Genomic DNA, 144,179 nt, shown 5'->3' on the forward strand with positions numbered 1-144,179 from the left:
TCAGACACTTCATAATTACCTAGCTGTGTGGCCTTGGGCAAGCCACTTAACCCCATTTGCCTTGCAAAAACTTAAAAAAAAAAGTACTCTGTTCACCTTCTCCAAACTGCTGATCTTAGCTCACTTTAGCTAAACAGCCCAGTTGTTTACTGACAGCTATATTTCTCTTCATTCTCCATTTCCCCCATATTTAGCTGTCTTTTATCTTCTCACCAACCCAGTTTGTTGCCTTTTTCTTCATAACTTAAGAACTCAATTCTGTCTACTGCTCATAACTGAAAAATCAGATTTGACTGGATTTTCTCCTAATCAAAATTTTATGAAATATCAAATGTGTCCTCTTATTTGATAGATTTTTGACTCAGATCACAACTTTGTGTCAAATAGAGTAAAAATTTGTCATTGATGCTATGGGTTTAGGAGTTGTAAGAATAAGAACTATAGATGGGTGATTTTTAAGTTTAAGATAATTCAAAATGAATCCAACTGAATTGATGTCATTTGGAAATTTTCCATTATGCTTTTTATTTGTTTGTTTGTTTGTTTGTTTGCTTATTTAGGTTTTTGCAAGGCAAATGGGGTTAAGTGGCTTGCCCAAGGCCACACAGTTAGGTAATTATTAAGTGTCTGAGACAGGATTTGAACCCAGGTACTCCTGACTCCAGGGCCAGTGGTTTTACTGCGCCACCTAGCCACCCCCCATTATGTTTTAAATCTGCGGTACTGTTTGTTACTGTCATGCTTTATAGTTTTCTCCTACTGAGATTTTTTGGGGAAATCATTCATCACTAAAGAAGTTACTTTGATGTGATTACTGATTATGGAAATAAAATTATAAAATCAAAATTATGAAAGTTATAAAAATCAAAATGACACATCTTTGAGCTATGTTTATCTCAAGGAACACCAGCCTTGATTCAAAATAGTGTTCTTTCCTTGACTGGAGTTGGTATGATGTACAGAAATGCAGAAAATAAGAAAATGTTTCAAATTCTCTTGAATTGGGGTCTCAAATATCTTAATCAAGAAATATTTATTAAGCAATCAATAATCTATTTTCTATCAAGTAGGAGGCTAAGTGGTGAGGATACAAGGAAATATTATCCAGTGCTACCTCTCAAGGAGGGACTACCTGGTCCAGTGGATAGAGCTGTGGGCCTGCATCAGGAAGTGTAGAAAAAGTGTAGATTGTTATAAGTTCAACTCTAGACTCAGACAGTGACTAGCTGTGGGACTCTGCGACAGTCCCTGTTTGTCCCTGTTTCATATATGTAAAATGCCCCTGAGAAGGAAATGGCTAAGCCCTCAAGTGTCTCTGCCAAGAAAATCCCAAATTGAGTCACAAAGAGTCTGTCTGCCATGACCGTAATTGAAGCTGGGGAATTTGGGGCAGAAAGAAATATTGTAATCTCCCCCCCCCCTTTTTTCTGTATTAAGAGAAAAATATATTCCTTTCATTTCCTTCTCTGTATTGTTCCTTACAAGTAAACTCCCTTTAAGCAAGGAATGTACCTCAGCAAATAGGCATTCTCTTAAAATAGTTGTTCTTTTAAAACTAGTAAACTCTCAAGTAGAACCAAGAGAACAATGAACACATTCACAACAATATTTGAGTTGAACAACTAGGCTGGATGCGGCTCCTCTCAGCAGTTTAGAGAGCCAGGTCAACACTGGGAGACCTGCTGTGGACAATGCCGGCCATATCCAGAAGAAAACAAAAACAAAACAAAAAACCCACAGAATCTGAATGGATACTGTGTTCACTTTTTAAAACCTGTGTTATGTTTTTTTCTCCCTAGCCCGTATTTACTTTCTTTTCCTTTGTTTCTGATTCCTCATATGTGGAATGACTAACATGTAACTATGTTAAACACAAAAATGGGCAACTTTTACCAGACTTTGTTCACCACTGTGGGGCAGGGAATGAGAAATGAGGGTAATTAACGTGGGGAGCTTAATTTCTAACTAGTGAGAAAAGGTGAACTGATACAGGTCTAGCATGCTCTAAAGGGAATTAATCTTCTATCACAATTCAGGTATGACAAATTATTATTATTTTCACATAACCCACTCTGGGAGAGTTCTCCTCTCTGGTCCTTTTCCATGAAATGATCCCCATATTCCACTCTAGACTCCCTCCCAGCCCTCCAAAGTCCACCTCAAAGCTCCGATTCCATTTGGACCACATCCCCATCCTATATGAATTTAGAAATGTAAATAGGGAATCTTAGTTTACCCTCAAACTATAAGGCCTTCTCCTTAATCTGCTGCCCAAAGGGTTTCATGGCATTCTTACTTTCTGAGAGGGAAGAGGATTTTAATCTCAGGTAAGGGAGAAGGTTCATCTGGGCTGGGGTAGGAGCTCTCCAAGGTGATTAGAGGATAGGGATATTTGCCTTATCATTTCAAACAACATAAGGAAATTAGTCAGATAATTCTGATACTTGACCTTGTTTGGGGGGGTCAGAACATAATACAAAAATCCTTAAAAATTGATAAGGTGATATGTTTTAAAACTATAAGAATCATAAAAGAGTAATTCAAATGATACTGCTGGGTCTATGCAAAAAAAATTGTCAATTTGTCAAATTGATATGTGTATAATGATTTTCCATGTATGATTATTTGGAAATGCATCGAACTGATTTGATGTCAATTTACTAGCAATCATTTTAGTTCACCTTTTAAATCCAAAATACTATTTATCTTTTTCTAATATTTCTTGTATTAGTATTTTTAGGAAACTACAATATATGCACTGTTATGTGAACCCCAAAATTATATGAATCTCAAAAACATGGGGTTAAAACAAATCTAATATAAAAACATATTAGACATGAAGCTTTATACTCTGTGTTTTGTCAAACAAAAACTACAGATAATGTAGTCCATCCCATGATGATCACAAAGAAACTGGGAAAGCAAGGGGCTTTTTATACCATTTGGGAAATGGGGAAAATCTTTAATGCTATAAAAAATGATCAATATTGGAAGGGATGTGGGAAATCTGGGACACTAACACATTGTTGGTGGAGTTGTGAACTCATCCAACCTTTCCGGAAAGCAATTAGGAATTATGCCCAAAAGACAACAAAAATGTGTATACCAATACCACTACTGGATCTATACCCTGAAGAGATAATGGAAAATGTTCATAGCAGCCCTGCTTGTGGTGGCAAAGAAATGGAAACTGAGGGAATGTCCATCAATTAGAGAATGGCTTAATAAACTGTGGTATATATATATATATATATATATATATATATATATATATATATATGTGATGGAACATTATTGTTCTATTAGAAACCAGGAGGGATGGGAATTCAAGGAAGCCTGGAAGGATTTTCATGAACTGATGCTGAACGAGATGAGCAGAACCAGAAAAACACTGTACACCCTAACAGCAACATGGGAGTGATGATCAACCTTGATGAACCTGCTCATTCCAATAGGGCAACAACCAGGGACAATTTTGGGCTATCTGTGTTGGAGAATGCCAACTGTATCCTGAGAAAGAATTGTAGAGTTTGAACAAAGACCAATGTACCTTTAATTTAAAAAAAAAATTGTCTTATTATGTAATTCTACTTTATCTCATACTATATGTTTCTTCCTTAAGGATATGATTTCTTTCTCATCGCATTCAACTTAGATCAATGCCTACTGTGGAAACGATGTAAAGGCTAACAGACTGCCTTCTGTGGGGGGGGGGGGAAGCAAGATTGGGGGGAAATGTAAAACTCAAAATAAATAAAACCTTAAAAACTAAATAAATGACTTGTGATCATACAGTCCAGAGTGTTTAAAATAGCTTTCATTAACAAACTTTTCTGCAGAAAAAGCCTAGTGAGAAAGGCAGGAAATGGTGACAATATCCAGTTTTCTATGCATTTTGAAAGACCTGTTCCTCCCCTTCATGTCAGCCATCGATCAGGATTACAATCTAATCAATGCTCACCCCTATGCCACTCTCTAATAAAATTTTCCCTGCCCTGGTCATAATGTAATAAGTATAGGGGAGTGAACAGCATTTTGTATGAACTTCAAGAGCAGGCACACTTGCAGAGGACAGGGCCAGGGACCCTAGGTCAACCCTTGACTTCTTGAAGCTAGTTTTTGACCTCCTCTTAGGTAAGGAGGCTTAATGTCAACTAGGGGACCTCCCTCAGGTCAGTGGTAAGTTAGGGTCATTCACATTATGTGGAAGCTGTTTTAAATGGCTTGTGAATACTTAGTGCAGAGTGATTAAATTGTCTTTTATTAATACATCTTTGCACAGAAGGACCACCTCTCTCAAGGGGAGAGGGTACTGAATCCCAGAAATGCTAGGTCTTATATGCCCTTTGAAAGGCTAGTTCCTCCTCCTTTGCACCAATCATTGGATGGGGTCACAATCAAATTGATACATTCACCCCCATAAATTCTCCCCACCCTGCTCATTATACTAATGAACACAGGGGAAGGAAGAGTAATCTTAAGAATGTGCAAAGCAGAAGGATGCAGACCTTAGGTTAACTCAGAACTAGGTGAGGCAGATCTGACTTAATCTCAGGTCTTGATCAGGTTGAGGCTAAGTCTTTTTTCTTTTTTTAAAATTTATTTAAGGCAATGGGGTTAAGGTCACACAGCTAGGCAATTATTGTCTGAGGCTGGATTTGAACTTAGGTCCTCCTGACTCCAGGGCCAGTGCTCTATCCACTGTGCCACCTAGCTGCCACTAAGTCTTTTGTCTTAAACTCATATATTTGCCCATAGGCACCAATATAGGAAGACCCCAGTCTTTTCAATGTAAACTAATATTCTCCCTTCACATTCTTGTGGGACCCCCGTATCCCTCACAGAATCCAAACAGTCAAACACCTTACATTGCTCACACTTAACATCTTTAATGACCTATGTACAAGAATTTCCTTAACATCCCTGCCTGAAAGTGATCTACAAAGATTACCATTTTTGTATCCCTTCCTGAATTCTGTTCTCTCCTTGGGTGGGGGGTTTCCTTGCATTCTGAGCATTATTCTCCTAGATATTGTGATCAACACACCAGGGGCTTACTTTCTAACTAGTCAGGCAAGGTGACCAGATCAGAAGCTTAGTATTCTCTAAACTGAATTAATCTTCATCATAATACAGTAATGAGAAATTATTATTAATTTCACAGCAGCAAATTAAAAAAATGAGGGTGATGCAATTAAACCCTTACTAAATTAACCCTTCTTTAGATCTTGGTGCTGTGGAATAATGAATCAAACTATTTGAGAACATGGTCTCAATGTTTAAAAACTGTATTTAATTGGACATATTCTGTTTTAAAACAAATAATGGGGTCTTTTTGCAAGGCAATGGGGTTAAGTGGCTTGCCCAAGGCCACACAGCTAGGTAATTATTAAGTGTCTGAGGCTGGATTTGAACGCAGGTACTCCTGATTCCAGGGTGGGTGCTCTATCCACTGTGCCACCTAGCCACCCCCTAAAACAAATAATGTTAATACCATCATTTAGGAAAAATACTAAAAACATTTCTGTTCCTCAGGAATTTTTCACAGAAACAGAACACATCTGAGGCCTTTCTCTTTGTAAAGGTTCTGAAATCTTCCCAGGTTTTCCAGAGAAGCTGATGAAAGCTGTTTATCCAATTCTAATGAAGTAACTAACTAAGAGTTCCCCCAAGTCTAAGGGGTTGGGGCAGGGAGCTGGTTTTTAGAAGTTTGAAGAGATTTTTACCTGATACATTGCCGGGTTTTTATTTACAACGCCGGCTTCTTAATGCTAGTCCGTCCTCTTACTCACCAGTCCAACGCGTGGTGAGTCTTCGGGGTACCTCCGGCCCCCACTCTTTGATGGGGGAAGAACCAGACAGAGCGCCTGAGGTGGGTCATGAGTCTTTATTCTTCTGTGATCACATCCCGCTCCCGCCCAACCTCTCAGCAGACCCTTTTATCCCCTCTGTCCTCCCTCCCATGAACTCTTACTCAATGAGGGGCCGAGTTCTGTAACATTCCCTTATAAGGTGATTATGTTTCCCCCTCTAAGCGACCGCCAAGCCTCTTCCCCCCGCCCCCAACATCTCCCCCTTTCTGTTTTACAAGGTTATCACTCGGTGTGACCTTAAGCGGTGCTGAGGTTAGCCTTAAGCGGTGTCATTTCTACTGGCCTCTGATAGCCGGGGGCGAGGAACCCTGTCTTAGGTCATCTCCTTCAACCCAGGACCTTGCCCGTCCTAGGCGCCCGACACCCTCAGGGCCTGTCTTAGGTGGCTGGGTCAGGAGAAGTTGCCCGTCTTGGGGTTTACCTCGTCTTACCCCTAGGTGTCACATGTCATGCATGGCGGCTAGCCAGACTTGGGGATCCGCCGGGGGGCGAGGAACCCTGTCTTAGGTCATCTCCTTCAACCCAGGACCTTGCCCGTCTTAGGTGGCTGGGTCAGGAGAAGTTGCCCGTCTTGGGGTTTACCTCGTCTTACCCCTAGGTGTCACATGTCATGCATGGCGGCTAGCCAGACTTGGGGATCCTCCCCCGTCTCCATGGCCATGAAGGCTTTCTGAGTAAGAAGCATATAACCCCTCTGTCGCCTAGCTAGGCGGCAGAAACAGACAACAAGTAGGGTGATTCCCAGAATCAGCGTCCTTGTTCACCCTCAAGGGGGTATCCTCCCGCCATCTGGCAATCCCTCCATGGTATGGGATCCTCGATGTTTTCCCCTGTGGCCACACATGAGGGGCCCCACCGAGGCAGAAGGGAGCCCCATCGATGTATTGGTCACTAGCAGGCGAGGGTAGATCGGGGAGTTCCGTGCTACCGGAAGGGGAGAGGGAATAACTCGGAGTATTCCCCATGTCGGATTTCCTTCAGATGGAGCACCTCCAAGGATCCCTACGATGATCAGAAGGCCTGAAAAAGAAAGAAATTCCTCTCACCCCGTAGGGTTGGGCATTAATCAAGGTCTCTTATCTTGTAAACAGGGAGCCATCTTTCTGGCTCTTCTATCTTATCCTCGGGATGAAATGACAGGTGGCCCTGTCTTCTGTTCTTTACCGTTACAGGGCCATGCCAACCTCCCTCTTCATCTCTCCACATGACTTTAGAGCCTGGTAGGGCCTTGGTGGGAGAGGGCAGGAGCGTTGGTTCTTTCTTAGCATGTCCTTTTGGGGAGAAAAATCTCTGGGCGGCTGTAGTGCCGTCATCCCTGACTTGTAGGAAATTCATGGTAAATAGTACCTGAGACAGGTCTGAATGGGTCAGTGACCTGCCAACTCCCCCTTTCTGTTTAAAAAGATAGGATGTAGCAGAGTATCCATGTAAAGCTGGCACAGGGTGGGGCTATTGGCCATTCCCTGAAATTGATCGCGGGGAGGGAAAAGGCAAATTTTTCTTTGTCCTCCGGGTGGAGGGGAATGCTATAGAAGCAGTCTTTAACATCAATCACTATAATAGTCCACCCTTGCGGGACTGCAGTGGGCATAGGGAGACCAGGTTGGAGGGTCCCCATGGGTACCATGTTGGCATTTACTGCCCGAAGATCAATCAACATTCTCCAACTCCCCCCTTTCTTTTTTATGACAAAGACGGGGGAGTTATACGGGCTAAGGGACGGTTCCACTTTGTTCTCGTGCAGGAGGGTCATTACTATGTCTGCGAGGGCGATGAGCTTTTCTTTTGTCAGGGGCCACTGCTCAACCCAAATAGGTTTCTTATTAATCCATGTTATTCTGGGGGAAAAGCTCATCTCTAGAGTGGCCCCAATTAATTTCCCCACAGGCTATCAGGGGTGGCAAGTGTCAGGTTAAGCTGGCTCAAGATATCTCTACCCCATAATGCATAAGGGAGGTCGGGTAGGCACAGTGGGGTGAAGAGTCCAGATTCTTCCAAAGCTGACCACCGTAGGGCGTGTGCTGCTTTCATGGCAGATCTATTGCCCCCCACCCCCGTCACTGCTTGAGGGCTCTGTAGGAGTGGCCACTCGCGCCTCCACTGTCCCCTATTTATGACAGAGCAATCGGCTCCAGTGTCAATTATCCCTTCGAGCTTCTGATTTTCCACCGTGACGGTTAACAGTGGTCGCCCAGAGCTGACCGGGTGGACCCAGTTCACATGAGCGGGAGGGGCCCGCAAGGGCAGCGCCTTTCCTACCTCTTGGCCCTGTTTTACCAAGGTGGGAAAGGGGTGGGGGTTTGTGACCCTTACGGATGTGGGACTTCCGGGACCAAAAATGACCTGGGTATGGGTGACTAAGTCCACACATCTCTCAGCCCCTGTGATGAGCGCTGGGAAAATATTTAGCTCGATGGGAATCATCGAGGTTTCCCAAGGCCCGATCTCTCTCTGCTGTGTCCCTTCTCTATAGTCAACCCTCACGGGGATAGTCACAGTAATGGGGCCGCTGTCTTCGAGCACGGGGGGGGGCCCCGCGGCCGGGCCCCTCCCTTTCCCTTTTCCCGACTTCCCTTTGGATCGGCAGAACCTGGCTATGTGACCTGGCTTTCCACAGGAATAACAGGTCGGAACTGAAGTGGAGGGGGGCCACTGCCTGCACTGTGCTTTGAGGTGCCCTGGCTTTCCGCACCCAAAACAGGTGGGTCTCACCTGCATACCGTGAAGGGCGGTCAGGAGGCTATCCTCCCGGTTCTCCATGGCAGTCACTAAGGCTTGAATTGAATCCTCGCTGGGCATGTCCAGCAATTTGTCAACAATTCCTTCTAATGAAGCGTCGGGGGGAAGGCTGCTAATGGCTGCGATCCCTTTGGGGCGAAGACCCTCTTTAATCAATTGTCTCATAAGTAGATCAGATCCCGGGGTGTCTCCCATTATACGAGTCACTGTCTCTTTAACCTCGTTCACAAATGAGAGGGGTGTCTGATCTGCTCTCTGCTTCAGCCCAACCAACTTCTGTGTGGCTCTCCCCCCTTTCATGGCTCCAATCTTATCCCAAGCTACAACATGTGTTTCTTTAACAGTCTCTAGCTCAAACTGGCCATACCGGGCCTGAACAGCAGGGTCAGTATAGGCTCCAGTTCCACACAGGAGGTCAATGGCTAAATCCAGGGGAGTATAACCCCGGGATTTTGCCAGCTTAGAGGCCTCTCTGCGGGCCTGAGCCTTAAAAGCTAAATATAAGGAGGCATCTAGGCACGCGGCTGCAATTTCGTCAAAGTCAGCAGGGGTCCAAGGGTGCGTAGCAAAGAGGTTTTGCATCAGTCTTTTTACATAAGGGGAGCTTGGGCCGTATTTAGTCACGGCCTCCTTAAGTTCCTTAAGCATCTTAAAAGGGACAGGGCGGTAGTCTCGGGCTCCGGTAAGGGGGTCCGTAAATACCGGGTAGAGGCCCCAGTCATCCCAGTCCACCTCCTCCCCTTTCTCTATTGCTATGGAGGCACTGGTGGCAAGTAGGCCGGATGGGCGGAGCCCTTGAGGGGATCTCTGAAGGGCGGACAAGGAACACGGGGGATTTTTTGCCTCTGTTTCCTGGCTGGGCCGCCAAGTCTGGGGCGCGGCAGCTGTCCAATCAGCGCGGACTTCTCCCTCCTCGTCAGCAGCCTCCCGGTCCCACCTACTCACGCTCCTCTTCCTGCCACCCCTGAGGGCTGTTTGCACCCCTCCCTTCCCGCGCTCGGAAACTTCCGGCCCTGAATCTTCTCCCTGGGGGCCCTTTGTTCCCCCATTGTTTCTTCTAAGTTCCTCCCACGGATACAGGGGAGGGGGTGGCCTTCCCTCTTCCTCTGAGCCCTCTGAATCCGATCCCGCCAACGAGCTACCCACCTGAGTGCTGATTGTTCGTGCCAAAGTCACCTTCTGGGGATGCAGGGCTGCATCCACTATCTTATACACTGTAAAATCCTCGGGGGTCAGTTTTCCCGGGCAGGTGTCATTATAGGAGGCCATCTGCTGCCCTACCACCTTCCATTTATCTGGTTGGATCCCACTATGTTGCACCCAAGGGCAGATGTTCCAGATATTCTCAACAAAAGCACGGCACGTCTTGATAGGTAATTTACGGCCATGCTTAGCGCAGAGTTTATAAAGCTGCCCTGCAACGACCCCTTTCTCCTCCGGCTGAAAGGCGGGAATACTATTCCGGCCCCCCATGCTGTCTACTAGCCGAGGCTGCAATCCTAACAGGTGGCAGAACTGGAAAGTTCCCGTTCGGCAAAAGAGAAGGAGGCAGCAGGGCACAATCAGACAGGCCAGCACGGCAAGGAGCGTGATTAGAGCAGAAGGAGAAAGGGGAGAGAAAGAAAGCATAGTCAACACAATAGGGGTATGTCCTTCAGGCAATATCTGAGAGTAAACGCCCTCTCCTTCCTCCCGGTCAGAAACGACCGAGGCTGTCTGGAGAATCCGACCAGCGGATTCAGACGTTCCCTAGCAAAATCAGGTCCCGGGTTTCGGCACCACTTGCCGGGTTTTTATTTACAACGCCGGCTTCTTAATGCTAGTCCGTCCTCTTACTCACCAGTCCAACGCGTGGTGAGTCTTCGGGGTACCTCCGGCCCCCACTCTTTGATGGGGGAAGAACCAGACAGAGCGCCTGAGGTGGGTCATGAGTCTTTATTCTTCTGTGATCACATTCCCGCTCCCCCCCACCTCTCAGCAGACCCTTTTATCCCCTCTGTCCTCCCTCCCATGAACTCTTACTCAATGAGGGGCCGAGTTCTGTAACATTCCCTTATAAGGTGATTATGTTTCCCCCTCTAAGCGACCGCCAAGCCTCTTCCCCCCGCCCCCAACAATACATTTTCTGACCACTGATGATAAAAAGCATAAAACTGCATATGGAATAAACTTGAATGAAAAGATTACTTCCATGTCCAAGTACAATAATTACTATAAATTTTTACCATTATTCCTTATAAAAAGGCAAGTTTTCTTAGCTATAGTGAGGAATGGAGTGTGCCCTCCTTAGACCTGTCCTGCCCTCAGTAGTCCAGAAAAAACTTTAAAATTTGAAGAGTGCTTGTCCTGCCCCCTTAAACTCAAACTCCCTCAAGCAAAACAGCATTAGAGAAGGATGGTTCTCTTTGATATCAAATAATGGTCTTCAGACAAGTTTACTTTCTTCGGATGTTCTGGTCCCCTCCCCTCCTTGCTATTGTGAAAGCAATTATTGTCATAATATTTCTGACTTCTGTAACTATCATGGATTCACTGATGTTTAGTAGGGGAAGAACATGAATTAAAAACTTTACACATTCTAAATCCTCATAAGGTTTTTCTCTTGTATGTACTTTCTGATGCTGAACAAGACTGGGCTACCTGTGAAAGCCTTTCCACAGTGACTACAGTTGTAAGATTTTTCTGCCATATGGATTCTCTAGAGAACAGCCAATTTTTAGGGGAAGCTAGGTGGCGCAGTGGCTAGAGCACTAGCCCTGGAGGCAGGAATACCTGAATTCAAATCCGGCCTCAGACACTTAATTACCTGTGTGGTCTTGGGCAAGCCACTTAACTCCATTTGCCTGGCAAAAAAACTAAAAAAAAAAAAATAGCCAATTTCCTGGAGAATTGAGAAGAGGTCACAGGGCTTTTCTTGGTGTTTGGGACAGGAGGAACAGGCCAAAGCTCCTACAATCTTGAAATACTAGAAGCAAGTGCACAATCTTTGTTCTATTCAAAAAATTTTTTTTCTCTCTCTCTCTCTATATATACACACACTTTAACTTTTTCAGCTAGAAACTGCTGAAAGAAAGTTTTTTATTTAGTTTTGTTTTGTAAAAAAATAGGATTACATGTATTAGTTAAAGAAGTAATTTTGGTTTGATTTAATCAAAAATTTAATTCTGAAGAGAAAAATAAGAGGACATAAATTAAGAAATGTATTAAAGCTATATGATTACCTTTTTAGAGAACCATATATAATTTTCTGTGCATTTCAAAATAAAAATATTGTATTAACTTGATACATTTTTAATGAAAATGCAAAATTTGGATTGATATTGGGATGTTCCTGAAAGTTCAAATAGTAAGCATTGATTAGTTATTGAGTTTTACAATTGTGATGTAAACAAATCAACCAAATGAATTAAGAAAAATTAAATTTCAAAAGGTACCATAGACAATAAAGTCATTTCAATATTGAATATATATGCACCCAGTGGGACAGCATCCAAATTCTTAGAGAAGCTGAAAGAATTACAGGAAGACATAGATAGCAAAACTCTACTAGTGGGAGACCTCAACCTCCCGCTATCAGATCTAGATAAATTGAATCATAAAACAAACAAGAAAGAAATTAGGGAGGTAAATAGATTGTTAGAAAAATTAGATATGGTAGACTTATGGAGGAAACTGAATGGGGATAGAAAGGAATATACCTTTTTCTCTGCAGTACATGGAACTTATACAAAAATTGATCATGTACATAAAAACCTAATGATCAACTGCAGAAAGGCAGAAATAGTGAATACATCTTTCTCAGATCACAATGCAATAAAAGTCATATGCAATACTGGGCCAAGGAGATATAGACCCAGAGCAAATTGGAAACTGAATAACCTCATTTTAAAAAATGAGTGGACCAAAAAACAAATTATAGAATTAACCATTTTATCCTAGATAATGATAATAATGAAACAACATACCAAAACCTATGGGATTCATTCAAAACAACTCTCAGGGGATATATTATAGTTCTAATTGCTTAAATGAATAAATTGGAGAAAGAGGAAATCAATGAACTAAACATGCAACTAAAAAATTAGAGAAAGAACAAATCAAAAATCCCCAATTAAGTACTAAATTAGAAATTCTAAAAATTAAAGGAGAAATTAATAAAATTGAAAGCAAAAAACTATTGAATTAATAAATAAAACCAAAAGTTGGTATTATGAAAAAACCAATAGAATTGATAAACCTCTGGTCAATTTGATTAAAAAAAAGAAAGAAGAAAACCAAATAGCTAGTATCATAAATGAAAAAGGTGAACTCACCACCAATGAGGAGGAAATTAAAGTAATAATTTGAAATTATTTTGCCCAACTCTATGCCAATAAATATGATAATCTAAGTGAAATGGATGAATATTTACAAAAATATAAGTTGCCCAGGTTAAATGAAGAAGAGATTAAATACCTAAATAACCCTATCTCAGAAAAAGAAATTCAACAAGCCATTACTGAACTCCCTAAAAAAAAATCTCCAGGGCCTGATGGAATCACAAGTGAATTCTACCAAACATTTAAGGAACAATTGGTTCCAATCCTATATAAACGCTTTGGAAAAATAGGGAAAGATGGAACTCTGCCTAACTCTTTCTATGAAACCAATATGGTACTGTTACCTAAACCAGGAAGAGTTAAAACAGAGAAAGAAAATTATAGACCTATCTCCCTGATGAATATAGATGCAAAAATCCTAAATAAAATCTTAGCACAACGATTACAACAAGTTATCACTAGGATAATACATTATGATCAAGTAGGATTTATTCCAGGAATCCAGGGTTGGTTCAATATTAGGAAAACTGTTAGTATACTCAATTATATCAACAACAAACCTATCAGAAATCATATGATCATATCAATAGATGCTGAAAAAGCTTTTGACAAAATACAGCATCCATTCCTATTAAAAACACTAGAGTATAGGAATAAATGGACTGTTCCTTAAAATAATTAGCAATATCTATCTGAAACCATCAACTAGCATTATACTCAATGGGGAGAGGCTAGAGGCATTCCCAGTAAGATCAGGGGTGAAACAAGGGTGCCCATTATCACCACTACTATTCAATATTGTATTAGAAATGTTAGCAACAACAATTAGAGAAGAAAAAGAAATTGAAGGAATTAGAATTGGGAAGGAAGAGACAAAACTCTCACTCTTCGCAGATGACATGATGGTCTACCTAGAGAATCCCAAGAAATCATCTAAAAAACTACTGGAAACAATTAGCAATTTTAGCAAAGTTGCAGGTTATAAAATAAACCCTCATAAATCCTCAACTTTTCTATATATCTCTAGCAAGAAACAGCAGGAAGAGCTAGAAAGAGAAATCCCATTCAAAGTAACCTCAAACAATATAAAATATTTGGGAGTCTATTTGCCAAGACAGACTCACAATCTTTTTGAAAACAATAATAAAACACTTCTCACACAAATTAAATTAGATTTAAATAACTGGGCAAATATCAACTGCTCATGGATAGGTAGAGCTAATATAATAAAAATGACAATTCTACCAAAACTAAACTACCTGTTTAGTGCCCTACCAATCAAAATTCCAAAAAATTACTTTAACGAGTTAGAAAAAATTGTAAGTAAATTCATATGGAGAAATAAAAAGTTAAGAATTGCCAGGAGCTTAATGAAAAAAAGTGCAAAAGAAGGTGGCTTAGCCCTACCCGATCTAAAATTATATTATAAAGCATCAGTAATCAAAACTGTTCGGTATTGGCTAAGAAATAGAGTGGTGGACCAGTTGAATAGACTAGGTGTAAAAGCAGGAGATGATTATAGTAATCTGCTGTTTGATAAACCCAAAGAGTCTGGACATTGGGATAAAAACTCCCTCTTTGATAAAAATTGCTGGGAAAACTGTAAGTTAGTATGGAAGAAACTTAGATTAGACCAACACCTCACACCCTTTACCAAGATAAGATCCAAATGGTTACAGGACTTAGACATAAAAAACAATACTATAAGCAAATTAGAAGATCAAGGACTAGTCTACTTGTCAGATCTATGGAAAGGGGAACAGTTTATGACTAAGGAAGAGTTAGAGAATATCACCAAAAAACAATTAGATGATTCCGAATACATTAAATTAAAAGGCTTTTGCACAGATAAAACCAATGTAACCAAGATCAAAAGAAATGTAGTAAATTGGGAAACAATCTTTACAACTAATGATTCTGACAAAGGACTCATTTCTAAAATATACAGAGAACTGAGTGGTATTTTTAAAACAAAAAGCCATTCCCCAATTGACAAATGGTCAAAGGATATGCAAAGGCAATTTACAGATGAGATCAAAGTAATCCATAGCCATATGAAAAAATGCTCTAAATCATTAATTATTAGAGAAATGCAAATTAAAGCTTCTCTGAGGTACCACCTCACACCTCTCAGAGTGGCCAGTATGACCAGGAAGGATAATGATCATTGTTGGAAGGGATGTGGGAAATCTGGGACACTATTACACTGTTGCTGGAGCTGTGAACTCATCCAACCCTTCTGGAGAGCTATTTGGAACTATGCCCAAAGGACAACAAAAATGTGCATACCCTTTGACCCAGCAATACCACTACTGGGTCTATACCCTGAAGAGATGAGGAAAAATGGTAAAAATATTACTTGTACAAAAATATTTATAGCAGCCCTGTTTGTGGTGGCAAAGAATTGGAAATCCAGTAAATGTCCCTCAATTGGGGAATAGCTTAGCAAATTGTGGTTTATGTATGTCATGGAACACTATTGTTCTATAAGAAACCAGGAGGGACGGGATTTCAGGGAAACCTGGAGGGATTTGCATGAACTCATGCTGAGTGAGATGAGCAGAACCAGAAAAACACTGTACACCCTAACAGCAACATGGGAGTGATGTTCAAGCTTGAAGGACTTGCTCATTCCATCAGTGCAAAAATCAGGAACAATTTTGGACTGTCTGCCAAGGAGAGTACCATCTGTATCCAGATAAGGAGCTGTGGAGTTTGAACAAAGTGCAGGGACTATTCCTTTTAATTTAGAAAAAAAAGCAGATAGCTTACTGTCTGATCTTGTTACCTCTTAGACTTCTCTTCTCTTTAAGGATATGATTTCTCTCTCATCACACCCAATTTGGAACAAGGTGGAAACAAAGTAAAGACTGACAGAGTGCTTTCTGGGGGGGGGGGGGGGAGGAGGGAAGCAAGATTGGGGGAAAAATATAAAACTCAAATAATATCATTAATAAAAATAAATTTAAAAAAAGAAAAATTAAATTTCTTATATATTATTATTGCTTATTGTAACAAAGGTTTTTTTGTTTTCTGGGTATAACTTCTGCATTTCAGACATTGTTAAGTACAATGAAAATCTTTTAATCATAAAAAAGATATTTAGAACATCTTTATCAGGAATTTTCTGTAAGGAAGTCTAATGGAATTTAAAATTTTTAGCCACCTGATTTTGGTAATTTTAATTAACTTAATTGCTAATGAATGAGTTAATCATTTGATGTCACTCTTTAAAGACAATCTTTGAAAGGAATTTTGTTGTGGTTTTTATTAAAAAAATCATGAATTTGTTCATTTGAACTATTGGAGAATATAGTAGAGGAATTTGGGACAGGAAAATGTTTTATTGTTCCCACTTCATTGACCATATATAGTTTATATTGCTAAAGGCAATATACATGCCTAATCCCATTCCATTTCTCAGGTTCTTAAAATGAGGCCAATCAACTTTTAATTCCTTAATTACCTCATTTCTGAACTGAAATCTAACCCTGTTGCAACAGAATGGGGAGAAATTATATAATTTAAACTGTCATACAAGTTCCTTCTAAGAATATACTTATACAAGTTAAGGTGGCAGATAAACAGCAAATTTGCCGATGCCATTCAAATAAACCATCCATATGGCCAAAGAAAAATTGTTTTTGAGTAAATCTTAAGGCCTTGATAAACTTCGTCATTTGTGATAAGATAATTTAGCCAAGTATATTTTCCCTGTCTTAAACCAACAGACCCTTCTATTTGTAAATACCCTTGAATTCAGGAAAGGTGGTACTTAAAAGTTCTGTAGTAATTGAGATTAATTGCACATGAAAAACTTTATAGGGGGGGCAGCTAGGTGGTGCAGTGGATAAAGCACCAGCCCTGGAGTCAGGTACCTGGGTTCAAATCTGGTTTCAGACACTTAATAATTACCTAGCTGTGTGGCCTTGGGCAAGCCACGTAACCCCATTTGCCTTGCAAAAACCTAAAAAAAAACCCCAACTTAATGGGATTATTTTATAATGCATAAAAAATAAATGTTATACAATTTATTTGATAAATTCTAATTTTAAGATTTATTTTTGCTTTAAGTATGAACAAGAGAGATGTATCACTTTACAAGTTCACAATTAGTGTCTTTTTTTAACATCAAGAATATTTATTGCTGTCTAAAAATAACTGAGTAAAAGACAGTTTTGAAAATGTTTTTAATGTGATTTCTACAAAGTCTACTAAAGTTTCAAATCTGTAAGTTAATTTGTCATTAAGTGATGACACTGCCAATAGCTGTCATAGAAGTTTCTATTTTTTTCAAGGTTATTCTTTGAAACAATTTGCTATTAGGCTAATATTAAAAGCATTTAAAATATACAGGTAGAGTAATTTTTGTTGCTTTGATCTAAATTTGTCATTCTGTGGCATAAATAAGACTTAGTGTTATGAGATGATCATATAAGGTAAAGTTGCTGAGGAATCTCATTTTCTTATTAGGACTGGTATAACATTTGGTATAACTTTATAACAGTAGTTTTGTATTTTAAAATGTTCGTAGCAATTCTGTGATAAAAGTATTGTAGAAAATGTTCTCAATCTTATATATATATATATATATGTTGGAGTTACTATAAAACAATTATTTTTGATTTTTCCTTTTTGTACTTTTTTCTTTTTTCTCTTTCCATTTGAAGATATCTAGATATTACCATTGTATAAATTGTTTTTATATATCTTTAATTTAGAACATTTCTAGAAAAATATGCAAGTATTTTAAGAATCAGCTTTTTAAAAGAATTCCAGAAGCAATGAATGGTGTGTTCCCAATACTTATTCTAATATGCTTAATAAGTGAGCATATTAATAGAGAAAATTCTTTAATAAAATGTTTCTACATATTATTTCCAAATATTTTGTTGTAAAATCATGGATAAATTTTTATGATTATTTCCTGTGATGTTTTTCTTATTCTGAAATTCCTACCTGGAATTTTATGATCCTTTAGATTATAAAATCAGAATTGAATCTGTCTAATTATAGGAAGCTGATGTTAAGGACTTCATGGGACTGAAAATTCAGCTTTTTTCTGAAGTCTGAAAGCCAGGTATCAAAGAAATGCTGGTAGGTCACAGGCTATAGAAGCCAGAAAACCCAATGGGGTCAGACACTGCAGGTAAAAGGCTCATTGGCATGATCTGAAAGAACATTTTCAGCAAGTTCTGAGATTGAACTCTTTCCATCTCAGTTTCCCAAAATGTGATATTTGGACAGTATATCACCTGAGGATTTAAAGTCTGGTTTAAGGCATGTAACTACCTATATGACCAGTCTGGTACAGACATCTAAATACTTCAGGGAACATTTCCATTTATGTCCCTAATCTTTATGGTAAATTGTTATAATCATGTCAGGTGATCAATATTAAAATTAGATATAGAAATTTAATTCATTTGGTATACATTCATCTAAATTTTTACAGCTAGCCAGGCTAGTTTGAAATTCTAGCATCACTTTTGCAGTGGAATCTTCATTGTTGTGGAAGTTTATTTTCTTTAGTGGAATAGCATCCTCCAAATGGGAAATAACAATAAAAAATAATAATAATGCAAATATCTATTTGTAAATGAATTTTCTGTGAATATCAATAAGGCAATTGGCAAAACAAATTGCAAATCATCATGATCTAAATGGTTCCAGAATTTCATTTTCGAGCAACAAAAATAATTGGTCCTGACTTGCTTAAAATGTTTTCTAAAGAAGTTCTTTCATCAGAAAGGAAAATTTCTATAAGTAAACTGGATTGAAGAAATCTCTGAAACAACATCCGAAGTCATAGAACTGTACCAGATGGCTCCAGAAGAAATGAACCTGAATTTCTCCCTTTGCTGTTTTGTGCTTCTTAACTGTTCTATATAACTGCTCTCTTTTGATCTCTGTAATTTGCCTTTTATTTGTACATTGTAATTGTTTTTACCCATGTTATGTATCTTACATAGACTTTACATTGCCTGCTCCTGTCTCTTGACAAAACTAGGTCCCAAAGATGTCATTCTCCCTCCAATATGCCCATCATCTCCCTAAATCTTAACTGATTGATCTTCAGATATAAGTAAACACTATTTGATCAAAATATGGGAATGTCTAAATCTAATATTCTCTAATTCTATATTTCTGATAAAAAAACAATTTTAGTAGTCTATAATTGAAGTTTTGAAGTCTAAATGTTGGCCTCTGCCCTCCACAAATCTGTGTCTCTCCAGTTATAAATCTGAAGACAGGTTCTGTCTGTGTGAAACAGCCTAGTCTCCCTCTAATTATGTGTGCAAGTTTGGTATTTTACAATGAAAATAAAGATCACCATGATAAGGCAGGAAATTGGATAGAATATCAGTATAAGTGACTGAATAAATTCTTATTCTAATGATATTTTGGAAAGAAAGAAATCCCAATGTTTTATGTCAATATTTTATCTGATAACAAAAATGATCAAGTCAAAAGCGGAGACAATAGTTCTCTGGCAAATTGGAACTTCAGCAAGTTTCACTCCAATGTGGATTCTCTGATGTTCAGAAAAATTGGAGCCATGAATGAAAGTCATTTCACACTGATAGCATACATGATTTTTTTTAGGTTTTTTGCAAGGCAAATGGGGTTAAGTGACTTGCCCAAGGCCACACAGCTAGCTAATTATTAAGTGTGTGAGACTGGATTTGAACCCAGGTACTCCTGACTCCAGGGCTGGTGCTTTATCCACTCCGCCACCTAGCCGCCCCAATTCATATGATTTGACCCCAGTGTGGGTTCTCTGATGTTTAGCAAGTGTGGAGTTCAATCCAAAAGTATTTCCACAATGATTACATTCAAAAGGATTCTTCCCAATGTGGATTCTCTGATGTACAGCAAGAATGCAGTTTGTTGGAAATGTCCTTCCACACTGATTTCATTCATAAGACTTCTTCCCAGTGTGGATTCTCTGATGTACAGCAAGACTGGAGCTCTGTCTGAAAGTCTTTCCACACTGATTACATTCATAAGGTTTCTCTCCAGTGTGGATTCTTTGATGTACAGCAAGATTGGAGCTCAGTCTAAAAGTCTTCCCACACTGATTACATTCATAAGGTTTCTCCCCAGTGTGGACTCTCTGATGTACAGCAAGATTGGAGCTATGAATGAAAGTCTTTCCACACTGATTACATTCATAGGGTTTCTCTCCAGTGTGAATTCGCTGATGTACAGCAAGACTGGAGCTCTGTCTGAAAGTCTTTCCACACTGATTACATTCATAGGGTTTCTCTCCAGTGTGAATTCGCTGATGTTCAGCAAGACTGGAGCTCTGTGTGAAAATCTTTCCACACTGATTACATTTGTAAGGTTTGTCCCCAGTGTGGATTCTCTGATGTACAGCAAGACTTGAGCTCACTTTGAATGTCTTTCCACACTGATTACATTCATAAGGATTCTTCCCACTGTGAATTCTCTGATGTACATTAAGATCGGAACTCTGTCTGAAAGTCTTTCCACATTGATTACATTCATAAGGTTTCTCCCTAGTGTGGGTTCTTTGATGCTTAGCAAGAGTTGAGTTCTGTGTGAAAATCTTTCCACACTGATTACATTCATAAGGTTTCTCTCCTGTGTGGATTCTCTGATGTTCAGCAAGATGGGAGCTTGTTGTGAAAGTCCTTCCACACTGATTACATTTATAAGGCTTCTCCCCTGTGTGAATTCTCTGATGTCTAGCAAGATCAGAGCTAAATCTGAAAGTCTTTGCACACTGATTACATTCATAAGGGTTATACCCAGTGTGGATTCTCTGATGTACATTAAGATCGGAGCTCTGTCTGAAAGTCTTACCACATTGATTACACTCATAGGGTTTCTCTCCAGTATGGATTCTCTGATGTATAGCAAGAATGCGGTTTGTTGTGAATGTCTTTCCACACTGATTACATTCATAAGGTTTCTCCCCAGTGTGGATTCTTTGATGTACAGCAAGATCGGAGCTCTGTCTGAAAGTCTTGCCACATTGATTACATTCATAAGATTTCTCCCCAATGTGGATTCTCTGATGTACACCAAGATTGGAGTTATGAATGAAAGTCTTTCCACACTGGTTACATTGAAAAGGTTTCTCCTCAGTGTAGATTCTCTGATGTACAGCAATATGGCAGCTCTTTCCACACTGATTACATTGATAAGGTTTCTTCCTAGTGTGGATTCTCTGATCTTCAGCAAGAGGGTAGTTCTGTGTGAAATTCTTTCCACACTGATTATATTTGTAAGGTTTTTCCCCAATATGGATTCTCTGATGTTCAGTGAGATTGGAGTTCATTCTGAAAGTCTTTCCACACTGATTACATGCAAAGTGATTCTTTCCACTGTGGATTTTCTGATCTTCATTAAGATGAGAGCTCTGTCTGAAAGTCTTTCCACACTGATTACATTCAAAAGGTTTGTCCCCAGTGTAGATTCTCTGATGTACAGTAAGATGGGAGTGCTGTGTGCAAATCTTTCCATGGTGATTACATGTGTAGCATTTCTCTGCAGTATCGGTTCTCTGATGTACAGCAAGGTTCACCCTCCTTGTTAAAGTCTTTCCATGTGGATTACATTGATAAGTTTTGCCCCTAATGTGGTATCTCTCATACTTTGCAAATTTATCTTTTTTATGGAAAAAAGATTGCATTGCATTGCATTCATTTGTTTTTTCTTCAGTGGGAATTCTCTGATACATAGCACATATTTCTTTCCAAGTATATTTATAGGAAATGTCATTCATGAATCTTTGCTTGTGAGTCTTTTCCTTTGAAAGCCTCATCTCTGCTGTAGTCTCTTTGCCTTCAAGTCTGATCTCTCCTTCTAAGGAACACAAATATTAAATTTACATACAGATCCACATTATACACACATGTATCATTATATTCCCTTCCCTTCAATGATAGAATGCAAACTGATTTATATTCTGTTTCCCCAGGCAAAGAGCTAACTCTTCAAACTTAAATGCAGGGGGCAGAGACAACATGGTAACAGGAGAGGGCCTTCTTTCAGTTGCTCTGGAGCAAAACTTAGAAACTAAGGACTCTAACTACATTTTCAAGAGACAGAACCCACAGAGGGATCCAGTGAGGCAATTCTCCAACCCGAGGTAGCCTGGAAAAGAGCAGAAAGACTCAGCTCCATGGGATCAGAGGGGTGGCCCACCAAAGCGAAGGAACTTCATCCTCCCGAAGGCAGCCCCACAACACTGGGAGCCGCAGCTCACAGCAGCAGGGGCAGTTTCCTGAGGGAGCATCAGGCACACCTTGGGGGAACAATGGGGGACCTCTGCCAGAGTGAGCACGTGAAGCCCTGCCCTCAGGGCACACAGCAAGCAGCTTGGCCAGGGTAGCCCAGATCCAGGAACCAGAACCAGGCACAGCAGGTAAGCAGGAGCCCCCAGGTCATGAGCGCATTGAGCCTAGGGAGGGGAGTGAAGAGAGACTGCTGAGCTCTGTCCTCTGCCCCTGGAACAGGACTCTGGGGTTCTGACCACATTCAGATCCTGATCACAGTCTAGGCCTCCCCATAGAACAGCAGGGGCCCCCCCACCTCAGCCCTGTGGCAGACGGGGGGGGTGCTTATGGTCTTTCACAGACCAGGAGGGAGGACAGAGCCTCACACACTGAGATCCTTGTGGGGGGTGTACCAAAAGCTCAGGAAGCACCCCAAAACCAGGCTCAGGCTGGGAAAATGAGTAAGCAGAGAAAAAAGAGGACCATTGAGAAATACTTTGCCTGTGATCCCAAGAAGGATCAAAACATTCAATCTGAAGATGAGGAGGTACAAGCTCCTGCATCTAAGGACTCCAAGAAAAAACAGAAATTGGGCTCAGGCTATGGCAGAGCTCAAAAAAGACTTTGAAAATCAAGTGAGGGAGATAGAAGAAAAATTGGGAAAAGAAATGAGAGAGATGCAGGAAAAACATGAAAATGAAGTCAGCAGCTTAGTCAAGGAGATCCCCTCCCCTCAAAAAGCTGAAGAAAATAACATGTTAAAAACCAGCATATGTCAAATGGATAAAACAGTTCAAAAAGTTATTGAGGAGAAGAATGCTTTAAAAAGCAAAATTGGCCAGATGGAAAAGAAGATAAGATCTCTGAGGAAAACAAATCCTTCAGACAAAGAATAGAACTCAGGGATATTGCTGATTTTACGAGAAATCAGGACTCATGGGCAGCTAGGTGGTATAGTGGATAAAGCACTGGCCTTGGAGTCAGGAGTACCTGGGTTCAAATCCGGTCTCAGACACTTAATAATTACCTAGCTGTGTGGCCTTAGGTAAGCCACTTAACCCCATTTGCCTAACAAAAACAAAACAAAACCTAAAAAAAAAATAGAGAAATCAGAACTCAATACTTCAAAACCAAAAGAATGACAAATTAGAAGAAAATGTGAAACATCTCATTGAAAAAACACTGATTCAGGAAAGATAATTTAAAAATTATTGGGATACCTGAAAGTCATGATCAGGAAAAAAGCCTTGACATCATTTTTAAAGAATTCCTACAGGAAAATTTCCCTGATATCCTAGAAGTAGAGGGCAAAACAGAAACTGAGAGAATCCACCAATTTCCCTGGGAAAGAGATCCAAAAAATGGCAACCCCGGGAATATTACACTGAAGTTCCAGAACTCCCAAGTCAAAGAGAAAATATTACAAGCAGCCAGAAGGACACAATTCAAATATCATGGAGCTGCAGGACTTAGCAGCATCTACAGTAAGGGCTTGGAATATAATATTCTGGAAGGCAAAAGAGCTCGGAATGCAACTGAGAATCAACTACCCAACAAAACTGAACACCCTCTTCCAGGGAAAAAGATGGACTTTCAACGAACCAGGGAGAATTTCAAATGTTCCTGTTTAAATGGTCAGAGCTGAACAGAAAGTTTGATCTTCAAATACAGGACTCAGGTGAAGCATAGAGAGTGGAGGAGAAGGGTAAATTATGAGGGACTTAATGATGATGAATTATATGTATTCCTGCATAGAAAAATGATACTGATAATATTTATAAGAAAATTCTCATTTAATAGAGCCAGTAGAAGGAGCTTTTATAGATAAAGCACAGGAGAAAACTGAATTTGAAGATATAATATAGTGTAAAAAATGGAGTCAATGGCTAAAAGGGAAATGTAATGGGAGTAAGAGGAGAGGAGGAATAGGCTAAGATATTTCATATAATACGACTCCAGGGCCGGTGCTTTATCCACTGCAACACCTAGCCACCCCTATGTTTACTCTTTTTTTTTTTTTTTTTTAGGTTTTGTTTGCAAGGCAAATAGGGTTAAGTGGCTTGCCCAAGGCCACACAGCTAGGTAATTATTAAGTGTCTGAGACCAGATTTGAACCCAGGTACTCCTGACTCCAAGGCCGGTGCTTTATCCACTACGCCACCTAGCCGCCTATGTTTACTCTTAAACGAGAATATTTTAGTAATGTATAAAAAACATTTGTACAAAAAATAAAAATAAATATAACAAATATAATTGGGAAATATTTTTTAAAATAAATAAAAATACAATACAGCATTAAAAATTATCTTTCCATGACTAAAATATCAACACATAAAAAAATAAATTCCTTCTAGAGAACACATGTTCAAAATATGCAGGTCATTTTTCCATGTCTGAAAATGTGTCTCATAAATGAACTTGAACCCATCATCCTTTCATAAGGAAGTGGACAGCATGCCTCCCTATGCAACCTCTTGCAATCCTTGCCATTTAGTGGCTCATAAAATGACTGAAGGATCTAGACAGCGATCCAAGTAGTTTGGGCTTAAAATTCATTACTGATACCTTAAGCAGTAATGAAAAGATCCAATTTTGTTAAAAAGACATTTTTCTTTTCTGATAACAAGTATGTTTTCCACCAAAACAAGATTCTGTCTGCACTGATTCCAAACCACTACAATCAGGTCTATAAAACTTTTGGGCATCATGAAGTGATGACGTCATACACTACATCCAACTAAGTACATCAGTTTCTTTCCACTTGACATCAAATTATTTTTAAACTTTCCAAACTTTCATGTGCAAAATGTCACTGACATGCATAGACCCTCCTTACTGGGGACCATCCTGCACTTCTCTTACTCTTTGTCGCCCTGGCAGTCTCTCCAGGGAATTGTTTGGCAATACAGATTTGTCATTCTGTAGAATTTAGTAAGAATGTAACTGGATTGCCAGTAGGAGAAAAGAGAAAGTAAAGGCTGAAGAAATTCTATCCTTATAGTTGTGATTTTAAGAATAAACAGATTGTAGCATTATCAGTGCACTTCTTGTCATGCAACTTTTATATAGTAACCAGCAGTTCATTGTATTGACTAATAAGTAAGTTCAAAACAAAATCAAAAAGAAAACATGCATTTCCATCCTGAAGCAAGAGCTTGTCCAGTTTTTCTTCCATTTTCCACCCATGCATGCATGAATTTTTTCAGTGTTCTGTTTAAAAATTGGAATACCACTAGTATTACAATGACAACCATGCTGGATGTCAAGTGAGGAAAACCCGAATTTTCTAATCCTGTGACCTTCAAAGACCTCTGTTTTTTTTTTCAGTTTCTTTATCTGTCATATGGGTATAACATTAGAACATAAGTCCTGGTTTTATTATGAAAATCCAATGAGACAATATTTATAAAATGCTTGGCACACTCCCTCCATCCCTATGTAAATGCTAGCTAATTGGTACAACACAAGATCTGAAGTCAGGAAGACTTAAACTTTAATAATTAGTGATCCCAGGCAAGTTTCTTAACCCTTTTCATTAACTCATCTGTAAAATGAGCTACAAAGTAAATGGCAAACCACTCCAGTATCTTTGTCAAAATACTCTAAATATGGTCACAAAGTATAAGAAATGACTGGAAATTGAATAATAACAAAATTGTATATGCTGTTTCTGATATCATTATGTTGATTTTTGCTCTTTCCTCACCAATTCTGCTTACCTTCTAATTATAATTACAGTCACTCCATTTAACCTTATGTCCCTGTTGAACTAAAAGTATTTCCTTCGGGATCAGCTAAGTTTGAGGTTCATGATCTGATGCTTCTTCTCAAACCATTTCCATGTTTGTATGTGAGCTAATATACAAATGTATATGTTAGCAGAGATTGAATGACTTTTGCCTTACTTTCCATGCTCAGGGATAGAACAAAGGTAGAAGGTGCTTAATGATTAATAAACTGACTAGGTCCACAGCTGACACCAAGCCCTGAGTTCTACCTTAATCTCTGTCTTCTATTCCCTTTCCTAGTTATCAAAGGCAAGTTCTGCCCTCAGTCTTTGATCTATCTCTATCACCTTTGGAACCCAGATAGAACCTGACCAGACATAGGGATGAAAATCAGAAGTTTCTGTCTAGGCTTCTGTAGAGTTTCCTATTATGGATAACCAGGAATCTCTTTCTCCTATGACAGCTCCTAAAACCAAGTTGCTGGTCACCTATATGAACCTGGCCAATAATTCTCCAAGAATGAGACATAGATGGAGCTACAGAAATGAGGAAAGGGCCTTGAACTGATGATTTATACAAAACTTAGCCTTAGATGATTTCCAAGTAGGGCAGCTCCTCCACACAGAGAATATTATAAAACCAAGCTGGCTAAGTGCACTACAAATTTAGGAGAAATCATCTCAGCTGGGCCCTCCTTGTGATAAGGCAATCTTTTGACATCTCCCTGATTCCCTAGGCTGCTCAGCAAAGCAGTTTTTCAAGATCTTTTCATTCAACCCCACACTCTCCCTTCCTGCTAACTTATTTCCTTCTTCCTCTCTCCATATATTATCAACTGAGAACCTGGCCCCATAATACACTGAAAAACTGGACCTCCTTTCTGCTCCATGAAGAGGACACTCAGCCTCCTAAGACTGAGCCATTTTTCATCCTTTTTCTTGCTCATAATACTTGTCATAGCTTTTCTGAAGCCCCATTTACAATCTGCCTTCTGCAGTCTATTTTCATCCTCCTTAGCTTTAGGACCACCCTCTCTTAATCGGATCCAATTTATCCTATCCATAGTAGATTTTTACATCGATATTTATGTTTTCAGCTCTTCCAGACTGTGAGCTCCATGAGAATAGGAAAAGACCCTTGCCTTTCCTTACATTTGCCAGTGCTTGGGCCTGGCAAGAAGCAGGCACTTAAATGTTTATTCACTTGAAGAAGACCTAAGATAGAGCTCATACTGTGTAGCCCAAAACTTAGTTTCATTTCCCCAAATTCCAATGATTTTTACAGGACCATGGAATAATCACTAAAAAGGAATTGAAAGGTTAAAATCCATCTCCTCATTTTATCAAATGAGAAAATTCAAGCTGCTCCCCGGTTCAAGGATTTGCACAGGAAATAAATGCCAAAAAAAAATCTAAAAAAGAATTCCAAGGCAAGTTTTCCTGCCCCCCCCCCCAAAGCTAGCATTTCCTTCACCACAACACAGAGAAGCCATCAGTAAACACATCTCTCATCTACCTGCTTTTACCTCACTTACCTGGATAGCAACTCCTCAGGTCTTCTTTCTCCAGCATCCAGGGTGCTCCCCTCTGCTCAAAATAAGAGACCACATCTTCCCTGGGAACTGGAAGCCCTGAACATGAGGAGTCAATTAGGGATGAGCTTGGAGAGAAATTTATAATTGAGATCTCTTTAGGGAAAAGGCCATGTGGATACTCAAACATGAATCTGTTCTTCCCATCAATGCTGATAAAACAAGTAGTTATTAGAGTAAATATTCTCAGATTAGTTCCACTTCTAAGATGCTGTGACCTTTGTCCTGAAGGTACCTAGAGCTTCAGAAGCAACAAAGGAAACCCTCAGGTCCTATCACACACCTTTTACAAGATAATGGACCCCCAAGAGGACCTTGTCTATTAGACAGAAGACCAGAACTTTTCTTTCTAATAATTGACAAATGTTCCAAACCCTGCACTCTAGGGAATAGAGATTCAAAGTTAGGAGGGGAATTATCCTTACCCACAGAAAACAGGTTCCACACATTCTCCAACATGACCTCTCTGTATAATTCCTTCTGAGGATGGTCCAAGAGGCCCCATTCCTCCTGAGTGAAATCCAAAGCCACATCCTCGAATGTCACCAACTCCTAAATTTTAAAGGGTATAGGATATAGAATTATAGGATATTTCAGCATTCCCTTAGTCTAACCATCATCAATTTAGGAGGAAACTGACGCACAGAGAAGGGATTTGAATGAAGGGTGTACCCCTGATGAGTCAAGATCAGAATCAACACTGAAACCATCATCATGAATGACCTAATGATTAGTTGGAAAAAAAGAGCTGAGTAATGCCTTCCTTTGGAGTCAGGGAGAAAGTATGTATTCCATCTCTGAAGTAGGTTTATCTGTGAGGGAGAAAGGAAGAAAATGATCTGATATAAGTGATAGCTCATGAAAAAAAAATCTGTGAAGAATTTGTGAGAAGATGGCAAATACAAGGTATTCTGTGGGTGAGTGGAGAGTTTTATATGAACATTTAAAAGAAAATTAAGTTAAAGAAAAGATCTAGGCTGTTTCCTGAATTGCAGAAATGATATCTTCTTTGGAAAAAATGACACAGAGGATTATAAAGAAATATTATTCATCAGAATCTGGATTTCACAGGGATTTCAGAAAAGCCTGGAAAGACTAGCATGAACTGATGCTGTGTGAAGTGAGCAGAACCAGAAGAACATTAACAACAACATGGGCTGATGATCAACCATGATGGATTTGGTTATCCCATCAGTGCAACAATCAGGGACAGTTTTAGGGGATTTGTGATGGAGAATGCCATCTGTATCCAAAGAAGGACTGTGGAGTTTGAATGAAGACCAAAGCTTATCATCATTGATTTTTAAAAGTTGTCTCAAGTCTTATGCAATTATGTTATCCCTAATGTTTGCTTTCTTCCTTTTGGATCCAATTCTTCTCTCAGAACATGATCAGTGTCAATCTATGCTTATCATAGTTGCAAATATAAATAAAGCCTATATCAAATTGTATTCTATTGAGGGAAGGGAAGGAGAGAAACCAAAGAACTCAAAACTTTGCAAAAGAAAAAGGTGAATGGCTTATACTACCATTGTATATAATTCGAAAAATTACATAAAAATTACACAAAAAAATAATAAAAATAAATAATTTAAAAAATACTACTGTTGGAGGATGAAGGGGCAACCTCTTTTTCTGGTTTCTGGAAATTGCCCCTATTCACTCACTCCCTCTGGAGGAGACAATCCACATGTACATCTGTGTATGAATTTAAAATATTGGTGACACTGAAGGACACTTGGGTCCATCTCCTCTAGAGGATGCTGGTCAGTCTTCAATGGATACAAAATGGTGGCCAACCAACCTGGTTGCCTCCTCAGTTGCCTCCAGCAAGGACCCTGATGTTTTTTGCAACAGCATCAAATAACAGACAATGTCAAACATGCCTCAGATGCCCCCCCCCCCCCAAGTGGGTGGTTACTACCAGGTCCAACTCCCTTTCTATTCTTCCAAGGGCTCCTAGGCCTGGGGAGTTGGAGCGCCTCACCAGGCCTTTTGTCTTCCTTCAGGTTTCAGCTCATGTCTCCCCTGCTGACAAAGTGATGTCCCTGGGCTCTAAAACTGCCAGAGCCTTCCCTCTCCAAGCACCTCCCACCTCCCAGGTGGAGAACTGGTTTGGACATAGCTGCTGCCGGTGTCTCTGCCCGACAGACTAGGAGCTCCCTGGGGGCGGGTGTATTCCTCTGTGGCCACTGAAGGTTCCAACAGCGCTGACACACAGTGGGGCCTTTCCAACTCTTTACTGACCGGACCTAAGAACTGGTAAAGGAGAGGGAGTCAGAGAGGCCTGGGAAGGCTGGGGGGCCTGAGCAGCCCCAGGAGGCCACTGTCTGCTTTGCTGACTGCACTGCCAAGGACAGGAGCTGGGGAGGCCTTCAGGGCTCTGTCCTACAAGACTCAGGGGGAAGGGGTTTCCTGAACCTTCAGTTGTCCCATGGGAGAGTTTGGTCACCAGAACCCCGCCCCCAAATAAACCCCCATCCCTGAAGTTGTCTTATGGAGAGGGGGTTAGGCAGGTCCAAAGACACAAAAAGACATGATACCTTTGGACCAGAGATTCAGGAGGGAAGTGATCATCCTTGGGAATCAGTTGAAATGACAATTTAAAAACCAAAAATGGGGGGTGCCGGTGATTTGGGGTGAGAGGGGGTCAGTGCCGGAGCCCCCAGGTGTCCCTGACTCAGTTTGAACCCCCAAACAGAGAGCTGGGCAGGGGGTGTGCTGCTGGCTTCAATCTCGGGCCTCCATACCTGAGGCCCTGGCACCGTCCCAGAGCATCCTCTGTCCGGTGTAGGAGGGGCACTCACCTGGCCTTGGGAGCTGGGGGGCCCGGGGGCCCGGCCCTCCAGGCTCTGGGCTTGGGCCGGGCCGTGGCCCTCCTTCCCCTGAGCTGAGGGAGGATTCATTCTCTTCCAGAGCTGGAGGCTGGCCTGAAGGGTGCACGGAGGGGGAGGGCCCAGGGCCGTGAGGAAGGCCAGGACCCTCCTCTGCTCCCATCCGCCCGCGGGGCCCCGGGAGGCAGAAGGGGCTTGGGGGTCTCAGATGGGGGCGCCCAGTCGGAGTCTCGGGGTCTCTCCCTCCCACGGGTCCCCAACTAACACACACACGCATTACCTAGGAGGGAGGGGGAGGGGGGCCCTGGGAGGGAGCCCCCTGGGAGTGACGGGGGCCAGAGCCTGGGGGCTCCCAGGGAAGGGGGGCTGGGAAGCACAAGGGGGCCCCGGGGACACTGAGGCTGGGGAAGCGGGAGCCGCGGAGGATCCGGGGACCCCCCGGGGGCACGGAGGCTTGGAACCCCGAAAGGGAGACTGCAGCCCCGGGGGCTGCCGGGAAGCAGGCGGGGGCCGGGCCCGATGGGGGGGCGGGAAGGGGGAGCTGGGGACCCCTCCAGGGGCCCTGGGGGGCCAAGGGAAATGTGGGGAGGGGGCCCCGCCGTGGGGGAAGTGATGGGGGGCTGGAGAGGAGTCGGGGGGGCTCCGGAAGCCGAGGAACACTCGGGAGGGGGCGGGGCTCGGGCCTACCTGGGGGCGCCCAGCGCCGCGCGGGCTCCGGGGAGGGGGAGGGGCGGCGGCAGAGCACTCTGGGAGAGCCGCGCCGGCCCCGCCCACGGGCCGCCGCTCCAATCACAGCCCGGGCTGCGGCCCCAGGCCCCGCCCCTCCCTCCCAAGCCACGCCCCTGGGTCCCGCCTCCCGGGTCCGAAACTCGGCCCCTCCCTGTCCGGGGCCAAACCGCTGCTCATTGGCCCCGGGAGTGGGGGGGGCCGGGGGGGGGGGCCGGGGGGGGCCCCGTGAGCATCGGCCTCGTTGGCCCTCAATGGCCGGGGGGAGGATTCTGGGAAACGGGCCCCGGAGGCCTCCCCTGCCCGAGGCGATCCCGAAGCGCAGCGGCTGCGGGGAGGGCGCGTGGCCTCTGGGGCCCGCAGGCCCTTCCGGGGGCTCCTGTGGGGAGCCGGGACACCTTTCTCCAGGAGAAAAGACTTTTATCTTATTCTTTTTAATTATAAAGACTTTACTTATTTTGAGTTTTACAATTTCCCCCCCATTCCTCCTTCCCTCCCCCTCCTCCCAGAAGGCCGTCTGTCAATCAGTCTTTCCATGGTTTCCGTGTTCTACATTGATCCAAATTGAGTGTGATGAGAGAGAATTCATAACCTTAAGGAAGAAAAATGAAGTATAAGAGATAGCGAAATTACACAGTAAGATAGCAGGTTTTTTCCTCAATTAAAGGGAATAGTCCTTGAACTTTGTTCCAACTCCACAATTCTTTCTCAGTGTGCAGATGGGATTCTCCATCGCAGACAGCCCCAAATTGTCCCTGGTTGTTACACTGATGGAATGTGCAAGTCCATCAAGGTTGAACATCACCCCCATGTTGCTGTTAGGGTGGACAGTGTTTTTCTGGTTCTGCTCAGCTCACTCAGCCTCAGTTCATGCAAATCCCTCCAGGTTTCCCTGAAATCCCGTCCCTCCTAGTTTCTAATAGAACAATAGTGTTCCATACATATACCACAGTTTGCTAAGCCATTCCCCAGTTGAAGGACATTTACTTGATTTCCAATTCTTTGCCACCACAAACAGGGCTGCTATGAATATTTTTGTACAAGGGATGTTTTTACCCTTTTTCCTCATCAAAAAGACTTTTATTTGATGGATTGTCTGATCATTTGATTATGAAAAGTGTAAAATTACATCTGGAACAACATGGGGAGGGGCCTTCCTTCCTTGGAGGGAGTTGATGTCATCACTGGAAATGCAGAAAGTAACAAAATACCCCAAATTCTTTTGGACTGGGGATACCATCAAATTAATTCAAGGAGTATTTATTATACAATCAATAGCCTACCATATTTCCCCATCTGTAAGACATACTCTTTCCTGAAAAACTGGGGGTCTAAAAACTGGGAGATTTTCCCACACCTATTGTCTTTGTGCTCATTGTTTCACATTTGTTACCAGTATATTAGGGGATATTCTGCCACATTCTGTCCAGAAATGGGCTCAGATAAGATTTTCATCCAATGCTGATTTCAAGTTTAAAGTAATCCAATTTGCCAAAAATGAATGGAAATCCTGCTGCTGCATGTCATTTTGGTCCTCCTCCAACTGAGAAAACAATCTGAGCCTGGCTCTGGGAAGAAGAAACCAGACTGAAAATGACACAGAAGAAGGCCATGAGAGGCAAGGCAGCCAAATGGCCTGAGTTAGAGGGAATTGAAGAGATGGATCACAGAGCAAAGGGCCATTGTGATTCCTGTGTCCACAAAGATGGTTAATTAGGAGCCAGAAGGATTACTGATGAAAAAGAAGTCAGTGATTTTCAAGGAGGGCACAATGGGCGCTTCAGGTTCATGAAAGGGAATGAACTAAGCATGCATGCATGCATACACACACACACACACACACACACATACAGAGCAGACTTGCCCAAAAGATGCCTGGAAGCTGTGAGCAGAAAATCTTTGAATTTCGTGATGAATAAAACTTGAGTAAAATAACTTTATGTAATACATATTTTTTCCAAATTTGAGACCCCAAAATTAAGGTGCATCTTATACATGGGAGTGTTTTATCTGTGGGTAAATGTGGTATTATGAGGCAGTAGGCTAAGTGCTGAGGATACAAAAATATTCAAGAGTCCCTCCCCTCCAGTAGCCTCAGTAGATAAAGCCCAGGACTTGGAATTAGCCTGATTCATTGTTCTGAGTTCAAATTTGAACTCAGATGCTTGCTAGCTGTGGAACTCTGGGTCACTTATCTTTCCTCATTTCTAAAATGAGCTAGAGAAGGAAATGGCAAAACACTACAGTATTTCTGCCCAGAAAATCCAAATGGGTGCTCAGAGAGTTTGACAAGACTGAAATGACCCAATCACAGCCCCTCAAGAAATTCACATTCTAGGGGTGGCTAAGTGTCGTAGTGGATAAAGTACCGGCCTTGGAGTCAGGAGTACCTGGGTTCAAATCCGGACTCAGACACTTAATAATTACCTAGCCAGGTGGCCTTGGGCAAGCCACTTAACCCCATTTGCCTTGCAAAAACCTAAAAAAACCCAACAACAAAAAAGAAATTCACATTCTGAAGGACTGAGTCAAGTCCACAAGGATTTATTAAGCATCTAATAACTGAGAAACAAGTACATTATCACTGGGACACTGAACCCAGAGGGCATCTTAAAAGCATTTTGGTTTGTTTCTCTCTGCATAAAATTGAATTTCACCTGCCTTCTTACTGAGCCAAGCATCTCTCTAAGCTTCACATGTACTTTGCTTTTGATGGAATTAAATGCTGCCTTCTTAGAAATGAATGAACTATCCTGCTGAGAAATGCTGTGGAGTTCTTGTTTTTCATTTAGCAGCTTCTGTATTTCCCTCTCATTTTCATTAAACAAATTCTTGGTGTTTGCAACTGTTGTGGCCCAGATGAACAAATGCAGTGCTGTACACCAGATCTCTAAAAGCTTTCCACTCCTTTTCTGCTCCACTGTTGCCAAGCATGTGATGGCTCAGTTTTCCATTCCAGTAAGCAAGAAACTATTCCTGCTCAGAGAAACACCCTAATCTCTTGACATTAACACTTCCATAGTATTCTTAACAGACCACCTTCACTGAGTTTGAACATGGCCTCCAGGTTAGCTAATTCTTCAACTTGAAAAGGCCAAAAGCCAAGACCAAAGTAGAGGGAGTGTTGGTGCAAGATCTTCTGTATGCAAACGATGGTGCCCTCAATGCAGCCTCTGAAGCTGAGATGCAACAAAGTATGGATCAATTCTCTTCTGCTGATTTTGGTCTAACAATGAACACCAAGAAAACACAGTGCTCCATCAGTCAGTACCATACCTTATGTGTGAAACCATCAATTACAGCAAATGGAGATGTTTTGAGTACTATGGACAAGTTTGATTACCTTGGCAGTGTTCTTTCCAAGGTAGTACATTGATAATGAGGCTGAAACATGCATTGCCAGAGCTAGCTCAGTATTTGGGAGGCTCTGAAAAAGAGTGTGGGAGAGAAGAAGTTTTAGACTAACTACCAACCTGAAGATCTACAGAGCCATTGTGCTGATCTCATTGCTATATAACTCTGAAACCTGGACAGTCAGGAAACGGAATTGCTTCCATTTAAATTGTCTTAAGAAGATTCCGAAGATCACCTGGCACAAGATACTAGACACTGAGGTCCTTTCTCAAGCTAAACTGCCTAGCATTCCAACATTACTACAAAGAGGACAACCACAATGGGCTGGTCATGTTATTAGAATGCCAGAAGTACACTTGTCAAAAAGACTATTTTTATGGAGAACTCACATGGGGCAAGCACTCACAAGGGAGTCCAAAAATACTGGGACACCCTGAAGGTCTCTCCTATGAACTTTGGAATTGACTGAACAACATGGGAGACACTGGCACAGGACTGCCCAGCATGGTGTGCTTTTATCAGTAAGGATGTTGCACTCTATGAGGGCAAAATTGTAATGTCTCAAAGGAAATGTGACAATGTAAGTTTAGAGTACCCACCCCAGATGTTCATATGTACTATTTGTTCCCCACCTGTGGTAGAGCATTTGGATATTGGGCAGTCGGACATGCTGCCATTTGTCACAAACATAGTGATGCCATTTTGGTCTTTGATAACAAAACAAAAGAACAACAATCTCCTTATGCTTTCTCCAGATCTTTTATATCAAAGTTTCCATTGAGTTCTCCTCTTTTTGTAAAAATAATGAAAATCTTTCAGCTCATGAATGTCTCATTTTAAAAAAAATTCATGATTAGATTCAATTTTCCTGATAAGTTATTTTTGGATGCAACTCCACTTCCTTTGAAATAGAATGTCTTCTTGTCTAATCTCTAGTTTTCTATTATGTTGTTATAACTATCTTTTTAAGGTTCTTACAATTTTAGGGGTCACATATCATATTAATCCTTGTAAAAATCATAATTCTTGACAAAAACAAAACAGACTTTAGAAGACAGAGAGAGAGCAAGAGAGAGCATGAAGAATGGGATGGAGTGAACTGATCCCAACTGTGAAGGAGGGACACTCTCCCCTGAAGAAAATGTGATTTGGAGCAACTGGTTTCCAACCAGTGGCAACCCTGAGAGGCTGAAGAAGGTGGGTCAAAGGGTGGAGCATCCAGGTCCTAAAGTAAGGGGAACCTGAAGGAGAAGAAGAAAGAGCCCCATGTCCCTAATTCCTGTTGGTGGTCCGACTGATTTCTCTGCCCTGCCATATTTGTAGTGCTCTCAAATGGATGAGGAAAGAGGAAGATAAAGGAGATTTTGGACTCACCTGAGCTGAGACAGATATGGGGAGGAGAGTCATTCCTGCCTGAGAAGAGAGGGAAGGGAGAGAATCTGGAACCAAAAACAAAATTATGTCATCTCCATTTTTGGTCTTGTCCTTTGAACCTGGGGATATACTTATAGACTATTTAAAATCTTAATATACATATAAAGTATCAAAAGAAATTATAATAGCGGGGCAGAACCAAGAGGCGGTGTGAAGCTAACATGCTTCTGGAGCTTTTCCCTACCAAAGATAAATGAAGCCTCTACTCGGATATTCATACTACAGATCCTAACAAGAAAAAGTAAAGATTCAAAGAATTTTTCAACTATAAACATTGTGGAGGATCTTCAGTGAAGATCTGTCTTTTGGGGGGGAAAAGGGGAAGCAAAGTCCAGGAGGCAGGAGAGCCAGCAGGAAACTTTTAGCCACAGTGCAATCCAGGTCCTGACAGCTTAACAACAGCAGTGATCCCAGCAGCTAGCTAGCAAGCCATCAGGGAGGACCCCAACCCCAAACAAAGTCTGAATCCTGAGAGCCCTGGGTCAGGAACAAACTGCTGTTAAATCAGAAGCTGGACATAAAGGAGGAAAATAAACCTCAGCAAAGGCAAGTCCTAGACTACATAAGCAACATCTTGGCCAACGACAAGCCAGGAATCAGACCCCAGCCCCAGGGAAAAAAACTTGGATCTATACTCCCTATACCCCAGGAGCAGAGCTAAAACAACAAAGATGAGCAAAAAAGCTAAAAGAACACACATTATAGAAAACTACTTTACAGACAAAGATGATAACAATGCCATGTTTAAAGAAGAAAGCAGTGAAAAATCACTCACAGGGAAATATCAAAACTGTCTATAAATTGGACTCAAATACAAAAGCTCATGGAAGAGCTTAAAAAAGAATTTAAAAACCAAAGAAAAAAGGAAGAAGAAAAATGGAAAAAAGAAATGAAAGTTATACAGGAAAATTATAAAAAATTGACCAAAGAAATCAACTCTGTTAGAGTAAAAATAATCAAGTGGAAAAGGAAACCCAGAAGCTAAGTGAAAAAAATAAAATCCTAAAAATTAGAATTGAATAAATAGAAACCAATGAATCTATAAGACTACAAGATTCTATCAAACAAAATAAAAAGGACAAAAAATTGAAGAATGACCTGGAATATAGATCCAGGAGAGACAATCTGTGAATCATCAGACTATCAGAAAGCCTGGATCAAAAAAAAAAAGAACCTGGAAAAGATCATGCAGGAAATCATAAGGAAAAATTTGTCCAAATCTACTAGAACAAGATAACAATATAACTATTGAAAGAATCCACAGAACCCCTCCAGAACGAGACCTCAGGATAAAAACTCCAAGGGTTGTAATAGCCAAATTCCAGAACTCTCAAACAAAGGAGAGAATATTGCAAGCAACAAATGTAATAGAAACACAATCAGCCTCACAACAGGGTCTATCAGCCTCATCACTGAAGGACTGAAAGACCTGGAATAGCATATTTTGGAGAGCAAAGGACCTAGAATGTACCCTGCAAAATTCAGCATATACTGTCAGAGGAAAAGATGAATGTTCGATGAAATAGAGGACTTCCAGAATTGCCTGACAAAAGACCAGAACTGAACAGAATTCAATCACCAAATAAGGACTCAGGAGTTGCATAAAAAAAAAAGGTAAATGAAAAGAGGAAAGTCAAAACAAAACAAAACAAAATTGGTCAAGATGATCAAATTGCATACAACTCTAAAAGGGAATCTATAACATTTCTAATTCTTTAGAATTTTACTTCTCTTTGGATAATTAAAGGATAGAATATAATTGAAGAGAATGAACCTAAAGGTCTGGGTATAATTGGGTGTTATGTCAAAATGACATCACTATGTTTGAAGAAAAGCAGGAGTGTTAACTTTAAATTTAATACCCTTTGATCCACTTTAATTCCACTGTGCTTAGCACCTTGTCTAATGAGGGCACCATAAACTGTGAGGACCTAGTCAGTGTCTCTGTAATTTAAAATCATTTGTGAGATTCTCAGGTGAGACCTCCAGAGCTTCCCAGTACTTAGAGATCTTTAAGATTCTTGCAGTTAATTAGATCAGAGTTTGACTTAACCTGTGCTTCACTTAATAAGGTGTTTAAGTACCCTGGGGTGGGGGGAGTAAAGTGTGAAAGAAAATAAGTTTTGCTTCAGTTAACAAGGGGTTAAGTATCCTGACCCTAGGTAGGGGAGGGGGAGGCGGGGTAATGTGTGAGAGAAAATAGGCCTGGGAGGAGGATTGTATGTACTTGAAAGATACTGGAAAAGGGGTAAGGTTAAAAAAATGATTATAATTATAATTTGATGCAATTTGAGTCAATGCTACTTATCAAGCAATCAAGCAACAATCTGAGATGATACCTTGATAACAATATGAGCTTATCAACCAATCAAATAATCAAACTCTGAATGATGATACCTGATTAATAGTATTAGAGTGATAAATAATATTAAGGGAAGAGGCACAAAGATTTATAATCTTAGAGGGAAAGAAGGGAGAAAGTGAAGCTGAGTAAATTCTATTCAATAGATTTAGCCCAGAGAGCGAATAAGATACATTCCCACTTGGGTTTAAAAATCTAATTTAACCTACAAGGAAGGGGAGGACTGGGAAAAGGAAAGATAAGGGGAAAAGGGACTTATAAGAGGAAAGGGAAGGTATAAGTGAAAATAAACTGAATGTCAAAGGGGAAAGGTAGTGAAATTTTGGTGAGGAGGAATAAGAGAAAAGGAAAGAGAAAAATATAAAGGAAGAAAGATAGCATAGAGGGAAACACAGAATTAGCAATCTTAACTGTAAATATGAATGGGATGAACTGTCCCAAAAAATGGAAGCAGATAGCATAATGAAATAAAAATCAGAATCCTACAAAATTGTGTTTACAAGAAACTCATTTGAAGCAGAGAGATACACACAGGAAAAAAAGTAAAAAGTTGGAGCAAAATATATTTATGCCTCAACTGAAGCAAAAAATCTGGGGTGGCAAGTCTAATCTCAGTTAAAGTAAAAGCAAAAATCAATCTCATTAAAAGTAATAAGGAAGGAAACTACATCTTCTTAAAAGGTACCATTGGTAATGAAGCTATATCATTACTAAACAAGTATGCACCAAGTAGTATAGCACCCAAATTCCTGGAGGAAAAGCTGAGTGAATTACAAGGAGACACAGACAGCAAAACTTTGATAATGGGAAACCTCATTCTCCCTCTCTCAGAAATAGATAAATCTAACAACAAAATAAATAAGAAGGAAGTTAAGAAGGTGAATGAAATATTAGAAAATTTAGATATGATAGACTTCTGGAGAAAACTTATTGGGGATAAAAAAGAAAATACCTTTTTCTTGGCAGTATATGGCACCTAACCAAAACTGACCATGTACTAAGGTACAAAAACCTTATAATCAAATGCAGAAAGGCATCAGACCATGATACAATAAAAATTACATATAATAAAGGGTCATGAAAAGATAAACCAAGAATTAATTGGAAATTAGATAACTTTATTTTAAATAATGGATGTATCAAACAGAACAAACAGAAATAATCAATAATTATAACAAAGAAAATAATAAAATAATAATAATAATATGTATCAAAGTTTATGGGTTATAGCCAAAGTAGTTTTGAGGGGAAACTTTATATCTTTATATGAATAAAATAGAGAAAGAGGAGATGAATGAGAATGGGGTATGCAACTAAAAAAGCTAGGAAAAAGAACAAATTAAAGATCCTCAATTAAATACCAAATTAGAAATTCTGAAAATCTACAGAGATTAATAAAATTGAAAGCAAGAAACCATTGATCTCATAAATAAAACCAAGAGTTGGTTTTTATGAAAAGGCCCATTATGAAAAGGTATATCCTTTGCTACTCCCAATAAGTTTTCTCCAGAAATCTATCATATCTAAACTTTCTGTGATTTCATTCACCTTCTTAACTTCCTTCTTATTGATTTTGTTTCTAGATTTATCTATTTCTGAGAGAGGGAGAATGAGGTTTCCCATTATCAAAGTTTTGCTGTCTGTGTCTCCTTGTAATTCACTCAGCTTTTCCCCTAGGAATTTGGATGCTAGATAAACCTTTGTTTAATCTGATTTTAAAAAAGAAAGAAGACAACCAAATTACCATTATCAAAAATGAAAAGAGTGAGCTAGCTACCAAATAAGGAGGAAATTAAAGAGATAATTCAGAGCTACTTTGCCAAACTGTATGCCAATAAATTGGATTAACTTGAGTGAAATGGATGAATATTTACAAAAATACAAACTGCCCAGATTAACAGAAGAGGAAATAAATTATTTAAACAACCCCATTTCAGAAAAAGAAATCGAAGAAACTATCAATAAACTCCCTAAGAAAAAAGTCCAGGTCCAAATAGATTTATAAGTTAATTCTACTAAACATTTAAGGAACAATTAATTCCAATTCTTCATAAACTATTTTTAAAAAATAGGAGAGGAAGGAGTTCTGCCAAACTCCTTTTTATGATACCAACATGCTCCTGATAGCTAAACCAGGAAGAACCAAAACAGACAACAAAAATTAGAGACCAATCTCTCTAATGAATATTGACACAAAAATCTTAAATAAAATTTTAGGAATGAGACTGCAGTTATTACTAGGATGATACACAATGATCAGATAGGATTTATACCTATTAGGCAGGGATGGTTCAACATCAGGAAAACACTCAACATAATTAAACATATCAGTAGCAAAACCTACAGAAATCATATGATTATCTGAACAGGTAATTGAAAAATGCTTTTGATAAAATTCAACATCCATTCCTATTAAAAACACTAGAAACCTTAGGAATAAATCGAGTTTTCCTTAATATAATAAATAGCATCTATCTAAAATCATCAACATATATGTAATGGAAATAAACTCAGAGCATTTCCAATAAAATCAGGGTGAAACAAGGATGCCCATTATCACCACTACTATTCAATATAGTATTAGAAATGCTAGCTGTAGAAAGAGAAGAAAAAGAAATTGAAGGAATCAATTGGCATTGAGGAAGCAAAACTTTCTCTCTTGCAGATAATATGATGGTATACTTAGAGAACCAGAAAAAAATCATCTTAAAAACTCCTTGAAACAATTAACAAATTCACCAAAATAGCAGGATATAAAATAAACCCATATAAATCATCAGCATTTCTATATATGAACAACAAAGCCCAAGAGTAAGAGATAGAAAATGAAATGACTTATGGGATCTGATGTTGAGCAAAGGTAGTAGAACCAAGAGAAAAATATGCACATTGACAATATTGTGAGGTGAACAACACTGATGAAAGCAGCTCCTCTCAGCAGTCCAGAGATCCAGGAAAGCTGTATTAGAATGGTTATGAACTATATTATCCCCATCCAGAAGAAGAAAAACAAAACAAAACAAAATACACAGACACACAGATACACACACACACACACACACACACAAACACACACACACAATCTCTCATATATCTTTTTCTTTTTATCCTAATTCCTCATACTGAAAATTACTAATCTGTATTCAAGTTTATCAAAATACGTATGTACAATACAAACCTAACTGTTTGTCACTGAGGGGAGGGGCTTGGGAAGGGAGGGTAGAAGGAAATTTTGTAACTTAAAAATATACATGTGCATATGAATGAAAATAAATTTAAAAATTTTAAATAGAAATTATAATTGACCCTAAAATTATTTTTTGAATGTTCTAATTAGTGATTAAAAAAACTAAATAATAACAATAATGTAAATTAGAAGGCTCTGTGCATTGCTTCCCCCAGGGGCTCTTTGCTAGTCTCCCCTGGCCTAGAGAACTGAGAAAAGGTCCCTTGGCTTTTCTTGGGGTTTTGGGGGTGTAATCCAGAGCCCCCAAAACTCTTACATCATAGGATGCATGTGCACAATCTTTGTTCTACTAAAAATTGTCTCTATATTTTAAAAATATACTTTTTTATAAAAGGAATGAAATCTTTCTGGTAGTGGGGAACCCAGATTTGAAATTGAATTAGGATGAGCTAATATTTGGGTTAGAAGAAATTGTAGCATCATGAAACAGTGTTGGTTTGGTGAGTTCTCATGACATAATCAAGTACTGATTTCAGAACAAAAAATGGAAGCTGAAAATCTAGTTCTGTTATTAACTGTTGTAGAAAGAAAAGGTTTTTGTTTTATTTAGTAAAAATAAATATAGGACTATAATCATCAAGAGTTAAGAACTTAAATCTTGTTTGATTTAATCCAAAGTTTAGTTCTGAAGAGAAAACTAACAGGGTGACATAAATTAAGAAATGTATTAAAGCTCTATGATCACTTTTTTGATTGGAGAACCATATATATTGGTTCATTTTCTGTGCATTACTAAATATAAACATTTAGATACACACACACACACACACACACACACACATATATATGTATATATAGATATAGATGTTATTAACTTTAAAGCTTTTTTAGTTGAAAAATGCATAATTAAGATTAGGATATTGAGAAGTTCGTGAATGTTGAAATGTAAAAAACATTGGTTAATAATTGGCCAATTTAAAATTGTGCTGTAAATAAATAGAATGTATGCAATAAGAAAAACTAAATCGCTTATGTATTATTATTGCTTACTGTAACCAAAGTTTTGTTTGTTTCTATCTTTGTTTTGGGGTTGTAATTTATGCATTTCAAAAATTGTTAAGAACAAGAAAAATCTTGTAATCCTAAAAATGAATATTTTAAACCATCTGATCATAAATTTTTATCAAGACTTTTTAGTAAGTGTGAAGGACATTTAACAATTTTAATCACCTGATTTTGGCAAATGTAATTCACTTAAATGATAATCACAGCGTTAATCATATGATGTCACTCTTTTTGTTTTGGGAATGAAAGTATTTTAATTACACAACACAAGGAATAGATTGATTACAATAACATCCAATACAGCAACTAATACATTAAAGACAATGGGTTAGTAATACCATAATCAAAGTAGAAGAAAAAGATAAAGATAACAGCACCAATTTGGGGGAGTACCAACTCTGAACGGTCTGTGGCTGGGGGAATTCCATGTTCTTTTCAGCCTTTTTTTTTGAGTCCCAATTGGGAAAGAAAGGAAGAAAGAAAGAGAGAGAGAGAGAGAGAGAGAGAGAGAGAGAGAGAGAGAGAGAGAGAGAGAAATAGAGAAAGAAAGAAAGAAAGAAAGAAAGAAAGAAAGAAAGAAAGAAAGAAAGAAAGAAAGAAAGAAAGAAAGAAAGAAAGAAAGAAAGAAGAGCCCCAAGCAGAATCACTTCTCCATGGATGAGATTCCCACCAATGCTTGGAGCCTCAGAGGATTTATCAGTGGAGAACAAAGAAGGCTAGTTGCTAATTTAGTTGGGAGGGATTCCTGAGTTCCTTTAACAGAAATATGGGAAAAGTCTACAAGTCTACCAGTTTGAAGACTTCAAGGAAATGCCATAGGGGGTGGAAGATTTTACTTTGAATAAAGTCAATACTGTGAGAATAGTCAGTTCTCCCCAGTATTATCTGTATTCCAAGGAGTGGCTTGCTCCTGGAATCTTTGGAATGTGGCCAGATCACCTATAGCATGTAAATTTGTGAGGAAGGCATATCCTCATACAGGCTCAAGAGAACTTACTTATAAGAAAACTTCATTTTCTTATTCATTTGGCCTTAAGGTCACGAGAAATGTATGAGGATGGAACTATAGGAGTAAACCTATTGTAAATTTGTTTCATTTTAATATACATATAAAAATTACAAAGGCATAATAATAACAAGAAAATCATTAACAACAATATAGGAATAGCTAAACTGTTAAAATATCTAGTAGCAGTTGCTGATTTAAACAGGAAATCATACCAATGGTGATTAGTATCAGAAGTTACTAAATGAGAGGCTTCGACTAAATGTCCTGCAACTATGTGAGTCTGTATTCGATGTTCATTCAATGCCTGCTGGTTGGACTCTAATAGTTTCTTTAGGACATGAGATTGATTAAGAATAGCAATCAAAGGTTGTAGAGATAAAGAAGTATGGTGAAGAGGTAACAATTTGGGTACCCAAGTCAAATTCTTAACAACATCTGTATCAGGGGAAAAGTAAAAATCATCACCCTGCCAGTGTAAGAAAGAGATGTTAGTAAAAAATCCAGAAAAGGGAGGTTTCTGAGAGACAGAAGCTAAATCAGTACTATTATTAGAGGTTAAACAAATGTGTTGAGAAGATACTTCATATAACATTGAAAAGTTAGAAAAAGGATAGACAGTTAAGTCACAAAGATTAGAGGAGTGTAAGAGAAGGCAGGGCTCCAACCGCCTATTCATCATCTTACACAGGATGCCTTTGTTAGTGAAAAGTACAGTCCTGTAAAGTATAATTTACATTGTCTTGATCTATATAGTTACTATTTATACATGGTAAAGCAAAATAATCATGTAACACATAAGGAATCACATGGAATTGACACATCATTTTCCATATATGAACTTGATAATATACTACAGTCCCACTACACCAAAGGGAGGTACACTGAGCTCATTCAGGCTTGATCTGTTTCCAATAATTTGCCATATAGGGCAATGCTACATCCCAAATATTAGTATCTCCTTCTTGTAATAACCTTTGAGCATTCTCTTTTTGTATTAAAGTGTACATGTTTTGCAAAGAACATTTGGTCCAATTAAACAGGGCACTTATATTAGCATCAATCCGTATATTAGCTAGAATGCTATCATTAAAAACTTGTAAGAATTGGCCTTGGTATTTTAAAGTATTTTGGTGTGGCAGGATCGTCATGGGCAACCAATTAGCATTAATTGTCAAAGCTTGAGATACATCCCGTCCAGCACTGCGCAGTCTGCTGGCCAAGGTCTCAAGATCTATAGAATTTACTATACCCAAACCTGTTCCTGCCCTGCCAAGTAGGGTGTCATACCAGGCTCTTTTAAATCTAGTACAGGGCAATAAAGGTGGAAAGGACATATTATAATGAAGTACAATTTTGTGCTGAGCAATAGAGGTATTAATACATGATTTTGGGACATGAACAACAGATGGAGGATGATCGGTGGGGGGTGTTTTGGGCAATAATAATGAATAATGTACTGAAGCATCACGATTGGTTATTACAGAAGCATTGGCACAAAACAAATATTGATTATTAAGGGGAATAGTTATACTAAGGGTGGAGTTATTTATATTCCATGTAGTACAATTTTCGCTTAATCTTTGTCTTAGTACTTTATCCCATAATGTTGGGAGCGTAAAGTGGAGGGGAGTGATACAACATGAGATATTAACCAATGAAGAGATAAGAATAATTATAGGAAAGGGTCCTGTTAGGAGGGCAGACATAGGTAATGGGGCTCTATAAAATTTAGCATCAGTAGTAGACCAATTAGCAATAGTCCAATTAGCAATATTACATTCGCTGTATGCAGGACAGATGAAATCTCCTTGTTGTCTAGATTTAGTGGCGTATTTCCATGTCAACCAGATCTGGATTCCTGAATTTGCCAGTTGAGCTCCTGGAGTCCAAGTCAGTGCTTCAGTATAAAGCCAGAAGCCTATGAGACACTGTAAGATGCAAGAGCGCCAAGATGACCTGCAGTAATGTGAATCCATTTTCCCAGCGTCAAATCATCCCTATTCTCCAGGGGCATCATTTGCAGGGATTTTTCTTCTTCTTTTAAGAGTTCATCAGCTTGGGCATTATACTTACGTTCCAGAGTGTCCACACTGGCATGGGCATCAATTCGGGGGAGCACCAACTCTGAACAGTTCGTGGCTGGGGGGAATCCCGTGTTGTTTTCAGCCTTTTTTTTGAGTCCTGATTGGGAAAGAAAGGAAGGAAGGAAGGAAGGAAGGAAGGAAGGAAGGAAGGAAGGAAGGAAGGAAGGAAGAAAGAAAGAAAGAAAGAAAGAAAGAAAGAAAGAAAGAAAGAAAGAAAGAAAGAAAGAAAGAAAGAAAGAAAGAAAGATGAGCCTGGATGAGCCCCAGGCAGAATCAATTCTCCATGGGTGAGATTCCCCGATGTCACTCTTTAAAAACAATATTTAAAAGGAATTTGACATAAGGTTGTTTGTCTATAAGAAAAATTGTGAATTTGCCAATTTGAGTTACTGGAGAATATAAAAGAAGAAATTTGGAAAGGAAAATATGTTTACATTGTTCCCACTGCACTGATCTTGTAGCTTACATTGCTTGAGGCAATGTACACCCCACCCCCTTCCCATGTTTTAGGTTCTTGAGATGAGGTCAATCAACATTAAGTTCCTTAATTCTCTCATCTCTGAACTTAGTTCTAGAGGGTCACTTGGAAGTTCTACAGGGGGAATAGATTAGAAAGTCTAACCCTGTTGCAAAAATTTCAGTGTTGTAAAATTCTGGCAAAATTTTTGCACAGAATGGGGAGTAATTATGTAATTTGAATTATCAAACATGTTTCATTTGAGAATATACTTATATAATTTAAGATGGAAGACAGACAGCAAATTTGTTGTCAAAGAAAAATTGTATTTCAGCAAATCTTAAGGCTTGGTAAACTTTGTCATTTGTAATAAGATAATTTAGGTATAGGCAGATCCTCTAATAGCGAGCTTCTGCTAGTCTTTCTCCCTTTTTCGCCCGTCCAGCCATCGTGGTGGAAGCTCAGCTGTCATCTCATCATCATGTCCTCTCATAAAACATTCAGAATCAAGAGGTTCCTGGCCAAGAAACAGAAGCAGAATCGTCCCATTCCCCAGTGGATTCAGATGAAAACTGGCAATAAGATCAGGCACAACTCAAAGAGGAGACACTGGAGAAGGACCAAGCTCGGGTTATAAAGAATGGCCAGGGAAATGAAAGACATTCTACACCAAGACCACCTCCCCCTCCCTACCATTGCATCGATCCATCCATTCATTCATTCATTCATTCATCCATTCATCCATCCATCCATCTATCACTTAAATCACCTCATTGCCCCCAATAAGAAATAACTACTACTGCTGCCCCTCCCATTTTGGAAATCTGTCTGCCAAAGTACAGACGTCAAAGAAAACCCCCAGCAAAGTATTCGACTTGTCTTGCCCTTGAATGTCTTCATCTCTTGCATCCATTCATTCAGTAAAATGTGTATTGTGATATAGTTTAAATTCCTGTTCTCTCCATCTGTGTGTGGCATTCGTCTGTTTGAGGTTATGCTTAAGAGGCAGAGATCATCCCGCAACAAGTTATTCCTGTCATGAAGAACCAAGCTCCAGCCCTGCCTCAAGCAAGCCTTCACAGTCACCTCTCTGTGTTTTGTTTTGTGTTCTAAGCAGTTAGAAGAGAGCACCCGCCTCACAGGGCTGTTGTGGGGATCTAAGATCTGCCAGCCTTCAGCGGGAGCCTCCAGAGCTGCTAATCCGGGGCTGTCTCCGCCAGATTACGCGCAGCTGCCTGTGGGCATTTCTCTAACTCACAGTCAGAGAAGGAGCCTGTTTGACCCCCTGCTTATTTCACACGATAAGCCGTCTTCGTTCCTTGTTGGGAGGTGGTCAATTAAGTGTTGGCAACTTTCTTAAAAGTTGTCCGTTATTTGTGTGTTTGGGAAAGCCCAACCTTTTTGTTAGGAACTAGACCTGGTCCAGGTGAATGGCTTCATAATTTTCTGAAGATGCAATTCTGCTAATAAAGGGCTTCTACCAAAAAAAAAAAGATAATTTAGGTATATTCTCTCTGTCTTAAACCAATAGACCATTCCTTTTGTAAAGACCCTAAAGTTCAAGGAAGGCGGTACTTAGAAGATCTGTGGTAATTGGCATTTATTGCATGAAAAATTTTGTGGGATTAATTTATAATGCCTAAAATATATATATATATATATATATATATTTATATCAATTTGGGATTGATAATATCAAATATTTATTTTTGCTTTATGATTGAATAAGAGAGATGTCTATCACTATACAAGTTCATAATTAATGTATTGTCCTTTTGAACATCAGGAATACTTATCGCTGTTTTTAAAAACCTCAGAAAAGACCGTTTTTATAAACTTTTCTTTATGTGATTTGTATGAAGTCTACTAAACTTTCAAATCTGTAAGCTAATTTATTGCGATAATGTGATGATATTGCTTATAGCTGTCAGAGAAAATTTTCTATCTTTTTCAAGATCACTATTTCTGCAACAATTAGATATTGGGTTAATATTAAAAGCATTTAAAGATTGGAAGTAGAAAATTTTTTTTGTTGTTTTCATCTAAATTTGTTGCCATTCCATAATATAAGTATGATTTACATTAGTGTTATGAGATGATCATGTGTAAGATTAAGTTGCTAGGGAATTGCAATTTCTTTTTAGGACTGGTATAAGATTTGGTATGATTTTGGGGGTAATTTTGTTATAGTAATATTAAATTTTAAAATATGTTTGTAATAAGTCTGTGATAATCAAATTAATTAATTTTTTTATATTTGCAAGGCAACGGGGTTAAGTGACTTGTCCAAGGTCATGCAATTAAGTATTAAGTATCTTAATCCAGATTTGAGCTCAGATACTTTTGACTCCAGGGCTGGTGCTCTATCCACTGCACCACCTAGTTGCCCCCCAAACATATTATAGATATATGTTATATATGTTAGGATCATTATACTTTAAATTTTCTATTTTGTTTTTGTTTCACTATTTTCTTTTTTTCTTTCCATTTTCTGCAATATGTAGATATTGTCATTGTATAAATTGTTTCTATTCATGTTAAATTTAGACTATGAAAGTAGAAATCTATGTAAGTGTTTAAGAATCAGCTTTTAACAGGATTCTGGAAGCAATGATGTCTGGATTATATATTTTGGATATGGATAATAAGTGAACATATTAATAGAGAAAGTTGCTTCTATAAAATTTGCTTCTACATGTTACATGTTTCCAAATCTTTTGTGATAAAATCACCTGTGCAACATGGATAAAATTTTGTAGTTTTTCCTATAATTTTTTCTTGTTAACACTGAAAAATTATAATCACAACTTGGCATTTTCTGATTCTTTAAACTATAAATTTAGAGCTGAATATAGGAAGTTGCTATTGAAGACATTTTGGGACTGAGAACTGACCTTCTGCTATGAGTCTGAAATAAAGGTATCAAAGAAATGTTGGTAGGTCATAGTCAGTAGAAACTAGAAAACCTAATGGGGGTTGGACACTGCAGGTCAAAGGCTCACTGTGATAAGATTTGAAAGAGTCATTTTCTGGGTTTTTTTGGCAAGGTAAACGGGGTTAAGTGGCTTGCCCAAGGCCACACAACTAGGTAATTATTAAGTGTCTGAGACCAGATTTGAACCCAGGTACTCCTGACTCCAGGGCCAGTGCTTTATCCACTGCACCACCTAGCCGCCCTGAAAGAGTCATTTTCAACAAGTTCTGAATTAAACTTTCTGACACAGTTTCTGATCTAGAGATTCCAGGAACCCTATGAGTTTTTGAATATGGACACTGCAGGTGATAGGCTTATGGGAAAGCCTGGGAAAGCAATATTCAACAAGATCTGACACTGATTTTTCCTAACTTGGTTTACCAATTTTGACATTTGGCAAATCTCTTATCTGGTAGGTTTAAAGTCTGGCTCAGGGTATTTGATCACTGCCTGGAAACTGACATCTAAATAAATGAAGGAGTTTCCTTTTTCTTTATGTCCCTGACCTTTATATAAATTGCTATAATCATGTCAGATGATCAATATTAAGAGTAGGAATAGAAATTTTAAGTTATTTGCCCTACAATTATCTAAATTCTAAAAGCCAGGTAAAAAGTAATGTATAGTTTTTGCAGCTGTTGTCAGTTATATATGTTCCTGTGAGAACTGAGAGCCTTTTTAATGCTTCAGGGATATTTAAGTACAACAAGAAATTTTTTGAGATATTATTCTCTATTATAAGTCTTAAGTTTTAAGTAAAGGAATGTGAGTCTACTGATCCTTTTTTTTCTTTTTTAGGTTTTTGCAAGGCACATGGTATACTGATCTTTTTACAAATATTTTAAAGAGAAAAAATCATTTTATTATTTTAATATTAGTTAAAGATTAAAACTATTTTTTTGTAAATCACTTATTAGATATTCTGTGTTCTAAAATGATTAGCAAAGGCATGTGAAGCTTATTTTGTGAAGTATAGACATCCTCCAAATGGAGGGATGAGTAAAAAGTAATAAGAAAATGTTAGAACAAAATTAGGTTAAATTTTATTTGTAACTCAATTTGTGTATATCAATATGACAGTGGACAAGTTAAAATGCAATTTGTAATGATCTAAGAATTCCCAGAGTTTTATTTTCTACTGGTGAAAATCACAGGACTTGACCTGATAAAATTTGTGCTGAGATATTTCTTTTACTCGAGGAAGATACCTACAAGCCATCTGAATATACTTGGTCTAGTCAGATTCCTAGAGATACAGAAGGACATGGGATGTCTCCAGAAGAAATGGACTAGAAATTTATGCTATTGTTTACTTTCTTCCTTGTGCATATTCTTATTTGTACAGTTTGTTGATTCAAAGGGGACTGGCCTTTTCTCACTTGACTCTATAAATATCTCCTCCATCCTTAAGTCCATTCCCCATCCCCCATAGACATGACTTATGTTTGTTCTGGGCCCATTTCTCTATGAACCCTAGTACCCCTAGAGGTACTCTCTCCAATATGCTCCTCATTTTTTTAGTTGATCATGTATAGCTGACGTGACATCATCTTTCATTAAAATGGGGGAATGACAAATTGTAATAACACCATATTAATAATATATAATGAGTTTTTCACAAACTATATTCCTGTTGAATATGGCTAAGTTCCTTAGAACAGTAGCCAGCCTTCACTGACAGTCACCATGGCCCGTAGGGAAGAAGTCATTGGCTGCTTATGGTCCCCTATGTTAATTATAGATTCCAGGAAGACTGTTCAGTAAGTTGGAAAACTTGTCCTGCCCACAAGAAGCTTAAAGTCCGGGAAGAGATAAGAATTAATCAGATGGTATCATTTAACATGATAGACTTTGAGAAGCAAATGGGAAACTTAAGATTGTGTAAACTTCCAAAGAGATTAAAGATTTCCCTTATTCTTTTTTGGGGGGGGGAGGGGGATAAACATAACTATCTCCAGGAGTTCTGTGTGGTCATTACCATAAGGGACTCCACTGATAATTCCTCTCCAAAAAACTTCATGTCTAACCTATAATTATTGTCACTTTATTTTAACCCTAATTTTTGAAGGTTTTTAGTTTTCAGGGTTTACAGATGGCAGCACAACTAAATCTGTTGGTAGCTGGGTAAGAGAGAGACAGTCTTCTTGGGTCCCTGAATTTTAGGAAAAGGTGAGCCAATAGTAATTTTAGGAAGAGTGACCTGGAGATTTGGGATGTGATTGACAGTCTATAAGAAAGCTTGTCTAGCAACCAGACCTGGGAAGAACTGATCCAAGTGGACTGGAATACACTCACCACATAGACAGCCAAGAGAACTAAAGGAAAGAGGAGCCAGCAGAAGCCTGGAGGTGTGCAAGGGGCTGGTTCAAACCTACCTGGGATCTGCACCTACAGAATTGGCTAAAATATCTCAGCTTCAGTGAAAGAAAGGAAAAACAAATCATTTCCAAGGGAAAAGGCTTTCAAGTTTGGTTACAAATTTGCTTCTATTACAGAAGTGAACTATCTGATAGATTCTCTAACCACTGTCATTGCTAAGGCAGGATTCAAACCCAGGACTTTCTGACCCCATTTCTGGCACTCTAGTACTTATCAAAAACTGTGGGGGAGGGGGAGCACTTAGCACAGTGCTTGACACTATCTAATGATTCTCCCTTTCCCTTCCCTAGGTATCTATTTGTCCTAGAACCTGCTTCTGAAAGGTGGGCCCCTAGCCCTGGTTATGAAGAGGCTATTGCCTCAAGCCCTATGACAGCAGTAGTTTGAGATCCAACCATTCACTCTGGGGTTGATAGGAAATAGTAGGAAAAGCAATGGGATACTGAACCAAGAGTCAAGTGGAAGCCTTTCAAATACTCGAGAGTACAATCATGGCTCTACTTGGCGTGGCTTTCTTCTCAACATTTTTTTCATCCAGGATTCAGGGAGCTTCACCCTCCTTGTTGGCCTTGGCTAGGTCATCTCTGGTATATGTGTCCCTTCTAAACATGGTGACAAGTGTTGAATTTAGTGAGCCAGATGTAATATGACTAGGCTAGAGGACAAGAGAACCATTTTCCCCACCCCCATTGTTTCCTGAAGACACAAGTGTCGATGTTGTACTGGAAGTCATGCCACTGGGACCACCAGATATTTATTTTTCCAAATGACCTGTTATCCATTTTAATTTTCTAAACTTATGTGTTTTGGTCAGTTCAGATCCTTTTGGATTATAAATCTGTTACTCCCAAATTTGCTAACATGCCACTGATAATACTTAGTTTCCTGAATTCCCTCAAACTCCATGTTTAAGAACTACTGAGAGAAGTGAACAACAGTCTGAGAGAAATGAGCTTTTCACCAAAATCTTATTGGATCCTCAAGAAGTTAAAAATAAATGCTGAAGATCATATCATTTTCTTTTCACTGGAAGAGGTCAACTCATTGGAAAACCTCCAGGAAGAAATGCATTCCAAATCAATGAAAGCAGAGATGCAGTTACCAAGAGAGAATCAATCATTTTGAGTGCATAAAATGGAAAAATTTTTGTAGGAGCAAAATGCACATAAAAAAGGTGAGGGAGGGGCTGCTAGGTGGCGTAGTGGATAAAGCACCGGCCTTGGAGTCAGGAGTACCTGGGTTCAAATCTGGTCTCAGATATTTAATAATTACCTAGCTGTGTGGCCTTGGGCAAGCCACTTAACCCCATTTGCCTTGCAAAAACCTGAAAAAAAAAAAGGTGAGGGAAATATCCTGTACTTCTATTTCTGCCTCTGGAGGGAGAGTTTGAAGCTGTCCTTTCATAGAAAGATCTTTGTTAAGACAAGGGAAGAAGTCAAAATAGAAATTTGCCTTTGGCCAAGAGAGGGCACAAATTCAAACCCTTGTCTGGTAGTCACCTTCAATGTGTAAGAGCTGCAGTCTTTCACTTTGCCAATGCCAGCTTTTTGAAGACTGCTGGCAGAGAGCAAGGCACCCTGTGGGCAGAACTGAAGGCCATCCAACCCAATCCTAAGGGACTCACTGAATCAAGAAAGGGGTACCCTCCTGATCCATCTTGACATCTGAGCAGAAGCTCCTGTTGCTCTGGACCCCACTGAAGGGTGGAGGACCAGAAGAACACATAGATGGTTACAAGTAGGCTTATGAGATGGGGACTCAAAGACCCAAACATGGCCACTAGATGGCAGGCTCTCTGTTCTTCCGAGAGTAGTTTACCTCAGAGCGGGGTAGAAATGTCTTAATTTGTCAAGATGCTGGGGCTTAATCTAGAAAGGCTTGACACGAGGTTAGCAATATCATGATTGTGTAGATGGGGGAACACTGACACCCTTAGATGAGACCTTACCCATCAATGGGGGACCCAGGAGCAGGAGCCAGTGAGAGGCTCCCAGGCACTTATTTATCCCACTCCCCCCCAGAAATCCAAGGACAAATGTAATGAATGTAGAAGGAGTGGCTGGGGAATCTCATCTTTATTAAGCTGTAATTAGCTTCTTTGTAATTCTCTGTGTCTTTTTGATGTATTTAAAAGCCCTATTCCCAGAAAGGGTAGCTAGACTTTATTGTATTTCAGTGAGGTGGACTGTGTTAAGTCAACAACCCCACTTTCTCCTCCAGAGCCCTCTGGTCCAGGGGGCAGATATGAATCAGGATGCATGGAGAGGACCTTGGATGTGAAGCAATCAAGGTTAAGTTGACTTGTCCAAGGTCACACAGTTAGTTGTCAAGTGTCTTTACCTGGGTTAGAAGTCCTGTTCTCCTAATTGCAAGGCCAGTGCTCTTTCCACTGCACCACCTACCTTCTCCCTAGACTTTATTCTACAGCTGAAGGGGTCCAATACAAAAAAGTGGTTAAACACCCCCCCTGCACAGATATTCCCTCCAATCCCTACAGAGTTTTTCCCAAATCCCTACTTCCTTTAACTCAGGGCAAAGGAAAGTCTAGCATCAGTTGGATTTGAGCATTTTCATTGGCCATGGAGTGTTCCAAGTTTAGAAAGACTGAAGTTCTTTTTCCTAGAATAGAAACCATACTTGACCAGACTAGCTAGTAACCAGTGACATTTCAGCATCAACCAGATTGATGCAGTGGGTAGAGGGATGGCCCTGAAGTCAGGGAGAACTGAAATCAAATCCTGCCTGTACTGCAAGATTTTTTGCTTTATCTCAACAAGGTGGCCAACACCATGGAGAGGACCTGGGAATCTACTCAGAGACAATCTCTGGCTAAAGGCCTGAATAAAATGATTTATATCCAGGGAGAATTCTCTGCTAAGAAGCTTTCCACTCCATTTGAAAGACCTTTCTCATTCATACAGTGATAAAATTTCTATCTATCTGGCATGAAGTCTCTGAAGGAAAATAAGGGTTAACTTTGATGTGATGGATTTATCATACTGATTATTAGTTTTCACAGTAATTGCATTCAAAACATTACACACCAATGTGAGTTCTCTGATGTAAGATAGACCTTCTATGTGAAAGCCTTTCCACAGTGATTGTACTCAGGTGAATTCTCTAATGTATAGCAAGATGGGATGACTTTCTGAAAGTCTTTCCACATTGGTTACACACATTTATAAAGTTTCTTTCCAGCGTGGATTCTCTGATGTACAGAAAGTTTGGAGCTTATTGTGAAAGTCTTTCCACATTGATTACATTCATACGGTCTCTCTCCAGTGTGAATTCTATGATGTACAACAAGACTGGAGCTCTGTGTAAAAATCTTTCCACATTGATTACATTCATAAGGTTTCTCTCCAGTGTGGATTCTATGATGTGCAGCAAGACTGGAGCTCTGTGTGAAAATCTTTCCACATTGATTGCATTCATAAGGTTTTTCTCCACTGTGGATTCTCTGATGTACAGAAAGACTGGAGCTTGTTCTGAAAGTCTTTCCACACTGATTACATTCATATGGTTTCTCACCAGTGTGGATTCTCTGATGTACAGCAAGATTGATTCTCCTTGTAAAAGTCTTTCCACATGGATTACATTCATAAGGTTTGCCCCCAGTATGGATTCTCTGATGTACAGCAAGATTGGAGCTCTGTGTGAAAATCTTTCCACACTGATTACATGTATAAGGTTTCTCTCCAGTGTGGATTCTGTGATGTACAGATAGACAGGAACTTTTTCTGAAAGTCTTTCCACAATGATTACATACATAAGGTTTCTCCCCAGTATGGATTCTCTGATGTATAGAAAGACTGGAGCTCCGTCTAAAAGTCTTTCCACATTGATTACATTCATAAGGTTTGTCCCCAGTGTGGATTCTCTGATGTTTAGCAAGATGGGAGCTCTGTGTGAAAATCTTTCCACATTGATTACATTCATAAGGTTTTTCTCCAGTGTGAATTCTCTGATGTACAGCAAGATTGGAGCTCTGTGTGAAAATCTTTCCACACTGATTACATGTATAAGGTTTCTCCCCAGTGTGGATTCTCTGATGTACAACAAGTTTGCAGCTACGAATGAAAGTCTTTCCACACTGATTACATTCATAAGGTTTCTCCCCAGTGTGTACTCTCTGATGTACAGTAAGACTGACCCTCCTTGTAAAAGTCTTTCCACATAAATTACATTCATGAGGCTTCTCCCCAGTGTGAATTCTCTGATGTACACCAAGACTAGAGCTCGTTCTGAAAGTCTTTCCACATTGATTGCATTTATAAGGTCTCTCTCCAGTGTGTACTCTCTGATGTACAGTAAGACTGGAGCTCTGTGTGAAAATCTTTCCACATTGATTGCATTCATAAGGTTTGCTTCTAGTATGGATACTCTGATGTTTAATGAGTTTATCTTTTTTTTTGAAGGCTATTTTACATTGATTGCATTCATATGGTTTCTCTCCAGTGGGAATTCTCTCATATATAGCACAGACTTGTCTCCAAGTGTTGTCATAGGAAATTTCATTCATGAATCTTTGCTTGTGAGGTTTTTTCTCTGAAAGCCTTATCTCTGCAGCAGTCTCTTTGATTTCAAGTCTGATCTCTTCTTCTAAAAAAACAAAATTAGTAAATATACATACATAGCCACACATACAGAAACATATAATTGCACCCCCTTCCCTCCACTGGCAGAATGCAAACTGATTTACATGCTACTTTCCCAGGCAAAGAAAAACTCTTCAAACTTAAAGGAGTAGAATCAATATTTTTTTTTAGATTTTTCAAGGCAATGGGGTTAAGTGACTTGCCCAAGGCCACACAGCTAGGTAATTATTAAGTGTCTGAGGTCAGATTTGAACCTAGGTACTCCTGACACCAAGGCCGGTGCTCTATCCACTGCGTCACCTAGCCGCCCCTAGAATCAATAATTTGAAAAGATCATTAGCTCACATTAGATCATCTGATGATTCACAGTCACAGTGGATCCTTACCACAAACCTGTTGTGACACAGGCCTGACAAGCATTCTCATTACATTCACAACTCAGGTCATGAGTTCAGATCGGTTGAGTGTCTTGATGAAAATATCAGTAGCTGAGACAGGAACTCAAAGATTGTGACTTTGCATACTCTGTCCTTAGTATTGGACAAATTGTTTTCAATTTGAATTTTGCTGCTTCACTTTCACATTCACTGTCTTCACTTTTAATATTTTATTTTTAAACATTATGACATTTCATGAACAAATAAAAAACAAACCTCTTATTTCATTATCTAGCTTGTCTGTCAGCATAACGAAATTTCCTTCTTTAGTAATTTCAATCCTATTTATTCTGCTTCAGTGTCTACAGTTCAGATGAATGCCTGAATTATTTTATGTTTATACTGAGGTATAAGAAATTTTATTCAGGCCCATTAATGTGTTTGGACTTGACAGTTAAAATTTCTTTATACTAAATTATCTTTAAAAGCCTCTGCTCATTAAAAAAATTAATTTCTTGTAGTAAACAAAACTTTTAAAAAATGCATGTCATTTTTAATGACTGAAAATATGTATCTCATAAAGGAACTTTAGTCCATCATTCTTTTATCAATGGATAGCATAATTTCCTATGAGTCCTCTTGCAGTCCTTCTCATTTAGTGACCCACAAAGTCACTGGAGGTTCTAGACGGTGGTCCAAGGGATTTGTGATAAAAATTGGTACCTTAAGCTGTAAATAAAGGTCCAATTTTGTTACAAAGACATTATTCCTTTCTAATAACAAGTATGCTTTTCACCATAATAAGATTCTGTGATTCCAAACCATTTGAATCAGGGATATAATGCATTTTGAGATCAAGAATTGATGACATCATATTCTGCTTCAGATTAAACACAACATAATTTGTTCAACTTGACATCAAATTATTTCCAAACTTTCCAACCTTTGGTGTGTAAATTGTCGCAGATATTCACAGACCCTCCATACTGGAAACTATTTTCCACTTCTAGTACTATTTGTCTCCCTGGCAGCCTCTCCAAAGAATTGTTTGTAAATATAGATTAATCATTCAGTAGAATTTCAGTAAGAGTGTAGCTGAATTGTCTACAGGAGAAAAGAGAAACTGAAGGCTGAAGAAATTGAATCCTGACAAAGGTAGTTTTAAGAATAAACATCGTTTGGGGGGCAGCTAGGTGACGTAGTGGATAAAGCACCGGCCTTGGAGTCAGGAGTACCTGGGTTCAAATCCAATCTCAGACACTTAATAATTACCTAGCTGTGTGACCTTGGGCAAGCCACTTAACCCCATTTGCCTTGCAAAAACCTAAATAAAAAAAAAAGAATAAACATTGTTTGGAAATATAACAACAATCCAATCAGTATCATCAGTAAACTAGTTGTCATGAGACAGGCTAAAAACAAATCTTTTATATATTAACCAGCAATTCATTATATTGACTGGTTAGGGAGCCAAAAACAAAATCGAAAAGAAAACATGCATTTCCATTCTTCAGCAAGAGCTTGCCCAGTTCTTCTCCCATTTTCCACCCATACATGTGTGATTTTTTTTTCATAGTGTTCTGTTTAAAAAAAAATCAAAATAACATGCTGGGCTTCAAGTCTGGGAGACACAAATTTTCGAATTCTGTGACCTTTATCAAAGACTTTTGTTTTTCTCAGTTTCTTAATTTTTCATATAGATAAAATACCAGCTCATAACTTCTAGCTTTATTATGAGGATCCAATGAGAAAATATTTATAAAGTGCAAGGCACATTATTTCCCACCCTACCTCCCCACCTCTGTAAATGCAAGTTAGTTGGATACACCATCAAGTCTGAAGTCAGGAAAACTCATCTTCCCTACTTCATATATGGCCTCAGAATCTTAATAGCTGTGTGATACCAGGCAGGTCACTTAAGCCTTTCAATTAACTCATCAGTAAAATGAACTGGTAAGAAAATGTCAAACGACTTGTGTCTTTGCTGAAAAAATTCTAAATGGGGTCACAAAGAGTAAAAAATGAATGGAAAATGACAGAACAACAAAACGTGTGTACTGTTACTATTATCATTCTGGTGGTATCTGCTCTTTTCTCCCCAATTCTGTTCACTTTATTATACTATTGTTGCACTCACACTCCTCTTTCCTTGTGTCTCAGTTGAACTAAAAGTATTTCCATCTGGATCAGCTAAGTAAGGGGTTCATTATTTGTTGTTTCTTCTCAAACTATATCCATGTTTGTATAGAAGACTATGAGCTAAGTGATAGCAGAGATTGGCTTTTGCCTTCCTTTGCATGTTCAGGGCCAGCAGTGGGTAGAAGATAGAAAGTGTTTAATCTATGATTGATGGACCAAGGTTGACAACAAACCCCAAGCTCTAGCTCAGTCTCTGTCTTCTATTCCCTCCCCAGTTGGCAAGGGCAAGTTCTGCTCTCAGTCAACTGTCTCTTTCTAGAACCTATTCACCTTTGTCAGGTTCTAATCCAGATAGAACCTGATCAAACACAAGACTGAATATCACAGAGGCTTCTGTCTTGGCTCCTGAAGAGTTTCTGATTATAGAAAACCTGGGAATCTCCATCTCCCAGCTCTCTAAACCAAGATGCTGGTCACCTACATGAACCTGGTCAATGATTCTCCAAGAATAAGACAGAGATGGAGCTACAGAGATCAGGAAAAGGCCTCAAGCTGATGATTTAAACAAAACAGCCTTAGATAATTTTTAAGTATGGCAGCCCCCTTCACACAGAGAAAATCCTGAAACTGGACTGTTCAGGTATACAACAAAACATCAATTTGCTGGGCCCTTCTTGTGGCAAGGCAATCTTATGACATCTCCCTGACTGACTCACTAGGCCACTTGGCAAAGTGCTTTTCAAGATCTTTTCATTTGACTGCACACTCTCCCTTTTGACTAACTTGCAACACTCTTCCTCTCTCCATCTATTATTAGATAAGATCTTGGTCTCATAATTCACTGAAAAACCTGGACCTCCTTTCTTTTCCCTGAATAGGACACTTCACCTCCTGACTCTGAGACTTTTCCTCCCTATCACTGTTGCTCAAAATGCTTGCCATGGCTTTCCTGAACCCTCAGCTAGAGATCACCTTCTACAATCATCTTTTCCCGGTCATACTTAACTATAGGGCCTTTCCACATTTGATGAATTCCAATTTAACCTGTCCATAATGGATTTTTACATAGATGTTAATGTGTTGTCTGCCCCTCCAGACTGTGAGCTCCACGAGAGCAGGGAAAGCCCCTGCCTTTCCCTATGTCTCCAGTGCTGAAGACCTGGCAAGTAGCAGCCACATAAATGTTTGTTCACCTGAAAAAGATCTAAGATAGAGTTCACACCTCAAGCCTAAGACTCAGCTTCACGTCCCCATATCTCAATGACTTTTTGTGGGATCATAGATCCAACCTCCTCAATTTGCCAGTGGGAAAACTGAATTTGTTCACCGTTTCAGGGACTTGCCCAGGAGGTCACTGCTAAAGAAAACATGAAACAAAATCCAAGGCAGGCTTTTCCACCCCCCCAAATCTAGTACTCCCTTCATCACAACATGGAGAAGCCTCATGTAATCACATGTCATATACCTACTGTCACCACACTCACCTAGGCAATGACTGCTCAGGTCTTCTTTCTCAAGCATCCAGGGTGCTTCTCTTTGTTCAAAATAAGAGATCACATCTTCTCTGGGAACTGGAAGCCCTGGACATGAGGAATCAGTTAGGGATGAGCTTAGAGAGAAACTTGTACCTTAGTTTTCTTTAGGGAAGGGGCTGTGAATATATTCAAACATGTGTATCTCTTCTCCCCACCAGGGCTGATAAACCAAATAGTGATTTGAATAAATAACCTCTGAGATGTTCCCACACTGCTTTGATCTTTGACCTGAAGGTACCTAGAGCTTTAGAAACAACAAAGAAATACTCAGGTTCCTATCACATACTTTTTATAGGACAATGGAGAGCAATAGGACTGTGTCTCTTAGATACAGGAGACCAGCAATATTCTATTTCTAAAACTGACAAATCTTCCAAACCCTAGGCAATAGAGGTAAAGAGTTATGAGGGGAAGTCTTCTTACCCACAGAGAGCAGGTTCCGTGCATTCTCTGACATCACCTCTTTGTACAACGCCTTCTGAGGAAAGTCTAAGAGGCCCCATTCCTCCTGGGTGAAATCCACAGCCACATCCTTGAATGTTATCAACACCTATTAAAAGTAAAGGAAGTAGAGTTATAGGACACCTCAGGATTCCCCAAGTCTAACCATCAGCAATTTAGTAGGAAACTGAAGCACAGAGAAGGGATTGAAAGGGAACAGAACTAAGAGAACATTGCACAGTGATATCAGCATTGTGAGTTGATCAACCTTGATGGATGTAACACCGAGTTCAGAGACCTAGGACTACTGTAGGAGACCTGCTATGGACAATGCTATTCACATCCAGAAAAAGAAAAACAAAACAAAAAACCCTACAGAATATGAATGAACACCATATTCACTTAAAAAAAATAATCTTACTGGAAAACCTCACAAGATTTACATGAATGAACAGAACTAGGAGAATTTTATACACAGTAGGAGCAATATTATAAGAACTGTGAATGGCTTGGCTATTCTCAGTAATACAATGATCTAAGACTAATGCAAAGGACTGATGAAGTATAGTATTTTCCTCCAGAGAACGAAGTAGTGTTTGAATAGATTCTATAAATACATGAAGCACACTATTTTTCTCTCTTTTCTTTCATTTGAGTCTTCTTGTACAAAATGACTAACATGGAAATGTTTTACAGATTGCATAATCTATATTTGAATGCTTACTGTCTCAGGAAGGAGGAGGAAAAGAAGGATAGAACTGGGAACTCCAAACTAAAAAAAATGTTAAAAATGGTTTTAGGGTGTGGCTAGGTGGTGCAGTGGATAAAGCACCGGCCCTGGAGTCAGGAGGACCTGGGTTCAAATCTGATCTCAGACACTTAATAATTACCTAGCTGTGTGGCCTTGGGCAAGCCACTTAACCCCATTACCTTGCAAAACCCTAAAAAAATGGTTTTAATATAATGGGGGGAAGTAAAATACATTAAATTTATTTAAAAATGAAAATCTGATTTATGATCTATTTGTAATCCAGAATTCATCTTCCATTTCCTTTTTTATTATTTTACTTGTGGACAAATGAGGAATTCATTGCTCTGGTCCACTTTTTGATATCCCCAAGAATTTTGAAATAGTTGTTTTTGAGTCATTCTTCTTCATTGCATGGTATTCCTAGTGTGGGTTCTCATTAAAAGAAGATATCCTTTTACTGAAAGTTAACTGAACTCTAATTTATTCCCTATACCACACCCAGGGGGGGAAGCTACTCTTAAAGTCTTTTCCCCTCAAGTGCCTCTCTCAGCCATCCTTCACCACCAGGGAATGAGGAAGATCTGAGCTCCATTTCATTTTAAAAGACATGGATCCTTTAATAAACTGCTACTGGCTTGAAGCTTTGCCTCAATTTCTCTTATTGTAGGTTGGACAATTTTGAATCCCATAAGAGAGAGAGAAAAAAAAGACTGAGGTTTTTGCACTTTAGCTTTTTCTCTCAGAGACAATGAAGAAGATTTTTGGTTTCTAACAGAAATGACAGAATATGATTTCTGAATAAAGTTTTTCAATAAAATCAGATAAAGGGGACAGCTAAGTGGCACAGTGGATAGAGCACCAGCCCTGGAGTCAAGAGGACCTGAGTTCAAATCCAGCCTCAGACACTTCACAATTGCCTAGCTGTGTGACCTTGGGCACATCACATAACTCCATTGCCTTAAATAAAAAAATTAAAAATCAAATAAAAATAAAGGATCAATAATTAATTCCCTCACTAATCAAATTATGAAGGGGATGTTTGAGAGGGCTAGATAAAATCATAAAAATCATTTAGAAGGGGGTAGAGTCAAGAGGATGGCATGAAGGAATTCCCAGAAGGTCTTACCCCAAAATATCCAGATGCCATAAAAGAGTGACTCTAACCCTCTAAATTTTAGAGAGACAGAACCCATGGAAAGACTGAGTGAAGCAATTTCCCAGCCCAATGATTTGGTGAAAGGGATGGGAGAAGGGGGACAGGATGGGGAGGGGGGTTGTAGATGATAGAAGAGTGGGAAGATCCTGGGAGAAGGTAGTCAGATACAACACACTTCTAAGGAGGGACAGGGTGAAAGGAGAGAGAGAGCACAATAAGTGGGAATGAGGAGGAATAAACTGGAGGGAAATAGTTAACAATAGCATCTGTGGGAAAAAAACATTGAAGCAACCTCTCTGATGGACTTATGATAAAGAATCCAACCATCTCAGAGACAGAGTCGATGGTATCTGAACACAGACTGAGGTACACCTTTTTCCTCTAACCTCATTTCTCTTGGGATTTTTCTATATTTTGGGGGGGGGTGTATACTTTCACAACAAGATTATTGTAGTAATGTAAAAGTAAATAAAAGAATTTTTAAAACTCAGATAGAAAAACCAGAGGTTCCACAAAAAAACAGTGAGGACATAGAGGGAGAGCACCTGCAGACCTAAAATTACATTCTAAAGCAGCAATTCCTTGACCATCTGACATTGGTGAATAGAGAAAATCAATGAAAAAAGAAATAGATCCATTGAAAACCGAAAAATCAAAGAAATGACAAATAAAACTAAAAACTAGTTCTTTAAAGAAAATTATAAAATTAATAAAGCCTTTTGTGAGTCCCATCACAAAACTAGAGCAGAATAATCAAGCCATGAAAGAGCAACTGAGAAAGGTAAAATCACAGAAACATCAGAAGAAATAAGAAAAGCTAAAACATCATCCACAGTTTTATGCTAAAGATACGGAGCGATTCTTCCCCAAATAGTTCAACTATCAGAATATTGCCATGGAAACACTAGGCGGAAAACAAACTGCTGGATTATAGGCTTTTCTGTAGTAAACTACTTTATGGGTTATGCTGATTTTTTTTATTCTGAGAAAATATATTTTTGGTAATATTCTTTGCTATTCTCTCTGAGAAACATCCCTGAAATTATCCTCCCTTATACCAGATCTTGTATTAGTAACAGCTACCTGCCCACTCTCTCTCTGCTGGGATCCCCCACCCCACCGGGTTGATTCTCCAAGGACAGGGAAACAGAGACAGGAGCCCAACATAACAAACTGTTAGCTCTTTGCTTTCCGAAATGAATCTGTTAACCCCCCAATACCTTTTCACTACAACTGCACTGACCTCTAAATATGTGTAGGTCATTCCCTGTATTTCTATATACATCCTTTCCTTTTTACCTTGAATATATCTGCCTCTATGTTAATTACAAACTCAGGAAGACATGTTGCCCTCATGTTGCTTCACAATAAAAATTCTTCAAATAGTATTGAATAAGGATGATTATCTCTGAGGAGCAATTGGGTGACTTAATATTGTACAACTTCCCTAGTCAAGTCACCAAGGAAGTTCATGATTTCCTCTATCTTTTGTTTTTGGATAAGTATTCCCATTTCTCTTTCTCTTTTGGGGTAGTCATCTTGGACAGATCTCCTCCACCTATAGGTTTAAGGTAATTCCAGGGAAGAAAACTTCACCTTTCACCTACATCTTTTGACATTTTTATTTTAACCCTACATTTTTAAGGTTTGCATGGTGAACCAATCAGTTTACACATTAGTATATAAAGATGTCAATGACTATTTTATGATGCTCTTACCCAGCCATAAGATCTGTTCTATGTCAGAACTGACAAAGATCCAATTAGTACCATGACTTCTGACTTGATGTGTTATGTTGTTAACAGATATATCATAGGGACATACAATATTGGGATTTTTCTCTTTCCAAAATGTCATACGTATAAAGTTATGTAAGTCTCTTACAGAACGACCAGGTTTTTTTGCCTTCTCAGGATGGCCTTTGTCGAATTGTTGACACACCTGGGAAAGTCAAATTAGTAGATGCTCTTTGAGGCGGTCCAGGCTGTTGCACATGGACCTAGCCAATCTTCAGATGGAAACCTGGAGACTACAGACCTTGAGGAGGGTTCAAAGTGACATTCAGACTTATGAACCTTAAATAGATGTTGAGAAGATAATTTTTTTTATCAGAAATATAGATTAAAGAAATCTCATTTTTACAGTAGATACTGCTTATCATCTTAAGGAAAACTTTATTTATTCTTATGCTCTCTAGTGTTTTTAATAGGAAAGGGTACTCTGTTTTGTCCAAGGCTCTTTCAGTATCTATTGAGATAATCATATGCTTCTGTAGTTTTATTATTGATATGGTCTCAATTATGCTGATTGACCAACAAAGCATCTCAGATGGGTCATTTTGGGGTCTTCATTGGCTCAGAGGGAATGGAAACAGCAATTGTTCCTACATTGGTCAGAATCCCTGAGGGTCTTCCTCTCCCAAATTGATTTCTTTATAAACGAGGTTAAAGAGGCTTTTCTTGGCTGCATTTCTTTCTTACCTTCTAGATCAGTGAGAAATCCTGAGGGTTTTAGTCTCCCAGTTTAATTTTTTTTGAACAAAACAAAAGTGGTGCCTCATATCTTTCTTGCATATACTTAATCGCTGGATGGACACAGAACACAGATGGCCTGGGAAAAGACCTAGCTTTAAAAGGTTAAGGTTTCATACTGACTGTATTTGGGGTCATCTCCATTCATCATGATCCATAGTTGGTCATTGGACCCAGATGGCTCTGGAGGAGAAAGTAAGTCTGTTGACTTTGGAAAGCACCCTCTCTTGTAAATCCAAATCAGAGAATTTTTTTGTTTTTACAAGGCAGTGGGGTTAAGTGACTTGCACAAGGTCACACAGCTAGGTAATTATTAAGTGTCTGAGGACAGATTTGAACTCAGGTACTCCTGACTCCAGAGCTAGTGTTCTATCCACTGCACCACCTAGCTGCCCCATGTAAATCCAATTCACTTGCATGTCACAGCATCATCTCCCTGATATCCTGGTCTTCTTTGAGAATGAAAGAAAAATATAAACAACCACCTGGGCTGTACCCACCAGTCATCACTGAGAGTGGTTCTTCCCCCACGCTTCCCTCCCCTGCTCTGAGGAATTGGCTGCAAAGCCTCTTGAGAAAATTGGAATTGTATACTGTTTGTTATTTAAAAAGCAGATTTCATTGGACTTTCTCCTAATCAAAATTTTATGAAAAGTCAGATGTGTTCTCCCATTTGATAATTGGATGGTTCATTCAGATTATATTTTCATGCTAAGTGGAATTAAAATTTGGTATTAAGATCATAAATTTAAAAGCTGTAGGAATAAGAATATAATTGGATTCTTAGGACTCTGTTCTCTGAATTCAATCACTCTGGCCTCAAATGAATAAAAGTATATGTTCAATGTAAGATTCTTCAGATAGGAATTCAACTGAATTTGTCATTTCTCAATTTTCTTTCATGTTTTAAATGTGGCCTTATTTATGTCACTTTCACTTTATATTTTTTGTCCTACAGGGATTTTGGGGAAATCATTTATCAATAAAGAAGTTACATTGATCTGACCATTGATAATGAAAATTATAAAATCAAAGTTACTTTGATCTGTCCAATGATAATGAAAATGATAAAATCACACCTTTTAGTCATAATAGTCTCAAGAGATACCAACCTTGATTTAAAATGGCATTCATTGCTTGACTAGAATTGGTATTAAGTCTAGAAATGCAGAAAATAAGAAAATGTCACAATTTGTCTTCAGCCAGGGACACAAACATGTTAATTCAAGTAGCATTTATTAAGGAATCAGTAACCTAATATGAGCCAGGCAGGAGGCTAAATGCTAATAATACAAGGAAAGATTCAACAGTGCCACCCCTCAAGGAGAGACTATCTGGCACAGTGATAGCACTTTGACCTGGAATTAGGAGCTCATTATTATGAGTTCAAATCTGGACTTAGATACTTATTAGCTGTGGGACTATGGGTCAGACACCCCCTTTTTGTCTCAGTTCTTCAATTGTAAAATGATCTGGAGAAGGAAATGGGAAAGCACTCCATTGTCTCTGTCAAGAAAACCCCAAATGGGGTCACAAGGAGTTTGACAAGACTCAAACTGAAGCAGGGAAACTATGGGCAGGAAGAAATATTTTAATTTCCTCCCCACCCTTTTCCTATACTAAGAGACAAAAGTAATCCTTTTCTTTCTCTGTTCCTTACAAGTAAACCCCCTTAAGCAAGGAATGTATCTAAGCAAATAGACACTCTTTCAAAAGTTAATCCTTTAAAATTTGTAGAAATTCCCTAGAAATTCCTTTTCTTTATTGATTCTGTATTAGTCTAGTATTTGTTTCTATCAAAAGTCATGTCTCCAAATTCTCTCACCAGGCTCTCATCAGTTCCTTAAGGCTCCCTTGAGTTGACAAATCAAGCTGATGCCTTCGGTTAAGGTGCTTTAGTTTAATTTCAAAATTTATAATTATCCTCAGCCATGCTTAGGAATACAGGCTTCTTTCATTCATTAAGCCACTCCTTAGTCCCTCCCAGGTACCTAACTACACTCCCCCAAGGGCTCTTTGAGAAAGCTGTCCTTCTCCATGGTGCTGAACAAGTGGACAGCTCCTGGAGGCCAGTTTCTGTCTAGTTAGTATAACAACTGTTACTTCTCCTTGGTCTTTTCTTAAGGATTCTCTTAATTTCCATAGGAAAATTTAGCTTGTTAACTCTAGGAACTACTTATTCACTTGCACTAACCTTTGTAACAAAGTTTCTCTTTATTCTTACCTTCCTTGCTCAGAGAGTTCTGTGATTTCCTCACAGGAAAAGAACCATAAGCTGTCTATAGGATCTCCCCACTCTCACGTAACCTCTGGGTCCAACTGCAAAATGACACAGCATCCCTCAGGAATTCACATTCTGAATCACTGAGTCAAGACTACAAAGATATATCAATCATCTAGTTCACAAAGAAACAGGTAGGGAGGCTCTGGAAATAAAGAATGGAAAATGAAAAGAACCGACAACTTGCCAACCAGTACGTACACCAACACATCTGGACATACCAAACAAACACATACATTCTCCATACTGAGCTCATTGATGGCCTGTTCAAGTTTTTTCTAACATAGGTCTATTGAGAGATTCTATTTCCTCCTCTGTTATTAAAGGCAATTTATAGCTTTGTCAATATTCTATCATTTCACCTAATTTGGTATATGTATTGCTTCCATAGTTGTGTAAAATAGCTCTTTTTACTTGTTCTTCATTTCACAGTCCTTAGTGGTATATGCAACCACTTTATTTTCGACACTAGTGAGTTTGAAGTCCCTGAAGCTCTGAAAAGGACCTTGCTCACCAGGAAGCAATCAGTAAATCCCTAAGCATAAGATAAAACAATACAATAAATACCTACCCCAGCCTGAAAAGATTATCTCAGAAGTTTGTCCCTCATCTGTATGTACCTGATAAATTCATCTTTGCTCTCTGAACAAAAAAAAACCTTAAAAAAAAGTAGAATTAGGCCCCTCTGATTACCTAATTCCACTTTTTTTTAGGTTTTTTTTTTTGCAAGGCAATGGGGTTATGTGGCTTGCCCAAGGCCACACAGCTAGCTAATTATTAACTGTCTGAGGCCAGATTTGAACTCAGGTACTCCTGACTCCAGGGCCAGTGCTCTATCCACTGTGCAACCTAGCTGCCCCCCTGATTACCTAACCCTAACCCTACATCTTGACTTGGAGAAAGTCTGAGTCAGAATTCTTTCCAGGTCCAGTGCTGAACCTCAACAGTTTCATTTTCTTCTCTAACTCAGGTACACATGCCACTGGACAATGGAGTTATCAGTGTGGATTCATGTTAACGAGTCCTGAAGAAGTCTTCTCTAGACATTTACAGACCATTACAATTCAAAAAGAAGCCTCTAACTTTCTAAGTGAATTTTTTCTTTACATAGTTAATTTTTTTAAATTTTTATTTATTTAAGGCAATGAGGCTAAGAATGACTTGCCCAGGGTCACACAGCTAGGCACTTATTAAGTGTCTGAGGCTGGATTTGAACTCAGATCCTCTTGACTCCAGGGCCAGTGCTCTCTCCATCCATTGCACCATCTAGCTGCCCCCAACATTAATTTTGCAATAAGCTAAAGGATCCTTTTATTTCATCTTTTTTCATAATTGTATTTTTAATCTATTCTTAGTTCTATCATCTCTTCAATTTCTGCTTCCCAATGAGGACAGCAGTTGGAAAACTTGTCCTAAAGTCATTTCTCATATTTCTGAGTTAAGGAAACTGAGTCCCAGAAGGAAAGTGTCTTTTCCATCTGTTTTCAATCTAAAGATTGATTCCAGCATCAGAACCTTTAAAAAAAATGGCAACTATCCAGATGCAAAAATGATTTCCGATGATAATATAAATATGGTCTGACTTTCTTACTCAGTCCTATCATAACAGAGGCAATATTAGTCAGAGAAAAAATGCTCTGCCATGAACAATTCCTTTTTCTCTCTGTGCTAGCCATGTCAAAGCTGGCTTCGCCTTACCTCACAACTCAGAAAGCCCTAGTCTTTCTATCAGTTAGAAATCAGAAAATACAGTCTTGTAACCTGGTTTATTTCATGAAAATAGTCCCACTAATGTGTACAACTCTGACTCCCCCTCTGTATTTGGGGCCTGGTCCCAAGCTGGGAGGCCTGGTCTCAACTGGATTTGCAATGGGCTCCCAGTACTTAATAAATCCATATACCCAGAAGCTCCAATTTTGTTTCCATAATTATTTCAATTTTCACCCATCACAGATCATTGATCCTGATTTTGTTTCGATGAATTCTCAGGCATGGTGGGACAAGATGGTCACTCCCTTCCCTTCTCCCCCTCTCCCTGAAAACCCCTTTTAACAGGAAATAAGATTGCAAAGGGAATTCTGGCCATCACCTACAAACCATCCCAAAGATCAAAGGAGCATAATTTTTCATATCTGAACTTCTTTCCATCATAGAGTCAATAAAATTCACACCCTAGGAATAGGTGCAGACTCAGGAGAGACCATCTAGAAGATGCAGATTCAAGTGTTCTGCTTCTAGAATGTGTGAATTCCAGAGCCAACCCAGAGACCAACAGAAGGTCAAAAGGTTCTTTGGGAAAAGGACTCAGAGATGATTTGGATATGTTCATGGAGGAATCTCAAGAGGAGAGTTAGTGTGTTCCCCCTGCCCCTAGCCTTTCTTTCTCCTCCATGGGGTCCATACCTCCTAGTGATCCCATCTCTAATTCAAGGTTAAGTGAGTGATACTCTCTGCTTTGCCTTCACCACCTCTTCCCTGAGCATGCCACCCCTCTCTGCCTCTGAATTCCTCCCCATTTTTAGTGATTCCTATCCTCTTTTATGCTATTGACTTTCATAGGAAATCCTCAAAGAACCAAGTATTCTTGCCCCCATTTCTTTGATTATTAACTCACTTGGGGACTGGGATAAAGGCAGAACAACTATCTCTAATTAGGAACTATGATCAGGGCCACAAGGCACCAGGGTCCCTTACAATCTGAAGGTTGGGAAAGTATGACCCAATGGTGAAGTTGGGGGTGGTGCCCTGGTGGTCTTTGGGATATAACTGGGAGTCTGGGTAAGATATGGAGCAGAGAAGCCAGGAAGGAGCTGGGCTTAGGAGGGAAAAATATTCCAGACAGCCTCAGAGGACGCTCAACAGGAGGTAAGAGGGGGAGAATGATGCCCAAAGGAAGGGGGAGTCAGGAGGATCCCAATGCCATCCAGGATGCAGCCTTAAATGGAACATCCACCTGAAGAGTTGGCTTGCAGAGGGCAGTGATCTCAGCTCCTAGGTCTCCTGTTCAAGCCAGCCTACTAGGGGTGGGCACTTCCAATCCTAAGAGCCCCGCCCTACCCAGCCCTTGAGGCCCCAGGATGGGCCCTTTCCTCCTGTGGGATCCTGGGCAAGGTCCTCAGGAACCTGGTCTTCCTCACAGGGAATGTCCCTACCCCCTTGCTGGTCTTCTACTTCACTCTCTCCTCTTCCCCTCTGACCCAGGGACACAGGCCTCTTGGCTTCCAGAAGGCAGAGCAATTTCAGCTCCAATGGAGAACCACAGATGGATCTCATCTCAGAGAGTTCTCCTGGTCCTGAAGACATCCCCTCTCCTGCCTCCAGCCCCAGAGTCCCCGAGGATCATCCCTTTCCTCCTATTAGACCCAAAGTCAGGACCCCAGGACCTCACCTTTCTCTCCTTCCGAAGTCCTGCCTTCTAGGAAACTGTCACTGTTCAGTGAGTTCAAGTCCTTCCAAGTCTTCTGGAAGCCAGGTGAACTCACCCCACCCCCAGCGCAATCCACTAGGCCTCCAAGCTACCCATTAAGAATTGAACAAATGTTCATTAAAAACTGACTCACAAAAGATCCTCGGTTAAGGGCCGAGGAACACTTCCATCATCCTTTCTTTTTATTCCTCTTTTTGATATATAGATATTTACGTTCTGACCTTCCTGACCTTCCCCAGACCTCTCCTCTGGAGGAGACAATCTCCAGACACATCTGGGTAAAAGTGTAAGGATTCAGGACATTGAAGGACACTTCAGCCTATCTCCACTAGATGGTGCTGGTCAGTCGTGAGTGAATCCAACGTGGTGCCCAGCCTGCCTGGCTGCCTCGCTCCAGCAAGGACCCTGACAATTCTGGCAACAGGATAAATAAGAGGCGATGTCTGAGGGGCCTTGGGGGCCCCAGTACATGACTAGGACCAGGTCTAACTCCCTTTCCGTTCTTCCAGCCCTTCATTCCCTCCTCCTGTCAGCCCCAGGCCCAGTGGCCTCTAGGTTGACCCCTGACCAGGATCTCATCACCTGACGGTGCCATTCCAAGGGTTCTCTCCCAAGTCTGGAAAGTTGAACCTCCTCACCACGCTTCCTGGCTCCCTTCAAGTTTCAGCTTCTGACAAAAGGATTTCTCTGGGCCCTGAAGCTGGCAGAGCCTTCACTCTCAGAGGACTTGCCCCCCCTGCTGTATGGGGCTGGTTGGGGCCCAGCTAGTTGGGACCAGGATATCTCAGCAGACTGGGAGCTCCCTGGGGGCAGGCTTGTTCCTTTGTGTCCACTGAAGACTTGAACCCTGTGCTGGCACAGAGTAGGGCCTTTCTAAATCTTTCCTGCCTGGGCCTGAGAACAGGTAAAGGACAGGAATTTAAAGGGGTCCGGGATGGCAGAAGGGCGTGAGCAGCCCCAGCCCTCTGCTCTGAGAGCAGTACTGCCAGGACAAGACCTGGGGGGGGGGCTTCAGGGCTCTGCCCCAGGCCTGGACACAAGAGGCTCCCTGCAAAGGGGTTTCCAGGGCCTTCAGCAGTCACAAAGGAGACCCTGGTCACCAGAATGGAAGGGACGGGTTTTGTGTGCCTGGAGAGGGGGCTGGGCAGGGCCAACAAAGGGCAGAGATAGGATCCCTGGGCAACAGAGGCTAAGGAGGGAAGTGCATGTCCTTGGGGGTCAGCAGGAATGACTCTGCTTGGCCCCCGGTAGCAGAGAGCGGGGCGGGGAGCTCCTGCTGCGTTCCATCGCCCGCCTATTTTTATAAAGCAATGAAAGAAAGCGTCCATCCTCCCTTTTTCAGAGAAGACCGTGACATGAAGCAGGGGAAGCCTCGACAGGCGGCTGAATTGGCTTTGAGCGTGTGGGGCACGGGGGCTGTTCCAGGTCCCCGGCCTCACTTTCCCCTCCAGAGCAGTTGGGGCCAGGGCTCAGACATGAACCAGGATGACTAGGAAGGGCCTTGGATGTGAGGTTGTCAGGGGTAGGTGTCGTGCAGTCGTGGCAAGTGTTTGAGGCCACGTTCAGACTCCCAGGCCGGACTCTAAGGCCAGTTCTCTACCCACTGCACCACCTGCCTGCCGGGAAGCAAAGGCTCCATGCAGGAGGCTCCGCCAGCCTCATAGGCCATTCCCTGTGTGTGGGGATATGGCCGCAATAGGGGACGTGGCCAAGTGTGTGGATGGCGGGCACTCACCTGGGCTGGGGGTCTCCGGCTCCCAGGGGCCATTCCTCCCGCCTCCCTGCTTGGGCCAGGCCTTGGTCCTCTGCAGACTGAGCTGGGCAGGGAGAAGGACTCAGAGGGGCAGCGGTGTTTGCACTGACCTAAGGGGAAGGGGTGGGGGGAGTCCCAGGGAAATTAGATGAGAAAGGCCCAGGCCCTGCAGCGACAGGACGGACAGGACAGGACGTTCCTCCTACAGAGACCCCAGGGGCAGAAGGGGCTTCGCAACCTCAGACGGACGATGCCCCTCACAGCCTCTGGGCTCCCGGGTCAGCGCTCACATCACACACGCGCGCGCACGCACTCACATGCACATACATGAACATGCATGCACGCATGCACACACGCACACACACGCACACAATCATCTATACACAGCCAGGACCTGGGAGGGTGCGGCTAGGCAGAGCCTGGGAGGGACTCAGCCTCGGGGGGCTCCCAGAGAAGGGGAGGTGGGGAAGCGGGAGAGGGGCGCACAGGGAGGCTCTGGGATCCACGCAGGGAGATCAGGGACCCTGGACAGGGACAGGAGAAAGCAGCCCAGGAGCCGGGTCGGACTCAGAGCACCCCGAAAGGCAGATGGGAGCCAGGGACCCGGGGGGGGGGGGCTGTGGGGGAGCTCGGGCTCTCGCATCCAATGAGGGGTCCCGGAGAGCAGAGCGGCCCTTGGGGACCCTTCCAGGGGCCCGGGGGGGAGGCGCCTGGGTCCTGTGGACTTTGGGAACGTGGGGAGGGGGCGCCTGGGGGGGGGCGACTGGGGAGGGGGCTGGGGCCGGGGGACGCTCACCAGGCGATCTGAGGAGCAGGACGAGGAGCCCGAGGGGCCCAGAAGGGCCGGGGGCTCCGACCACGCGCTCCGGGAGGCAGCGGAGGGAGCGGGGGGCGCGGGCTCCCCCCAAGGCCTCCCCGCCCCCCAATGCCCCAACCGCAGCCTGGACCAGGGCCTCGGGCCCGGCTCCCTTGCAGCCCCCAGCCCCGCCCTCCTCCACAGGCCATGCTTTGGCCAATGGGAGGAAGCTCCTGAAGGAGCCCCCCCCCGAATCCCACCCAGCTGAGCCCCCCCCGGGCTGGTCAGCGCTGAGGCTGCCCCCGGGCTCCCTGAGGGGGGCTGTGCCTGGAGGGGGTGGCAGCAAAGCCTCTTGGGAAACTTGGGGTTCAAAAGGCGAATCCCACTTTGTCCGCGGCCGGTTCGGGGCACCGGGGCGGCCTCCCACCGCCCGGGGCATTTTGAACTCAGACCATCCCTTGGGGCTGAAAAGGGGGGAACTTGGGCCCCAGGGCTGTGCCGTGAGTCTGGACCCCGAATTCACCCAACGCCAAAAGAACAGGCGGAGGGGGGGGGGTTTCCACGGGAGTCTGCGGAAACGAAGTCCACTGAATTGCTCTGGGAAAACCATTCACCCATTAGGATGCTAGTGACCGGCGCCTCTAAAAGCCATGGAATCAGGGCTAGCCAGGTGGGTGGAGCACCGGCCCTGCAGGCAAGAGGATCTGAGTTCAAATGTGCTCCCAGACGCTTAATACTGCCTTAGCTGTGTGACCTTGGGCAAGTCATGTAACCCCGTTGCCTTGCGAAAATAATTAGAAAAGGAAAATTATAAAATCAAAGTGAGCGTTTTGGAGTTACATTATCTCAAGATGCCAGCCTTGGTCCCAAATGCGGTTCCTTCCTTAATCAGAGTTGGTATGACGTCCAGAAATGCAGAAAATAAGAAATGCTTCCAATTTTCTCAGACCAGGGCCTCAAATATTCGAGAAGGATTCAGTAGGCAAGCAATAACCTAGCATGAGCCAACAGGAGGCTAAGGGCTGAGGATACCAAGAAAGTGCCTCCCTTCAACTCGGACATGGTGGAGAGAGCTCTGGTTCAAGAATCAGGAAAACTTCTGGTTCAAATCTGAACTCTGGGTCAGTCACCTACCCCTTTTTTGCCTCAGTTCCTCATTTGTAAAATGAGCAAGAGAAAAAATGGCAAATCATGCCAATGACTCTGCCAAGAGAACCTCCAATGGGGTCACAAAGGGTATGACATGACTGAAACTGAAGCAGGGGAACTTTGAAGAGAAAAACATATTATAACCTTCCCCCTCCTTTTTTTTCCTTTCTCTGTAATGTTCCTTATTAACAAATCCCCTGTAAGCAAGGAATGTATAGATAGGCACTCTGCTAAAGTAATTCATCTTCTAAAATTGTTAGACTTCCTATATTTCTATATTGAGTCTCTATTAGTCTAGTATTTATCCTTTTTTTAATGCAAGGCAGTCAGATCAAATGACTTGCCCAAGGTCACACAGTGAGGCAATCATTAAATGTCTGAGGCCCAACCTGAACTCAGTTCCTCCTGACTCCAGGACTGGCTCCATCCACCGTGTCTCCTACCTGCCCCTGGTATTTATTCTTTTTTTTTTTTAGGTTCTTGTAAGGCAAGTGGGGTTGTGGCTTGCCCAAGGCCATACAGCTAGGTAATCATTAAATGTCTGAGGCCGGATTTGAACTCAGGGACTCCTGACTCCAGGGCGGGTGCTTTATCCACTGCACCACCTAGCCACCTCCTGGTATTTATTCTTATAGAAAGTAGTGTCTCCCGGTTACCTCACCAGGTTCAGTTATACATCAGTTCTTTGAGGTTCCTTTGAGTTTACACAAAGACCCTAACCCCCAGTCAAGCTGATGCCTCAGTTAAACTGCTTAAGCTTAATTTCAGAAATTAGGGTTCGCCCAAAACTCTGCAGCCTCAGACTCGCTTCGGCATACAAGCTTCTTTCATTCATTAAATCACTCCTTAGTCCCTCCCAGGCTGTCCCCGACTCCACAGGATCCCTCCCCCAAAGGCTCTTTGACAAAGCCCACCTTCCCTCTTCTTGGTGCTAATCAACCCAACAGCTTGTGGCTGCCTCTGTTGCTATAGCAACAGCCCAGTTGCTACAGTAACCGGCATTCCTTTCTTCACCGGATTAGTTTTCTTAAGGATTCTCTTAACCTTCTTTTAGGAAAACTGAACTGGCCAATTCGCAGTACAGCCTTAAGCCTTGTCATAAGGGTTCTTCTCGCTCTTACCTTCCTGGGGGAGGGGGATCTGTGAATTTCTCATTTAGAAAGAACCACAGCTGTCTCTCGGCTCTCCCCACCCCCAGGGAACTACCGGGGCCAGCTGCAAAATGACATGCTAGTCCCTCACCAAGTTCACATTCCAATGAACTGAGTCAAGTCGGAAAGAAATAAGTGGGGAGGCTGTGCAAATGGCAGCAATGGGAAAAGAAATGCCAACTTGAGAACCACATAGAAACAGAGGCATCTAAACAAAGCAACACAAATGCATGCCTTCTTAAAAGGGGCTTCATTGACCGTCTGTTCAATGTCTTTTTCTAAAGTACGTCTATTTAGAGATTCTTTTTCCTTTTCTGTTAGGAGAGGCGATATAAATGTTTATCAGTATTCTGCCATTTCACCGCATTTGTTGAATTTAATGTACAGATAATTGGATAAAAGAATTCCTCATAGTTGTTCTGATCTTATAATCCTTAGTGTTATATTCAGGCCCTTTATTTTTCATAGTAGTGATTTCATTGATTTGATCATCATTTGATAGTAGTGAAGTCTTTGAACCTCTGGGAAGGATTTGTTCCCCAGTAAAGAATTCATAATGCCCTGCCCCTAGGCACAAGGCACAAGATAAGACCACATATGCCTGCCCAAGTCTAAAAAGACTAAGCCTCTAAAATATGACCATCAACTGCATGACCCTGATTACCTAACCCTAACCTTTCATCTGCTCGGAGAAAGTCCAAACTAGAATTCTTTTGAGAGAACATCTGTGTCCTGACTCTCAACAATTTGATTTTCTTTTCTTAGACAGCTACACATGTCACTGGGCACTGGGGAAGTCAGTGTGGCTTCATGTTGGCTAGCTCTGAAGAAGACTTTGCTAGACATTTACAAACTATTTCAGTTCAACAATAAACCTCTAAGTATCCAAGTGAATTTTTTCCTTAAATAGTTAATTTTTCTACAGGTTCAGGGATACTTTTATTTCATCTCTTTACACAATTGTTTTTAACTTGTCTCTCTCCGATTTCTGCTTCCTAATGAGGACAGCATTTAGAAAACTCTTCTAGAGTCATTTCTGAGTTAAGGAAACCGAGTCCCAGAAAGAAAGTGTCTTTTCCAAATGTTCTTTGATCTCCTTTTCATTCTTGCACTTGAATCCAGCATAGGAAACGTAAAAAATGGCAAATATTCAGTTGCAGAACTGTTTTCCAGTGATAATACTCATAAAAATACTCATTCCTATTATAGCATGGGAAGTATAAGGCAAAGGAAAATAACATGTCAATGAATGCCAGTTATGCCAATTATGCCAATAAATCTCCCTCAGTGCTGGCCATGTCAAAAAGTTAATCTATTTCCTTCTTTGGTGTCCTCACATTGTCTGTTGTATCGACAGAAGCCACCAGGAGTGGAAAATCAAAGTTATCTCATTGGAAATTTCAAAGCTATCTTTTTAAAAATATAGTTGAAGGTGTGATATCACACATTCTTTATTTTTATATAAATATTTTATTTGTTTTCCAATTATATACAACAGTAGTTTCTGCCTATTCTTTTTTGGTAAGGTTTTGAATTTTACACTTTTTCCTCTACCCTACCTTCCTCCCCCCCCACAGAAGGCAATCTGATAATCTTTACATATTTCCATGCTTTGCATTGATCAAAACTGAATGTGTTGAGGAAAAAAACATATCCTTGAGGAGAAAGTAAAATATTAGAGAAAGCAAAATTATATCATACAATAAGAATTTTTTTTAAAAAATTGAAGGTAATAATCTTTGGTCTTTGTTTAAACTCCACAATTCTTTCTCTGGCCAAGATGCTATTCTCCATAGCAAATAGCCCCAAATTGTTCCTGATTGTTGCCCTGATGGAATGAGCAAGTCCATCAAGGTTGATCATCACCCCCAGGTTGCTGTTAGGGTGAACAGTGTTCTTCTGGTTCTGCTCATCTCACTCAGCCTCAGTTCATATAAATCCCTCCAGGCTTCCCTGAATTCCCATCCCTCCTGGTTTCTAATAGAACAAAAGTGTTCCATCACACACACACACACACACACACACACAAATATATATATATATATATATATATATATATATATATCACAGTTTGTTAAGCCATTCCCTTTGATTTCCAATTCTTTGCCACCACAGAGCAGCTTTGAATATTTTTGTACAAGTGATGCTTTTACTCTTTTTCATAATCTCTTAAGGGTATAGACCCAGTAAGTGGTATTGCTGGATCAAAGAGGATATATATTTTTATTGCCTCACTTTCACCTCCAGAACCAAGTGAGTCCAGTGGTCAGATATGGAAATATCCCTGGAGGCAATGAGAGACCTGCATTTTAATGTGAGGCCTTTCCCAAGTCATGGTTTGATGGAGACAATGCCCATGCAGTGATTTAAGTGTAGCTAAGAGACAGATGAGGCCAAGAATGATCACTTTTGTTTTGCCAAAAAAAAAAAAACAACCCATAAACAAACTGGAAGGATAAGGCCCTCAGGGTTTGTCAGTGATTAAAGCAGGTTAAAAACCTATGGCCAAGAATATTCTCTATAACATAGTAAAAAAAATCAATCTGAGAGGGTAACATCCTCAGGGTCTCTGGTAAGAGCAGAAAAAATTGCTATTTCCATTCGCTCTAAGCTAATTGGGGCCCAAACAAAGACCAAGTGGGTTCAATCTGAGACCTATTGCTAGTATCAAGAAGCTTTAGGGGCACTATGGGTAGTGTGTGTGCATATATATGAAGGAAAGAAGGGAAGAATAGAGAAGAGAAGAAGCAAGAGAGAGGGCACAAGATTTTGTGGTACTCTGCTGAAGCTAAGCCCCTTTGAGATTTTCTTGTTAATGATCCTAGAGGGCTTGTCTTCCCTCTCCAGCTCATTTTTCAGATGAAGAAATTGAGGCAAACAGGGTTAAGAGGCTTGTCCATTATTATATATCCAGTAAAAGTTTGAGTAAGGATTTGAACTCAGGTGCTTCTGACTCTAGGCCTGGCACTCTCTCCAGGATACTTATTTAGCTGCCCCACTGGTTGTGTTGTAATTTGAGCAACAAATTAGAAAGACTACTGGTTGAGGTGAGTAGGCTTGTTGAGCACCTTAGGGAGTGAGGGAATTGTGGGAATCTAGCGAACAACACTGACTCCATCCTGTGACTTAAAAATTCTGGAGCTAACTTAGAACCCATTCTATTCCATTCCATTATTCTAGTCCAATTTCCAAATTATGAAATGTGGATGAATTGATATTTGCCTTCCTTCTCTTTTTTATTTTTTGCTTTTTTGCTTTTTTCTCAAGGCAAATGGGGTTAAGTGACTTGCCCAAGGTCACACAGCTAGGTAATTATTGTGTGAGGCCATATTTGAACTCAGGTCCTCCTGACTCCAGGGCCAGTGCTCGACCCACTGCTCCACCTAGCCTCCCCTGTCCTTCATTCTCTACGAATACCATGACATCAGGGAAGTGATGCCACGAGAAGCAAGTAAGTGAGGGGGAGTTATGCAGAGTCATCAGTTACTTTCTCCTCTGGAGCCAACTAGTGGCCAGTGGCCAGATATAGATCAGGACAACTGAAGATGACCCTGAATGCAATGGGAAGCCATAGTCGTTTTGGAGATAAAGTCTTTCCTAGTTCTCAGAAAGATGAGATAAAGAAGACAATAATGACCATTGCTTATCTAGTCATTAGATAGATGATAGATAAATAAACAGATAGATAGACAAACAGATGGACGGATGGATGGACGGATGGATGGACTGATGGATGGAGAGATAGATCTATAAACTGGGAGGCTAAGCCTCTCAGGGTTTCTCAAGCTGGACTACCTCTTGCTCCTATTTAGAGACCATTAACTAGGAACCTTGCTGATGTTGTCCAGAAACCCAGAGCCAGAATACCTATGGAAGGAGTTGTCTCTCAATACTATTGCTGGAGGGAGTTGGGGGTTAGGGAGAAGGGAGGAACAAGGTCCCCTCTTTTTCAGGTTTCAGGAAATGGTGCCTGTTCATTCTCTCTCTCTCCTGACTGAGAAAGCCCCTAGTCTTTCCTTCAGTTAGAAACCAGATACAGTAATCTTGTAACCTGGTTGATTTCCTGTGGATTATTCGATTTTGCTGTATACAACTCTATCTAACTTGATTGGATTTGCAATGGGCTCCTAGTGTTTAATATATCCAGAAGGTCAAAAGCTCCAACTTTTGTTTCCCCATGTATTTCAGCTTTCACCCATCACAGATCATTGGTCCTGCTGTAATTTTGTTTAGATGACTTCTCAGATGTGCAGGATGGTGTCTCTTGTCCTGGTCCCCCTGGTCAGTCCTTTCCCTTCTCCCCTTCCTTCTAAAAGCCCCTTTTTGGCAGGAAATAGAATTGGAAAGGGAAACCTAGAAGTCAGGTACAAAGCATACCAGAAATCAAAGGAGCACAAGTTATCCTATCTGAACCACTTTACATCACAGGGTAAATAAAAGTCACATCCACGTACTCAGGAGAGACCTTCTAGAAGGTGGAGATTTAAGTGTTCTGTAGCTAGAATGGGTGAATTCTAGAGCTCAACTTCAGACCAGAAGATCATCAAAGCGTCTTTGGGACCAGGCCTTGAAGATGATTTGGAGAGGTTAATGACCAGATCCCAAGAGAAGAGTTGATCTGTTCCCCTGGCACCCCAACCTTCTTTCTCCTCCATTGGGTCCATAGGTCCTAGTGATCCATCTCTAATTCGTGGTTAAGTGAGAGATGCTCTCCACTTTCCCTTCACCAGCCCCTTCCCTGAGCATGTTCCACCCTCTGCCTCCATGTTCCTCCCCACTTTTCATGCTAGCTCTCCTGTTTCATGCTGTGGTCTGTCCCAGAGAAAACTCAAAAGAACTAAGCATACATGGTCCCATTTCTTGGATTATCCATTCACTTGGAACCTGGGATAATGGAAGGGCAGCCATCTCTGACCAGGAACTAGGCCCACAGATTCAGAACACCAGGGTCTTGAATGAGAAAGTGTGACCCAAGGGTGAAGTTGAGGATGTTTCCCTGGAAGCCTTTGGCATGTAACCAGAAATTCGGTTGAGATTCAGGGGCAAGGAAGGCAGGCAGGAGCTGTCAGTCTCAGAGGAGATAAGAGGGGGAGACTGGGGCCCAGTGGAATGGGGAGCCAGGAAGATTCCAATGCCATCCATGATCTAGCCTTAAATGGAACCTCCACCTGAAGAGTTGGCTGGCAGAGGGTGGTGACCTCAGCTCCTAGGATTCCTGCTTGAACCAATCCACTTGGATGGGGGCTTCCAATGCTAAGACCCCCACCCTACCCAATCACTGAGGTCCTAGAATAGGCCCTTGTCTGCTCAGCCAGCAGCATTGCCAAGGACAGGAATTGAGGAGGCTTTCAGTTACCACAAAGGACAGTTTAGTTACTAAAATGCCCCCCCTCTTCCTGAAAGTTGTATGTGTAGAAAGGAGCTAGGTAAAGCCAAAGGGAACAAGCACATGATCCCTGTGGACCAGAAACTAAGGAGGGAAATGTTCATTCCTGGGAGTCAGCTGGAAAGAGAGAGAATTTAGCAACAAATTTGGGAGGAGAGGGGTCAGTGCTGGAGACGCCAGATACCACTGACTCAGTTTGAACCCCAAAAGCAGAGAGCAGGGCAGGGGGGTTCCTACTGAATTCTATCTCTTGCTTGTTTTCTTTTTTAGTTTTTTTTTTGAAACAAGACAATGAGGTTACATGACTTGGCGAAGGTCACACAGCTAAGTAATTATTTAGTGTCTTACTAACAAACTGGGGGCAGCTAGGTAATGCAGAGAATAGAGCACAGGCCCTGGAGTCCGGAGGTCCTGAGTTTGAGTTTGGACTCTAACACTTACTAATTACCTAGCTGTGCGACCTTGGGCAAGTCATTTAACCCCATTGCCTAGCAAAACAAAACAAAACCTAAAAAAATCATCTATAAGCAAGGAATGTATCTAAGCAAATGGGCACTCTGTTAAAATAATTAATCCTTTAAAATTGTTAGACCTTTATTTCTATATGATTATACGATTAGTATTTGTTAGTGAATGTGAAATTTATATTTATACATATATAAAATTTATATTTATAAACTTATTTATTAGTATTTATATCTATATGATTAGTATTTATTCTTTTTTATGCAAGGCAGTGGGGTCAAGTAATTTGTCCAAGGTCACATGATTAAGCAATCATTAAGTGTTTGAGGTGACATTTGAACTCAGGTCCAGCTGACTCCAGGGCAGGAGCTCTATCCACTGTGCCTCCTAGTGGCCCCTAGTATTTATGCTTATAAAAAATAGTATCTCCAAGTTACCTCACCAAGCCCTATCAGTTATACATCACTTCCTTAAGGTTCCTTGAAGTTTACACAGCCCCTAGTCAAACTGATGCTTTCAGTGAAGCTACTTAAGCTTAATATAAGACTTGGTGGTTAACCCCAAACACTGCAACCTCAGACACGCTTCAGCATACAAGCTTCTTTCATTCATTAAGTCACTCCTTAGTCCCTCGCTGGTACCTCCAAGGCTGATCCCTCCACCAAAGTTTCTTTGACAAAGCCCACATTCGCTCTCCATGGCGCTAATACACTGGCAGCTTGTGGCTGCCTCTATTGCTATAGTAACAGCCCAGTTGCTATAGTAACCAGCATTCTTTCCTTCACCAGACTACTTTTCTTAAGGATTCTCTTAACTTTCATAGGAAAATTGAACTGGCCAATTTGCAGTACAACCTTAAGCTTTGTAATAAAGGTTCTTTTTTATTCATACCTTCCTGGGTGAGAGAGATCTGCAAATTTCTCATTTAAAAAGAACCACAGCTGTCTCTAGAGACTCCCCTGGGACCAGCTGCAAGATGGCATGAGAGTCCTTCCATTTATCCCCACACTCTCTAGTATTTTTAGTAAGAATGGGTGCTGTAATTTGTCAAAGGTTTTTTCAACATCTGTTGAGATAATCATATGATTTGTTAGATTTGTTATTGATATCCTTCATTATCCTGACAGCTTTCCTATTATTGGCCCAGCCCTGCATTCCTGGGATAAATCCTTCTTAGTCATAGTATAATTTCCAAGCTATCTACTCAAAGGAAGATGTTGGGTTCCCATTCCACTGGCACCTCAAAAAGTTATCCCACCAAAGAGGATGCTAAAACCCCTAAGTTCATTGACATAACAGGGACTGCCCTCACTTCTTCCAGAATGAATCCTTTAAAACCCACAACTCTCTCTTTTATCTTTGCTAGATTTTCCTCCAAAAATCTAACTCTGAGTTCCACTTATTTTCCTTGCTATTTCAACATTCCTAGTGATGGCAAAACGTTTTCATATCCCTGACACCTCTGGCTCAAAAGCTGCATGGAAATCTTTCCAAATGCACCGAACCCCACATCTTTCTCACCAGCCTCACTCACCATGATGAACATCACCAGCTGCTTCGTCCCTCCTCCTCCCCCCAAGCTCTACCTCCTGGCCTAGTCATATCTACTAGAACAAAAACTGGAGAGATCATAGAGGTCCCATGCTCTCAATTACCGCCCGCGATAGCTCTGGTGTGGGTCTGAACATCAACTTATGAGAGTCAGGTCGAGTAGAGGCGTACTCACACGGGCAAGGTTGTGTTGCAAGAATCTACTAAATTTATTTTTGGAAACTCCGACTTTTTATAGCAAAAACTTATCTCAGGAATGACTGGTTAAAGGAGAGCCAGTTTCACATTTCCTGGGTAAATTTACAATATTTCTTCTTAGAAATCTGCATAGTTCTCTATCAGAAAAGCCTTTTACAACCACCTCCAGAGTCACAGACTATCCCAGGTCAGGGTTCACTGGAGAGCCAACAAATCCATACAATGAGCAATAATATATACATATCTCTGATGGAAAAGGTCACCAAGGATATGTGAAAATCACTCCCAGGAGCTGGCCCTCTACACTCGATGAGTAAACTGAGGCACATTAGAAAGCAAGCTGAATTTAGGAGACATCATTAGTCTGACATTAATGATCTCATTTTTTCTGGTCAATTGTTGTTTGTCCATGTTTCTCCAAAAAGACCATGACATCAGGGAGGTAATTGCATGATATACAAATAAACTGGAGGGAGGGAAGGGAGGGGATCATCATTTATAAAGTCACCAGTCTCACTTTTACCTCCAGAACCATGTGAGTCCAGTAGTCAGATATGGATCAGGACCAGTGGAAATGTCCCTGGAGGCAATGAGAGACCTGTCTTTCAATGTGAGCTGTTTCCCAAGTCAGAGTTTGATAGAGACAATGTCCACGCAGTGATTTAAGTGTAGCTGAGAGACAGATGAGGCAAAGAGGCCAAGAATGATCACTTTTTTTTAGGGTTTTTTTTGGCAAGGAAATGGGGTTAAGAGACTTGTCCAAGGCCACACAGCTAGGTAATTATTAAGTGTCTGAGGCTGGATTTGAACTCAGGTACTCCTGACTCCAGGACCAGTGCTCCATCCACTGCACCACCTAGCCACCCCAAGAATGATCACTTTTGTTTTGCCAAAAAAAACCACAACAAACTGGAAGGGTAAGGCACTCAAGGTTTGCCAGTGATTATAGCAGGTAAAGACCTATAGCCAAGAATATTCTCTATATTATAATTAAAAAAATCAATCTGAGAGGGAAAGATCCTCAGGGTCTCTGGGGCAAGAGCAGAAAAAAATGACTATCTCCATTCACCCTAAGCTAATCAGGGACAAAACAATGACTAAGTGGGTCCAGTTTGAGACCCATTGCTGATCAATCAAGGAGAAGTGATTTAAGGAGTCTATGGGTATAGTGTGTGCATGTATATGAAGGAAAGAAAGGAAGAATAGAGAAGAGAATAAGCAGGGGTGGGGGGATGCAAGATTGTGTTGTAGTTTAGTTTATGCTCTGATGAAGCTAAGTCCCTTTGGGATTTTCTTGCTAATGATCCTGGGGGGCTTGACCTTTTTTCTCCAGTTCATTTTTCAGATGAAGAAATTGAGGCAAACAGGGTTAAGTGACTTGCCGATGATCATAGAGCTGAACTCAGGTGCTTCTGACTCTAGGCCTGGCACTCTCTCCAGGACACCTATTTAGCTGCCCCATTGATTGTGTTGTGGTTGTTCAAATTGGAAAGGCTATAAGTTAAGGTGAGTGGAGTTTGTTGAGCACCTTGGGGAGTAAGGGAATTATGGGAACTAGTGAACAACACTGACTCCTTCTTGTGACTTAAAAAATTCTGGAGCTAACTTGGTCCCCTATCTATTCCATTGCAGGTCTAGTCCAATTTCCATCTTATAAGATGTTGATGAATTGATGTTTGTCCTTCCTTTTCTAAGAAGACCATAACATCAGGGAGGTGATGCCATGACAAACAAGTGGGGGGAGCTATGCAGAATTTAGGAGACATCATTAGCTATACCTTCTCCTCTGGAGCCAGAAATGGCCAATGGGCAGATATGGGTCAGTGCAACTGGAGGTGACCCTGAATGCAGTGGGAAGTCATGGCCTTTTTGGAGCTAAGTTCTTTCCTTGGTCACAGAGAGATGAGATAGAGAAGACAATAATGACCATTGCTTATGTAGTCATTAGATGATAGATAGATAGATAGATAGATAGATAGATAGATAGATAGATAGATAGATCTATAAACTGGGAGGGCAAGACCCTCAGGGTTTCTCAAGCTAGACTACTTCTTGCTCCTAATTTAGAAACCCTTACCTCAGAACCTTGCTGACATTGACCAGAACCCAGATCCAGAATACTATGGAAGAAGCTGGCTCTGAATACTACCACTGGAAGGAGTTTGGAGATAGGAAGAAGGCCCTCTCTTTTTCAGTTTTTAGGAAATGGCCCCTGTTCACTCTTTCCCTCCCAACTGAGAAAGCCCCTAGTCTTTCCTTCAGTTAGAAATCAGATACAGCAATCTTGTAACTTGGTTGATTTCCTGTGGATCATTCCATTTTGTTGTGAAGAACTCTATCTCCCCTGACTTTGGAGGCTGGGCCTAAGCTGGGGATTTGATTTGCAATAAGCTCCCAGTATCCATAAGATGAAAAGCTCCAACTTTTATTTCCCCATGAATTTCTGCTTTCACCCATCACAGAGCATTGGTCCTGCTGTAATTTTGTTTAGATGACTTCTCAGATATGGTGGTGCAGGATGGTGATCAGGGTATTATATTAATAGTGTGTCTTTTCCTGGTCCTACTGGTCAGTCCTTTCCCTTCTCCCCCTCATCCTAAAAGCCCCTTTTTCAGGAACAAGAATTGCAAAGGGGAACCTGGAAGTCATGTATAAACCACTCCGGAAATCAAAGGAGCACAAGTTATCCTATCCGAACCACTTTACATCACAGAGTGAATAAAATTCACATCCTAGGCTTATGTGTGGACTCAGGAGAGACCTCCTAGGAGATGCAGATTCAAGGATTCTGTTCCTAGAATGGGTGAAATTTAGAGCTCAGCTCCAGACAAGATCATCCAAATGCCTTTGGGACCAGGCCTTTGAGATGATTTGGAGAGGTTAATGACTAGATCCCAAGAGAAGAATTGGTCTGTCCCCCCTGCCCCCAGCCTTCTTTCTCCTCCATGGGCTCCATACATCCTAGTGATCCCTCTCTAATTCATGATTAAGTGAGAGACGCTCTCCACTTTCCCTTCACCAGTCCCTTCCCTGAGCAAGTCCCACCTTCTGCCTCTTTCTCTCCCCACTGTTCATGCTAGCTCTCCTGTTCCATAGAAGACTCAAAGAACTGAGCATGCATGGTCCCATGTTTTGGATTATCCATTCACTTTGGACCTGGGATAATGGAAGGACAGCAATCTCTGAGCAGGAGCTAAGCCCAGAGATACAGGGCACCAAGGTCCTGACAGTTGAGAAAGTGAGACACAAGGGTGAAGTTGAGGTTGTTGTCCTGGAAGCCTTTGGCATGTAACTGGGAATCTGGTTGAGATTCAGGGCCAAGGAAGGCAGGTAGAAGCTGCGCCCAGGAGGGAAGAATATTCCGGTCAGCCTCAGATGACACTCACCAGAAGGTGAGAGGGGAGAATGAGGCTCAATGGAAAGGGGAACCAGGAGGATCCCCATGCCATCCAGAACGCATTCTTAAATGGAACCTCCACCCGAAGAGTTGACTGGCAGAGGGCAGTGTCCTCAGCTCCTAGATCTCCTGCTTAAGCCAGTTCATTTGGGTGGGCTTCCAATCCTATGAGCCCCACCCTACCCAGCTACTGAGGCCCCAGACCCTTTCCTGTTATGGGGCCCTGGGCGAGGATCACAGGAATTTCCAGTCTTCTACTTCACTCTCTCCTCTTCCTCCCTGACCCAGAGACACAGGCCTCCTGGCTTCCAGAAGGCAGACCCAATCTCAGCTCCAATGGAGAACCACAGATGGATCTCATCTCAGAGAGTCCTCCTAGTCCTGGAGACCTCCCTTCCCCTGCCACCAGCCCCAGAGTCTCCAGAATCATCCCTTTCCTCCTTTCGGGCCCAAAGTCAAGCCCAACCTCTCTCTCGGCTGTTCAGCTGTTTGGAACTTCAACATTCCTGAACCTGGGTGAACTTCCCACTGAACCCCCACTCAGTCCATTGGTCTCCAAGGAACTCATTAATAGTATAATGAATGCTAATTAAATAACTGACTGGGGGAAAAATACATCCTCAACTAAAGGCCCAGGAACACTTCTGTTCTGTCATCCTTTCTTTTTCATTCACTTTTTCCGTACTTCCTGATCTCCCCCCAAACTCTCCTTTGGAGGAGACAATTTACATCTGTGAAATAATTTAAACATAAGTGACATTGAAGGTCACTTGGGTCCAGCTCCTCTAGATGATGCTGATGGATCCAAAATGGCATCCAACATGCCTGGCTGCCTCTAGGTAGGACCCTGACAATTCTTGCAACAGGATAAAATAAGACAAAATGTCTAATGTGCCTCAGGGGGCTCCCATTGGGGGCCTGTCACCCTTTCCATGCTTCCTATACCATTCCTCAGGACCTCCTCACATCACCTGCCTTGGGCTTTCCAAGGACTTTCTCATCTCCCCTTCTGCCAAAGGGATTTCCCTGCTCCCTGAAGCTGGCAGTCTTCACTCTCAGAGGACCTGCCCCCTCCCCTATGTAGAGTTTATTTGGACACTGGTGCTGTCAGGCTCTCTGCCCAGTAGACTGGGAGCTCCCTGGGGGCAGGTATGTTCCTTTGTGGTCACTGAAGGTTTGAACAGTGCTGGCACACAGTAGGGCCTCATTCCTTGCTGACTGGACCTGAGACCTGGTAAAGGAGAGGGATTCAGAGAGGCCTGGGAAGGCTGGGGGGCCTGCGCAGCCTCAGGAGGTCACTGTCTGCTTTGCTGACTGCACTGCCAAGGCAGAAGCTGGGAGGCCTTCAGGGCTCTGTGCTACAAGACTTAGTGGAAAGGGGTTTCCTGAACCTTCAGCTGTCACAAGGGAAGAGTTTCACTCCCAAAATATGCCCCCTCCTGAAAGCTGTGTGTTTAGAGGGGGGCTAGGTAGACCCAAAGGAAACAAGGACACGATCCCTGTGGACCAGAAACTAAGGAGGGAAATAGTCATCCTTGGAAGTCCACCGGAATGAGAGAGAACTGAACCAAAAATGGAGGGGGCAGCAATTTGGGAGGGAGAGGAGTCAGTACTGGAGACACCAGATGCCACTGACTTAGTTTGAACCCCAAAAGCAGAGAGCAGGGCATGAGTATTCATACTAAATTCTATCTCATGCTTATTTTCCTTTGGGTTTTTTTTTAAACAAGGCTATGGGGTTCAGTGACTTGTCCAAGATCTCTAGGTAATTATTTAGTGTCTGAGACAGATTTGAACTCAGGTCCTCCTGACTCCAGGGCTGGTGCTCTATCCTCTGCTCCACCTAGCTGCCCCTCATACCTGTTTCCATAAAGAAATGATCCATCCATGAGGCACTGCCGGCTTCCTAGAACATCCTCTATGTCTAGGGATATGGCCTTGATGTTTGAGGCTGGTCAGGTCTAGAAGGGCAAACACTCCCCTAGGCTGGGGGGCTGGGGCACCCAGGGGCCATTGTCTCTGGTTCCAGACTCCCTCCTTAAGCCAGGCCTTGGTCCTCTACACACTGGGCTGGGGAGGGAGGAGGCCAGAGGCACAGAGGCCTGTCCTTTCTCCTCTGGGGCAGGAGGTTGGCCTATGAATATTTCCTGGAGGTGAGGTCTAGCTGTGCTTAGAAAGGCCCAGGCCTTTTCCTCAGGGCAGACTCCACTAACAGGAGGAGGGTCTTGGAAATAAAGTCTGTCTGAATAGGAAGACCTTCCCTCTCTTCTGCCTTCCCCTCCTCCCCATCCTCCTACAGAGACCCAGGAGACAGAAGGGGCTTTGGGATCTCAGATGGGATGGGACCAGTCAGAGCTTCAGGGGCCCCTGGGTTAGAGCTCCCTCTCCCCCGGTCCTCTGGCCTCCCAGCATCCCCTATCCCCAACTAGCACCCAGATATTACCTAGACATTGGCTGGATCTAGGAGGGAGGAAGCCAGGGCAGGGGCAGGGTGGGGAGGCCTCTGGGTGGGAGCCTCCAGGGAAGCTGGAGATGGGAGACAAACCTGGTCTGGAATTCAGCCCTGAGACCTCTGAGAGAAGGGTGGGGGCCAAGCCAAGCTAATCCAGGTCCTTGCAGGGAGGTCCAGGGCCAGGAGAGTTCTAGGAGGGCCCTGAATCTGGGAAAGCAGGAAGACTGGATTCTATGGTCCTCAGGGGGTGGGGACAACTCGGGGACCCCCTAGTAGAGCTTAGGCTTGGGATCAGGAAAGGGGGATCTTTGGGGAGGAGACTAGAACTTGGGGATTCTTCCACAGGTTGAATCTGAAGGGGGAACTTGGGGAGGGGGTGGAGGGGTTCAGGGAGACCACAAAGGTGGGGTCAATGAGTGGGCTAAAAGCAGGAAGGCCTGGGTCCCTGTGGGCAAAGGCTGAAGTTCCAGAAAGGGTGAGCTAATGACAAATGTGTGTGTGGGGGGGTGCCCAGACCTGTGAGAAGTGATTTGGGGTCTGGGAAAGAGTCGGGGTGGCGACTGCTCCAAGGCCTAGGCTGGGGAGTGGTGGGATGGCTCCAGGGACCCTGAGGACATTCATTAGGTCAGAGCAGAAGGCCAAGGGAACAAGGAGGGGACAGAGGTTCAGGAGCCTCAGCCTACCTGGGACCTGCACGCACAGCATGGGCTCCCAAAGGCAGAAAACCTGGCTGGGGGCACAGCTGCTCTGGGGGATCCTCCTGGCTCCAGCCCCACCCCACCCCCTTGCCAGCCCCAAGGTGTTCTCCCATCATAGCCTGGGTCTGAACTTCAGGATCCGCTCCCTCCTTGCTCTCTTCCACTAACAGTTTTGTCTAATGGGGTGAAGCCTCTTGTGTCCAAGACTCCACCCTGGCCCCAAACTAGCCCCCCAAAGTTGGAATTCCATTGTTGTCCCCACCCCCTGAGGACCATAGAATCCAGTCTTCCTGCTTTCCCAGATTCAGGGCCCTCCTAGAACTCTCCTGGCCATTCCCCACCAGGCTGGGCTCTTCTCAGGGAGGCTCCTCCCCTATCTCCCCCTCCCTGCTCCTCCACTCCCCTGTCCCCAACCTCAACAGAAAGCTGCCCAGATAAAATGGGGGTGCCAGACTCACTGAAATTCAGGGTCCCTGTCCTCTGAGGGTCTGGTACTAAGGGGAACTCAGGGAAAATGGGGTTCTGGAGAGGGTTTGTAACTGGAAACACAGATTTCATTGGCCTAAATCAATTTTATGGAAAGCCTCCTATTGGCATCTTTGGCCCTTTGAGTAGATCTTCAGGCTGAATAGATTTCACATGTGGCAGGGAGGTCATGGGGTTAGAGACTGGAAGGACAAGAATTCAGGGTAACTGGATCAGAATGACTCTGGTCCACTCTGAAGTGATTTTTCCTGTGAGAGAATTCAGAATGGAGGTCATCGAACCATGATGATGGTTTAAATATGTAGCATTGTTTCTGTTACCTTTGGACTTCATGTTTCTACTCTAGGGATTTGGGGCCAACAATTCTGCAATAAAGAAGTGACTTTCACCTGGTGATTGTCTGACCACTGATTATAAAAAGTATAAATTCCCACCTGAAACAATATATGTATGTAGGGAAGTGATGGACCTTTGATTTGCCTCAGTCTCCTCAGATCCCAGCCTTGATTGACAATATCATACCTTCCTTAGTTGGAATCAATATTGTCCTATCCTAAGAAAATGCCTCAAATTCTTTTGAAGTGGGGACTCAATCATGGTAATTCAAGTAGAATACATTAAACAATCAATGAGCTACTATGAGCTGGGCAGGAGGCTAAGTGCTTAAGATACAAAAAGAGATTCAAGAGTCCTTCCCGGGCAGTAAGGACTACCTGACACAGTGGATGGAGCCTTGGGCTAGCAAGATTTGTTGTGATGAATTCAAATGTGGACTCAGACACTTACTAGTGGTAAGATCCTGGGCCAGTCACTTTGCCTTTTTCCACATTTCTAAAATGAGCTGGAGAAGGAAATGGCAAAATACTCCAGTATTTCGGCCAAGAAAACCCCAAATGAGATTAAAAAGGGTCTCACATGACTGAAATCATACAACAACAGCCCCTCAGGAAACTCACATTCTAAAGAATTTAATCACTAGAATGATCAAGAATGGAAGAAGAAAGCAAGACACAACTTGAAAACCACTGATTATCCAAACACAGCAATCTACACGTATCCATGCTTTCTAGGGAGCTCATATATGTGTTCTGTTCAATTTCTTTTTGTAAGATAGGTCTACTTAGATATGCTGTTTCCTTGAGGTAATTTATATTTTTGTAAATATTCTTTCATTTCATGTAAATTGTTGGATTGTTTCATATAATTGGGCAAAATAACTCCTTATATTTGCTTTCATTTCATCTTTGTTAGTGGTGTATTCACCCTTTTCATTTTTGATACTAATGCTTTGGTTTTCTCCTATTTTAAAAATCAACAGAACTCAATAGTTAATCTGTTTTTTTAAATAAAACCGGCTTCTAATTTTAGTTAATCAACATTTTTAACACTCAATTTCTATAATCTCAAATTTAACTTTTAGGATTTTCAATTTAGGGTTTAATCAGGAATTTTAAATTTGTTTTTAGTTTTTTTCAGTTGCATATCCAATTCTTTGCATACTCTTTTGGAATTCTACTGATATAAGCAATCAAAGATATAAATTTTCCTCTAATCACAGTCTGTGATGTAGTCCACAAATTTTGATATGTCTTCTCATTATTGTCAATCTTTTTAATGAAATTATTGTTTCCATGATTTGTTTTTTTAACTCATTTTTCTAAGACTGGGTTATTTAATCTACAATGAATTTTTAATCTATGTTTCCTTGATCCCTTATTAAATATAATTGTAATGTATCCTGATCTGAAAAGGATACTGTCAATATTATTCCAACTTTTAACTGTATTTTTATGAACTCATTTAGAGCAAACCACAGAGAAAAATGTGTTCTTTCTATTTCCATCCAATTCTCTCCAGATAGCTTTCACCTCACTCACCTGGATAGCGACTCCTCAGGCCTTCTTGCTCCAGCATCCAGGATGCTTCTCTTTCTTCAACATGAGACATCACATCTTCTTGGGGAACTAGAAACCCTTGGATATGAAGAATCAGTTCAGTTTGGGCTTGGAGAGAAATTTGTAATTTAGTTCTAATTAGGGAAAGGGTCTTGCATATAGTCAGACATATGTATCTGTTCTCCCAGTCAGTGCTGATAAGAGATTAGTTCCACCACTGAGATACTTTCACACTGATTTAATCTTTGACCTGAAGCTACCTAAAGCTTGATAAGGGACAAAGGAAACCCTCAGGTTCCTATCACACACCTTTTAGGGGACAATGGACAGCAGAACAGGACCTTGTCTCTTAGACACAGGAGACCAGCATTTTTCTCTTTCTAATAATTGGCAAATGCTCCAAACCCTGCACTCTAGGGAAGAGAGGCTCAGCTTTTAGGAGGGGAAACATCCTTATCCACAGAGAGCAGGTTGCCTGCATTCTCTGACATGACTCTTTGTACAACTCTTTCTGAAGATGGTCTAGGAGGTCTTATTCCTCCCGGGTAAAGTCCACAGTCGCATCCTTGAATGTCACCAACTCCTAAGTTATAAAGAGGATACGAGAAAGAGTCACAGGCTACTTCACAATTCCCCTAGTTTAACCAACGCCAATTTAGGAGGAAATAACCACAGAGAAGGGGTCTCAATGAAGAGCACACCCTTGACCAGTGTCAAAATCAACATTTAAAACTATAGGCATGAACAACCTAATGATTAACTGGGGGGAAAAAGCTGAGAAATGTCTTCCTATGGACTCAGAAAGTATTTATTCAATTTCTAAAGTAGGCTTATCTTTTGGGAAGAAAAGGAGAAAATGTCCTGATATAAGCAACATCTCATAAAAAAATCCGCAAAGAATTGTTTGAGGAGTTGGAAAATACAAGGTGTTGTGGGAATGAGTGTAGAGTTAAAAAGATAATAAAGTTAAAGAAAAGATCTCGTTTGTTTCCTGAATGGCAAAAATGATATCTTCTCTGGATAAAACGATGCAGGATTGTAAAGAGATACTAGGAATCGGAATCTGGATGACACTGAGGGATATGAAGTGGTTCCAAGGCAAGTGAATAGGAGCGAGCTGTTTGTTTCACCGAGGACTGGAGGTCATTCTGGAATGTTGGATCCTAGCCACAATAGTTGATGCCTTTGTTTTATGATTGCTTTCATTGGTCTGTAGAATGTATTCCTTAATTATATACATTGTTACAAAGAAAGAAGAGTTTCAATGTGGAAAAGGGAGGGTTGGCTCATTCATTTAAAAAAAGCAATTTTTATTACCTTGGGTTTTGTTGAGCAAATTCACCAGGAAAATGTTGCCAGCGTCTTTGTGAGAACATTCCCTAGAAGGATAGAACCTTGGGAGAACAAGAGTCAAGAGAATGAGTTAATAGGCTAACTGGTAGGCCACAGACAGGAGAGGTTGGCCACATCTTAAGTACCCTGACACTTGGGAGGGATCATCTCTATTTCTCAAGTGTGACATGTCGACCAAATGGGCTTAGAAATGAAGGTCTTCATTTGCATCATAAGGACAGGATTCCTTTTTATCATGGATTTGGATGTTTGAGAACCATTCTTCATCTATCTATAAATTTACCTTTTCTTTTTCATTATCATGATGTCTCTTTTTTAAAAAAATCTGACTAGAAAATCTGGAAAGACTGACATGAACTGATACATTGAGGAGTGCGCAGAACCAGGAGCATGTCGCACACAGTAGGAGCAATGTTTTCAGAACTGTGAGTGGCTTAGTTATTCTCAGCAACACACTGACCCGAGACTAATCTAAAGGGCTAGTGAAGTGTAGTATTCGCCTCCAGAGGAAGAAGCGGTATTATTTGAATGCACGCAGCAAGTTATTTTTCACTTTCTTTTCTTTCATTTGAGTCCCCTGAACAAAATGACTAACATGATTGACAAGATTGCGTAATCCATAGCCGGTTGCTCACTGTTTCAGGGGGCATGAGGGGTGGCAAGGAGGGATACTATTTCAAACTCTAAAGTAAAAAAAAAAGTTTACAATGGTTTTAAATTGGAGAAAAATAAAATATGTTAAATTCATTTAAAAACAAATCTGATTTATGGTCTACTTGTAATCCAGAATTCATCTTCCATTTCCTTTTATTTTATTATTTTACTTCTGAGCAAATGAGGAATTTATAGCTTTGGTCCAAGAATTTTTAAATAGTTCCTTTTGAGTCACTCATCATCATCATTAAAAGAAGGTCGAACCTTTAGTGAAAGTTCACTGAACTCAAATTGATTCACTAATTCACTCTGATCAGAAGCTGCTCCAAACCTGTTTTCCTCAAGTGCCTCTCTCAGCCGTCCTCCACCCCCAGGGAAGGAGGAAGACCTGTGGTTCATTTAAATACAAGGGGCATGGAGCCTTTCATAAACTGTTAATGGCTTGAAGCTCTGCCTCAACTTTTTTCATTGTAGATTTTAACCCCATAACAGAGATAAAAAACCTGAACTTTCCCCCACAAGAGTTTCTTCTCATAAAGACAAAGAAGAAGTTTATTGGTTTCTTACAGAGATTACAGATTATGATTTCTATATCAAATTACTCATATAAATAAAATATGACATACAGGAGCTAGAATTAATTCCCTGACTAATCAAATTATAAAGGGGACATTTTAGAGAGTTACCTGAAATCACAATAAAATTCATTGGGAAAAACCAAAGAGCTAGAAAAATCAAGGGAAACGACGAAAGACAGTGAGGACATAGTGGGAGCAGCACCGGCAGACCTCAAACTACAGTCTAAAAGAGCAATTCCCTGAAACTATCCGGCATTGTGTTAATAGAGAGATAAATCAATTGAAAGGGAAACAGATCCACAAAAAATAAAAAAATCAAGGCGATGACAACTAAAACTAAATGATAAGCCTTTGAAAAGACTAATAAAATTGACAAAGCCCTTAGCAAATCTCATTGCAAAAAAGAGAGCAGAAAATTCAAAGTGTAAGATAGTAAATGAGAGAGGTAAAAAAATCACAGAAAAAAACAGAATAATTAAAAATAGAACATTTTGCACAGTTTTATGTGGAAGAAACAGAGGGATTCCTCCCAAAACAGTTCAAATATTACAATATTGCTGTATTAATACTAGGCAGAAAGCAAATAGTTGAATTCTTGGCCTTTCATCATGAGTTTTACTGAATTTGTTATTCTGAAAAAAATATGTCTTTTGTAACATTCTTTGCTACTTTCTCTGGGAAACAGGTCTGAGATTATCCCCCCTTATAACCAGATCTTGAAATTGTTACAACCACCTGACCACTATCTCTGTCCGATAGATAGATTCCCCACCTTCAGAAGGATCCTACATGGATAGGGAAACAGAGGCAGGAGCACAACATGATAACAAACTATTAGCTCTTTGCTCCCCAATAAGAGACTTTGTTACCCCCTGAATATCTTTTCACTATAACGTCATTGACCCCTAAACATCTGCAGGTTATGACCTGTACTCCTACATAAGTCCTGTCCTTTTCTCCTGATTCTCTCTGGCTATGCTAATGACAAGCTCAGGAAGCCAATGATCAGGATGCTGAAAACTTGTCTTAAGTTCATGATACTTAAAGATAATTCATCAGAGAGTACGGAATAAGGATGATAATCTTGGAGGAGCAATTGGGGAACTTAATATTGTACAACCTTTATATGGTCCAGCAATTAAGGAGAGTAATGGTTTCCCCTGTCCTTTGTTCTTGGATAAATAGTCCCCTCTCTCTCTCTCATTCTCCTCAGGGTGATCATCTTGGATAGAAGTCCTCCACCTAAAGATTTATGGTAATCTTAGAAAAGAAAAGTTCATGGCTAACATATTTTGTCATTTTATTTTAATATCTTATTTTTAATGTTTTCATGGCCAGCCAATTAGTTTATATACCAGTATATAAAGATGCCATTACTTTATGAACCTCATGCCCATCCATATCAGAAATGACAAGGATTCAATTAGTATAGGGCCTTGTGTCTCCTATTCAACTTGATACTTTATGTTGGGAATAGATATGTTATAGAGATACACGATATTGGGATTTTTCAATTTCCAAAATGTCATAAGTATAAGAATTGATCTAAGTCTCACAGAGAGAACCAGAGCAGTTTTTTGAATTCTCAAGATGACTTTGTCTAATTGTTGGGAAAGCCAAATTAGTAGATGGCCTTTGAGGTGGACCAGGTTTCACACAGAGAGAATAACTAGAGAGACACAGATGTTGAGGGTACAAGGAAGCATTCAGACTTATAAACCTTAAATAGAGTTTGAGAAGATAATATTCTATCAGATATATATATATATATATATAGATAATATTAAAGAAATCTCACTTTCAGAATAGATACTGCTTACTATTCTAAGGAAAACTCCCTTTATTCTTCTCTCTAGTGTTAATAGGAAAGGATGCTTTATTTTGTCAAAGGCTCTTTCAGCATCTATTGAGATAATCCTATGGTCCTATAACCTTTATTTTTGATAGGGTCAATTATGATGATTGACCAACAAAGTGTCTTAGGTTGATTATTCTTGGGGTTCTCATTGGCTTAGATTGATTGAAAGCAGGAATTACTTCTATGCTGGCCAGAATCCCTGAAGGTCTTCCTCTCCCAGATTGATTTTCTTTAAACTAGGCTAAAGAGGCTGTTCTTTCCTACATTTCTTTCTTATCTGGTAGGTTCTTAGCCTCCCAGTTTGCTTTTTTTTAAAAAAAGCAAAAGTGGTGATTCTTGGTCTCTTTGCCACATCTTTCTTGCCTATACTTAATCACTGGATGAAAATTATCCCCAGCAAGCTGTGGCTTATCCAATTGACTTGTATACCTCCCTGATGTCCTGGTCTTCTGTTAGCAAAGGCAATTTATATATTTGTCAATATTGTGCCATTTCACTTAATTTGTTAATTTATTAATCATATAACTGGACAAAATAACTCCTTATAATTGTTTTAATTTCATAAACCTTAGAGGCATAGATACCCAATTTATTTTTCCTAGTAGTAATTTTGATAAATTCATTGGATCTTTAGGAAGGACCTTTCTCCCCAGGAGGAAATCAGGAAATTCCTGCCCCTAGGCACAAACAAGACAATAAATACTTGCCCTACTCTGAAAAGATGAAATCTCTAAAGTAGATCCTCATCTGTAAAACTCCGATTAATTCATTATTGCTCCCTGATCTCCCTCATCTGCATGACCCCAATTACCTAACCCTAAATCTAAATCTTGTTTTGAAGAAAGTCTGAGTCAGAATTCTTTGCAGAGAACATCCATGTCTGAAACTTTCTTCTTTAACTCAGGTACACACGTTACTGGAAAATGGAGATGACAGTATGGATTTATGTTCGCTAGGTGGCCCAGTCAACAGAGCACTGGCCTTGGAGTTCAGAGGACTTGAGTTCAAATCTGGCATCAGATACTTAATAGTTCCTTAGCTGTGTGACCTTGGACAAGTCACTTAACCCCATTGCCTTGCCAAAAAAAAAGCTGTCTTTCCAAATTCCTTGAACCCCTGCATCTTTCTCATCAGCATCAACTCTCATGAAAATCATCAGCTGGTTCTGCCCCTCCCACCTCCAACATCTACCTCCTGGCCTAGTCATCTGTCTACTAGAACCAAAGCTTGCAAGTGGCCTGGGGAGATCATAGACATCCAAGGGCCTCAATGAGCAAAAGGAGGCACACTAGAGGCACACTAGAAAGCATCTGAACTTAGAGGTCCTCTTGAGTCTGACATAAATGAGCTCATTCTAATTGTTAATTGTGGTTGGACCATGCTTCTAGAAGAAGACCATGACCTCAGGGAGCTGATCCTAAGACTTGGAAGGAAATTGGGTTGAAGTGAGGGGAAAGTGCTCTACAAAGACACCAGGCTCACTTTCATCTTCAGAGCCATCCAGGGGCGGGGGCCAGATATGGATCAGGAAGACTGGAAATGTCCCTGCTTGCAATGAAGGACCCCGGGTCTTTTGAAGTTAGATTTTCCCAAGGTCAGAATAGTTTAGATAAGAGAGAGAGAGAGGAGGGTAAGGTCAAAAATGACTTTTGCTTTATCAAAAAAAATTAAACTGGGAGAATAATATTCTCAGGTTTGGCAGTGATTAAGGCAGGGAAAGACCAGCGGCCAAGAAGAGCCTCATTAGCAGAGTCAAAAACCATCAATCTGGGAGGGGAAGATGATCCGAGATTCTGGCCAGAGGAGAAACTATTATTTCCCTTCACTCTAAGCTAATCGGGGCCCAACCAGGGCCAAGTGGGCACAACCTAGAACCCACAGCTGATCAACAAGGAGAGTGAGTGAGGGGCTCTTTGGGCAGATGGCGAGCGTGTACATGAAGAAGAGAAGGGAAGCAAAGAGAAGGGAGGGGCAGGGAAGATTTTGCTGTTGAGAGTATGTAGTCTGGTGACCCAAACCCCCATTTTTCTTATTAAAGATCCTGGAGGGATAGTCCTTCTTCAGCTCATTTTACAGATGAGGAAACTGAGGTAAACAGGGGTAAAACAGGGCCTTGTTCATACAGCTGCTAAGAGTCCAAGTAAGATTTGAACTCAGGTGATTCTGAATCTAGGCCTGGCACTCTATCTAGGGCACTTAGCTTACTGCCCCACTGGTTGCATTGGGCTTGTAAACTGGAAAGGTTTCAAGCTAACTTGAGGGAGGCTTGTGGAGCACCTTAGGGAGTGGGGGAATTATGGGAATCTAGTAAACCACAGTGACTTCTTTTCATGACCTAAAAAAATCTAGAGCTAGCTTAGACCCCTGTCTATTCCATGTGGGTCTAGTCCAATTTCTATTTCTATTTTTTGAGATGTTGAGGAATTGATGTTTGTCCTTCCTTCTGTAAGAAGGTGATGCCATGACAAGCAAGTGGGAAGGGGGAGTTATGCCAAGTCATCAGCCACACCCTCTCTTCTGGAGCCAGCCATGTCCAATGGGTAGATACAGATCAGGATAAGGGGAGATGGCCCTGAATGCAGTCAGAAACCTGGGACTTTTTTGAGGTCTCAGAGATGAGACAAAGAGGCCACCAAGGCCCATGATTTACCCAGCCAGCAAATAAAGATATAAAACTGGGAGGACAAGACCCTCAAGGTTTCTCAGTGATTTGGGCACCTAAAAAAGAAATGAAGCAAAGAATACTCTATTTGCATCAGAAAAAAATCAAGCAAGGAGGGAAGACTTTCAGAGTGCTATTTACATTCACTCTCAACCAATCAGGGCTCAAATAAGAATTAACTGGGCTTAGCCTGAAATCCTTAAATCCAGGGTGATGTGGGTCCCATAAATCCCAAGAAATCTTTTCAGGCCTTTTTTTCTCAGAGAACCACAGGATGGAAAGGAAGAAAGGCAGGAAGACAAGAAGGAAAGGAAAAAAAGAAGGAAGCTGTGGAGTCTTTCTTCAACTATCAGAATGATGAGAAAATCTTTTATTGCAGTTTGAACTCAGCCTGGGTTCATGTTGGACCACCTCTCTTTCCTGCTTAGAGATCAGAAACCCAGAACCAGAATATCTATGCAAGGAGTTTCCTGGTAATACAACTGTTGGGATATGACCAGGCAGGATAATAATGATCGATGTTGGAGAGGATGTGGAAATTCTGGGGCAATGATGCCTTGATGGAGGAGTTGTGAACTGATCCAACCTTTCTGGAGAGCAATTTGGAATTATGCCCAAAGGACAATCAAAATGTGCATCCCCTTTGATCGAGCAATCCCACTACTGGGTCTATATCCTGAAGAGATCATGAAAAAGGATTAAAAAAGAATTAAAATTTGGCATTAAGACTATATAGGTGGGGCAGCTAGGTGGCGCAGTGGATAAAGCACGGGCCCTGGAGTCAGGAGTACCTGGGTTCAAATCCGGTCTCAGACACTTAATAATTACGTAGCTGTGTGGCCTTGGGCAAACCACTTAACCCCATTTGCCTTGCAAAAACCTAAAAAAAAAAGACCATATAGGTTGAGGAGGGCAAAAATAAGAATTTAATGTAATTGGATCATAATGACTCTATTCTACTCTGAATTCAGTCTAATGTCAAAAGAACAGGTGGATGAAGTGAATTTTCAATGTAAGATTCTTCAGAAATGAATTCAACTGAATTGATTTTGGAAAATCATTCATCAATTAAGATGTTACTTTGATTTGACCATTGATTCTAAAAATTATAAAATGAGGAGTAGCTAAGTGGTGAGGCACCTGCCCTGGAGTCAGGAAGATCTGAGTTCAAATCTGCACTCAGACACAATACTTACTTAGCTATGTGACCTTGGGAAACTCATGTAACCCCACTGCCTTTCAAAAATTAAAAAAAAAGAATTATAAAATCAAAGTGACAGACTTTTGAATTACATTGACTCAAGAGATGTCAGCCTTGATTCCAAATGGCATTCCTTCTGTGATTGGAGTCGGTATTATGTCCAGAAAATGCTTCCAATTCTCTTGGAATAAATGCTCCAAGAAGCATTTATTAAGCAATCAATAACCTACCATGAGCCAGGCAGGAAGCTAAGTGCTGAGGATACCAAGAAAGTGCCACCCCTCAGGGGGAGTGCTACCTGGCACTGTGGCTAGAGCTCTGGGCCTGGAATCAGGAAGACTCATTGTTATGAGTTCAAATCTGAACTTTGGGTCAGTCACCTACCCTTTTTGCCTCAGTTCCTCATTTGTAAAATGAGCTAGAGAAAGAAATGGCAAAGCACTCCAGTGTCTCTGCCAAGAGAGCCCCAAATGGGGTCACAAAGACTGAAGCAGGGGAACATTAAGAAGAAAAAAATATTGTAACATCCCCCACCCCTTTTCCTGCATTAAGAGACAAATGTAATCCTTTCCTTTCTCTGTAATGTTCCTTACTAACAAATCCCCTATAAGCAAGAAACGTATCTATAGGCACTCTGCTAAAATAATTAAGCCTTTAAAATTATTAGACCTTCTGTATTTCTATATTGATTTTGTATTTGTTGGGAGTCAGGGTCTCTTAGCTGCTTGACACAGTCGCAGCAAGAAGACTCAAGGCAGCCACACCACCTGATGGAACAACATTTCCTTCTTCAATATATATATGGATTCCATGCATACCAATATTTATAGGCCTATAATTGATTGCAAAGCTTACTCACCCTAATAGTGGAATGACTATAAAGGAAGGATTTCAGAAAAATTCCTTGAATAAAACAGATTGTAAACTCTGTCCAAATTTAACAGGATTGACTCTCCCTGAGGCATACAAAAGGCTTCAACATTATGAAATCTCTGGAAAACCCAACACTGGGAATTCCAAGGAGATGTTAGAATATATACAGGGAAAACAGATACAAGATGGGTGAGATAAAATTCCAGGGAAATTAATAGTTTTGCCCCCCTTACCATACACAGGAATATATGAAAAAAGATGGTGAAAGAATAGTTAGTACAGGTGACTGATATGTGAACTCCAGCAGCCTTAGTTTCATGGGAAAGAATAAAAAAGTCACAGAAACTGTGGCTTCTACCAACAAGGCCAGAAAGAAAAATTGGTTATTGTAAGAGTTAACAGATGGGTGGACAAACATAAAGACCCTCACTATAGATTGTTAAGGAAGTGTATCGAAAAACATTACTTATACAAAAAATATAAAAGAAAACTTTCCATTAAAAGAATTGCTTAGTTAATAACTTTAAATGAATTAACAATTCTACAATGTAGTAATAAATAAGGTAACAGATAGGCTGAGGTCATCATGGTCTGAGTAGGGAAAAGAAATCAATTAACTATATGATTATTAATTAAACTTGTAATCACATGATTAAAACTTGTAACACATGAATTATATGATTGATGATAAAAATTGTACACTCTTGTAACCAAGGAAATGATCTCAGCTTGCTTGCTTGAAACATGCATGATTCTGAGACTATAAAAGTAAATCCAAGCAGCTGACAGTCAGTCAACCTGTTCCTGCCTTTACCCCCTTTGTTGACTCAACTCATTTCACCGATTCTATCCCGACTGTCAGGTTCCAAGGAACCCGCAGAAGCTGGACCCCTGCATGTATTAGTCTAGTATTTATTCTTTTTTTTAATGCAAGGCAGTGGGGTCAAGTGACTTGCCCAAGGTCACACAGTGAGGCAATCATTAAGTGTCTGAGACCCAACCTGAACTCAGGGCTGGCTCGACATCCACTGTGCCTCCTAGCTGCCCCTAGCATTTATTTTTATAAAAAGTAGTATCTCCCAGTTAGCTCACCAGACTCGCTCAATTATACATCAATTCCTTGAGGTTCCTTTGAGTTAACACAAAGACCCTAACCCCCACTCAAGCTGATATCTCAGTTAAGCTGCTTAAGCTTAATATAAGAATTGGTGGTTCACCCAAAACTCTGCAAACTCAGACATGCTTAGAAATACAAGCTTCTTTCATTCATTAAATCACTCCTTAGTCCCTCCCTGGTACCTCCCAGGCTGTCCCCGACTCCACAGGATCCCTCCCCCAAAGGCTCTTTGACAAAGCCCACCTTCCCTCTTCTTGGTGCTGCCTCTGTTGCTATAGTAACAGCCCAGTTGCTATAGTAACCAGCATTCTTTCCTTCACCAGACTACTTTTCTTAAGGATTTTCTTAACCTTCATAGAAAAACTGAACTGGACAATTTTCAGCACAGCCCTAAGCTCTGTAATAAAGGTTCTTTTTCTTCTTACCTTCCTGGGTCAGAAAGCTCTGTGAATTTCTCATTTAAAAAACCCGATTTTTGTGGGGAAGGGGGTATTATGTTTCCTCTTAAACAAGAATGTTTCAGTAATGTGTAAATAAATTAAAGAAAATTTTAAAAATAAAAAATAAAAAGAACCAGAGCTGTATCAAGGACCTCCTCACCCCCAGGGAATCATTGAGACCAGCTGCAAAATGACATGAGTATCCGCCCATTTATTCCTATGCTCTCTAGTGTTTTTAGCAGAAATGGGTGCTGTATTTTGTCTAAGACTTTTCCGGCATCTATTGAGGTAATCATATGATTTCTGTTAGATTTGCTATTGATATGTTCCATTATCCTGACAGCTTTCCTAATATTAACCCATCCCTGCATTTCTTGGATAAATCCTGCTTGGTCATAGTGTAATTTCAAAGCTCTCTTACCAAAGGAAGATGTTGGGCTCCTATCCCACTGGCATCTCAAAAAAGTTATCCCACCAGAGGGGATGCTACAACTCATGAACTCACTGACATAACAGGGACTGTACTAACTTCTTCCAGAATAAATCCCTTGAAATCACAACTCTCTTATCTTTGCTAAATTTCCCTTCAAAATTCTAGCACTGATAGGGGAATGAATGGAACACTAGGAAAAATGAGAATAGTAGGTATAATTTGGCTATTTCTCATAGTCCCAGTAACACGAGTGTTTTGATTGGTTGAATACAAAGTATGACATGAGTCCAGTAACCTGAGACAGAACTGAAGGGATAATGGAGTAGTCAACACAGCCAAGCAGCTATTTTGGCATTTGACTACAGTATTCTTAGTTACCAATGAACACCTGATTCTCCTACTCAAATTGGCTAGAGGACTTCTAAATGGGCCTGAAAACTAAAATAATTTAAAGGAGTTAAGTGAATAGAAGTAACCTAAGAAGCCAAATGTGTACAGGGTTAAGGCACTTGTCCATCATCATATATCCATTAAGAGTTTGAGTAAGGATCTGAACTCAGGTGCTTCTGACTCTAGGCCTGGCACTCTCTCCAGGACACTTATTTAGCTGCCCCACTGGTGTGTTGGGGTTGCTCAAATTGGAAATACTAAGGGTTAAAATGAGTGGAGCTTGTTGAGCACCTTAGGGAGTGAGGGAATTGTGGGAATCTAGTGAACAACACCGACTCCTTTTTGTGACTTAACTCTGTAGCAAGCTTAGTCCCCTTTTGATGCCATTGTAGGTCTAGTCCAATTTCCATCTTATGAGATGTTGATGAATTGATGTTTGCTCTTCCTTCTCCAGAAGACCATGACATCAGGGAAGTGATGTCATGACAAGCAATAAAGGGAGAAGGCGCTATGCAGAGGCACCAGCTACACTTTCTTTTTAGGAGCCAGCCATGGTCAATGGGCAGATATGGATCAGGACAACTGGAGATGACCCTGAATGCAGTGGGAAGTCATGGCCTTTTTGGAGCTAAGGTCTTTCCTAGGTCTCAGAAAGATGAGATAAAGAATACAATAATGACCATTGTTTATCTAGTCATTGGATGGATGGATGGATGGATGGATGGATGGATGAAGAGATTCAGAGGGAAGGCATTTCCCTGGACTTTCAGCTGACACAAGGGACAGTTTGGTTACCAAAATGTGCCCCCTTCCAAAAGTTGTGTGTATGGATTGGGGGCTAGGTAGAGCCAAAGGAAACAAGGACATGATCTCTGAGGACTAGACACTAAGGAGGGAAATGGCCATCCTTGAGAGTCCAGTGGAATGAGAATTTAATGAGCAATTAGAATGAGCAATTTGGGGGAAGAGGGATCAGTGCCGGAGACACTTGTTGCCCTTGACTCAATTTGAACCCCAGAAGCAGAGAGCAGGGCAGGCGGGTTCTCTCGAATGTTATCTCATGCCTATTTTCATAAGGAAATGATCCATCCGTGAGGCACTGGCAGCTTCCTAGAGCATCCTCTATGTCTAGTGATGTGGCCTCAGTGGCTGATGCTGGCCAGGTCTAGGACAAGCACTCACCTGGGCTGGGGGGCTGGGGCACCCAGGGGCCATTGCCTCTGGTTCCAGGCTCCCTCCTTGGGCCGGGCCTGGGTCCTCTGCAGACTGAGCTGGGGAGGGAGGAGGAGGCCAGAGGAGCAGGGAAGTCTGTCTCCTCTCCTCTGGGGCAGGAGGTTGACCTAAGAAGATTTACTGGGGCGGGGGAGGGGGGTCTGGGCCTAAGGCATTCATAGAGTGGGCTCTCAGGAAAACAAGAGTCCTTTTATTGAGTGACAACTCAAGGGTGGCTAGGTGGTGTAGTGGATAGAGCATTGGCCCTGGAGTCAGGAGTCCCTGAGTTCAAATCCAGCCTCAGACAATAATTACCTAGCTGTGTGGTCTTGGGCAAGCCACTTAATCCCATTTGCCCTGCAAAATCCTTTTTAAAAAAAAAGACAACTCAACTCCAGTGGATTTCCTAACTCATCCCCAAAACAAGCTACTCTGAAATTCTTTTTTTCCCTCAAGTCCCTCTGAGCACAAGGTAGTCTGGGAAGACTGATGGAGGGGCAGGTCCCACAGGAGTGCCCTCAGAGCAGAGAACCCCTCCCTACCAGGGTGGGGAAAGTCAGCCTTGGAAATGAAGACTGTCTGAACAGGAAGACCCTCCCTCTCTTCTGCCTTCCCCTCCTCCCCATCCTCCTACGGAGCCCCAAGAGGCAGAAGGGACTTTTAGATCTCAGAGCAGATCACAGAGTTTCCCCTCCCACTGGTCCTCTGGTCTCCCACTATCCCCCCTCCCCAACTAACACACATATTATCTAGACTCTAGAAGGGACCGAAGTCAGGTCAGGGGGAGGGTGTGGAGGGCTCTGTGAGGGAGTCTCCAGGAAATGACCAGGGGAAGTCAGAAACCAAACCTGGTCTGGGATTCATTCTAGGGGCTCCTATAGAAGGCGGTTGGGAAGCAGAAGGGGGGCAGAGGGAGGTTCCAGGAGCCAAGACAGGCTAGGCCCGGGCCTGGTAGGGAAGCCCAGGACCCTGGACAGGGACAGGAGGGTTCCAGGTGAACACTGAGTCCGGGAAAGCAGGACTGTGTCCTTTGGTCTATCTAGAAGCCACATAGGACTCTGGGGACTCCCAGGCAGAGTTGAGGCTTGGACCCATGAAAGGGAGACTGCAGCCAGGGAGCCAGGGCCCGGGGCTGATGGGAAGCAGGGCAAGAGCCAGGGCCAGATTGGGGTTCCTGCTTCCAAAGAGGGTTCTGGGGACAGGAAGGCAGGGGCTAAAGATGGAAAGTGGGAGGTGGGAGCAGGGTACAAGCCATGTCGGGGGGAAGGGGGACTGGAGGCAGGATGCCTGGGTCCCTGTGAGTAAGATGTAAAGTTTGGGAAAGTGTGAGCCAAAGCAAATATGAGGAGAGGGCACCCCTCTGTGTATGGAGTGATGGAGTGGAGTCTGGAAGGGAGTCAGGGGAGAGGGCTAGGCCAGGGGCAAGGAGGAGAGAGAGGAGGCTCCAAAAGTCATAGCTCATTCACCAGGAGTGGAAGCAGGAGGAGTATTTATTATACAATCAATAACCTATTATGGGTAGACCATAGGCTAAGGGCTGAAGATACAAAGAAAGATTCAAGAGTCCCTCACCTCTAGGAAGCTCAGTTTAGAGACCAGGACTTGGAATTAGCGAGATTCATTGTTATGTGTTTATCCTACTTCCTCATTTTTAAGGGTTTTTTTTTTAATTTTTGCAAGGCAATGGGGTTAAGTGATTTGACCAAGGTCACACAGCTAGGTATTGGTTTCAGGGTGGGTGCTCTATTGCAGCACCTAGCTGCCCCATCCCCACCCTCTTAATATTTTTCTATATATCCTATTAAAACCCCCCCCATCCCTCAGTAGTCTCATTTCTCTAGAAGTTCAGCAGATTTCTAAACCTTTTCAGATGAACACTTTATTTCAATTCAGATGAGAATAAGGTTCTAACATTACCAAGCCTCCACCCCACCTGTTTCTTCTGCATTAATTCTTCCTTTCATACCCTGTTTTTATGAGACAATTACTCCTTTTTACCTTTTCCTACCCAATTTTGCTTTTAGAATCATCCCATCATACACAATTCATCCACAACCTTTACTTCAAACTACCTTAGTAATGATACGTTTTAAGCATACTGATAACATTTTCAGATATCATAAGTAAACAATTTAACCTTTATTTCTGCCTTTTAATTAATGTTTAACAATTTCCTTATATTTTCTCTAGATCTTTTATATCAAACTTTCCATTGAGTTTTCCCTCTTTTTTGCTACAAATGCCTGAAAATCTTTCAGTTTATGAAATGTTCTTCTTGAAAAAAAATCATTATTATTCTCAGTTTTCCCAGATAATTTATTCTTGATTGCCACTCCAGCTCCTTTTCTCCTTGAAATATAATGTTCAAATATCTACAGCCTTTTAGTGTAAAAGTTGCTAGATCTTGTTACTTGCAATATTTTCTCTTTAAAGTAGGAAATTTGGCATTCCAGTAAATTTTCTTCCTGGGATCTCTTTCAGGTGGTGATTGGTGAATTCTTTCCAGTTCTACTTTACCTTTTTCCTTCTAGAAACTTCCAGGCAATTTTTAAATAATTTCTTGTGATATCTTATTCAGATTCTTTTTTTTTAATTATAATTTTCAGGTAGTCCAACAATTCTTATGTTGCCTTTCTTTGATCTATTCTTCAGATCAGCTGTCTTTTCTAATGAGATGTTTCAAATTTTCTACTAGTTTTTCAGTGTTATTATATCTTGAGATATTCCAATTCCAATTCCCCCAATATTAACTTTCAAGGAGTTATTTTCTACCTTAAGATATTGTATTGTTTTTTCCTAATTGGTTAATTTTCACTCTCATTTTTTCTCCTGGATAAAGTGGGTGGATAGCAATCTTGGCAAGTGGGCATTCAATTTTTTTTTCTCTTTGGCTGAGGAGTGACCAGAAAATCCAAAAGTGTTAGGCACTACAAGTCAGGCACTTTGAGGTGGGCCCTACACCAGTTGAGTGGGACCTCCCTAGTAGTCCTACAATATCCTCTCTTTCCTTCTCTCCCCCATAGGAACAGTGGAAAAACAAATCTAATTCTTCAACTTTTACCTCTTTTCTTTGTGATATTCTCTTCTTTAGTCATCCCCATGAAGAATTCTGCAGCAATCATTGTTCTCACTCATTGTCCTGCTTAAAAGGTTTCTCCTACCTCTTCTCCACCCCTCTCATTTAAGAAAAATTACAGGTATTTTATGCATCTGAAATTATTTTAAATTGGATTTCTCTATCTCTCACTGCTGTATCTTGTTAGTAATAGATAAAAATGCTGAGGATTTATGTGGGTATATTTTATATCCTGCAACTTTATTAGAGTTGCTAATTGTTTCAAGTAATTTTTTTAGATGATTCTTTAGGGTTCTCTAGGTATACCCTCATATCATCTACAAAAAGTGAGAGTTTTGTTTCTTCATTCCTGATTCTAATTCCTTCAATTTCTTTTTCTTCTCTAATTGCTAAAGCTAACATTTCTAATACAATATTGAATAATGGTAGTGATAACAGGCAACATTGTTTCACCCCTGGTCTTATTGGGAATGCTAGCTTATCTGTTGAATCCGGGGGAGGGAACTCAGGCCGACATCAATATGATGCATAAGCTGGTTCGTTTATTGATCACAGGATACATACTTTTATATTCTACATTTACGTAACCAATTACATAAGCGTTTTAGCAAGCATTTTTTTCACACTCATACCTTGTGTATGTCTTAGGTGATTGTTTTGAGAACCAAACAGTGTTTTGATAAACAGAGTGAAGATTGTTTTGAGAACCAAACAGTGATTTGATAAACAGAGTGCAGAAGGTAATTATCTCAGAATGCGCTATGTATCTGAACCTGGGAATACATCTCGTTAGCTCAGACATGCAGCTACTCCCTTATCTAAGCTCTGAAGTACATCTTGCTTGTTAAAGCACATAACTATTTCTGTGTTAACCCTTCATAGCTCTTAGCCTGGAACACACATGACACAACACTTATCCCCACTGCATATAATTCTTGTTAATGGTTTTAGTTGGATCCTGCCTATCATTTTAGGGAACAATCCATTTATTCATTCCTATGCTCTCTAGTACTTTTAGTAGGAATGGGGGCTGTGTATTGTCAAAAGCATTTTCATCATCTACTGAGATAATCAAATGATTTATGTAAGGTTTATTATTGATGTAATCAATTATGCTGTCAGTTCTCCTAATATTGAATGAACCCTGCATTCCCAGAAGAAATCCTACTTGATCATAGTACCTTATCCTAGTGATAACTTTTTGTAATCACATTAACAATATTTTATTCAAAATTTTTGTATCCATATTCATTAGGGAAATTGGTCTATAATTTTCTCTGTTTTGACCATTCCTGGCTTAGGTATCAGCACCATATTGGTGTCATAGAAGGAATTAGGCAGAGTTCTGTCTTCACCCATTTTTTCAAGTACTTTATATATTGGAACTAATTGTTCCTTGAATAGTTTGATAGGATTCATTTGTGAATCCATCTGGCCCTGGGGGATTTTTTTCTTGGGGAGTTCATTGATGGCTTGTTGAAATACTTTTTCTGAGATAGGGGTTATTTAGGTATTTAATTTCCTCTTCCTTTAACCTGGACAACTTCTATTTTTGTAAATATTCATCCATTTCACTTAGATTATCAAATTTATTCTCATGCAGTTGGAGAAAACAGTTCTGAATTATTACTTTAATTTCTTCATCATTGATGGTGAATTTACATTTTTCATTTTTGATACTAATAATTTGGTTTTCTTTATTTTTTAAATCAAATCAACCAAAGATTAATTCATTTTATTGTTTTTTATAAAGCCAATTCTTGGCTTCATTTATTAGTTCAATAGTTTTCTTGTTTTTGATTTTATTAATTTCATGTTTAATTTTCAGAAATTCTAATTTGATATTTAATTGGGGACATTTAATTTGTTCTTTCTCTAACCTTTTTAGTTGCATGCTAAGTTTATTGATTTCCTCTTTCTCTACTTTATTCATGTATGCATTTAGAGATATAATATAATCCATAATAACTGCTTTGGCTGTATCCCATAAGTTTTGGTCTGTTGTCTCATTATTGTCATTGTCTTGGATGAAATCATTAATTCTTTCTATGATTTGGTGATTGCTCCACTCATTCTTCAAAATTAGGTTAAGTATAATAAAAACTAAATGAGAGAGTATCCAGGAAGAGAAGGGAATCACAAGTGTCAGGTTTTGTAGAGAGGTCAAGAAGAATGAGAATTGAAAAAAAATCATTAAACTTAGTAATTAAGAAATTAAGAGTAAATTTATCAAAAGCAGTGTGGTAGAGTGATGGAAGCCAGACTGTACAGGATTCAGAAGTCAGTGAGATGAGTAGATGTTTTTTAGCTAAGTAGATGGAATTTAGCTAAGAAGAGGAAGAAAGATATTGAACAGTACTTGAAGAGTAGGGTAGGACTGGGGTGGCTAGCTGGTGCAGTAGACAGAGCACTGGCCTTAGAGTCAGGAGTACCTGAGTTTAAATCTGGCCTCAGACACTTCATAATTCCCTAGCTGTGTGGCCTTGGGCAAGCCACTTAACCCTATTGCCTTGCAAAAAAACTAAAAAAAAAGAGTAGAGTAGGATCAAGTAAGGTGTTGTTTATATTGTTAGGGAAAACATGGGCAAGTTTGAAGGCAGTAGGTTACCAAACTGAACATAATACTCCAGATATGGGCTACCTGAGGTATAAAACAACAGAGCCACCATGTCCCTACTACTGGTTGCTATCCCTCTTCCTTCATCCAAGACTGTGTTTCTTGACTGCTGAATCCTATTGCTGACTCATTTTTAAGCTTGTAGTCCTCTAAGATTTCCAGATCTTTTTCAGAAAAAAATGATCATTAAGCTGCATCTCTAAAGTTAATTTTTTGAGCCCATGTGAATGACTTTGCATGCATCCTTATTAAATTGGGTTCCAACTCTATTATCTATTCTGTTAGTGAGCTTTCCCAGCTCTGGATCTTCTGAAAATTTGATAAGAATGCTTTCATATCTTTATTCCAGTCATTGATAAAAATATTAAACAAATAGAAGATCAAGCAAAAAAATTAGGTTATTTAGTTTCCAATTAATCTCCATGGGTTTTTTTTTATCACATATAATTTTCATTGAATCATGGTCTGAAAAGGATGCATTCAATATTTCTGCCTTTATGCATTTGAATATGAGGTTTTAATGACCTAATACATGGTCAGCTTTTGTGTAGGTGCCATGTACTGCAGAGAAATCCCATTTAAAATAACTCCAGACAACATAAAGTACTTAGGCATCTACCTGTAAGATAGATGCAGAAACTTTATGAAAACAACTATAAAACAGTTTTCACACAAATAAAATCAGATCTAAGTAAGTGTGCAAATATCAACTGTTCATGAATAGGCTGAGCTAATTCCTTGTAATGCCCATCAATTGGGGAATGGCTGAACAAATTGTGGTATATGTATGTGATTGTTCTATAACAACAAAATGGGCCTATGATCAACTTGGATGGATTTGCTCACCTCATCAATGCAATAGTCAGGGACAATTTTAGGGGATCTGTGATGGAGAATACCATCTATATCCAGAGAACAAACTTTGGAGTTTAAACAAAGACCAAAGCTTATTATCTCCAATTTTTTAAAACTGTCTTACACATTACATAATTTTGCTATCTCTAATGTTTTCTTTCTTCCTTTTGGATCTGTTTCTTCTCTCACAATACAATCAATTTTGATCTATGCTTACCATAATTGCCATGTAAAACCTGTAGCAGAATACCTTCTGTTGGGGGGATGGGGAAGGGAAGAGAGGGAAAGAGAAAAAAGTATAAAACTCAAAACCTTGCCAAAAAAGATTGATAGAAACTACCATTGTATGTAATTGTTATACAAATAAAATATTTATATAATGAAAAAATTAATTAAAAAAAGAAAAAACAGGAATGTGTGTGTCTGTGCACATATCTCTTGTCCCTTTTCCTTTTCTCCTTTTTTCAGATCTCAAGTACTGTGCTACAGGGTTATCCAATGGTGTCCATTCCATTCGATTCTTGGTGCCCCTACTGCTCTCACTACAAGAAACTCAAGATGATCTCCTAAGGAGGAAAGATTTTTAAAAAGGAGGAAAGAATCAGGAAACACTTGAACCTCACTGAAAGAGGTGGGGGATGAAATAAAAGAGGAATGGACAAAGAGAAAGGGTAGGGATAGGGACAGTAGGCTTGCAGGCTTGCCATAAAGAGGGAAGATATGTCGAGGGGAGGTGATGATCAAAAGTGTTGAATGAGTTTTACTGAGTTACCTCTAATCTGAAAGTGAGAAAGCAGGCCAGAGACAGAAGGCTAATAAAGCAGATAGCAATTTATTAATAACTTTCTTTGCAAGGAACTGATTTGCAAATCCTGGGATTTCTCCATTCCTTGGAATTATCCCTTGTTGTGATGGAGCCAGATATTTAATATAATCATAAGTGAGTAGGTGAATCTTAGAAGAATTAGATTTGGGGCTTGAGTGATCTTCCAGGACTGGCCCACTATCTAGAACAATCCAAAGATGACATCAATTGGATGCATGTTAGTAGGAGTACTATGGGAATGACTGATTAATTGTATAGTTTAGATTTGGAGAGAACAGAAAGGGACTGATCCCCTTCTCTCAACACAGGCAAAAGAATGCAGGACTTGTCATAAGTAATACAGATTATGACATTTTTTTCTCAGTTTCCCAGACCCAGAGTCTACCTATGAAAAGGGATCTCTAGAAACTAGATTCTTATCAAATTCATTACATATATCTGTAAGAGGATAGTTTCTCATAACTATATTATAATAAAAGATTAATAGTTGTTGCAGAATACTTGACTTCATTGGGGTCACCCCAAAGTATCACTGTCTATGTTATTTACAAATCTAGAAAAACAGTGCTAAGTATACCAGGAGACCATCCTTCTAGGCAAAGATAGTCAGAGTTCAGATAATAATTGATAATCTTTGTAGACCAGCCACTAAGAAGTTGAATTATTTTCTCAATTCTTTGTTAGTGTGTAAGAGATCAATTTCTTTCTCATTTCTTTTTAACCCTCTTGTATGGTCTCTATTATCTTTAATTTTGATGGTAAATCCCTGAGAATAAAAGTTTTCTATTCTATAATTTTCTGTTAAGCCTACATTTTTAAGATTCTTACTATTTTAGAGTTCATATATCATAATAATCAATATAAAATCATAATTATTTTAAAACATTTTAGTTATTTAAGGCAATAGGGTTAAGTGACTTACCCAAGGTCACACAGCTAGGCAAGTATTAAGTGTCTGAAGTCAAATTTGAATGCAGGTCCTCCTGACTCAAAGCCCAGTGCTCTATCCACTGTGCCATCTAGCTTACACCAAATCATAATTCTGGACAAAAGCAAAACAGACTTTAGAAGGAAGAACCAGAGAGAGAGAGAGAGAGAGAGAGAGAGAAACAAAGAGAGAGACAGACAGAGACACAGAGTGAGACAGAGAAAGACAGAAGAATGGGATGGAGTGAAAAACACAGGGATCCCAACTGTGAAGGAGAGGAATTCCTCCAGAAGAAAACAGATTGCAGAATATGGCTTGGAGACTGATTTCCCACAGGTGAGATCACCTGGGAGGCTGGAGCAGATGGTCTGAAGGGCAGAGCCCCAGGTCCTGAAGAAAAAGGGGACCTTAGGAGAAGAGGAGAGCCCCATCCCCCTGGTTCTTTTTGGGGGCCCATGTAATTCCTCTATCCCCCCAGATCCTGAGCACCCTCAAATGGATGAGGAAACAGTGAGATGAAGGAGAGATTTTGAACTCAGCTGGGTTAAGTCAGGGTAGAATCATTGCTGCCTGAGAAAAGAGGGAAGGAGGTTGGGAGAGAGGAAAGAATGAGGGGAAGGGTGGGGAGGGAGCCCCACCCCTTGAGTAACACTGTAGCTTTCAAATATCACTCACTCTTTTCCCTTCTTCCAAGTTCAAACTCCTCTACCTCCTTCAGATTCTATCCCTCCTCCTTATTCATTGCCTTCTTTCACTTTTCTCCTAATCAAGATTCTGGCTTTAGTGGATTCATTACATTTGCAAACCTGAATCCTACTCTACCTCCCAGTAAAATCCCATTGCCATCTGTTTCTATTTATCCTACCCTGTCTAGTCTTAATGAAACCTCTGACTCTCTGTGCCCTTCCTTTGTCGAAAGTCATCCTCATTCATCAATCACTCTTTCTTCTCCTTTTGCTTCTTTCCCCTCACTCTTTCAATTTCATTGCCTCCTTGTTCTTCTGCTTCTCCTTTCTCTTCTCCTTTATTTTCTTCTCTCTGATCCCTCTCTTTTTCTACCTTCTATTTTCCTGCATGCTTAACCCAGTAGTATTCCCTCTTCTCTTTGTTCCCCAATCTCTTTCCCTTCTTCTTATGCTTCATCTCATTCTTCTCTCAAATATTAATCCCTCTGGTCCCTATTCTTTTTAACTTCCAATTTCTTCCCCTTCCTGTTTTGTTTCATCTTCTTATTTCCTCAGTACTAATCCTGCTTAGCTCTTTTTTTATTCTCCAATTTCTTCCCTTTACTCTTGTTTTAGCTCCTTCTTATTCCCTGAATATTAACCCTTCCATTGCCTCTTCTCTTTGTCTCTCTTTCTGTGTTCCTAGCACATTTGATTTTAGTTCTTTTTTATCCTTCTATTCACTTTTTGCCCATTTACTCTTCTTACTCTATTTCCCCTCCTCTTTACTCCATGAGTTCCTGGCCTTCCTACTCTCCAATCTCATCTTCTCCTTATTTCATTTCATTTTCCTAATCTCCAACGTATCTCTTATCCCTCCTCCTGTCCTTCTATGTCATCTCCTTCTTACATCTCTGCTAGCTCTCCTCCTCTTTCTGTGAGAGATCCTGCTTCTCATGAGGTTGTCCCATCTCCAGATATCCCATAACCTGCCCCTATTGAGATTTATCTTTTTAAGGTGACAAATAGATCATGACCTCAACTCATTCCATCCACAGTTGGATATTCTTGTCCATCTGATATTAAACTTTAATGTCCCATAGTATAAATTTAAGCCATGGGACATAGGAGAATTACGGGATTTGAAAAAAGATTTCCCTGACCCCTAACAAGATCCTATAAGTCTTGGTGATCAGTTTAAAGTTACTCTGCAATTCTATCACCATAGGATTCCAGGCAATTACACTTAACCTAAGCTTTAGTTGGAAAGTTAGAGACAAAGAACTGATATAGAAAACCCAAAGTGAAATGTACATTTGAAGAGTTTCAGGAGACAGGGTGGGTAGCATCTACAGATCAGTATGATATGGATGCAGAACTTTAGGGTATGCTTTAATAGAGGCTATCCCACTTGCTTTCCCCTGACCAGTGGATTTTTCAAAGATCAAACTTACTATTCAACAAGATGAATCAGAATTTCAATTTTTTTGAGTATTTAGGAGAGGCTTTTGATGCAAATTCTGGTCTAAATGAGGAAGACAGACTCAGTTTCTCTCTTACTTTGTTAACAATCTTCAGCCTTCTCTGACACAGAATAATAAAAATTTCCAGAATGGCAAACTAAGCTTCCCAAGTTCATACCTGAACTAGTTGTTTTGCTAGCATAGACCTTAGAATCTCAGATAAGGAGGACCTCCAGGAAAATAGGGAGTTGAGAGGGAAGAAAGCTAAGGCATACACCATGCAGCTCAAGCAGTTAACAATTCCTATCCAAAATCCAGCTGTCTCTAGTAACCAGTCTCTGAATCAAGTGATAAGGTTTTGTCATTATTGCAAGAAACCAAGTCATTGGAAGAAACAATGCATATTTTTGAAGAGTAACCAAAAAAAAAAAAAGAATTAAAAAAGTCCTTCCACATAGCCTTTATGACCTTTTAAAACTTCCCCTCTTTCTGTTACTCTTGGAAAAGACCATTTTCAGATATTGTCCTGCCTTCCTCTCCTTTGCTACTCACACCCTGTTATCTCTCTTTCCTCCATTTGCTACCACATGCACTGTGGTTCGTCTATGATGTGTACTTTTCCATTCTTTTCATCTCAGTAATCAATACCTTTTTGCTTTTACATGGGAAGGATAACAATGTGTGTAGATATTCTTGTTTTTAAAGTTGGCCCATTCAATATTTAAACTTTGCTCTAGAAATCTGATTGTACAGTCCCTCCCTCTTTATCCCTCTTTTTATCTATCTCCCATTATCTCATTATCTCATTCTCATTGATAGTTTTGTCACTTGTATCTCACAATTCTGAATCTAAATTCAAAGAATCAAACAGAAGGCAATGGCTATTCTGAACTGAAAATTTATCTTTAAAAAACAGATAAATATTTAGGTTAACTGAGTATTTTAAAGGTTATAGATTATGGATTATTCTATGTGAAATATTCTGTTGATTTGAAAGGATATTATGGACATCCACAATTTGGATACAAATTAGATGAAACAAATACATTGTCAAATCAGTGTTTTAAATTTAAATTTAAAAATATGTCTTCTTTCTCTCCATAAATTGATAATATAACTTGAAAATAATTTGTTGCTGGACTATGAGTAGTGGATAAAGCACCGGCCCTGGAGTCAGGAGTACCTGGGTCTTGGACACTTAATAATTGCCTAGCTGTGTGGCCTTGGGCAAGCCACTTAACCCTGTTTGCCTTGAAAAAAAAAACACCTAAAAACAAACAACAGAAAAATATATGTTAGACATGAAGTTTTATTCTCTGGGATTTACCAAATAAAACCTACAGGTAATGGAGACCATTTATGATGGTTACATAGAATGTGGAAAATGGAAAAAAGTCCTTAACATCATTAATGAGTAGAACCAGAACAATTTCTACCTTTCCTGGACCTTCAACTTCTTACAAGAGCTTGGTCCCTAGTAATACAAAGGAGAGGGGAGATATCTCTCTCTCTCTCTCTCTCTCTCTCTCTCTCTCTCTCTCTCTCTCTCTGTGTGTGTGTAAAGAGTAAAGACTTGATCCCTCCTGAATAAAGACTAAGGAAGGGGTGAGGAATCTTTTTTTTCTACCACCATTTGAATACTTGTAACATCATTTGCAGGCCATAACAATTATCAGTTTATTAATGAGCTTACTATATTTAGTCAAACATTTAACTAATTCACTCCCAGAAAGCTCTTGAATTCACTGAATTTTGAGCACCACCAGTGGGCTGCCTTGTCAGCCCGTTCAAATGATTTCCCAGGCCATATATGGCCAGAGGGCTGGGCATTCCCTAACCTTGGACTAGGGAAGGAAGTCCTCACTCTGATCTGAAAGTTGTAATAATGGAGATCCCAAGGAAAAATAACAATGACAGTGAGCTCACAAGGAACTCACTTTACTTAGTGATTTAATGCTTGCAGCTTCATGGGCCCTAGCAGGTAGGTGGTATTATTATCACCATTCTGCAGATGGGAAAATTCAGATGGGAATAGGATAAGTGACTCATCTAGGGTGACACAACTATTATCAGAGGCTGAATCTGAACAAATGTATCATGGATTTGATGCAAAGAATTATGTATATAGGAAATTTGCAATTAGAAACAAATTTTGTAATCTTTTATGCTATTAAATTTTGTTAAACTGTAGAATGCTATCTGCTCCTGAGATATATAAATTGACTCCTATTGTCCCATTGTTAAATATAAAATTTGTACCAGTCTCCTAATTTCCATACCCCAGCTTCCAACTTTCTACCTGGTTTCAGTCATGTAAGTGGGGAGAGATTTCCCTTTTGTCTTTAGTACCCAGATAATGGGTAAGACTATAAAATTCTGATGTAAGGTCTTCTCTGGGCCACTTCCCTCCCTGGTCCAGTCAATTCTCCCAGTCTTCCATATCTATCTTCTTTCTATCTGTCTCTGTCTCCCAATCACCCTTGCCTACCCTTTTGTTATTTACTCCTATCCTCAAATGCCTGTTGCTTATCCTGGAGGAGAAAATTGTAATCTGCATACTTTGCAGCAATCTATAATAAATCCTGAGCAGTTTTAAATCCCAGGGAGCACATGAATTCATTCACTTTTTACTTACCTTCTATCTTTATTTGGAAACCTCAAATCTCTTCCACTGTAATTTGGAGAACCATGAAGGGATCACTGAATCTTCCTGGATCTGCTCAGTTATTTATAAGGTGAGAGAAACTCTGAACTAGGACACCTTTCCCAGATCAGGCCAAATTGTATTTTTGGCAAAATCCTTCCCTTTGGTCCTCTCTTGATCCCAGAAATTCTTAGGGGAAGATGGCTATGAGGTCTAGTCATTGAATGAGACTGTTTTGTGTTTTGTGTTTGACCAGCTGATAACCAGGAATGTCCTCAGGCCCCTAAAAGGGTCTGCCTTGTTTGGTCAAGACTCCTAAGGGGTCCGATGTGTCTAGCGGGCATAGGCTGGTGAAGGCATGCTCAGAGGTTTGAAGTTGGCTTTTTGAAGCTTTTTGAGTAGCATAATTTATGCTGGTAGGACTTTTTCTCTAAGAGTTTGATTATCGTTTGAGAAGGAAATTGCTTGGTTACAGACTCTCTCTCCCTCCATTTCTGGAAGATAACCTCTTGTCTATGGCTCAACCTGTGTATGTGGTTCTCTCTAACTTGTTTCTCTCTCTCTCTCTCTCTCTCTCTCTCTCTCTCTGAGAGAGGAGAAATAGAGTAAAATACTCTTTCCCTCTCTGCAACTCTCCATCTTCTTGGGACCCCTGTGGGGAGTGGGAGAGAAAGAGTTCTTACTTCTTAGTACCCAAAAAGCTTAATCCAAGTCCCAGCTGGAATTATCATCTACACTACCAACCAAAAAACTTGATCTAGCCCCATTCTAGGGAACTTTCTATGCCCTCTCCCTGAGTTGGGGAAGAGGAGACAAGGGTGAATGGTCTTTCTCTAGACTTACTAAATTCCAACTCACATCCCCTTAATTTGGTTGAGGAGCCCCACCCTTGGGGAAGAGGAAGGGGTAGCAGGCAGACTGATTTTAAATGCCTTGTGGTCAATTGACTAAAAAAAAGAGAGGAAGGTGATTTCTTTTGGGGAAGAGAAACAATCTTAGAAGTTGTGTGAAAAGTCATTTATGTAGTGGATCTATTGAATTCTGTAAACTGATTTAACATTAAACTAATACATTGTCAGCAATTTCACAAGGTCTTTTTTGTTGGTGAAAGAAGAAAGTTTGTAATAACCTTGTCTCTCATCACATGTTCATGGAAGTGAAGATATAGATATAGATATAGATATAGATATAGATATAGATATAGATATAGATATAGATATAGATATAGATATAGATATAGATATATAGATAGATGACTAAAGCAAAATCTACTTAACATCTAATATTTGAAAATAAGAAAATGAAAAAATCTGAAATCTTGTTTAATGTAAATATGTAAATTTAACATTGCCTGGCATCCATGGCATAAATAAGAATTGAGGTTTTTAAAAATTATCTTATGCATAAGATTGAATTCTTGGGAATTCTCATTTTCTTTTTGAAAATAGAAGCATATTTGGAATAGAAGTAAATAAGCATATAAAAATGTAAAAATAAATTGAGTTATAAGGTCAACCTTAAACTAAGGAAACCTTTTTATTGTTTGGTTTTGTGCTAAGGGAATACAATGTTAGCCTAAGAATCTTATGTTTAATATAAGTTAATAATTATATGTTTAATTTTAAAGAAGTAAAAATTGTGGATTTCTTCCCTCATGGTAATTGCAGACAAAAAGGATTAGTAAACAGGAAACTGTAAAGTATGTCCTGATTGTGGGATGCTTTCTGCTGGTGTGTGTGTGTGGGTGAGTCTGTAAGGAAGATATGGAGAAATCCTTATTAGTTATGTGATATACTTTTGTAGACTTATAATTATTTGGTTACCTCTTATAAACTTATAAGCTATTTGAATATAGTAATTGTACTGAAGCCTGGAATTAATAAATGATTATTTTGTAAGGATAATGAAAGGGAAATAGCAAAACCACCACTTGGATTCCAAATATTACTAAATAATATATAATAGAATAATAGAAATATAGTTTTGTAAAATTTAATAATTATGTGTTAATTGACTTGAATATCTGGTTGTTCTATTATTTTATTATATTGGAATTGATAACATTGAAAAATTTGAAGACACATAAGATGTTCTAATGGTTTTAAAGAATTCTGAATGCAAAAATCCAGTTCTAAATGTGAATTAGAATTATTGTATTTTTAAATCTCAAGTTCTCCTTATTATATTTCATTTGCAGCACTGCACTGTCCTTAATTACATGAGCAACAATTGAGCTATGATTTTTCTCTGGATCTCTTTGTTGATACTTAATCCAAATTGCCTGGGACACTGAATCTTTTAGTGCTTAAGCCACCTGAAGCTCTGGTAATAGGCAATTGCTCTATTACAATATATTTTACAATACAGTTGATAATTTATCTATCTGATATCAGGTATGTTAAAATAGAAAGACAAAAACATGCCAATGAAGCCATTAAACCAAAGGGTTTGACATTAACACTGCAGATAGTATGAGTGGCCTTTGAGAGAATGACTTCAGCCTTAGCTGAGGTAGGATTCACCTGGAAGACCTGGAACCTGGCTCATTGAAAAGGATTGTCTGGAATCTCTGTCTATAACAGACATCTAATACATAAAGGAACATAGCCTTGTGTTCCTGTGTGCCCTTCAACAGTGAATTCTTATAGTCACATCAAGTGCTCCATAATTAAGTGTAAGAGTGAGCCACTGGAATTCTCTTCTGAATCTTAAATAATTGGTATTTAGTCTTGGCATTTTAACATTGGGTATAATTTTTTTTATTACAAGTTCCCTTAAGGGTAAAAGAAATATCAGCATGACTACTTACATTGGATAATGTCTATTGGTCTATTATTTAGACTGCTTTAAAGGAGAGATCCATTTTTTTAGCTAGAATTTTTGTTCATTCTAAACATGGCTAAAATTAAAATAGAAAATTTTTTGCAAACTACTTATTGGACATATGCAGTTCTAAAATGGTTATTGAGTACATTTGTTCATACCATTTTTGAGCTTTTGATTACAAATCAATGTGGCATCCATTAATGAATCTGTGTTTAATTAGAACCCATGTTCTTATGAAAAACATTCTGATACTGGCTTAGGATCATAAAGTATAATTCTTGCTCTTTATAGACTTTCTAGTTTTTCTCTAATTATTGAGACTGTTAAATAGCTCTCTGGCTTTGTTTGCTCAAATTTTTTTCCTGAGTTTCATTACTCTAGTTTACCAACTATATGTTTCTAATAGCAGCCTCTGCAAGATGCCAAAGAGCTGTGCCAGTCCTGACAGCCAACAGCCTATGGACTTTGCCTCAATTGAATTCCCAATATAATGCATTCACCTCCAATGGACCATGAAAGACCCAGATGAATCCGGATCCCAAATAATTTTAGGGGGAAAATGATGCAGAGAATTATGAATATAGAAAATTTGTAATTAGAAGCAAATTGTGTAATCTTTTGTGCTGTTAAATTTTGTTAAAGTGTAGAATGCTATCTATTCCTGAGATGTAAATTGATTCCTACTCTTCCACTGTTAAATGTAAAACTTGTACCAGTCTCCTCATTCCCAACCACCAGCTTCCAACCTTCTACCTTGCTTTAAGCGGGGAGGAATTTTCCCTTTGTCTTCAGTACCCAGATAATGAACAAGACTATAAAATTCTGATGTAAACTCTCCTCTGGGTCGCTGCCCTCCCTGGCGCAATCAGCTTTCCCTGACTGTCTCTGTCTGTCTCTGTCTGTCTCTGTCTCTCTCTCTCTCTCTCTCTCTCTCTCTCTCTCTCTCTCTCTCTCTCTCCATACATATATATATATATATATATATATACACATACATATATATATATATATATATATATATGTTCTTTCTGACTGTCTTCGTCTTTCCTGCAATCTTGCCTAGTCTTTTGTTATTCACATCTGCCCTCAAGTGCTGTTGCTTCTCCAGGAGAAGAAAATCTGTATAATTTGCAGCAATCTATAATAAATCCTGCGCAGTTTTAAATCCCAAGGAGCATATGAATTCATTTACTTTTCACCCTCTGTCTTCATTTGGAGACCCCACTACAGATTCAGGGACAGTTCTTTGCCCATTCTGTCACCCAGCAATCTAAAATAGTATCACAAAACTGAATGTTGCTGCTTTCAGGAAGGGGAGGGAAGGGAGGGAAGTAGGACAATGGAGAACTCAAAACTTATAAACTATCTTTGCATAAAAGCAAAAAAAATAACATTTAAAAATATGTCCAGCACATCAAAATATTTACACCAGAACTTTTATGCCAGGGAACGTGAACAAAGTGAGTACTAATCAATTGGACAAAGGATGAAGAAATTATTACATCAGAATGCCATGGAATATATTAGGGCAATTATGAGAAACCTTAAAATTTCAGAGAAAATTCATTCCATTTTCAAGGCTTCATGAGCAGTATAAAATTTGTGTTTGCTAATGAAGTCTATGCTGCATGAAGAGGACTTCTCTCAAAAATTAGTTTTACACATTTTACATTCAGCAAGATTTCTCCAATGTACAAACTGGTACAAGCACCAGGCAAAGGCCTTTCCATAATTCTGTCTATCGTAAGGCTTCTTTACAGTGTTGTCTAGGGACCTCCAAATTCCAGAACCACACTAATCAATCTTCCTGTCAATTACAATTGTGTCATGTAAAGAAAGAATGATCTCTGCCTGAAGGCCTTCCCAACTGAGTGCATATGGGGCTTGTTCCCCAGAAGAATTTTCAAATGGCTAACAAGCTTTGTCCTCCATTTGTAAACCCTTCTATATTCATCACAAGGAAATAATTTCCATCTACTCTGATGGAATCTGGGATGATGGTAGCCTGAATGATTTTCCACGTTGCTCATATGAATGAGGTTTGTTCTCTAACAGGGACTGATTGATGTTTAGTAAGGGACAAACATGAATTAAAAACTTTACACATTCTAGATCCTCAAGGTTTTTCTTGTATGTGTATTTCTGTTACTGAACAAGACTGGGCTTCCATATGGAAGTCTTTCCACAATGATTAACAGATATAAGGTTTCTCTCCCATGTCTATTCTCTGGTGAGAAGCCAATTTCTGTCCTGGAGAACTGAGAAGACTTCATTGGGCTTTTCTTGGTGTTTGGGGGTGGGAGAGCCTTCGGCCAGAGTCCCTAACATCCTGAAACACTGGATGCAAGTGCACAATCTTTGTTCTATTAAAAAATTCTCTGCCTCTGTCGCTCTCTCTACATATATACACACATATATTTTATATAAATATATGCATATTAATATAAAGTAATGAAAGCTTTCTGGAAGTGTGGAACCCATATTTGAAATGATTTAGGATGTGCTCATGTCTGAGTTAGAAAGAATCCTAGCATCTTGAAACAGTGGCGGTTTGATGAGTTCTCATGAAATCATCAAGTGTAGATTTCAGAATAAAGAATGGAAACTGAAAATCTTATTCTGGTTTTTCAGTTAGAAACTGCAGAAAGAAAAGTTTTTTATTTTGTTTTGTAAAAAAAATAGAAATACATGTATTACAAATTAAGGACCTAAATCTGGTTTGATTTAATCAAAAATTTGGCTCTGGAGGAAAAAGTAACAGGATGACATAAATTCAGAAATATATTACAGCTTTTTAATAAGAGAACCATATGCATTGTTTTTCTTTGAATTTCTTTATATTGTCTTTAACTTGATAGGTTTTTAAGTTAAAATGCATAATTTGTATGATGATATTGTGATTTTCCTGAATGTCCCATTATTAGGAAACATTGGTCAGTTATTGGGAGTTTTACAATTGTGGCCTTCCATCTGGAGTCTGAAATCTAGGCATCAAAGAAATGCTGTAGGTCACAGTCTCTAGAAGTCAGAAAACCCAATGGCGGTCAGACACTGCAAGTAAAGACTCATTGGGATAAGATTTGAAAGTCATTTTCATCAAGTTCTGAGATTGGACTCTGACTCAGTATTCCAAAATATGACATTTGGAAAGTATCTCACCTGGAAGATTTAAAGTCTGGCTTAAGGCATGTGACTACCTATATGACCTCTGTCTGGAAAAGACAAGTATAGAAATTTAAGTTATTTTGCCTACATTTATAGAAAGTCTTGTAGCTAGTCAGGCTAGTATGAGATTTTGGCATCACTTTTGCAGTGGAACCTTCATTCTTATGGAAGTTTATTTTGTTAAACATAATAGCATCCTCCAAATGGGGGAATAACAATAATAATGATGATGATGATGCAAATTGATATCTATTTGTAAATGAAATTTCTGTGAATCTCAACAAGGTAATTGGCATTGAAAATCATCATGATCTAAAGGGTTCCAGAATTTCATTTTCTAGTAATAAAAATAATTGGTTTTGCCATGCTCAACATGTTTTCTAAAAAAGTTCTTTCATCAGAAAGTCTCTACAAATAAATTGAAGAAATCTCCAAAACAACATCTGAAGTCATAGAACCCAAATTGCTCCAGAAGAAATAGATCTGAACTCCTTTGCTGATTTGTGCTTCTCAACTGACTCGTGTATATAACCAAAAGAGGACCGTCCCCTTTTGATCTCTGTAATTTACCTTTTATTTGTACATTGTAATTGTATTACTCAATTTAAATACTACTATTATAGACCTTACGTTGCCTGCTCATGTCTCTTAACAAAACTAGTTCCAAAGATGTCATTCTCCCTCCAATAAGCCCACCATCTCCCTAAATTTTTATCTGATTGATCTGCAGATGATAATAACATCTATTTGATCAAGATGGGGCAATGTCTAGGCCTGCTACTATTGAATTCTATATTTCTGATCAAAAATTGTTTTAGTAGCCTCAAATCGATGTTTGGAAGTCTGAATGTTAGCCTCTGCCCTCCACAAGTCTGTGTCTTTCCAGTTATAAATCAGAAGGTAGGTTCTGTGTTTGTGAAATAGCTTAGTTCCACTCTAATTGAATTTGCAAGGTTAGGCTTTTACAGTTATATAAATTATGAGAGTAAAGATCACCATGAGAAGGCAGGAAACTGGTCAAGTTATCACTATAAGTGACTGAATAAATTCTTATACTGATGACATTTTGGAAAAGGAGAAATCTCACTGTTTTAGGCGAAAATTATATCTGATAACAAAAATATTTGGTTAGAAGAGGAGACAGTAGTTCTGTTGCAAATTGGATCTTTTTCAGTTCTCTAAATTCAGTAAGTTTCTCTCCAGTGTGGATTCTCTGATGTTTAGCAAGACTGGAGCCATTAATGAGTCTTTCCACACTAATTACACATCTATAAGATTTGTCCCCAGTGTGGATTCTCTGATGTTCAGCAAGAATGTAGTTTGTTGTGATTTCCTTCCACATTGATAATTCTTACGATTTCTTCCCAATGTGAGTTTTCAGATGTCCCGCAAGAGTGGTACGCTGTCCGAAAGTCTTTCCACAATGTTTACATTTATAAGGTTTCTCCCCAGTGTGGGTTCTCTGATGTTCAACAAGAGCAGAGCCACGAATAAAAGTCTTTCCACATTCATCACATTCAAAAGGTTTGTCCCCAGTGTGGATTCTCTGATGTTCAGAAAGATGGGAACTCCATCTGAAAGTCTTTCCACACTCATCACATTTATAAGGTTTCTCCCCAGTGTGGATTCTCTGATGTACAGCAAGACTGGAGCTCACTCTGAAAGTCTTTCCACATTCTTTACATTCATAAGGTTTCTCCCCAGTGTGAATTCTCTCATGCTCAGTAAGATGGTAACTCCATCTGAAAGTCTTTCCACAGTCTTTACATTCATAAGGTTTCTCCTCAGTGTGGCTTTTCTGATGTACACCAAGAAGGTGGTTTGTTGTAAAAGCACTTCCACATTGCTTACACACATATGGTTTCTCCCCAGTGTGAATTCTCTGATGTACACCAAGATGGGAGCTCCATCTGAAAGTCTTTCCACACTCAATGCATTCATAAGGTTTCTCCCCAGTGTGGATTCTCTGATGTGCAACAAGAATGCGCTTTGTTGTGAATGTACTCCCACATTGATCACATTCATATGGTTTTTCCCCAGTGTGAATTCTCTGGTGTACAGCAAGATAGGAACTCCATCTGAAAGTCTTTCCACATTCATTACATTCATAAGGTTTCTCCCCAGTGTGAATTCTCTGATGTACGGTAAGACTGGAGCTCTCTCTGAAAGTCTTTCCACACTCATTACATTCATAAGGTCTCTCCCCAGTGTGGATTCTCTGATGAGCAACAAGAGTGGAGCTCACTCTGAAAGTCTTTCCACAGTGCTTGCATGCATAAGGTTTCTCTCCAGTATGGATTCTCTGATGTCCAGAAAGATCAGAGCCCAGTCTGAAAGTCTTTCCACACTGCTTACATTCAAAAGGTTTCTTCCCAGTATGGATTCCCTGATGTGCAGTAAGATGGGAGCTCTGTGTGAAACTCTTTCCACACTGATTACATGTATAAGCTTTCTCTGCAGTATTGGTTTTCTGATGTACAGCAAGGTTGACCTTCCTTGTAACCGTGCTTGTAACCTTTCTCTGTGGAGTACCTTCGGGTTTGTTCTTCGTAACAGTGCTTGTAACCTTTCCCTGTGTATTACATTCAGGTTTATTCTTTGTAACAGTGCTTGTAGCCTTTCTCTGTGGATTACATTCAGGTTTGTTCTTTGTAACAGTGCTTGTAACCTTTCCCTGTGTATTACATTCAGGTTTGTCCCTAGTGTGGACTCTGTCATGTTTAGCAAGTTTATCCTTTTTTGTGAAAGTTTTTCCACCTTGTTTGGATTCAGATGATTTCTCTCCAGTGGGAGTTATCTGATATATAGTACAGATTTTTCTCCAAATGTATTCAGAGGAAACATTATTCTTGAATCTTTGCTTATGAGTTTTTCCTTTTGTAGTATTCTCTTTGACTTTATGTCTCTTCTCACCATCTAAAAGACACAAATATTAAATGTACTTCAAAGTGATAGATACACATGCATATAATTCTATCCTTTTCCCTCCACTGGCAGAATGCAAACCCAATTTACATTCTGTTTCCCCAGGTAAAGAGAAAACACTTCAAACTTAAATGGTCAGAATCAATCATTTGAAAAAATCATCAGCTCCCATAGATCACCTGATGATTCACAATCACATTGGAGCCATACAACAAATCTGTTATGACACAGGTAAATGGGCATCCTCATTACATTCACAATTCAGGTCATGAGTGACTCAACCAAACTATCAGCAACTGAGACTGGAACTTTGTGACTGGGTATGCTCTGTTCACAGTATAGATAAGTTGTCTCCACTTTGAAACATGTCTCTTCACATTACTGTGTTTGACAAAGACAGCTTTTAATTCTATATAAAAAATTATCTTTCAAAGCCTAAAATATAGATATTTTAAAAATAAAGTTTTTATACAGAACACAAGTTCAATAATTGCATGTCATTCCTCATGTCTGAAAATATGTGTCTCATAAAGGAGCTTAAGTCCATCATCATTTTATAAGGAAGTGGAAGGACAGCATGCTGCCCTATGAGTCCTTTTGCAGTTCTTCCCATTTAGTGGCTCACAAAGCTATTGAAGGTTCTAGATAGTGTTCCAAGTGATTGGTGCTAAAAATTTGTTATTGGCACCTTCAGCAGGAAATAAAAGCCCAATTTTATTACAAAGATATTTTTTCCTTTCAGGTAGAAAATATTTCCACTGTAAAAAGATTCTCTCTGCAGTGATTATGAATCATTATAATCAGGCCTATAAAGCTTTTGAAGATCATGAAGTGATGACATCATAGACTACATCATTCTAAATACCCCATATATTCTTTCCACTTGACATAAAATTACTCCCAAATTTTTTAAACTTCTGTGTGCAAAATGTCACTGACATGCACAGACCCTCTTTCCTGGAAACCATCATCCACTTCAGTTATTATTTGGATCCCTGGTAGTCTCTCCAAGGAATTGTCCGGCAATACAGATTAGCTATTCAGTAGAATTTCAGGAAGAGTGGAGTTGGATTGCCAGCAGGAAAAAAAGAAACTGAAGACTGAAGAAATTCTATCCATACAGAGGTGATTTTAAGAACAGTTTGAAAAAAAATAACAACTAAGTAATATGTAGAATTGACCCTCCTGTTCATTTAGCATGATCCATACACTACTTATCATGAGCCAAGATAAAAATCTTTTATATAGTAACCAGCAATTACTTGTATTGACCAGTTAGAGAATAAAAACAAAATCAAAAAGAAAACACCTATTTCCATCCCAAAGCAGGAACTTGCCCAATTATTCTTCCATTTTCCACCCATTCAAGTGTGAATGTTTTCTCGGTGTTCTGTTTAACAATTGGAATACCAATGGTACTACACTGAATAACATGCTGGACCTCAGGTCAGGAAGACTCAAATTTTCTAATTCTGGGACCTTGGTCAAAGACCTCGTTTTTCTCTGTTTCTTAATCTGTCATATGGGCGTAATATTAGCACATAACTCCTAGTTTTATTATGAGAATCCAATGAGAAAACATTTATGAAATGCATGGTACAATCCTTCCATCCTTACCTAAGTAAATGTTAGCTAGTTGGTATACTGGATAGATCACCAAGCATGAAGTAAGGAAGACTCATATTCCTTACCTCAAATATGACCAGCCAACCTTAATAGCTGTGTGATCCAAGACAAGGCACTTAATGCTTTTAATTAACTAATCTGTAAAATGAGCTGGAAAGGAAATGGCAAACCACTCCAGTCATTTGGGCGTTTTTGGCAAAAAACCCTTAATTGGGTCACAAAGTGAAAGAAATGACTAGAAATTTAAAAACAACAAAATATTCTTTTACTATTACTGGTATCATCCTATTGATTTCTACTCTTTCCTCACCAATTCTGCTTACCTTCTTAAACTATTGTTACAGTCACTCCGTCCCTATGTCCAAGTTGAACTAATTTGGATCAGCTAAGTGTGAGGGTCATGATCTGCTGCTTCTTCTCAGACCATCTCCATGTTTGTATAGTAGACTGTGAGTTCAGTGACAGCAGAGATTGGCTTTTGTCTCCCTTTGCATGCTCATGGGCAGCAAAATGGGTAAATCAAGGATGGATACTGACACCAAGTCTAGGCTCTAGTTCAATCTTTACCTTCCATTCCCATCCCTCATTGTCAAAGGCAAGTTCTGCTCTCCAGTCATCTATTTCTTTCTACCTATTTCTGGTTACCTATATACGTATTTCTATATACCTATATCTATTTCTATCATTGCCTTTGTCAGGTTGTAGCCCAGATAGAACCTGACCAGACTCAACTCTAAAGTTCAGAGGTTTCTGTCTAGGCTTCTGTAGGGTTTCCTATTATGGAAAACCTAGGAATCTCTTCCTCCCATGTCAGGTCCCAAAACCAAGGTGTTGGTTACCTACATGAACCTGGCCAATGATTCTCCAAGAATAAGACAGATGGAGCTACAGAGATCAGGAAAGGGACTTAAACTGATGATGATTTCCTAGTATAGCAGCCCCCTTCACACAGAGAAAATCATGAACTGGGCTGGCTGCATGGACTTCAAATTTAGGGTGTACATCTCAGCTGAACCCTCCTTGTGGCAAGGCAATCTTTGACATCTCCATGACTGACTCCCTATGCTACTAAGCAAAGCAGCTTTTCATTATCTAACTTGTACACCTCTTCCTCTTTCCATATATTTTCTTTTTTGTTAATTTTATTTAAGGCAATGGGTTAAGTAACTTGCCCAAAGTCACACAGCTAGGAAATTATCAAGTATCTGAAGTCAGATTTGAACTCAGGTCCTCCTGACTCCAGGGCCAGTGTTCTATCCACTGTACCACTTCGATGCCCCTTTCCAGTTATTTTTCAGCTGAGAACCTAGTCTTGTAATTCACTGAAAAACTGAACCTCCTTTATGTTCTGTGAGGAGGACACTATATCTCCTGACTCTAAGATTTTTCACCCTTTTCCTGTTGTCCAGAATGCTTGCCATGACTTTCCTAAAGCCCCAGCTAGAGTACACCTTCTACAATCAGCCTTTGCCAGTCCTCCTTAACATTAGGACCTTCCCTCTCTTGATCAGTTACAATTTATCCTGTCTATAGTAAGTTTTTACATAAATATTTATGTGCTTTCTGCTCCTCCAGACTATGAGCTCCATGAGAGCAGGGGAAGGCCCCTGTCTTTCCTTATGTCACTAATGCTTAGGTCTTGGCAAGAAGCAGTCACTTAAAAGTTTGTTCACTTAAAGAAGCCCCAAGATAGAGCTCACACTGTATAGCCTAAAACTTGGTTTCACATCTCCAAATCCCAATGATTTTTTTATAGCATTATGGAATAATCACTGGAAAGTTATTGAAAGGTTAAAATCCACCCTCTCATTTTGTCAAATGGGAAACCTGGGACTGCTCATTGGTTCAGGGCCTTGCCCAGGAAGAAAATGCCAAAAGAAAATCTGAAAGAGTATTCCAAAGTAGGTTTTCCTGCCTGAAGTCTAGTACATGCTTCACCACAACACAGAAAAGACTCTAGTAAATACATCAGTCATCTACCTGCTTTCACGTCACTCACCTGGATGGTGATTCTTTGGGTCTTCCTGCTGCAGCATCCAGGGTGCTCCCTTTTTCTCTAAATAAGAGATCACATCTTCTTTGGAAACTGGAAGCCCTGGACATGAGGAATCAGTTAGGGATGAGCTTGGAGAGAAATTGAGTTCTCTTTAGGGAAAAAGCTGTGCATATGGTCAAACATAAGTATCTGTTCTCCCCATCAATGCTGATAAAGCAAGTAGTGATTAGACTAAATAACTTGAGATTAGTTTCACCTTTGAGATGCTTCCACTCTGATTTGATCTTTGACCTGAAGGTACCTGGAAGTTTCAGCAACAACAAAGGAAACCCCCAAGTTTCCATCACACACCTTTTACGGGACAATGGACAAACAGCAAGAAGACCTTTCTCTTAGACACAGGAGAGCAGCTCAATTTCTAATAATTGATAAATGCCCCAAACTCTAGGAATAGCAGCTCAGAATTATGAGAGGAAGGATCCTTACCCACAGAGAGCATGTTCCACACATTCTCCAGCATGACCTCTCTGTACAACTCCTTCTGAGAATCATCCAAGAGGTTCCATTCCTTCTTGCTGAAATTCACAGCCACATCCTTGAATGTCACCAAGTCCTAAATTATCAAAAGCATAGGATAGAGAGTTACCAGATACTTTAGTATTCCCCAAGATTAATCATCATCAATTTAGGAGGAAACTGAAATGTGGAGAAGGTATTTGAATGAAAGTCACACCCTTGATGAGTCAATGTCAAATGTCAATACTTGAAACCATCATCATGAACAGCCTAATGATTAGTTGGAACAAGGAGCTGCGGAATGCTTTCCCTTGGAATCAGGGAGTAAGTATGTGTTCCATCTCTGAAGGAGATTTATCTGAGGGATTGGAGGGAGAAAGGGAGAAAATGACCTGATATAAGTGATAGCTCATGAAAAAAAATATCTGAGCTTGGGAGCCAGGATGGTGACAGGAGAGGATCCTCTCTTAGGTGCTCTCTCTCTGATATTTCTAAACTATAAAATAAGGACTCTAACTGAATTTTTGAGAGATAGAACCTACAGAGGGATCCAGTAAGGCAATTCTCCAGCCCAAGGTAACCTGGAAAATAGTAGAAAAGCTCCACTCCACAGGGTTAGAGAGGTGGCCTGCCAGAGTGAAGGAACTTCAGCCTCCCGGAGGCAGCCCCAGGGCTGGAAGCTGCAACTCATGAAAGCAGGGGCAGTTTCCTGACCTGTACCCTGGGGAGCACCAGGCACAACTTAGGGGATCAGCAGGGGAAACTCTGCCAAAGGGAGTGTGTGAAGCCCAGCCCTCAGGGCACTCAGTGAGCATGTGTGTTCATGGCACCAGGAACTGGAAGCAGTCAGAGCCAGTAAGCAGAAGCTCCCAGGCCTGAATGCTGAGCCTAGGTAGGGGAGTGGGCAGAGACTTCTGAGCTCTGTGCTCTGTCCCTGGAACAGGACTCTGGGGCTCTGACCACATTCAGATCCTGATCGCAGTCTAGGTCCCCCATAGAAGAGCAGCCCCCCCCCACCTCAGCCCCATGGCAGAGGGGGGCGCTTATGGTCATTCACAGACCAGGAGGGAGGACAGAGCCTCACACATGGAGATCTTTGTGGGGGGGGGGGTATCCCAATAATACTGAAAAGCTCAAGAAATAACCCAAAACCAGGCAAAGGCTGGAGAAATGAGTAAACAGAGAGGAAAAAAGGGGAACACCATTGAGAAATACTTTGCCCTTGATCCCAAGAAGGATCAAAATACTCAATCAGAAGATGAGGAAGTATAAGCCCCTGCATCTAAAGACTCCAAGAAAAACAGAAATTGGGCTCAGGCTATGACAGAGCTCAAAAAGACTTTAAAAATCAAGTGAGGGAGATAGAAGAGAAATTGGGAAAAGAAATGAGACAGATGCAGGAAAAACCATGAAAAAGAAGTCAGCAGCTTACTCAAGGAGATCCAAAAATTGCTGAAGAAAATAACATATTAAAAACCAGCATAGGTCAAATGGATAAAACAGTACAAAAAGTTATTGAGGAGAAGAATGCTTTAAAAAGCAGAATTGGCCAGATGGAAAAAGAGAGAAGAAAGCTCTCTGAGGAAAACAAATCCTTCAGATGTAGAATGGAAATGAGGGAGGCTGCTGATATTATGAGAAATCAGGACACAATACTTCAAAACCAAAAGAATGACAAATTAGAAGAAAATGTGAAACATCTCATTGAAAAAACAACTGATCTGGAAAACAGATTCAGGAAAGATATTTCAAAAATTATTGGGATACCTGAAAGCCATGATCAGGAAAAGAGCCTTGACATCATTTTCAAAGAAATTGCCCAGATATCCTAAAAGCAGAGGGCAAAACAGAAATTGAGGGAATCCACCGATCTCCCCTGGAAAGAGATCCAAAAAAAAAAAAACCAACCCCCAGTAATATTATAGCCAAGTTCCAGAACTTCCAAGTCAAAGAGAAAATATTACAAGCAGCCAGAAGGACACAATTCAAATATCATGGAGCTGCAGTTAGGATCACACAGGACTTAGCATTAAAAGCTCATAAGGCTTGGAATATAATATTCTGGAAGGCAAAAGAGCTCAGAATGCAACTGAGAATCAACTACCCAGCAAAACTGAACATTCTCTTCCAGGGAAAAATATGGACTTTCAATGAACCAGGGGAATTTCAAATGTTCCTGCTGGAATGGCCAGAGCTGAACAGAAGGTTTGATCTTGGAATATCGGGGAAAATATGAGGGACTTAATGATGATGAACTGCATGTATTCCTGTATGGAAAAATGACACTGATAATACTCATATGAACCTTCTCAATTAACAGAGCAGGTAGAGGGAGCTTTTACAGATGAATCTGAATTTGAATCTGAAATACAGATGAAAGCTGAATTTGAAGATAAAATATGGTGCAAAAATAGAGTCAATAGAAAAAAGGGAAATGTAATGGAAGAAAGACAAAGGAGAGGGGGAATAGGATAAGATATTTCATATAAGATTTTTTTTATTACAATGAGCTATTGCAATGATATGGAAGGGGGAAGGCAAAGGGGAATGAGAGAATCTATGCTCTCATCAGAGGTGGCTAGGAGAGGAAACAGCATATATACTCAATGGGGTATAGATATCTAGAGTAAGGAGAGAAGGGGGACGGGGTAATGGGGGACGTGAGTGATGGAGGAGAGAATGGACAGTGGGGGGAGAGTTGTCAGATATAACACATTTTCTTTTTTACTTCTTTCAAGGGGCTGGGACTGGATGCCCTGTCTGGGACCATAGGGCCGAGTGGATACTGGACCTAAGGGATGGTATGTGGGCTCAGGGCCTCTTGGCCCCAGGGCTGGGGATCTGTCTGCTGTGCCACTCAGCTACCCTACAGCACATTTAAGAAGAGGGACAGAGTGAAAGGAGAGAGAAAATTTAGTGTATGGTAGTGGGGAAGTATGAATGGAGGGAGTTGCGATCAGCATGGCAACAGTGGAAAAATTACGGAAGTAGCTTTTGTGATGGACTTATCATGAAGAATGTGATCCATCCATGACAGACCTGGAGTTGTTGGAATACAGACTGAAGCACATTTTATTATTATTATTATTATTATTGTTATCATTATTATTATTATTACTGGAAGTTGCTGGGCAAATGGGGCTGGGTGGCTTGCTTGGGGCCCTACTGTGCCCCTATGATTCTTATTCTTATTATTCTTATTATTACTATTATTATTTTATTTTGCGTCTTTTTTTGTTTGTTTCTACAGGGCAATGAGGTTGGGATGGCTTGCCCAGGGTCACACAGCTGGGTGATTGCTAGGTGTCTGGGGCCGGATTTGGGCTCAGATGCTCCTGGCTCCAGGGCCGGTGCTCTGTCCACTGCGCCACCTGGTCGCTCCTCCTCCTCCTCCTACTACTATTATTATTATTATTTTATTTTACTTTGGGTCTTTTTTTTGTTTGTTTCTACAAGGTAATGAGGTTGGGGTGACTTGCCCAGGGTCACACAGCTGAGTGATTGCTGGGTGTCTGGGGCTGGATTTGGGCTCAGGTGCTCCTGGCTCTAGGGCCAGTGCTCCATCCACTGTGCCACCTGGCTGCACCTATTATTTTTTTAATTTTAATTTTTTTCTCTTTCCGTTATCACTCATGCAGGTCTATATTTTGGGGGGCTATCATGTTTACTCTTAAACAAGTATATTTTAGTAATGTATAAAAAAAACATCATTTTGGGTGGCTAGCTGGCACAGTGAATAGAGCACCGGCCCTAGAGTCAGGAGTACCTGAGTTCACATCCAGCCTCAGACACTTAATAATTACCTAGCTATGTGGCCTTGGGCAAGCCACTTAACCCCATTGCCTTTCAAAAAAAAAAAAAGACAGAAAAACATCATTTGTACAAAAAAGAATAAATAAACAAACAAATAAATAAATGGAACTAAAATGTATTAAATGAAAAAATCTGAGAAGAATTTATGAGGTGGCAAATACTGGATATTTTAGGGGTGAACAGAGAGTTTTATTTGATCACTTAAAGGATGATAAAGTTAAAGAAAAGATCTAGTTTGCTTCCTGAATGGCATAAATGATATTTTATCTGGATAAAAAGATGCAGAGGATTGTAAAAGAGATAAAATTAATGAGAATCTGGATTGGCCTTTGTGATATGATTCCAAGGCAAGCAAAGAAGGGTTATTTTCTTGTTTCACAAAGGGGTTGAGGTCATTCTGAGGATGTTGGATCATAGCCACAAGAGTTTATATTTTTGCTCTTTGCTTTCATTTGTCTGTGGAATATATTCCTTAATTATATACTTTGTTACTAAGAAAGAGTTTCAATGATGGAGAAGGGAGGGTTGCTTCATTAATTAAAAAAATTAATTTTTAATTACCTTATTTGAGCAAATACTTCAGGAAAATGTTGCCAGTTCCTTTGTGAAAATTATATGATCCCCTTTTGTAAACCACAGTTGAGGTTTCCTAGTTGGGTAAGTGCCATACTTGTTAATACTTAAGAACTTTGATCTTTGACCTGTAGGTACCTAGAAGCTTCAGAAACAACAAAGGAAACTCCCAAATTTCCATCACACATCTTTTACAGGACAATAGACAGACAGCAAGAGGACCTGGAGACCAATGCAACAGAATCTGGGGGCCATCTATGTGGACCAGGACCTAGCTTGGCCTAACAATGTGGAATTTTTCATGAAAAGTCTGTTCTGTTGACAATCATCTCGTATAAAGAAGCAAACTAAGGAAACAAAAGGCTGTAAACATTTTTAATTGTTCTGCATGGTTTTCTTTTGAAGATTAGTGCAAGAATTTTGACTTTTTATATTTGAGATAAAATATAAGAATAAAAATCAAATTAAAAATACAAGAAGAAAATACATGATCTAAACATTCCCCTAGAAGGATAGCACCTTGGGAGAACAAGAGTCAAGAGAATGTGTTAATAGGACAATTGATAGGCAACATACAGGAGAAGTTGGCCACATCTAAAGTACCCTGATACTTGGGAAGGATTATCTCTATTTCTCAAGTATTATGTCAGCATATGGGCTTAGAAAGGATGATCTTCCATTTCCCTTATTAGGATAGGATTCACTTCATCAGGGATTCTGATGTTTGAGAACCATTCTTCATCTATACATAAAATTACCTTTACTTTTTCATTATTATGTCTTCTCTTTTAAAAAATCTGACCAGAAAACCTGGAAAGACTTACATGAACTGATGCATCACCAAGTGAACAGAACCAGGAGAATGTTATACACAGTAGCAGCAATAGAATAAAAGCTGTGAATAGGTGAGCTATTCTCAGCAACACACTGACCCAAAATTAATCCAAAGGACTGATGAGGTGAAGCATTTGCCTCTAGAGAAAGAGATAATGATGTCTAAATGCATGCTATACAAATACATGAAGCATGGTATCTTTCACTTTTTCTTTCATTTGTGTCTTCTTGTACAAAATGACTAACATGGAAATGTTTCATGTGATTGCATAAACTATATCTGATTGCTCACTGTCTCAGTGAGCAGGCGGGGTAGGGAAGGGGGGGAATAGAATTTGGGACTGCATAAGGAAAAAAAGGTTAAAAATAGTTTTAATATAATGGGAAAATATATATTTAATTCACTTAAAAATTAAAATCTGTTTTATGGTATATTTGTAATCACGAATTCATCTTCCATTTCCTTCATTTTATTATTTTACTTTTGAGAAAATGAGGAATTTATTGCTTTGGTCCACTTTTTGAGATTCCCAAGAATTTTTAAATAGTTATCTTTTTTTTGTCACTCTTCTCCATTGCATGGTATTCATCATGTGGATTCTCATTTAAAGGAGGCAGGGTTTTTTTTTAGTTTATTTTTTTTTTTTTAGTTTTTGCAAGGCAATGGGGTTAAGTGGCTTGCCCAAGGCCACACAGCTAGGTAATTATTAAGTGTCTGAGGCCAGATTTGAACTCAGGTACTCCTGACTCCAGGGCCAGTGCTCTATCCACTGTGCCCCGGAGGCATTTTTTTTTTATTGAAAGTTAACTGAACTTGATTTGATGCCCTAATTCCACACTAATCAGAAGCTACTTCTAACATCCTTTTTTCCTCAAGCACATCTCTCTTCCACCCTCCATTACCAGGGAATGAGGAAGATCTGAGATTCATTTCATTACAAGGGTCATGGATACTTTAATAAACTGCTACTGGCTTGAAACTGCCTCAGTTTCTTTTATTGGGGTCTTAAACCCCATAAGGGAGAGAAAAAGAATGAATTCATCCCCACTTGAACTTCCTCTCTGAGAGATTTGGAAGCTTTCTGGTTTCTCACAGAGACAATAGAAGATGATTCCTGAATAAAGAAATAACAATATTGTACATCTCAGCACTGACAAAGATCCAATCAGTACCAGGAATTCTGTCTCCTGTTCTGGTTTGATATTTTGTTTTATGCTGTCGACATGATATAGAGATGTACAATATTGGGAATTTTCACTTTCCAAAATATCCTACATATAAAAATTTATGTAAGCCTCTTATAGAGAGAACCAGATTAGCTTTTTGAATTCTCAGGATGACGTTTGTCTAATTGTTAACACACCAGGGAAAGTCAAATTAGTACTTTCAGGTGTTTCATGCAGACAGAGCCAATCTTCAGATATATGGCTGGAAAGACAACAGACTTTAAGGGCACAAGGTAACACTCACATATATAAACCTTAAGTGGAGCTCAAGAAGATAATTTTTTGCAGAAATAAAATATTAAAGAAATTCACTTTCATCATTCTAAGGAAAACATTTATTCTTCTGCTCTCTATTGTTTTTAATAGGAGAGATTGCTGCTGTTTGTCAAAGCCTCTTTCAGCATCTATTGAATTAATCAAATGCTTCTCTAAGTTTTGTTTTTGATAAGATCAATTATACTGATTGACCAACAAAGTGTCTGAGATGGGTCATTCTTGGAGCCCTCATTGACTCAGACTGAATGAAAACAGCAATGCTTCTTCATTGGCCAGAATCCCTGAGGGTCTTCCTCTCCCAGATTTATTTTTCTTTAAATTGGGCCAAAAAAAAGCTATTCTTTGCTACTTGGCTAGATCATTGAGAAATCCTAGGAGTTTTAGCCTCCTAGTTTAATTTTTTTTTTAACAAAGCAAAAGTGGTGAATCACTGCGTGCGCATTATCTCCAGCAACCTGTGTCTTGGGAAAATCTTAACCTTTTTTTACAGGTTTTTTTACAAGTCAATGAGGTTAAGTTACTTGCCCAAGGCCACACAGCTAGGTCATTATTAAGTGTCTGAGGCTGGATTTGAACTCAGGTCCTCCTGCCTCCAGGGTCAGTGCTCTATCCATTGCGCCACCTAGCTGTCCCTCCCACCAGAAATTTCAAAGCTATCCTATCCCACTGGTATCCCATAAAGTTATCTCAGCAAAGGAGATGCTAAGACACATAAATTCACTGAGATAACAGAGACTGCCCTAACTTCTTCAGGAAGAAATCCTTTAAAATCCTTACTCTCCATTTTATCTTTGCTAAATTTCCATTAAAAAAAATCTAGCCCTACTTACTGTTTAGTTTCCTGGTTATTTTAATACTCAGCATAATGGGTAAAATGTTCATATCTCTGACACCCCGGCTCAAAAGCTGTGTACAATTCCTTCCAAATCCACTGAGCTCTGCATCTTTCTCCCTAGAATCACAATCATGACAATCAGCTGTTTCTGCCCCTCCTTCTCCCACCAAGGTCCACCTCCTAGCCTAGCCATTGGTCCACTAGATCAAAAGCTTGCAAGTGACCTTGCAAGGTCATAGTGATCCAGTGACCTCAATGAGTAAACTGAGGCACACTACAAAACAGCTGAATTGAGGAGTCATCCTTAGTCCACCATAAATGATCTCATTCTTATTGTCAGTTGCTATTGTTTGTCTCCATGACATCAGGGAGGTAATCCTATGGCATGCAAGAAAATTAGATTTACGTGAGGGGAAGGCATTATGCAAAGACACCAGTCTCACTTTCACCTCTGGAACCCCCTAGGTCCAGTGGCCAGATATGGATCAGAAAGATTAGAAATGTCCCTGGATGCAGAGACCTGAGTCTTTTAAAGTTAGGGTTTTTCACAGTGTGATGAGACAATGCCCATTCAGTGATTAAGTATAGGCAAGAGAGAGATATGAGGGAAAGAGACCAAGAATCACCACTTTTACTTTGTCAAAAAAAAAAAACCTAGGAGAGTAAGAACCTCAAGGTTCATCAGGGATTAAGGCAGGGAAAGACCTGTGGCCAAGAACAGACTCTTTAGTAGAGTCAAAAAACATCAAACTGGGAGGGCAAGACCCTTAGAGAGCCCAAGCAGAGGAGAAACAACTACCATTTCCATTCACTCAGAGTTAATCAGGGCCCAAACAATGACCAAATGGATTCAGCCTGGGAGCCATTGCTGATCAGTCAAGGAGAACACATGCACGTGAAGAAGAGAAGGGAAGAACAGAGAAGAGAAGGAGGGAGCATGCAAGATTTTGTTGTTTATTATGTTGTCTGATGACCCTTTGGTAATTCTTTTGCTAAAGATCCTAGAGAGATCTTCCTTCTCCAGCTAATTTACAGGTGAGGAAATTGAGGCAAACAGCATCAACTGACTTGTCCATGATCATACAGTTGATAAGAGTATGAGTAAGACTTGAACTCAGGTGATTCTGAATCTAGGCCTGGCACTCTATCCAGGGCACTTACTTGCTACCCCACTGGTTGCACTGGGACTCAAACTGGAAAGACTATAGGCTGATTTGAGGCAGGGTTTGTTGAACACCTTGGGGACTGAGGGAATTGTGGAAATCTGGTAAATCACACTTATTTCTTGTGATTTAAAAAAAATTCTAGAACTAGCTTACTCCCCTTTTTTTCCTTTGTGGGTCTATTCCAATTTCTATTTTGTGAGATGTTGATGAATTGATGTTTGTCCTTCCTTTTGCAAAAAAAAGACTGTGACATCAAGGAGGTGAAGCCATGACAAGCAAGTGAGGAGCTATGCCAGGTCACCAGCCACACTCTCTCCTCTGGAGCCAGCTATGGTCAATGAGCAGATATGGTTCAATGGAGACGGCCCTGAATGCAGTGGGGAAACCTGGGCCTTTTTGGAGCTAAGATCTTTCACAAGTCTCAGAGATGAGACAAAGAGACCAACCATGACTACTGTTTACCTAGTCAGCAAATGTAGATATATGAGACTGGGACAAGATTCTCAAGGTTTCTCAGTGATTAAGGCAGCTAAGAAAGAAATGAAACAAAGAATATTCTCTTTGCATAGTAAAAAAACAAAAATCAAACTGGGAGAGAAGACCTTCAGAGTTTCTGGTCAAAACAGGAGTAATTGCTGTTTACTTTCACTCTCAACCAATCAGGCTTAGCCTGAGACCCATTGTTGGTCAACCCCTGAAAACCAGAGTGATTTGGGGACTGTAAATCTCAAGGAATCTTTTCATTGCTTTTGGCAGAGCACCACAGGGATGGGAAGGAAGAAGGAAGGAAGAAGGGTATAAGAAAAGGAAGGAAAGAAAAAAAGCCTTTATTGTGTTATTTGAACTCAGTCTGGGTTCAGGCTGGACCACCTCTCCTTCCTGCTTAGAGAGCCTTAACTAAGGATCTCAGTGATCCTGATCAGAAACCAAGATCAAGAATATCTGTGCAAGGAGTTGCAATACAACTGTTGGAATATGACCAGATAGGGTAGTGATCAATGTTGGAGGGGATGTAGGAATTCTGAGACCCTAATGCATTGTTGGTGGAGTTGTGAACTGATCCAACCTTTCTGGAGAGCAATTTGGAATTATGCCCAAAGGATAATAAAACTGTGCAAACTCTTTAATCTAGAAATATCTATACTGAGTCTGTATCCTGATGAGATCATGAAAAAGGGTAAAAATCCGATGAGTATAAAAGAATTCAAAGCAGCTCATTTTGTGGTGGCAAAGAATTAGAAATTGAGGGGATGCCCATCCATTGGGGAATGGTTGAACAAATTATGGTACATGAATGTGAGGGAACACTGTTGTTCTATAAGAAATTATAAGGAAAATGACTTCAAAGAAGCTGGAAAGATGTGTATGATTGCTGAGTGAAGTGAGCAGAAGTAGAACATTGTAGACACTAACAGCAACATGGGCTGACGATCAACCTTGCTGGGCTTGGTCATTCCATCGGGGCAATGATCAGGGACAATTTTAGGGCATCTGTGATGGAGAATGCCTTCTGCCTCCAGAGGGCTGTGGAGTCTGAACAAAGACCAAAGCTTATTATCTTCAATTGTTAAAAGTTGTCTTTATGTGTTGTGCAGTTATGTTACCTCTAATGTTTGCTTTCTTCCTTTTGGATCCGATTCTTCTCTCACAACATGATCAGTGTCAATCTATGCTTATCATGGTTGAAAAAATAAGATTTATCTCAATTGAATTCTGTTGGGGGAGGGGGAAGGGAAGGGAGGAAGAGAAATTAAAGCATGAAGAACCTTGCAAAGAAAAGATGACTGGTAGAAACTACCACTTGTATGTTATTGGAAAAACAAATAAAATGTTTATATAATAAAAAGAAATAAAGAAATAGTTAGAAAATACTACTGCTGGGGGATCAAGGGGCCACCTCTTTTGATAATTTCAGGGAATTGCAGATATTCCCTCTCTCCCTCTGGAGGAGACAATCCACATATACATCTGTGTATGAATTTAAAATATTGGTGACACTGAAGGACACTTAGGTCCATCTCCTCCAGAGGATGCTGGTCAGTCTTCAGTGGATTCAAAATGGCACCCAACCTGCCTGGCTGCCACCTCAGCTGCCTCTAGCAAGGACCCTGACAATTCTTGCAACAGGTTCAAAGAAGAGGCAAAGTCTAAGGTGCCTCAGAGGGCGCAGTGGGCGACTATGACCAGGCCCAACTCCCTTTCCATTCTTCCTACATCTCACTTCCCTCCTCCTCCTCTTCTCTGCCCCAGATACATTGGCCTCCAAGCTGATCCTTGACCAGGACCCCCTTCACATGACTGTGCCTTTCCAAGGGCTGTCTCCCAGGTCTGGGAAGTTGTACCTCTATCTCCCCAGCCTCCTGGCTTCCTTCAAGTTTCAGGTCACATCTCCCCTTCTGAGAAAGTGATTTCCCTGGTTCCTGAAACTGCCAGAGCCTTCACTCTCAGAAAGATCTGCCCTCTCCCCTGTGTAGAGCTGGTTTGAAGAGAGCTCCTGCCAGGCTCTCTGCCCAATAGACTGGAGTTCCCTGGGGGCAGGTGTGTTGCTTCATGAAGATGTGAACAGTGCTGACACACAGTAGAGCCTTTCCAAATCTTTACTGACCGGACCTAAGAACTGGTAAAGGAGAGGGAGTCAGAGAGGCCTGGGAAGGCTGGGGGGCCTGAGCAGCCCCAGGAGGCTACTGTGTGCTCTGACTGCACTGCCCAGAACAGGAGCTGGGGCGGCCTTCAGGGCTCTGCCCTACAAGTTTCAGGGGGAAGGTGTTTCCTGAACCTTCAGTTGCCACAAGTTGTCACAGTTTGGTCACCAGAACCCCCCACCCCCATACACCCCTATCTCTGCAGTTGTGTGTATGGAGGGGCCCAGGCGGGCCCCAAGAGACCAAAGACAAGATCCCTCTGGACCAGAGACTAAGGAGGGAGGTGGTCATCCTTGGGAGTCAGCTGCAATGAGAACTTCAAAACAGAAAAAAAAAAAAATGTGAGAGTGAGGTACAGTGCTGGAGACCCCAGGTGCCCCAACTCACTTTGAGCCCCAGAAACAGAGAGCAGGGAGGGGGGGTTCTCCTGGATTCAACCCCATGCCTATGTTTTATAAGGAAATGATTCATTCGTGAGGCCCTGGCCGCTTCCTAGAGCTTCCTCTGTGTCTAGGAATGTTGCCTCTGTGACTGATGTTGGTCAGTTTTGGAGGGATGGCACTCACCTCAGCTGGGGGATGGGGCTTCCCCTGGGCCATTCTTTCCAGGCTTCTGGCTTGGGCCAGGCCTTGGTCCTCTGTCCACTGGACTGGGAAGGAACAAGGATCCTAGAGGGGGAGAGAGGGGGGATCCACTGTCTTCCTAAGCAGCAGGTGGCCTATGACAAGGGGGAGGTCAGCAAGGCCCAGGCCCCTTCCTCGGAGCAGAGACCACCCCCCCACCCTACAGAGGGAGGGGCAGACTCGGACAGGAAGACCCTCCCTCTCTTCTGCCTCCGCCTCCTCCCCATCCTCCTACTGAGCCCCCAGAGGCAGAAGGGGCTTTGGGAGAGCCCCCCCACTGGTGCTCTGGCCTCCCAGCATCCCCTTCCTCAAGTAACTAAAGCACACACACATGCACATGCACACACATGCACAATGCACAACACACATGTGCACATGCATGCAGTGCACACACATGCACATTCATACAACACACCTACATATATACCCATGCGTGAACATGCACACACTCACATACACACACGCTCACACATACAATGCATACACACTCACATGCACACACGCTCACACATACAATGCATACACACTCACATGCACACACGCTCACACATACAATGCATACACACTCACATGCACACACGCTCACACATACAATGCATACACACTCACATGCACACACGCTCACACATACAATGCATACACACTCACATGCACACACGCTCACACATACAATGCATACACACTCACATGCACACACGCTCACACATACAATGCATACACACTCACATGCACACACGCTCACACATACAATGCATACACACACTCACATACACACACGCTCACACATACAATGCATACACACTCACATACACACACGCTCACACATACAATGCACACACATACAATGCATACAGTACACACACACACATACACACGCGCGCGCGCACGCGCACGCGCACTCTAGACCCCCGCCAGGGCAGCGAGGCTTCTGGGGGCGCCTGCAGGGACTGACCAGGGCGGCCTGGCCCGGGACCCTGGACAGAGACAGGAGCCCCCGAGGGAGATGGGGGCCGGGCCCGGATGGGGGGCGGGTGGGGGGGGCAGGAGGGCAGAAGTCGGGGCCCCCCGGGCCGGGGCTGAGGGGGTCCGTGGGGGGGGGGCGGGGGAGCAACAGGTGGCCGGCAGGAGGAGGAGGAGCCCGAGGGCCGGGGGGCCGAGGCTGGGGGCGGGGGTCCTACCTGGCGGGCCGGGGGCGCCGCTGCCCCCCGACTTGGAGCTGGCGCCGAAGGACTCCGGGAGATCCTTCCGCTCGCCAGCCCCCGCCCCGCCCCCGCGCGGTCGCCTAGGAGACGCCGTTCCCTCCAATCACAGCCCG

The 144,179-nt window shown here is 40.6% G+C and overlaps 2 protein-coding genes across 8 annotated transcripts; one reads left to right on the forward strand and one right to left on the reverse strand.

Annotated features, from left to right (window-relative positions):
* Positions 1–19,764: 19,764 nt before the first annotated feature.
* Positions 19,765–104,750, reverse strand: LOC141511838 (uncharacterized). 7 transcript variants are annotated; one of them, XM_074220865.1, is made up of 6 exons: positions 31,020–31,078; positions 30,306–30,428; positions 28,143–28,310; positions 27,924–28,050; positions 27,442–27,537; positions 19,765–21,766 (listed from the first exon to the last, which is right to left on the reverse strand). In XM_074220865.1, the coding sequence occupies exons 2-6, from the start codon at positions 30,402–30,404 to the stop codon at positions 19,848–19,850; spliced, it is 2,409 nt and encodes an 802-aa protein (XP_074076966.1). In that variant the 5' UTR covers positions 30,405–30,428; positions 31,020–31,078; the 3' UTR covers positions 19,765–19,847. The 7 variants fall into 7 exon arrangements, with proteins under 7 accessions (XP_074076966.1, XP_074076957.1, XP_074076963.1 ...); XM_074220856.1 differs by lacking the exons at positions 27,442–27,537; positions 27,924–28,050; positions 28,143–28,310; positions 30,306–30,428; positions 31,020–31,078 and adding exons at positions 54,581–55,962; positions 59,962–60,057; positions 60,436–60,562; positions 72,335–72,367 and having other exon boundaries at positions 19,765–21,080; XM_074220862.1 differs by lacking the exons at positions 27,442–27,537; positions 27,924–28,050; positions 28,143–28,310; positions 30,306–30,428; positions 31,020–31,078 and adding exons at positions 54,577–55,959; positions 59,953–60,057; positions 60,436–60,562; positions 72,335–72,367 and having other exon boundaries at positions 19,765–20,977.
* Positions 46,412–46,694, forward strand: LOC141512448 (large ribosomal subunit protein eL39-like). The gene has a single exon (XM_074221395.1). The coding sequence runs from the start codon at positions 46,492–46,494 to the stop codon at positions 46,645–46,647; it is 156 nt and encodes a 51-aa protein (XP_074077496.1). The 5' UTR covers positions 46,412–46,491; the 3' UTR covers positions 46,648–46,694.
* Positions 104,751–144,179: the final 39,429 nt, after the last annotated feature.

This window comes from Macrotis lagotis, chromosome 1, assembly GCF_037893015.1.
Source record: "Macrotis lagotis isolate mMagLag1 chromosome 1, bilby.v1.9.chrom.fasta, whole genome shotgun sequence".
NCBI classification, from domain to species: domain Eukaryota; kingdom Metazoa; phylum Chordata; class Mammalia; order Peramelemorphia; family Peramelidae; genus Macrotis; species Macrotis lagotis.

Bases quoted from the DNA above. Each gene is read 5' to 3' on its own strand.
- LOC141512448 (XM_074221395.1), top strand. From the start codon at position 46,492: ATGTCCTCTCATAAAACATTCAGAATCAAGAGGTTCCTGGCCAAGAAA.
- LOC141511838 (XM_074220856.1), bottom strand. From the start codon at position 72,367: ATGGCCCCTGGGAGCCGGAGACCCCCAGCCCAG. The intron at 55,963-59,961 runs GTGAGTGTGGTG...TTTTTTTAGAAG, and splicing joins CCTGAGCAGTCATTGCCTAG to AAGAGATCAGACTTGAAATC. The intron at 21,081-54,580 runs GTACATCAGAGA...CAGTGTGGAAAG, and splicing joins CAATAAGCTCCAAACTTTCT to AGCTGCCATATTGCTGTACA.